The sequence below is a fragment of the Serpula lacrymans genome, assembly GCF_000218685.1.
Source record: "Serpula lacrymans var. lacrymans S7.9 unplaced genomic scaffold SERLAscaffold_4, whole genome shotgun sequence".
Classification (NCBI taxonomy): Eukaryota; Fungi; Basidiomycota; class Agaricomycetes; order Boletales; family Serpulaceae; genus Serpula; species Serpula lacrymans.
The window spans coordinates 286,725-421,381 of NW_006763293.1; the positions used below are offsets into that span (position 1 = coordinate 286,725).

The following is a 134,657-nucleotide window of genomic DNA, read 5'->3' on the forward strand; positions in this document are numbered from 1 at the left end:
TTCCTCAGATGCATCGCTCGATGTCTCGATAATCGGAGCCGACTTGGGAGGAGATTTGGCTTTCTTTTTCTGTTGCTGAAAGTAAGACGATGAAGAGTGACGGCAGTGATAAAGCTTACAATAACAGCAGCTTTTTTAGTGGGAGCTGGAATATCTGCAACCACAGGTATGTCGCTAGGGACTCCCTGTGCATCATAAGCAGCTTTTGCTGACTGATACTTCTCTTTAGCCTTGATGTTCTCAGATGTATATCTCTAACGAAACATGACAAAGTAAGACGTTGTCTATATGAAACAATGGCATACTTACTTCTTTCTCTTGTTGAGACATGGACGTCCATCGTCTCCCGATAAGACTCAATAATTCTGATTGGGGTAATTCGGGGTTCTGCTCCTTCAATTTAGCCCGAACTTCATTTTGGAATAGAATGTACGCAGAAGCGGGTCGCTTTGGAGCATTGGGGTCTTTGGGCTTGGTAACGCGTTTTCTCTTTGTGCCGTCACCATCATCGTCCCTAGCCTTTCGCTTTCCGATTTTGATTGGAGCGTCGCCCAGGAGCTCCTGTAGAGCTTCTATGGAGTCAGCGTCGAGGGGCAACTTTGCTACGGTTTGCGCAACAGATTCCACAAAGGTGGCACACTGGCGCATAGACTGGGCAGCCACCGAAAGCCTACTGGCCAACTGCAAAGGGTATTATGCATTAGGAGTCGGATACTTGGAGGCAGTAAAATTAAAGTTGGTAAAAATAACCAACCTGTTTTTTTGAGGTGTCGACATCGCTCAAGACGGGTTTCGCTTCCTTGGGAGCCATGGTGTGGTGATGGAGAATAAGGGATGAGGTCGAAGGGGAACGAAGGTCGTGAAAAAACTAAGTTCGAAAGCTTGCTTGGAAAGTGAAAATTTGTTGACGCGTGTCAGCAAGTATAAGGGTTTGTTTATATTATATAGGGAGCACTACAAACTTTATTAGGTTTGCTACTAATATGTACTAAGATAAACACATTTGAAACCCAACTGAGACTGCGACTAGGAAGCAATTAGACGGGTGCTTATTGCACTGTGATTTGTAGTGATGGAAGGGCAAGGATTACACACAGTAGGCGTAAATTAAAGCCATTGCATTGCATGTCCAGCGCTGGTTTCGTATCTGATGACAGTAGAGAACCAGTGTTACAGGCGTGAGACGACGGAGACTATAGGAAGAGATAAGCTGGGGCGTTATGGGTGGCGCCGAGGAGCCGAGTGCGGTTATCCGAGAGGAGCTGCAAGCGGACTGGGAAGCTGAGTGTGATACTTATATCTCCGACTGGCCAATGCGCTTTGACCCTGCACACATCACGGAGTCAGACTCACTGTCGGTTGAGCCAGCGACCTGTAAAAACTCATAGCAAAGGTGATAAAGGCGTGTTGACCGTCTGTGTTTCTCCTGCCTTTTTTCCGGGTCTCGTTTGCACAGAAATAAGCCATAGTGTTGCCAATAACGCTTGAGAGCGCGAGGGAGAAAAAAAGAACCGCTCGTCGCATATGGATTTGTACACGAATGCGCCTACTTGGCTGCAGCAGCATCAGAGCCAGCAGGGCCAGCACGTCCCCGATCCCCAGCATGTCCACCTAGAGCCCAGAAACGATGACTGGAAAGACCATCCATCACCCTCCACTCAGCCAACAGGCGCCGGCGCGACCCCATCCACACAACCCACCTTGGATCTGAGCGAGTTTGGTTTGGACCTACCCGGTGAGCATTCATCCTTAAGCGCCCATATTCCATGTCAATCCTCATCCCCTCCTTCTCCAGGTCCTTCGTCCTCATCGTCCTCCATGTCCTCACAGCCTCAGTCCTTTTATAGCCATGCTTTTCCCCACAGCTATTACATGCCCGCTGTCCCAGGTCCTTACAATGCCATCGCGTACGGCGCACCCTCGTGGCCAAGCCAGACCCAACCGGTTCCTTTGTCAAGCTACTCCTCTTTGAATGGGGCAACCACAAGCTCTTCTCAGCCCACCCATTCTCAGCCTACCCAGCAGTCAGCGTCCCCTTCGCAAATGATGATAGAGTATGTGTCTATTTCTTCTTCACTTTCCACGTGCTAATTGTCCGTCACAGTCCTGCCCTGACTACCATCAATGGCTCCGATGTCCAGTCACAGTATACACAGCAGTCTAATTATTCTTCATCTTCGCAGCAACATCCCCAACGTTCCCAATATCAGTATCAGTCGCATATCCAACCCTCTACTTTATCAATAAATCCTTCTTATGTTCATCCTTCTCATTTTTATCAACCCCATCCATCACAACACCAACCATCATCTCAACCCCAGGGTACTCTTTCTCCCCATGCATTACATTCTCCTTCTGCCACGATCATGGGTTCCCTTAGTCTTATGTCTTCACTTTATTCTCCTTCTACGGCATCTACTTCAACGTCTACCTCACAGACCCTTACTCCTCAGGCTCGGAAGGAACTACTCCAAGCTAACGTCAGGCCCCTGTTACTTCCCAATTCTTTTACTGGTGCAGGGGCTGTTAGTTCTCTTGTCAACTTCATTGACGATTTTGGTTCGCAAGATGTCGATCCGCAGCTGCGATTGGAGATCTTGACAAAAATTAGAGATAATGCAGGTAATCATTACTTTCGAGCATGGTCTGAAAACCCCACCGCAATGGATGTGACGCGAGAATGGCTCAAGGCAGGTTTCACCGCCAAAAGTGACAGTACTTTAGTCGAGACTGTTATGCCCCTGTTGCACGTAAGCGCACAGTTTTATCTAGTATTGCACCTTTGCTAAGGGAATCGTTCATTAGATTATAGACCGGCTGCCTCTCACGATCGAATCATTGAAATCATCTAAGTTAGGCAAGATAATTGTGAAATTGGTTAAGGAACCTCCAGCTCCGGGTGAGTATACGTTCCATGATATTCAAGTTTCGTCCTTTGCGCATATCGAGTCGGCTTCACACGATGAGAAGTCTGTTCTTGAATCATTTTCTATTATTGTCCGTAGTTTAATGAATTGCCCGCTGATTTGCGTATTAAATATTATGTATCCTATTCTATCTATCGATGTCCATGTAGCAATAAAGGACATGGCATCTAACCTGGAACGAAGATGGCGCCAGTTGCTTCAGGCGCAGGATAATGCCTCGAAACAAGGCGATCCTAAAGTGGCAGAGGGTGAGTCATGTCATTTTAAATTCGTCCAAAATCGAGAAATAATAATGTTTATTCAGAGGCCAAAAACAAGAAGAGAAAACCGATAGACCCTCCTACGAAAATCCCACCACCAACGAAAAAGGTAGCTGTTTCTTATCCTGTTTCGAAGGTGACGGTGGTCAAGAAGGAGGCGAAATCTGCGGTTAAGGACGCCAAGTCAGACTCGTCTTTCTTCTCGGCGCCAAAGCCAAAACCGAAGTTGCCCAACTTCAAGAAAGCTGCTCTGCCAACCAAGAAGGAACTAGATCTTAATGTTGCACAGCCATCGTCTATTGATCCGTTCCAGGAGGTTTTGAAGTCGATGGCAAAAGGTCGAAAGGAGTCGCCAGCTACCTCTACGCCACCGCCGACATCTCAAGTTTCAGCAGCTAATGCGACAAGTTCTCTTATTAAAGTTAAGAGGAAATCTGTCACCTGGGCTCCCGAGGGTCAACTGGAGTCAATTCGACTTATAGAGAGGGCTATCTACGACGATGACCCAGTAGATGTCAGCTACCTATTCCTGCTTGACATGATCTTGTATTGTAAATTAATGCCGTGTTTCCGACTATTGTTACACAGGGTATTCATACGTCTCATAGTCTCCGTGACTTGGATCGAGGTGAAGGAGCAGCATTGCATGTTCCCTTGTTCGAAGAACTCATCGACTGGTTTGATCCCATGTGTAAGCAAATAAAGCATATAAAATCAAATGTGTTATTGACGAAATGTCTACCAGCTATTGAAATCCCCGAGGACATCGAATTGCCTCCGAGAGGCTTGCAGAGTGCGGAGAGAGTAACTCAGGAAGAGCGAGAGCAAACTGCTTTAGGTGCATTGTATATGTCTGCAGCGCACATACCCGATAGCCCTGGTGAACCTACGATCACCATTGCAGATGAAGAAGTTGATAAAGAGGTCAAATTGATGACGGTGGGGCAGGACGGTGACAGTACATTTTGGAGTGAGGCTAGTTCCTCTTCGATGGACACTCAGCAAGTTTCGGTTGCCGATCTCGTAGGTCAGCTTACAGCTGGCGATGTTGATCAGACAATGGCGAGTGCGCCGTATGATGGGCAGAGCTTCCATACATTGGGATTTGATTCAAAACTGCTTTCTTCACTTGCTGCTATGCAAACCATTCCTCCCGAACAGATGCAGCAGTTGATGCAACAAGCTCAGACCATGTTTGGCCAGGGCCAATCCAACAGCGTACAGCCCCCTTACGGCGGCGCCGAACAAAACTGGAATGCGAATCAATATGCCGATTATGGACAGGATTACGCCGACGACGGCTCACGAGATCGACGTTGGGGAGCTGATAGCAGGGGACGAGGGCGTGGCCGTGGCCGCGGCCGCGGTCGAGGTGAAGACGTTGGTTTTAGAAATAATAAAAGAAAACCTTGCAGTTTCTTTGCAGCAGGAAGGCGAGCATTAATTACAACAATGTTGAACGTGAGACAAGAAACTGATGAATATTTCGTAATGACAGATGCAAATTTGGCGATCAGTGCGACTTCAGTCACGAACCTATATATTGATTATCTGGACCATTGTAGCATAAGCAGAGTATTCCTTGACATGAAAAACAGTTTTGAGATCGTTTTCTAGCCTTTAAGTGGGTACACTAGGACGAGGGACTACGAGGGACAAGGGTATGTTCTCCAAGACATACCCACACCATACGATCGGAGTTCAATTCCCACCGATAAGATAAAAACGTGGAATTCGGTGTCATAATAGTACAGGTAATTATAAATAACACGTTCATGGACCGCCCTCCTAGTTTTAGATCCAACGCAGAAAACAATGAGTATGGTACACTTTGTACTGCGAAACAGCTGAGATAATCGCTAACAAAAAGACAAGCAAATCCGACGATAATAAATCAAAACACAGCAAAGAGGCTTCTATCCACCGGCTGTTCGCCCGCGCTTTCGGGTCACTCTTTTATTAGGAGGTTGTTCGGCATTACTCGTGGTGGGTGAGTTGGTATCATTAGGCTTCCGTTTGAGTGTAGCGTTGCCTATCGATGGCGTAGTGTTGGCCGAGGTCTGGGAGGTGGTGGGTGCAGATGACGTCGAGCTTAGTGGCGGAGGAGCAGGATTCGACCCCTGCAATTGCGGTTGGCCTTTATTCTTCTGTGGAGTGTCGATAGACAGATGATTATTTTGTGGGGAATCAGTTGAAGGTCTTGGTTGTGGGATGGATGACGGATTTGCCGACGGCACACCAGAATAGAGTGTTACTGGGGCCGAGTGTACACCGTTGAGACCCTGAAAGCTCTGAAAATTGACTGGTCCAGCGCCATTAGACATGGCCAACGTTCCAGGCGGCCCTAAATTTTGTGCTTGATTCTCTTTTATACCCACCGCGAATTTCTTTAGCGCATCTATGATTACCGATTTTAACATCTTAACTGAAGGACTAGACGCCTCCAAAAACATACCCATTGGTCCTAATTTGGTCTCATTCGAAAACGCAATCAGATCTGTCATCTGACCAACACTTTCCGCCAGCTATCGAAGACAAACTCAGCGCTAGCGATTCAAAAAAAGTCATCAGAACTGACCTCTAAACAGCGCATCGTTGCTTGAGGAATTCCAAAAGCATTTACTGGTTCTCCAGGTATTGATGCGTGCTCGATCATGACTCGGGGTTCCTCCCACTTCTTGTCTTCTTCTGACGTCGCATTGCCATTTAAAATTGGCGTTGATTCGTTGCGAGTACGAGGTGTTTTTGGAGACCCGATGACGCGTTGCCCTAGTAATGATTCCAGCGCAATGTATTTGTCATGTAGATTGGCGTGAAATTCGAGATTGTCAAACTTCAGCACGTATGGAAGCTGCTGCGATGATTGTTGCGCTGCTCCAGCTGCGAGGTTTGTGGTGGGTACCAGCAAAACATGAGCTGTCAGCGGGCCTCGCAAAGTGACGGTGTACCCGTTGATATATCTATAGGTCCACACACACACACATTCAACAACAGCATGGTGATGATTAACCAGTCTCTCTCTCGCACCATCCAATGACAGTGTCATGGATTTGACACCCGATTGGGTGGTAACCAGAAAAAACCGAGGAAGAATTGGGACTCCAATATCTGCCGATTTGATTAGGTCTGCCGCATCAAGTAATAACTGTCCACAAACCAAATGGTCTGGCCTCCGTCTTTTGGTTATCCTTCCACAGTGTCAGCTTCATGGCTGCTTTCGGCATGAAATACTCTCTAACTAGGTTTTCCCAGTAAGATAGTTGAAGTTTCTTTGAAATTTTTGGATTAGATTGGAGAATAAAAAGGGGAAATGAATATTTACATTGGGATTTTCACCAGAAAGCACGCCGCTAAACTGGAGAAGGCGTATCAACCCTTGGCCGAGCCCAATCGGCAAAGTCAATCTACTCGAATACGAAATGAGCTTTACTTATATCAGTATATATGAAGCGCAATTTACAAGTTTTGTTGTTGTTGACGAGACGCGGTCGATGGGCCGCCGTCTGAGGATGCCATAGTTGATGGAGCACTAGAAGAAGGGGTTGCAGCGGGTACTGGGGGAGGTGCTGGTCGAGGCGCTATGGATAATTGCTGCGCTGGATGCGGAGGCTGGTGAGGAGACTGATGGGGCTGAGGGGCGGGAGGTATCCGTGCTTGGGAGAGATGCCCAGAACCGGGCGTTAATTGGGCTTGAGTGCTTCGTGGCGTATGCGACGGCCCTGCTTGTGAAGAGGGTCGTCCTGGGGCCTGAGGCTGAGACTGTGGCCGAGGAGGTTGTGGGATATGATTGACCATATGATCGGACTGGTGTGGAGAGTGCTGGTGTGGTTGTTGCTGGCGAGGTGGTGGATTGCTATGATGAGGGTTGGGGTGGGGGTTGGGATGTGAGGGAGGGCGTGGGGGGACATTCGTTGGAGGGGGCGGAGGCATATTATAATGAGAGTTAAAACTCTCCGTCTGCTGCATGTGCTCGTACTGCTGGGCCGGCGTCGGTTGGAAGTTTGAGCGGTTGGGTGGATTAGATGAATTTAATGGCGGCCCGTTTATCGATTGCGGAATATCGATCTGTTGACTAGGAGAACCCGAGGAAGGATTGAAAGCGAACTGTGGACCCCCTTGTTGCATCCGCCCATGTGTTTGAGAGTATGGTGGATTGTGAAAGTTCATGAACATGACGTTGTCCGAATTTAATGGAGCTCTCGGCCCAGATCCTTGTGAAGATCCCGATGTAGCCATCGACATTCCTGCGGGATTGAGATTTTGAGGGTGATTTCCGGGACGAGGTGACGAAGATGATAGGGAAGATGTTTGATGAGGAATAGGATGTTGGAACCCACTCTGCGGTAAGGATAAGGGCGGCTGTCCACCTCCTGATTGAGCTTGTACAAGACCGGATGGCTGAACCAAGCTCGCCATCAACTGGGCTGAAGAAGTGGAGGTTCGTGTAGGATTTTGAGGCATACCAGGATTCGGCTGTCGGCCAATAGCCATGGGGATATCTGGTGATATTGGGCCCTGCATCTGCGGCATCCGCACGCCCATCTGCTGGTGTTGTTGTTGTTGCTGCTGTGCCTGGCGCAAGTGCGCGGGTAAACTTGTCTGCGGGTTCATGCCCATGCTCAGAGTAGCTACGCCCTGTTGACCGGGATGCATACCGCCTACATGGCCAGCGGTCTGGTTGAGGGACTGAGGATGCGAGGCTACACGACGTAGTTGACCGCCATTTCCTTGCTGAATCATGGTACCCGGAAAACCCATAGCATTATGAGGAGATGCGCCCATGTGGGGGGCAGCTGATGTGTTTGGGGAACCGTTCATCTGAGCATTCTGGGACTGTTGAAAATAGAGCTGTTGCCGCCGTTGTAGACTGAGCTGATACTGAGCAGCAGAGATTTGGGAGTTGTTTGCGCTGTTTGGCTGAGGATTTCCGAGCATGGCTGCAGGATTGGAGTTTGAGTTCGGGACGAGGTTCATGCGAGCGGAAGGCTGCTGCTGCTGACCTGGCTGTTGTTGGTTTTGAAGAAAGTGGGAAGTATTTAGTGGCATTTGGCCAAGAGGAGGCATGCCCTGCTGTTGTCGAATCATGTTGTCACTCTGAGTACGGTTCATCTCTGTCGGTCGCCCTTGCCGATCAAGGTGGCGAGAAAAAGAGAAAACGAGGCCAGGAAGGGACGAAGGCCAAGACAGGGAGGATGTTTGAGGTGCAAGAAAAGAGTAAGATGGGGGTTAAGATGGGAGAAGGACGTTTGCTGTCGCGGGAGAGGAAGAGATCGAGGAATCGAAAGGTGCGGCGGAGGAGGGTGTGTGGTGTGAAGCGGTGAAAAAAGAGGGAAAGATGCGAGCAGGACGTTTGCGACGACGATGAAGGATGTTTGTTGACGGGAGGAGGACGGGGACGACGTCGGGAACAAGGTGTTAAACGGACCCAAGGTTGTTCAATCTAACAGCCTGCAGCGCGCTCACACGCAGGCTTCCAAACCCACGTGGCTAGGCGGTACCCGTTTACATAACTCAAAAATCTCTCTTCTCCTCCACAAATGGTCCGCCAGTTCAAGTTCCACGAAAAGAAACTCCTCAAGAAAGTCGACTTTCTCAACGTATGTCTTTCGTTATAAAACACAACACACACTCACCAAAAACAGTGGAAACAAGATGCCAACATACGAGAGATTAAAGTCATGCGCCGGTACCACCTCCAAGATCGAGAAGACTACCACAAGTAATATCATCCTTCCCCTCCCCCAATCTCCTCTCACCACTCCCACAGGTACAACAAACTATGTGGATCTCTGAGGGCTTTCGCTCACAGAGTCTCCATGCTCCCCCCTCAGGACCCCTTTCGCTCCCGAATGGAAGGCCATCTCCTCTCCAAGCTCTATGATATCGGCATCCTTAACTCGGCTGCAAAACTGAGCGACGTAGAAAATAAACTCACCGTCGCCGCTTTCTGTCGACGCCGTCTGGCTGTCTTCATGTGCATGTCCAAAATGGCCGAGTCAGTCAGTGCGGTGGGTACCATGGGCTGAGCAATCAGGAACTCTAACGCTAAACTTCACCACGCAGGCTGCAAAATTCATCGAACAAGGTCATGTCCGTGTTGGTCCAGATACCATCACAGATCCTGCATATCTTGTCACAAGGTTCGTAACTCGTATACTTTTCTCTTCAACAGTCAGCTCATTCAGCTTTCAGACACATGGAAGACTTTGTCACATGGGTCGACACGTCCAAACTGAAGAGAACTATCATGGCATACAATGACGAGGTACGTATTGAGTCGGCTGATACTAGATCGTCTACTCACCAAGCATTTGCAGCTCGACGATTTTGATTTGCTGTGAGCGCCTTCTGTGGTCTGCGTATAGGAGAGCGAAATGCCCCTTCATAACCTGTTCGTGAGAGCCTTGGTGGCCAACATCGATAATCTGCCCGACCAACTGGCACAAAGAACGAAGAGAGTACGCGAGGCATACTAAGAGACCTTGTGTGGTACTTTACACTTCACTTCAAAAGTATTTCAGTGGCATATAGTATTGTCAAGTTGCACGTGAGGGAAACTAATGTCTGTAGTCTTGCTTTCACGAATGCAATAAAGGTGTGGTTTTAGGGAGATTCGCATATCAGATATGATTTGCGATGAATTTTAAATTTGTCGCCTCCCCAGAGTACAGACTGGCATTACTTTTCAGACTACAGATTGAGACTTTATTTTTCCGGTGTGTATGGAAATGTGGCGTAAGCGGTGTAACTGAGGGGAGCTGTGCCACGCGAGCTGTTGTGATGAGGCTCTGACGGAAACACGCGTGAAATTACTAGGTTGACCAGGACCGCAATACACAACTACTCCATCTTTACATTTTTTTTTCTATATCTGCTTAATTCTCAATTTCTAATCCTGCTGCTGGTCCACCGCACTGTCACCATAGGACATGGCCGAGCATGGTGACGGAAACATCAAGGTCGTCGTGCGATGTAGGCCGCTCAACAGTCGCGGTTCGTGTGCTATGTTTCTCTCCAATCAATACCACAAACTCATATTCTTATTGTATATTGTGCTGATACCCCGTTTCCTTTCACAATTAATTCAAACATGAAGAACTTGCGCGGGGTGCCAAGCCCCTCATCCGCATGCAAGGAAACCAGACTTTCCTCGATCCCCCAGAGTCAGGATCGTCGCAAGACTCGAAGCGTGCCACCGAGCGGAAAACGATGCCCTTCAGCTTTGACAAGAGTTACTGGTCGGCGGGCCCGAGAGATGAGCCGGGGTATTGTTCACAACAGACACTATACGATGATTTAGGGAAAGAGTTGCTGGACCATGGGTTCGCAGGGTTTAACGCGTGTATATTAGCATGTGAGTTTTTACATGGCTGACTACCCAGATGATATGACTTACTTCTTGAAGAAAAGATGGTCAAACTGGTATCGTAACCTGTCAACTCATTCGCTAGAAATTCGTCGCTTACTCGTTTCGTTGCATACAGGATCGGGGAAGTCATATAGGTAAGCATGATGAAATCCTAGAGAGAGTGACTTCTGACCTTCTGATAAACTCGCTAGTATGATGGGGTGTACGTTTCGTTCCTATATTCCGACGTCTTTGCTGCTTATCGTGTCTTTGCAGATGGACCCGACAAAGGCATTATTCCACTAACTTGTTCGGAGTTATTTGTACGAGTAGAAGATAAAAAATTGGTCGATCCAAACGTGAGCTTTACTGTGGAGGTGTCATATATCGAGGTTCGTGAATGCCATCCTTCGCCTTGCATGGCGCCCAAATGATATATTCCCCTAGATTTACAACGAGAAAGTCCGAGACCTTCTAAATCCCAAGAACTCTGGGAATTTGCGTGTTCGCGAGCATCCTAGTCTAGGGCCATACGTCGAAGATCTGTCAAAGCTCGTTGTAAACAGTTACGACGAGATGATGACGCTCATGGACGAAGGAAACAAAGCTCGAACGGTTGCTGCGACGAATATGAATGAGACGTGCGTCCCATTTCTTCAACATATATGCGCCAAACTACTTTCTAAGGACATGATTCTAGGTCATCTCGTTCCCATGCAGTATTCACCCTTCTCCTTTCTATGAAGAAACATGACGTCGGTACCAACTTGGACACAGAGAAGGTCTCCCGAATTAGGTTCGTCCCCTGCTGTTGTGTGTCATCGCCTTTTTGTCTCAAGCGCATTTCAGTTTGGTCGATCTAGCTGGTTCGGAACGTGCAAATTCCACCGGAGCTACGGGCCAACGTCTCAAGGAGGGCGCTAACATTAACAAATCACTCACCACTCTTGGTAAAGTCATATCATCATTGGCTGTTGCCAGTCAAGATAGCGGGAAGAAGGGGAAGAAAGGAAAAGCAGAGGAATTTGTCCCGTACCGTGACTCCGTACGCGTCTATCCGATACAAAAATATCACTACCCAGTAACTTACGGAAACTTTGACTTGACTTTAACAGGTTCTAACTTGGCTATTGAAAGATAGCTTGGGGGGTAATTCAAAAACCGCCATGATTGCTGCTATATCTCCCGCCGATTATGAAGAAACTTTGAGTACACTGCGTTACGCAGATCAAGCCAAGAAGATTAAGAACAAGGCTGTAGTCAACGAAGATCCTAATGCCAAACTTGTTCGTGAGTTGAAAGAGGAGTTGGAGATGCTGCGAGGTAAAATTCTTGCGTTTATACTGGAGTGACCTGTGCTAAGGACTCCACATCTCACAGCACGTGTGGCTGGATCGAGTGGCGAGGATACCTTTGACCCTACGGTTCCTCCTGAGAAGCAGAAAGTAACTTACCAGACAAAGGATGGAAAGATCAAGACTGTTACGAAGGCAGAGCTACAAGAGCAGATGGAGGCAAGCGAGAAGCTGATGGAGAGTCTAAACGAAACCTGGGAGGAGAAGATGACTAGAACACAAGAAGTACAGAAGGAGCGCGAGAAAGCATTAGAAGAGCTTGGGATCACGGTCGAGAAGAATCTTGTTGGTGTACACACACCGAAGAAGGTAAATACTTTAGACGCCGCTGTGAAACATACACTAAAATGCTTGAATACTCAGATGCCGCATCTGGTTAATTTAGTAGGTTTCCATTCATTTCCTGGGGAACCGCACTTACGTCAGACGATCGTTACCTTACCTCTAGAATGAAGGTCAGTATAGTCTATCTTTGCAACATAGATAGTAACTCACGTGATGATGCAGATCCGCTGATGAGTGAATGTCTAATCTACCAGATCAAACCTGGTTCTACGATGGTCAGTGGACTGCTCAATGTCATAAGCTGGCCATGGTTATAATTGTCCGTAGATTGGGCGATTGGACAGTCAGAAACCTGCAGCCATACGCCTTAGTGGGGACAACATTCTCGAGGAACATTGCTACTTTGAAAACAATGATGGGAAAGTAACTTTGCACTCTATGCCAAATAGTGTGACGGTGAGTATATTTTTAAATGGCCCAGAAACTTGCTGTAGCTTAATATCGACAGTTTTTAAATGGGAAACAAGTATCACCGGGTCAAGTGCGTCGTTGCTGCGATGATATTGCTGTGGTCATTATACTTATAATTTACCTAGGCATACAAACTTCGTTCCGGTTTCCGCATAATTCTAGGTCAGTACAGTGACTCTGTAGAAATGACTCACTCAACATTGGAGTACAGGTGAACATCATGTGTTCAGGTTCAACAATCCAGAAGAGGTTCGCAAACTACGAGATCGTGCCACGGCTAGGTCCAATATGCATCTTAGTGTTACCGCGGCAGATTTGGAAGGAGGCGAACCTGCACCACCGTCTACTCGTCCAGACTCTCCAACGTCCTCGTCCGCCGATGAAGCCGATGTGGACTGGAATTTTGCCCGACGAGAAGCTGCTCTCGCTCGCCTCGGTCTTGACCCCACTCTCGACAATTTACCAGACGAAGAAATTAATAAGTTATTCGAAAGAATTACTAAAGTGAAGACAATGCGGGATCACAATTCAAAACCACGGCCCGAAAGCAGTCTTAGCCAGGCTGACGATGTATGGAGTGAGTCTGGCCGACCGTTTTCAAGTGATGCGACTACGGACGATACAAGCCTAGATGCTGGCCCAAGTCATGGTAGCCCAGAAATGGATGGACCTCTGAAGGACGTACAGCACCAATTGGAATCTCGTTTGCAAGCCATCACCGAATCGACAGAAGCAGACGATTTGAAGGTAGAAAAAGACCACATGGAACACCAATTGAAGCTCGTTCAAAGACAGATGAGACGCCTACTGGATGCCCGTGCCCGAGGAGAAACTGACGTTGATATGATTCCCTTTGAACCTATCATCTACTCTGCAAAACAGTTGAGACTAATACGTAAGGTACTGGACAAGTGGAGGGCACATCGGTCATTTTCAATGGCTGAAACGGTGCTATCTAATGCTGTGGTTGTTAAGGAGGCTAATGTGATTAGGTATGAATCAGGTGGAATGTTTGTCTTGAAAATGATACTGATTTACCACCAGCAAGGAATTGGGAAAAGAAGTCTCTTATAACTTTACAATTGCGTCTGGAGGCTCCTTGGCAGCACCAATGTCAGGAGTTGACACCATCGCTGGTTTGGACGAGTTCGGCGACGTCGCTGACCCTGTGCTCGCATCCTTAACTCAACCTTCCGTGGCCATCAAGGTCCTAGACAAACGTCATAACGCGATTTATACGTGGTCTTTGGATCGTCTTCAGCAGCAGCTTCAGCGAATGCGCAATCTCACCACATATATCGACCGTCCATCATACACTCAGCATTTTTCTTCGGACGAACCTTTCTATGATTCCCCACCACCACAGTACTCATTCATCGGCAATGCCCTAATTTCTCTCGCGCCCCTTTCCCGCCGGTCATCGTCGTCATCTATAGTGCCGATATTTTGCCGATATACATCTGAAGCTATTGGATCTTGTCGAGTCGATATCAAGATCATAAATGTTATCTTGCCCTCAAAGCATGGGAATGCATCGAATGCTTCGACGCGACCTACCTCCCCTGCCCCAACTTCTATCACACCAGGGAGCAAACTTACCTTTTTCCTGACTATCGACTCCGTGAAGGGCCTGTCCTCCCACGATTTTTCTGCTATTCACTTGCAAGTGCGACTGTCTTCCTTCGTAGGACCGTCACTCACCACAGAAGAAATTTTCTCATCCTCCACTCTTGAAATGGACACGTCTTCACTATCAGGGCTCAGGTTCCGCCGTAGCTTCTCCATCGTGGCGCCTTCAAAGGTCATCACACACCTACGTCATGGTTACGCGCCAATTGAATTCTTCGCGGCCGTAAAACCCACATACTTGGAGCGCCTAGAACGTTGGGATGAAATGCGTGAACTCAAACTCCATCCCTCTCATGCAACTTCCACCGCTCCAATCGAGTCTCCGCCTACCGTTCTCCCTGCAATGCGTCGTTCTGAAACCGATTTCGTTGTAGAACAAAGTCATGATGTGGTAGCTTGGGTACAGATACGCGAATTGGGTCCAGATGGACAATATGATCCGGTCTCCGTCATTTCCCAAGGTAGTCTCGATCCGGGTGCATTTTCACTCCATCAGGGTCTGCAGAGGCGGGTTCACTTGTTCTTATCGTCGGACTCGGGAAACCAGCTCCCATGGTCGGAATTTACGAAGGTGCGGCTGGGGAATGTGCGGTTACTTGATCCGAAAGGCCGTGTGCACGATTCTACATCCAAAGCATTGGTTACACTTCCCTTGCTAGCAGAGCAGACAGTCGATTTCAAACCAGATGGAACGGGGACATTAACGGGGGAAGCACTTTGGGATTCCAGTGTGCACGATTCATTATTGCTCAATCGTGTCACAGCCAGCAATCACCGTATCCTCCTTCAGCTCAGTTGGTATGTCGCCGTGGAGACATGCAGCGAACCTGTGCATTTTACCATGGACGTCGCCGTAACAATGCAAACGCGGGATGCTCGTCCCCCTTCTCGTCTACTGACTCTGTTAAGTTCTAACAAGATTTTACTCAAGACTAGCGCGATATTCAAAGTCCGTTTGTCTCCTCCTCTTACTCGCTCACCAAAGGATCTTTGGCGTCTGGATACATCTGAAAAATATGTTCGCGGCGAAGAGTCCTTGGGCGTTTGGAGAGCTCGTGGCATTTCCGTGGTTGAAGACTATAACCGTTTGGTCTCAACAGAGCGACGTGCTGCTGATGTGCAAGCCATACGTGTTATACTTGCTTCTTCGCCGACACGCCTCGACCACTCGGAGTCTGCCGCCGTATGGGGTTCCGACGTATTAGTGCGGAAAGCCCTGGAATTGTGGCAGAAACGTTTCGGTCACACAGGAGAGGTCAGTGTCCTGGGAATTCATCTCATCCATCACCCCTGTTCCCCTGACTTGCATCGTTTTCAGATCACCCTGAGCCAGGAGCCTTCTGATCCCGAGAATTCTGATTCGGCACGCAAAGCTTCTACTCTTGAACTTCAAGAAGGTGTGAAGCTTATCTCCAGTACTAAATTGGTATCGCAAAGGCAAGTGCCGACCATAGATTCCCATTCGGCTGAACTTATACGATCTTCTTGCACAGCGACGGACCCACTAAGAAAGGCTATCTGCTAATTCTTACCGATGCCGGCCAAAACATATGGGAAAAGCGATGGTTTGTTCTTCGAAGGTCAGTCAATTTAGTGGTTGACGTACGGGAAGCTTATTAAGAGATCAAGGCCCTACATCCATATTTACACGCACTCGAATGAATTGGAAGAGATCGGAATCGTCAGCCTTCACGGTGTTAACGTCGAAAACGATCCTAATAAGGAATTGTTGTTAGGCGTGAGTTGCTTTACGTCTGACTCTAGGCATCGACTGACTTCTGTCATAGAAACGCTTTTCCTTCACTTTGTTTACGTCCGCCAATTCGCATGCTCTGGCCGCTCCTTCCCTTAAGGAACTCCAATCATGGACTCTGAAGATCGATCCTACTAGGTCACTCCCTTAACATGCATTCCTGATTTTACGTGCACTTATGGCATGTGCATTCATTCTACCGGAAATATATTTGTTTCTATACCCACTCCTTATATTGTTTTAGATATCTTGCCAATTAGACCATGATTTGTATGTGTTCCTTATTAATAGTACTATATCAACTTACACCCATATATTAACTCTTGAGTCGGAGAAAATCTGTAAGTGACTTATCTTGACCATACATTTCAAGCTCAAAACTTGTATATATGGATCCAGACTGGAGTTTGTTCTGAAGAAATGGTATGGCCCATGGTCAATAATGTCAAATGTGACGGCGATATAAAATTTATCTGACAACAGATGTGGTCGCGATAAGCGCTTTCCTCGCTGCCAAGAGAATTTATAAGCAATATTCCTGCAGTACTCCCGAGTAAAAGCGTTCAGCTTGAAGTTATCCTAAACAAGTCTCCCATGCATGGGAGGCCAGAAGGGACTCTTAAAAATCCAAGAGTTCGCGTTATCATGACAGTATTCGTGCTGACAGAAATATCCCACTATCTAAATTCTTCGCCACGTAAATCCCTTTCGACACAGCGACTGTCTCATGGTGAGCCGTAGCTGAGACCTGTAAGTATTATTTACCCGTTTACAGACTTGCAACTGTTGCAATTTCAATTCGCACCGATCGCTGCTTGCGCTGCCTTGGTAGTGGTAACATTAGTGAGTGTAGCCGCCTAAAAAACTATACAGTCAGTTTATAATTAGTCTCTAGAGCCTGGGCCCATGTAAAGGTGAGTTATCGTGGCGTATATAATGACAGACAGCCTGAGGACTGTGGTAGTATTGCCACGACCAATGGCACAGGTCCATTTGCACATTACAGACAGGCAGGAGAACAACGTGAGGTACCGTCATTTTTTCGTCATTTTGACGAACCAGAAACTTACTACTAGTAGCATCCAGGTGCCGTTGTGTATCCCTGTTCCGCACACATAGCAACAACTCCACATAAAATGCGGCTCAAGTAAGCTTTTGCCTCCTCGTGCTAAGATTTTCTGCTCGCTTGAAATCTGATTGCATGGTATGTCTCATGATGCGGCGTTTACTCGACGACATACTTATTCAACCGTGAGCACTTCCAGGCCCCGGCCCTCTCTTCCCGTTCATTGAGAGTCCACCTTCGCTTAAGAAGCCGTCCTCTCACGCTCAATGTTTTCCAGACAGAAAGATGAATGTAAGAGCCTGAGGTCCCCGTTGTGTTTCTCATGTTCGCTCGAGTTAACGATGCCAAGGCTGCCAATGGTATTGCCTTTTTTCCGAACAATGGTTATACATAGAAGAAACTAACTGCCAATACCAATCTGATAGAAGAAATCAAGGGGCCGCGCGGAGTTATCGCGGTAGATTCTCTAAACGAGTTTCCTATTTGTGTAATTGAATGTTTTTACTTGGTTGTTTTACACAAGTTTTACACATATCTTTCTCGAGCCGCTTGTCCCGACCTGTGAAACTCGCTCGGGTACGAAGGATCTCGGTATAACGTATGAGCACTGTTCAGTATTCACCCGTTCCATTCGCTAGTTCTTGACGCAGCAGGGCATACTCGCCCACTGCCAAACCTCTGTGAACACTTATGACATACGACTTCGGTCCGTTATCAGCGAAACCTGTACATAGATGGTTGTCCGAGCGGTCCCGACGGTGGGATATTCTATCAACACCCCTTACACTATGACGCGATGGCAGGTTTCGGTGCTTCTTCTTGCCCATATCGAGTTTCAACGGAGTCGCGTCGGCCATTTTAATGGAGGTAAAAGACAGGGTGGAACCGCGACGTGTTCTACCGCAATGAAGAAAAGCTTAATACTTAGAAGTCCCGATACACACACCACTTACACGAGTGCTTCTTTGCCTATCTACGGAGCGCAACATGTACAGTGGTGAGTAACCACATCAATGCACCTTATGGCTAATGTTGATCATGGCATATGCACCTGTTTTACCCTGCACCCAGGCAAATCAACCTTGTCGGACACTGTGACACATAACCTCTCATAATGAGAACAGCCCCCGCTGGAGTGGATATTTCTATGCGCTGATTTGACCGCCTGTTGCCGATGAGTGCTAAAAGCCTTGCTTAATACAGCACAGGGACCGATGAAACCGGCCTGCAGGTTTTTGTGTAATGCTGGCATTCCAAGCAGAGTTTCCGTTGATAATAATACGAATCGGCGCTTGTTTGCATGATGGGCTGTTTATGTCTTGTCAGATTCATCGATTAGGGTCAACCTCGTTTTGCTATGTTCGTTTTTGTACAGTCCCACAGGCTTCACACAGACGGTCATCCAATACCTATTATTGTCTCGGGAATTTTACTGACACATGTAAGTGCTTTCTCAGGATAATTATAAGGCCCATCCGGACGTACCTGAGAGTCAGTGAGAGCTTTGGGGCGGCTGTCCGCAACTTTAGAGGTTGCCAAGTGGAAACGCACGTAAAAATCTACACAATAGCATGGAGTAACGAATATTTTATTGATCAAAGCACCCTGGTGCGCCGCTACAAAGTTGTTCCGCAAAAATGAAAAGGATCATATCTGCTGTATAGCTATTACTTGCCTATATACAGTGTATGGTGAGAATATATGAGTAGTACGCTACTATGGCCCAGCCTTCTATTGAGACGAATGATGATACCACCTGTCTTCTATCTCCAACATTTTTCCGTTTCTTCAGACACGTCGCCGCGTAGATATTATATCCTACAAAAAGATAATAGCCTGACTAATCAGGGGGCCCAACACGGTAATGCTTAATCGCACGCGGCAGGAGCATCGTTCTGTATAACTTATTAGCGTAGGACAAAGAACAAAAGAGTAATATACTTACTGCGCGGATGAATGTTAGCATATGACAAGTGATGTATCCTTTAGCAAAGCCTGCTCCAGCATATGCGAACAGGTATTGCCACTTCCTTTTGAAGACTTCAAACTCTGCCCTGTCACGGAGCGCAGGGTAGTCCTTCACGATGGAATCTTGGCTGATGTTGGCTTCCAAGCGACGTCCCCATTCGCGAAGCGTACGGGGATAGTCTGAAGTAGAATAAAATGAGATGGGCACCCAAACGGATAGGCTGAGAGACACGCACGAGCAGCATGGTTCTCAACTCCTTCTAGAGTGAACCTTCCTTCTGACCCAGCCTGAGCGGCGTTGATCAGTGCGGTGGCACTAGGGAGACAAGAATTCGGCCACATATAGCGACGCATGAAATCCTCCGCTCTACAATAAAGTCAGCTAAAAGGGGGCAAAGGGCTGAGATATGTGACTCAACTGATAACCGGAGTATCGGGACTCAGGGAACGTGGATGCACTGACGACCGCTGTCGCGTGATCCGACTTCAGAGCAAAATCGACAAGTTTGAAGTAGGTTTGGTAGTGCTAAAAGAGACTCATCAGTAATCTGTGTAGAAAACACTGATAGGACGGGTTATACCTTTGATCCTACATGCTATAGGACATTTCAAATTAGCAATCATTCCTAAATTGATGATCTGGTAACTTACTTCAAGCATTTCAATACTGACGAAAGCGTCGAAGGCTTTTTCAAATGATGCTGGGATTTCACGATAGTCCAGAAGATGAACTCGGATGTAGTCCTGGAGGCCTGCCTCTCTGACCCGTTCTTCGGCGAGTGCTTTTTGTTCGACCGATAAGGTCAGAGTATCAACTTCACATCCAAAAGTACGAACGGCCTGCCCAAAATGAAAACTGATGAGAAAGTGGAGAGTTGAACAATAAACAGTGAGATTTTACCTCGATTGCTAGACCTCCCCATCCGGAACCAAATTCTAAAACTCGGTCACCTCGTTTAACACGTGCCTTGGTGAGAACGTGTCGGATCTTGCGAAGCTGAGCAGCCTCCAGATCTCCAGGAGTCGGACCGTCAGTTAGATCACCCCGCACACCACCCTCGTTTTCATTCCAGAGGGCGCAAGAATACATCATTTCTTTACTCAAAAAGGCCTTTTGTCACAGAACAATAAGCCATGACAACAAGCTGAAAAACAATAAGGACGGAAATACCTTGAAGAGCTCATTTGACTGATCGTAGCTCGCAATAGCATTCAGACGCGCCTTGGATCGCGTCTGTCCAAGAAATGCGTTGGATACACCGGAAATTGCCGATGATATACGACTGACAGCGGAGGACAACCCGTCCATGCCAGTTTCATTGTCAAGCCATAGCTATGCATGAGAAGAAAGTCAATGATACTGATGCCAACAGCATAAACACTGATAACTCACGTCCATGACGGCCTTTAGGTTATCAACTTCAACATCACCTATCATGTAAGCTTCGCTGACTAGAGATGTCGACACACATTTAGACGAAACTAAAACCAGGAAATATTTCGGAAAACACTTACAACCGAGGTCCTGAGAACTGCATTACATATTAATAATTATTACTCTGACTAGTGTTAAGCGCACTCACAAGAGAATTCGGGTCCAAAAATCGCTGTTAACGACCTTTATGTAAACGTCATTGCAGCCCTTTGCACGGATCCCGAAGTGATGTGACCCTTCGGAGTCTTGGACAGTCAAGTGACCCCTGGTTATTGCTTTATCGAGGACGGCGAGGACCGAAGCGCGAGCTAGATCCGAGTAAGTGTTTGTGTCGACAGAAGAGGTAGAGAGGGGGACCCACCATAACTCGATAATAGTGACTTGGGGCTAGGCAGTACTAGCGAGAGAGAAGAGGGCGAACGATAGAAACTCGTCGATGGCGAGAAAGCGAGGGCAGAGGAGGATGTGGTGTTCAACATTGCTGTGAAAGACAATGGGATAAAATGGTAATGGTAGATGGTATTGCTACAAAGAAGATAAGAAAAGAGGGCGGAGGGTAGAACGAAAGTGAGGATGAGTTGTCGGAAGTTGGTAGAGCTTTATATACGGACGGACAGGATATTTGCACCCACGAGTTGTATAATATTTGAAACGGTAAATAGGTATACATCGTGGGCTGAGACCGGCAAAAATAGAGGTGATAAGTTGGTTGTGTTTCATGGGCGAGAGGATTCGCGGGAACCTGAATGCCACAATGGAGTCAAAATGTAAATTTGATCGGTCACCGAATTCATTGCAGGAACGATATGATTGTATAGGATCTCGATTTGGCGTGCAGAACAGGATCAGATTGATACCGAATAGGGTGACAGAATCCATATGCCCACCTGCACGCTGCAGACACACACGAGAAATTGGCTGGAAAATGGGTGATCCCCACGCCAACAAGAAAGAAGAAGCGAGAACCGATCTCAGTGAAACCAAGATACTGTATTCGATACGAATGTTGGATCTGAGAATCTGCCCTTGAGGAAGAAATGTCAGTGATATTACTGTCAGTCCGTGTCTTGAGCCACTGACCTGCGAGCGTTGCCACAGCGCGGAGTTGGGCGTCCCTGGGTGATAAGCGCTGCCAACCTGTATAGCCTTTACTCGTGAAACAGCCCTTGTGCATATATCATTCTGCGTGATCCCGCCATTGTTTGTGCTGCTGTAAAGCTGCGAAAATGAATCACCACATCCCTGGGAGGCTTTCTCGTACTCTTTTTTACCAACCTGGTAACACGTGGCTCCCACGCTTTTCGGCTACACACTCGGAATCTCTCTCCAAGGTGCCTATACGGGCACGCGAATACGGCGAGTTGCTCTTTGCTTTTTCTCAGTTCCCTCTGAACCTTTGCACTCCCAGTCCAATCACGACATTTCCGTGTCTTTTTCTGTTACCATAGCACGCTCGTCATAGTAGCCGTATGCAGTCAACGAATCTCCCCATACTGCCACCTGCGCGCAGCCTGTTCGGTAAGAAACATCCGAATGCGCGAATCCATCGCACCGTCCCTCCATTGTGTAACTAAAGTTCAGACAACTCCCGTATATTTCTCCCTCCAATAGAAATCGTGAGTCAACTCTGTACGCTTAAACTTTTTTATTTTGTTTCAAGTTCGAAGTCAATGTTTTTTGGAAATACCGGAACAAGAGCCGTATCTGGATACGTGCATGGGGCATAACCTCATTATCGTGACGGCAATGCCTTACGGCGATGAATAACGCCTGAGATTCCGTTTTCAAGTCAGCTGGGCGCGGACGCAGTGTGATGATATTCCACCAAAACACCAATTTATCACAGCACTATTGTTTTCTCGCCGCCCAACACATAAGACAAGGCCACGGAAATGGATAGCCTACTTTGTCCTTACAAAGTTCTTCAGAAGCTCTGAAACTTTGTACTGCTTCCAGTCAGTGGTGGCGGACCATGATATATTAGTTTGAACTGCAGCCTTGTACTACCATCGCGGAGCATGAAATTTATCATCTACGAGATAGATCACTAGCGACTCTTCTACCAGATTTTGTTTTGTCAATAGATTCAACCTTTTAGAGACTTTACCCCGATTCAGACAACAATGACCGGCAAAACGGTTGATTCAGCTCAATCAACTTTACCTGATCTTCAGAAGTTCGACTATGGTCTGCGATCACAAAACCATGTGCATGCAAGATGACGACTTTGGAGTGAAGAGATAGTAATTTTTTTTTCCTCCTAGCTTGGATAGTCAACTGTACTACGCTCAAAGCTCAATGCCTGTCTGTTGTTAGGCTCTTTCAGATTCTTATCTGATTACCGGGCCTTCAGGAAGCAACCTCACGAACTAGTGCTAGTGAGTACTTTATCAGTCATGGTTTGCGACTTGTCGAATGTTGATCTAACAGTCACAATTATCCTATTGAAGCGATAGGCATGGTACTACATGGAACGTATACCTTCTCAATGAAGACGCATCAAAAAGAAGGCCCCTAGTGTCAATGCCGAGCGCCTTCGGTGCCTACTGGGATCTGTCTACCACACACTAATTCTCATTTAAGGGCAGATTGTGAAAATTTAAAATGGGCAAATCGTGAAAAATCGATGATCCACCTACTTGGGCTGCTAGCTCAGACATGGTGATCGAAGGTTCTTAACGAATTCCGGGGGGCAATCGCGAAGCAGACAGCGTTCAGGGGGTGAAAGCAAGCCCAAGATGAACTCATAGTAGTATCGCATTTTCTCATCATTTACATACATTTTGATGCTCCTTTGAAAATATCATAACGAAGAAGTGTTCTTTTACATGGTAGGCAAGTTATCAATACATATACAGGTTTTTACTTCCTAGTCCAGACTTACAGATTCTTATTGTTTTGCCCAGCTTCTGCTTATCGGCCGTCGCGGTCAGGGGGGCAATACAAAAACGAAGCTACCTGATACCGGGTTTCACAGACCGACTAAGCGCTACGAGTAGCACTTGTCTTCTATCTGGATAGGATTACACAGACTACTCAGGCAAAGTGTGGAGCGCCTTGTAAGTATTAAGATGGAAATAGACGCTGAAGCTATGTCGTTGATACTTATTACCACGTGCACATTATCTTTGTCTGTGTCATCCAGTTCAAGCACTGAATCATACTTTTGAAGGTGTATGAACGTACCATGGCGAAATACAAGATACTTAGTTGCCGAGTGAAACCTTAGCAGCAGCATGGCATGCTGGTTAATAGTGAAGAACCTCAGAAAGGGAGATGCGCAGCAAGGTGTGCATGTGGGAAGTGGTACTAGTCATATCAACTTGTGATTGTCGTGGAGCTATAATAGAGCCTATTTGCGACATCTTCAACAACCCAGTCGAGGCCTGAAACCAAATTCTGGCCTGTGACCGCGCTGCAAGACATAATCTTCCAGTGATGCGATTTGATCGAAAGTAAATCCAGGGACTGGAGACAATAGTCTTTGTTAATGAACCACGGAACTGAGATAATGGGACGTACGTCACGGATCTCCACATCGTTCATAGAGCCCTGAATATCTTGTTTGTTAGCAAACACGAGGAGGGAAGCTCCTGCTAATCTCTACTTGGGTTATCAGCCACATCGAATCAGGTGATAGGAAGAAACAATAGTACTTACGTCTTCGAGGAGGAGGGCATGGAGTTCTTCTTTACAGTCTTGCATGCGCATCCTGTCACCTGAATCCACTACCCAGACGATAGCGTCTGTCTGCTCAAAGTAGTTCCGCCAGTAGGGCCTCAAGGTTCGTTGACCTCCGACATCCCCTGAAAAGCAAGTCATGTGTGCCCTTGGAACAATTGAAAGTTAGAAGCACGTACAGATGTTTAATGTGTATCTTTTGGTAAACAATAAGAAAGATCGATGGGGACATATTAGTTCAAATTACGGTGAACTCCTCAGACAAAGTTCCCCGCTTACTTTCCATGAAGAAATGTTTTGATATTGAAGCCTAATGTCGGACTCACAGTCATAATGTCTTCGCCGTTTAATTTCTTCAGTATTGTTGTTTTCCCAGCATTATCAAGACCTCTAAGGCTTCCTTCAGCATTCCGGATGACCGATAAGTTGATACGGTGAATCATACAGAAAGAGAATCCGCATTTCCCTTTCTTTCTGCCGATTCTTTCTAATAATTGTCAAAAGCCCCATGTCTTCAACGATGGCGAACGTAATTCACAAAAATGTTAGATCGACTCGAGTGACCGATGGAGGTCTTCTGCGAAGTAAATCACTGCACGACATAAAGCTGAACTGGCACAAGGACCCCGGGCACAGGGCTTGGGCACGTGTGAGATCTAAGGTCCATTGGTCCATGGACGTCCCGCGGAGACTCTTACGGGACCCTAGCCCACAATATCTCATCCAAGTAAGTATAGCCTTTGCCGTGCTCGAGCACACTCTCACTCGTTCGCATACGATCATATAGCCACAACAGTAATCAGCATCTGACATGGCACCAAAAAACAAAGGTAAAAAGGGAAAGGCGGGAAACGACGACGATTACTGGTAGGCTACATATGAGTCATCTTGCCATCCAATATCTTATATTTGGCACGGTAGGGATAAAGCAGGCGTATCGGTAGAAAATAACAATGCAAGCGCTACGGGGACAGCCAATGTCTCTGATGACGAGAATGCGCGACCCGCAAAGTCCGGAGGGGGCTTCTCGGCCTTTTCTATGCTTCAGAGTGAAGATGCTGGAGCTGCACAGGATGAGGATGAGGATTTCGGAGGGTTAATGGTATGCTCATCGGCCTATCTATCTCGCGATCTATATATCAACTTATCTCAATCCTAGTCTGCGATCAAAGCTACGAGTAAGGGCAAAAAAGACAAGAAGAAACCAAAGAAAGCACAGGCCGAGTCATTTGACGATGGTGGGGTCGACGCTGAAGCACCAGAAGTTGCCAAAAAACCATTAGAGGTTACAGCTGAAGATCTGGCTGACGAAGAATGGGGCCCCGTCAAGGAAAAAGGCAAGAAGGCCAAAAAGGGTAAAGGAAAGAAAGGTGGGTCTCAAGATGAGACCCCTGATGCGGAAAGTACTGGTGAGTTTTTGCTGTCATCTGTCAAAGAAATATGGCTGATGGATAGCGTAGCTACGCCAGAAGTTGAGAAGCCTGCAGAGACCAAAGTTGAGAGTGCTCCTCCTGCTCCAGTCGATGAGGCAGAGGACGGCCCAGCAGAAGATGGCGATGGCGATGGCGCGCCTAAAATTCTATCGAAGAAGGAAAAGGAAAAGCTGAAGAAAGAACGAGAAAAGGCGGGTGAATCATATTTATTAGCACTTTATGAGTTGGCTTACATGCATATAGGCTAAGAAGAAAGCTCAAGCCGCGGCAAAAAAGACAGGGGGTGATACCCCTCAAACTGAGGCTCCTGCTCCTCCACCAACGACTGATGCTCAGCAAGAAGATGATAACGAAGATGGGGAGGCGGTAGAAGCTGGAAAAGCCGATTCTAAGAAGAAAAAGAAGAAAAAGGGGAAGAAGGATGATGAACCTGCTCCCGCTCCTGCCCCTGCCCCTGCCGCCGGAAAGAAGAAGGGAGGTATAAGCGCTCTGAAAGCGATGATGGAGGAGAAGAAACGGTTGGAAGAAGAGGCCCGGCGCCGAGAGGAGGAGGAGCGGAAGCGGATCGAGGAAGAAGAAAGGCTAGCGGAGGAAGAGGAAAGGAAGAAAGAAGAAGAGAAGCAACGGAAGAAAGAGAAAGAAAAGGTATTGAAATGGTGTTTTATTATTATCTTCATTCTCTTATGTCTTGATGCTACACAGGCGAAACGCGAATTAGCAAAGAAAGAGGGCCGCCTACTTACCAAGAAACAGAAAGAAGAAAAGGCAGCGGCCGAAATAAGGAAGCAAGCACTCTTGGCGTCTGGGGTTCAGATCGAAGGTTTGCAACAGGCCCAAAGCGCTGCTCCTGTCCCTAAAAAGGTCGTATATGGCAATCGCAAGAAAAAAGGTCCAGTGGCGAAAGATGCTTCACCCGCCCCCGAATCAAGGCCAAGGACACCAGAACCTGCCGCTGTTGTTAGGGAACCAACCCCACCGCCTCGAAAGCCCTCGCCAGTCCAGCCAAGTAAGGCTAGTAGCGTTAAAGATGATTGGGATGCCAGTTCCGATGAAGAGAGCAAGGCTACTGCAGCGAATGAGGTGAAAGATTCCTGGGATGCTTCAAGTGACGAAGGAGATGCTGCTGAGCCTATCAAACCTCCTCCAGCTGCGTCATCGAAACCTGAAAAGAAAGCTAATGGCCAACCAGAGGCGAAGAAAACGCCCGCTCCCGAGCCTGCAAAGGCCAGCCAACCTGCTTCCAAAACTGCCCCAGCGAAGAAGACTAAGGAAGAAGACCCTGCAGCCTCTGAGTCTGAATCCGAAGAATCGTCGTCAGAAGAGGACTCTGACTCTGAGTCTGGCTCGGACTCTGACGAGAGCTCATCTTCCGAGTCTGAAGGAAAGACAGCCACACAGCGTGCGTTGGCTCAAAAGAAAGCAGATGCAGCGGAGAGAAGAGCCAAGGCCCACGAAGTCGCCCTTGCTGCCCGGAACAAGGATGATCTTCGTAGCCCTATTTGTTGTATCTTGGGTCATGTCGATACCGGAAAGACGAAGCTCCTGGATAAGGTTTGTTTCTATCTCAACATGCATAGCAGGAGCTGATACGATAGAATTGCGTCTTAGATTCGACAAACAAACGTTCAAGAAGGTGAAGCCGGTGGTATCACTCAACAAATTGGTGCCACATACTTCCCTGTGGATGCCATCAAGACAAAAACCGCTGTTTTGAACACAGTATGTCAAGAATTGCTGAAGTTTCTCAAAAAATTATTGATATATCAAAATCCATCAGGACGGACTGCAAGAGTACAAGATTCCCGGTCTGCTGGTAATCGATACTCCTGGACACGAATCTTTCACAAACTTGCGTAGTCGCGGCAGCTCTCTCTGTAACATTGCTATTCTTGTCGTGGATATCATGGTACGCGCCACATGCTTCGATCATAAGTTATTATGTCAACCTTTCCTTGCAGCATGGCTTGGAGCCCCAGACTTTGGAATCGCTTCGGCTCCTGAGAGACCGGAAAACCCCATTCATCGTAGCTTTGAACAAGGTATGTTCTTATTTGTCGTAAGTTCCGCTGTTTTCACATACAACATACAACCACTAGATCGATCGTATGTATGGATGGGAAGCAACCCCCGATGGGGCTTTCAGAGATTCCCTCGCTAAGCAGAAGCGCTCTGTTCAGCGTGAATTTGAGGACCGTGTCGAAAAGACGATTCTTGCCTTTGCCGAGCAAGGTCTGAACGCCGTCTTGTATTACGATAACAAGAGCTTCGCTCGAAATGTTTCCCTTGTGCCAACTTCCGCTGTCACAGGGGAGGGTGTCCCTGATATGATCTTGCTCCTCGTTAACCTTACTCAACAACGTATGAGTGACAGACTGATGTATCTGTCTGAACTTGAGTGCACGGTACTCGAGGTGAAGGTCGTTGAGGGTCTGGGCACTACGATCGATGTTGTTTTGTCAAATGGAATCCTGCGGGAAGGGGACAGGATTGTTATATGTGGTCTCAATGGGCCAATTGTGACTCAAGTTCGCGCTCTACTTACTCCTCAGCCCCTTCGTGAGCTTCGTATAAAGGTGATTGAAGCGCACTACTTTTAAAACTCGTTACTGAAATATTTTCTAGTCGGCTTACGTGCATCACAAAGAGGTCAAAGCTGCTTTGGGTGTCAAGCTTGTTGCTCCAGACCTTGAAAAGGCGATCGCTGGTTCACGACTAATGGTCGTTGGGCCGGATGACGATGAAGAAGAAATGTTGGATGAAATTATGTCGGACCTAACGTCTCTATTGAATTCGATCGATAAATCTGGTCGAGGTGTTTGTGTGCAAGCTAGTACTTTGGGTTCACTGGAAGCGCTTTTGGATTTCTTGAAGGTCAGCAAAATCCCTGTTTCAGGGATCAACATCGGACCTGTGCACAAGAAAGATGTCATGCGTTGTGCGACTATGCTGGAGAAAGCCAAGGAGCTCGCTGTCATCCTTTGCTTCGACGTTCCAGTAGACAGGGATGCTGACAGAATGGCCGAAGAAATGGGTATCCGAATATTCAAAGGTATAGATTTCAAGTTCCTGGCCCTCAGTGATATGAACTGATCTTGATAACCATAGCCGACATCATCTATCACTTATTCGACGCGTTTACGGCTTACAACAATGAGATAATGGAGGCAAAACGTAAAGATGCTGCCCCTCAAGCTGTTTGGCCTTGTAGGCTGAAGACTATCGCCGCGTTTTGTAAACGGGACCCTATTATTTTGGGTGTTGACATTCTGGATGGGACATTGCGTGTAGGGACCCCAATCTGTGTAGTCAAGATCGACCCTACCACACAGAAGAAGGAAATTATTGACCTGGGAAAAATGTAGGTCGTCTTCAAAGAAGCAATTGACGGGTCTGATTCTGATGATTTTTTTCCAATAGCGCTTCACTTGAGATAAATCACAAGTCACACGACGCAAGTCCTAATTCAAGCATGCAATTACTTATTTACCTAACTCATTTTTTTTGACAGATTGTGAAAAAGTCGCAAGCAGGTGGTGGTGTTGCCGTCAAGATCGAGCATGCCGTGTATCAATCTGCGAAGATGTTTGGTCGCCACTTTGACGAGAAAGATGATCTCCTGAGTCATGTTACTCGACAGAGTATCGATGTTTTGAAGGTGAATTTGATGTAATTTGCCCTTCCCTGTCGATACTAAAAACATTCTCTAGGCTTCGTTCAAAGCGGATGTGTCGAATGATGAATGGCTGCTCATCAAAGCCCTGAAGCCGGTATGTTTTCCTCCACGCTGTCATCCAGGGACACAACTGACCACAAGGTATGTAGCGTCTAAATATTCAGTGAGCTTCATGAGGTACAGGGCGGGCCGATAATGATCTTTGCATTTTGCTTCGGAGTTTGTTTTACATAATCCACGTGTATTTATACCATGAATTTGGCAATTTTTGTTATCTGCCCGCCAGAGTTTACGCAATGTCTTCGAAATCCGACACCGTCAAGGTCGACAACCTCGACACCGTAGATAACGAAAGTACCTCAATCATTGACCAGGATGCACTGCAGCTGGTAATAAAAATCAGGGCCAGCTGGGAGGCACCCACCTTGTAGGCCGTGACGCGCTTTGGCATTACTGTGAAAATCGGTAACGTCAATTTATAATGGTGAACTGGAATGGCTGCGGGTATCCATGTTCGTGGATTTAACGTCCTTGAAACGATGCAGGTTCAGTAGAACACTCGCTCATCAATCATGGCGTTAGAAAAGCAACATGGATTGAGATTATACCGCTTGAACCTGATCAGCGCTCATACCTGCGTAGGGAAGCCCCCAGTGTCGCTTTCTTTCTCTCAGCTCCTTACGGGGGAGCCATACATGTCATGCTGACTTTCCGTTCTTTTGGTTACGATCTTACAGCAACAGCTCGGTTACAAACAGGTAAGATAGCACCATCGTTGAATATGATATCGCCCTGTTTACCAATCGTGTGCTAGCAATTACATCGCAGTTGGCATTTCATTGAGAGTTTTGCCGCAAGTTTCGTCGCCTTGAATTTTATCGGCGGTGTAAGGTAAATACACCATCCCTTCGCGCATTATACCCATATGTAACCTTGTCCCCTCAGATCTGTTCTTTTCATAGGACTTCTTGCCGGTGGTCCTGCTGCCATATGGTGACTTGTGCTTTTTGTAGTGTTCCGGACGCATCTAAAAATTGCTAGGTCGTCATACCTAATTACTCTCGTATTCATGTTCATAACTGCGGCCGTTCTTGCCGAGATATGTTCTGCGTTACCTTTGAGCGGCTCTATCTATATCTGGGCCGCTGAAAGTGCTGGACCAAAATATGCCAGGTTTTTTGGATTCCTTGTGGCGTGGTGGTCGTGCACGGCGTGGATGACCTTTACTGCCAGCAACTGCCAGGTACGGAATCTTCTATTTTTCCACGTCCTATATCTTGACTTCTGCTTCCCAGACAACCGCCAATTATATTGTTTCTTTACTTGCTGTCTGGGAGGTAGATTATCCTGGAGGTGTAGGAAACGATAATATTCAATGGCGCGCTTTGATCTGGGCAATATCGGAAGGAATGCTTCTCCTATCGGTGGCCATCAATTATCTTCCCCCGAGGATGTATTCTGCCATTTTCAAATTTTCTGTTGGCTTGATGATGCTGGATTTTTTCTTGTGCCTGATCTGGCTACCTATTGGTGTATCTCAAACTTATGGATTTCGCAGTGCTAAAGAAGTATTCACCGTTACCTGTAAGTTTGTCGAAAAAATTCATGCCACCGCTTCATCTGACCGTGATACATAGACAATGGCACGGGAGCACCAGCAGGATGGAATTGGATATTATCTCTGTGCGTGAATCATGGTTAATTATCCTCTCAAGCTATTGAAAAAAAATATACAGTCTTTTCACGGCCGGCACTTTAACCGGCTTTGATGCTTCTGGACATATTGCTGAAGAGACGATGAACGCCAGGTAAGCCTTTCCTTATGGAGACATCATTTGTACAATTCTTGAATAATCTCTGCGTACAGCGTGGTTGCAGCCAAAGGTATTCTATGGAGCGCCATAGCCACCGGCGTTCTAGGTTTCATTACTACTATACTCTTCCTCTTCTGCACACCTGATTTGAATACGGTATTTGCTCTCGATGCTCCACAACCATTTGTCCAAATCTACGCACTAGCTCTCGGCAAGAAAGCTAGTATCTTTATGACACTCATCGCCTCACTAGGTCTTATCATGGTGCGTGCATAAACATTTTCAAAAAGAAATCTGTTTAACCCCAGTCCTTTGAATCCGTAGAATACGACTGTGTCTATTGTGGCCGCGTCGCGACTTATATTCGCAGTAGCCCGAGATGGCGTTTTACCATTATCCCCCTGGATTGGGAGCGTCGATTCGAAGGGACAGCCACGGAATGCTGTCACTGTCATTTACATATTTGCTGCAGCTTTACTCTGTACCATCCTTCCCAGCCAGGTTGCTTTCACCTCTCTCGTCTCTGCTGGCGGTGTTCCCACAATAGCTGCCTATGCGCTAATTGCTATGCTTCGCCTGACTCTGACACCCGACCACTTCAAGTCATCGCATTATAATTTAGGCAGATATGCGAAACCTTTCTACGCATCAGCAGCAGCTTTCAATATCCTGGTTTTCGCGGTGAGTCTCTTAAATCTCGAATGCAGTCAGCTTTAGGGGTCCTGAATGTTGTCGTTTTCAGGTTGATATATCCCCTTTCTATTTCCCTGTTACAGCTGAATCATTTAACTTCGTAAGCTTTGAATATTTACTAATACTGGTATGCAGAATTAATGCCAGCATTTTCTCTAGGCCGTTGTCATATTCGGTGCTGTATCCATCTTCGCCGTTCTGAGTTGGTATTTCATGCCAGAGCACAAGTGGCTGAGGAAAGAACAGTTGATGCGGGCGCTGAATGCAGCCGATGGTATAGAAGAGGAGCATGTTGCGGAAGACAATTGAAAACAAGAAGCAACAAAATGTTGTGCTAATTAAGAAAGTTGCTATATCTTGTATACCTTTCAAAGTCATGCAGCTCTTTAGATAGCTTCCAATCCCAGGAGTCCTTGACATGCTCCTTCAACGTCCACAATCTAAAATAAATCACTTAGACTTGCTCTAGAAATGTTTTAATGATCGTACCTCTTTTGGGGCATTTACGCTGATTACTGTTGGGTAATCTTTGCCTACTAATACCTCGTCCTATGGAATATATATGAGATTATGATATGCCCAAACGATGATACCATGTTTCTAACCTCAATCCGTATGCCAATGTTGTGGAAGTGTTTTGGAAATTGAGGCAAAGGCGGGACGTAAATACCTGATAGCAATGTAAGCTAATCAAACAGGCCTGATAAATCCTTGTTGGACATGTTCCTCACCTGGCTCCACAGTGATGATCATACCTGCTTTCAAGCTACATCCAGCGGCAAGTTACGATCACCAAATAGTTTATCGTGCGAGGAATGTTCCACTTACTATTCACCTCGATCAAAGTTACTCGATTCGTGCAAGTCTGCCAAATTCACATAGTGATTAGCTTGCCAAGTAATCTATCAATTGAATGGGTGGGGACTTGCCGATTCCGATTGGATGGCCGAGGAAATGAGGATAGAGAATTCTTTCGAGATCTCCTGTGCGAAGCTGAAAGCCAATCTGGCCAAGCCCTTGTTTGAGAAGATCGCAAGATTTGCGATGGAGTTCGTAGAGATTCAAACGGTGAGATTCGGTGCACATTTGAATCAGGGCTTTTTGGACGGAGAGAACGACGGAGTAAAGCTCCTTTTGTGGAGCTGTGAATGTTCCAGATGCAGGGTATGTACGGGCTGAAATTACGTTGAGAATAGCAAGAGATAGTATTGAGAAGTGTAGTGCTCACTGAGATCTGACGCATAACCACTGGCATAACCAGATTAGTACAGTAATGAAAGTGATAAGATCGGAATACGAACTTATATTCACAACCAGCATCAACAAGGATCATCTCATCCTCTTTGACAACGTGATTGTTAGATGTGTAGTGAATTATTAAAGCATTGGGCCTATCAGATCCGTGATTAACAGACACACTCGATCAAGTACTGCTACTTACCCGGACGCGACTACGGGCACGTATGCCAAGCGTTGTGATCCAGAGAGACAGCACAGATATTCAAAATGGGCCGCAAGCGCAGATTCTGGAATGCCAGGTCGTGTGAAGCGCATGGTCTTGTATTGTTAGTAATCGGAGATTTAGCACTGTGCCTCGTAGTTTTCTTGGAAGCCTACCTTTGCAAGCGCACTTCCACTGATATCAGCAGCTGCCCTCATTATCCTTTGTTCGTGCTCACTCTTGGTCGCTCTCATTCTTGCAAGGAGGGGGGCCAATGGCTTGCGCCGGGAGTTTGAGAGAGACTCTAGTATGGAGTCGTACTCTGAACGCGGGGCCACTGCTGGTGATAAATATTTAAGCAACGATTTGGGCGATCGCACACCTCTCCGAGGTTGTACATCAACAAATACGTTAGAGTACAAGTTGATGAGTGATCTAAGTTGGGCTGGAAAGTCATTGATTGACTGTGCATGATCAGCTTTGAACAGAGTAGCAACATCCTGGAAGTTTGTCCTAAGAATAATAACAGTGAATTTGGAGCTAGAAGAGTTAAATATAAATATATTATACCTGGCACCATCCCACTGCTCTTTCGCGGGATCTTTGCCTACAGAGAATATAGTCATTCTATATCCTCTCGACGTTGAGTTCTTTTCTGCATAATATGGAACATGAGAAGAATCCCCGAGGGTAAAAGGTAATCATGTACCGAGAATTACGGCCGAATCTGGCTCTTCGAATCCAGTAAGATACCAGAAATCAGACGCTTGTCGATACTTGTAACTTGAAAAAGAAAAACAATGAGTGAACGAACATATATTATGTACCATGGACGAACAATATGCCTATATGAGTGGTGTCAAGGTTATCCGTTCAGGTAGTGTAGGCACCGGCACTTACTACCACTCATGTATTTTATCGGTGCGGAGACAGATACTACGACGCTGTTGGGAGGCAAACTATCTATTAGGGCCTTGCGACGTCTCTCGTACTCTTCTGCTGGTATTCCAGGAGTCAATTCATCCCTTTTCACTGCAATTGGGTGTCTGCCGTTAACTACCGAAAGTGTATACCATCCGAAAGGGCTTACGAAGGTGGGGGTGGGACTGAAAGAGAGGTTGGCCATAGCTTGAAGGCTTTGATATAGAGTCTATAGATGCCTCTGTTGCATATTTACGGGCTTGAGTGCACAAACGAATGGGCGGGATAGAAGCAGAGGAATGTATTACCCTCGCAGTGGTATTTGCCAGAGCAGAGCGGAGAGACATAGCATCTCATACGCTAGGGTTAGGGTCTGATAAAATATGAAAGAGGCCGTGGGAATATAAATGGGTCGGTATCACATGGCTGGAGAAAGAACAAGTAGCAATGTGGATTTATGTCAGGACAGCTGGCTCTGACCTTATGCATGGACTCGTGCTATCCTAGTACTACATATTGGCCATCCTCAGTCTTTATACCTCATATACCATGGGCTGCGACTGGGAGACATTTGGCAGACGTGGTCTCGACGTTGCCTCAGCATTCTCTTCTATAGGATTTACTGCAGCTAAATCAAGCACAAGACTAGGCGTGAGTCCACATTGATATTTCATACACGCAACATCTCTTTATCTAGATCACTCTAGTTTTCTGTCGCCCGGACGATAGCTTCAAGCATAGTTGGTCTGACCGCTACAACCGTTGACCATACCTTATTCGGTGGTAGCATGGTCACAAGCCCCGTGTTGGAGGGAGCCATGTCTACTGCCATCAATTTCGCAGAGAATCTTACCCTTGCTCCTATATTTCTTGGCGAATACATAACATCTGCCTCCTTTTCAGCAGCACACAGCTCAATTGATATCCTGTCTATAATATTTCCCGGTAGCAGTGAGGCCTCCTTCTCACTTGCCTCGTTCATCACACTCGTTAAGAGGGAATGGGATTACCCTGCGTTTGGTACCAATCTACCGGATAAAAGGTATGGTGTGACCGAAGTTGCAAAAGCTTTGGTTGCCTGGATTTCTCTCCAAGGTGTCACTCAGGAGTGGCAGGAGAAACAATGGTTTAGCCATCTCCGGGAAATCGAAGTCAAAGGCTCATCGGCCGAATCTCGTTTGAAGCGTGTACCATCCCGCGTTCGTGTAACATCAGACGTCATATTTCCTGGTCATATAGGTCAACTTATTTCTGCTGATATCGGAGAAGCCCCAGCATCCCCATATGGCCGAGCTCGTTCCTCGAGTACGCTCTCTAGAGCTCGGTTCTCAATATCTTCAATATGTTCGTCTCAAGGAAAGGATGCATGGAAAGACACATGTTTCGACGTCCCACAGAAAACGATATCAGAAGTTAAATCAGATTTACGCCGTTTCTCCAAGATGGTCCTAGCAGGATATGGTGGTGCTAGTCTTCTATTCTTTGGCATATCATCAGATTTTACATCACCCTTCAAGGCGGCCGCGAGGCCCTCGAATCTCAGTGAGAAAGATGTCGAAGAGGCTCAACTAGAAAGTGCCATCAATGCGTCGGAGGCCGAAGCGGTTGGTGGTGGTGCAGCACCATCAACGTCGTCATATCTGGAAAACTCAAACTACTCGTGGTGGGACATCCTCATGGGGAAGCATGATAAAGAGATATTTGAAAGATCTATCCACGACAGCCAGGCAGGCGTACAGGCCAAGATTCGTGCTACAGCTGTGGTTGGCATTGAACCTCATATGCCAAGATTCTGGGTCCTCACTGATCACGGAAGGCAACAAGTCGTCCTAGTTCTTCGAGGTTCGTGCTAAAGAATATACTTGTAAGATACTTCCCTAGCTTACTTTTTGCTTTGCGTGTGGATACTCAGGAACAATGTCGCTCAACGAGCTTGCAGTGGATCTCACTTGCGAACCTACTACTTTTGAGCCTGCTACTACCTTACACCACGATCATGACGAGCGCCTTCCGGGGACACCAGCCAAGACAAGTCGCAGGCGTGCCTCTCAGCAGTCACTATCATCCAACTCACCTCCACACTACCAAGTACACAGCGGCATGCTTAGAATGGCACGAGTGATGGGCGAGGTTGGAAAACCTGTTCACCTAGCTGTTATGGATGCCCTGATCCGATATCCTGATTACGGTTAGTCATCTTTCAACATCGAATTACTACCCGCGTGACTCTTACCTGATGTTGTGCGTCTTCATTACAGAACTTATTCTGTGTGGTCATAGTTTGGGTGCTGGGGTAGCTACTCTCCTGGGTCTGGTAAGACACCACAATATGACAGAGATAATGAGTATACAGTCTCATTATGCACTTGTAGATGTGGGCAGACCCAACGACGTGTCGTACGGTGTACTCGAGTGGTCTTCCAGTTGACCGTCCCGTGGCTGTTTATGCCTTTGCACCTCCGTACGTCAAAGCTCTTTCTCTTTTTATTCTCCTGTTTAATGAAAGCTCATGCTCTGGGCAATTAGATGTTTTACTGATGCAGCATTGAGTCGGCTAGCGAAAAAGCTTGTCACTTCATTTGTGTACTCTGATGATGTTGTATCTCGACTATCTCTTGGATCAGTTCGAGACATCCGAAACGCTGCACTATCGTTATGCGATGCGAATGAGCGAACGGGTGGTACTGAGGGCTATACGGTCGTGACAAGGGCTGCACGAAGGTGGAAAGCAGGTCTTGGGTCACCAGACGATCCGAAATGGGTTGGTCTCATATATCCCTATCTCCTTCGACAAGTATCGCTGACAGTCATTAGTTTCTCGCTGTACGGAAGACACTCGAAGCCAACATGCATATGGCCGACCTGTTCCCTCCTGGCCGAGTGTTATGGGCTATAAGAGACATAGACTTACATCCTTCTCATAGACTATCACCTAAGGGATCGAAGAAAGAGCCCGATAAACCAAGACTTTTTGAAGTGCTGGATGTCGAGAAAATCTATTCTCAAATCGTTTTTTCTCGAAATATGCTTAGGTATGGCATCTCATCACAATCTTTTCCCTCTTGTTCAAATATGCTTATATCTGGTTTTAGTGCACATCTCCCGCACCTGTACGATCGAGTTTTGCATGAGTTACTGTGATTTATGTTTGCTGTGCAAGGGGGTTCTAATGGTATTTGGATACCCCATACAACGAGGAACTGGATGGAATGGATAACAATCAGCCATTGTGCTAATAGTATACCATCATGTATATCACATACAGATATATTTAATAATGCTTTATTTTCACCGTAAAGAACTGGAGAGAGATGGTAGTATAACAGGGGTAAAGAACACTGGGATGGTTTGGCTCAATCTTGGTCCGTCTGGTCTCGTGGACGGTACTTTATACCGCGACTCTCGAGCTCTGCCTCGACATCTTCTGGAATGCGTCCCTTGACGCGGGCAGCGTACATACCTCGGACATATTTTGCTGGAGAGCAAAGCGAGATGAGCAGATGAAGTTAACAGGCTCAAGCAAGCCTGCTTACATGTTCTCTGCCACCGCGCCACCCAACTCGACTCTGGATCAATGACAGCAATGATTCCGTCGAAGTATGTAGTTGTGCAGACACCTATTCGGTCGGGGGAGCCTTTCATCTATAAGGGTGCCAGATTATGGAAAGCAGGGGTTCAGACGGACATGCTGTACAAGTAACTTACCTGCATCAGTTCTTCACAATTTGGACAGCCATTTTTTCTGAAATCCATTGGATGCTGAACAATTGAACATAGCAAACAAGCACGGAGCTGCTTTGACTTTGCCTGGGATGGTATAGAGGCCATGAGTGAATAGCAGTAAAGTGTAGAGTTACGGTGTGGCTGAAAGATGCGAGGTCGACGGTGGACCTCTTGATTACATAAGGAGGGACCTCTCCATTTCTGCTCGCTCGGGTCCAACTTGAATGTTACAAGCTGCTAATTCACAGAAAATGGCCTCTCGTGCTATAATCCTCGCATCTCTCTTTTGCGCGGCCGGAGTCTCTGCATTTTCTGATACATCACCGTTCGTAGCATGGTCATCTCACAAGTACATTCCCTTTTATTGCATGCAACAGCTCCACACTGAATGAACCTTCGTTGCAGATCAGACGTGCTCGAACTTCTACCCGTAAAGTCTGCACTCAGTTCGGACGCTTTGCTTGGTAGCATTTTCTCGCACAACGACATCTGTGACTACGATGCCATTGTAGTCATTGACCAGCCTGGGGTGCGTCACGTTCCGCTGCTCGTCGACTGTGCTGTATCCTCATTTGCATCCTAGCTGCGCAGCTCTGACCTGCGAACACTCCCAGCATCCTCCATTCTGGCGAGGTCGCTGAGCTCAGCCCCTTCTTCTCGTCAATTCCAATACATGAAGCATGGGCCCAGCTCCTCTTTGGCGGATGTCGCTGAAATGATATCCAGTCGATGTGGGTCTCGGCGTATCGACATGGTCCCCGGGCAAGGAGCAGCCAATCTAGAGGAGGGTCCAAAGCACGTTGTCTGTATGAACATGCCACACTTGGAAGAGAGCGTCGAATTCAGAAAGGCGTCCATGCTTGATCACGGTAGGCTTCACTTTTCACCCCTCAAGGGGCCGGTTCTGATGTATCGCTATTCCATAGAATCCCGGATTTCTAGCGAACTCGCCAACATCGGTGCAGCTTTCCCAAAACACCTCGTTGTGCTCACTGGTTCGCCCGTTGGACTCTTCAGTAGACAGGCTTCTGGGTACGACTCTCCTGCTCCGGAGTTGAATGGTTCGGCCCTACAGAGCCACGCCGACTTCAAAGCACCCGCTGGTGGCATACTCAAACGATATCAGCTCCTCACACCTGCCTTGATCACTACGCTTTTGATCACATTCTTCGTCCTCGTGCCCATAGTGATGCTAGGCGTTTCAACATTGTCGAGTATACAATCGCCTTTGCGCTTGGAAGCACCAAAGGGCTATAATGCTCAGGAGAAGAAGGTTCAATAATAATACTACGTTATGTATTACCCGGATATCCCGTTGAAATAAGAAGGTGTACATACAACAAATAATGCGATTGATACTTATGGATACAGTATGAAAGTATGAATGGACAATGCGGTAAACTAGTCGACCATGACAACAACAAAAAATTAGCAAGAAATAAGAAAACAAGATAGCAATTTACTCCACGTCTCCTTGCGTCAGTGCACCATGCATGGTTTCCAGAGCAGCAAGATGAAACGGTAAAATAGGGTTTGCACGAAGCCTGTGAGTGGACTCTGAGAGTACAGCCAGCTCATGAAAGTTACGAGTGACGTCCTTATGTGTTTCATGGTCCGATGTACTCAGCGATGAGTTGGGTGATTTCATGGAGTGAAGCAGATGTATATGGATCATAGTAATCGCCGTGTGCCCCGAGGCCGCTGGTGCGCGTATGAGCATGGTGGTCGATAGTGGCATTACACCTAACGTGTCGCGTGGAGGCATCTCCTCGTTATCTGGGATAGTCGACACATCGGCACCATCTCGTGTAGCAGAAGAGAGGGGTGACATCAAAGGCATCGGTGACGGACTAAATAGCGCGTAGGTAGTCGCAGAGACGTCCAGATATATGTGTTTCGTACAATCCTTTCCGGGTGATCGCTTCGGCGTACTGGGGTTCACGCTACTCTTGGGCGATATGAAGGTCCATGGCATGCCTTGGTCGACGGAAAATAGGGAGACATAGAAAGGAGGTAATTCGCTACATGCTGGGACCACTGTAGCTAAATGACTTGACCAAGCTAGTATATAAATATAAGTTTCATATGTCCAACTTTCAGTAGGCAAAGAAATGACATACCATTTAACTCGTTCTCACTCATGGAGCCTAATTTAGTAAAAATCAGACGCCATTCAATATTTGCCTTCCGAGCAAATTGCACCGCGAATTTCCACACTTGCTCCACCACAAATGCTTCCCAATCGCCCTGGATTAACCAGACTCCAAGATCGTGCGCTTCACCCCTTTGATCGACACAAGCAGCAATCAGCCATTTCCCACACGCCGACGTCTGATAACCGATATGCAGAAGAGTATGACGGTCCACTACGTCGAGCGTGCGTGCCGGGCTCTGTAAAGTGAAGCTGACTCGATTACATAACGGTCGGGCGAGAGTGAAAGGCTGCTCTTGGAAATAATTTCGAATTCTCTCTCCGTTCTCAGAAAATCGTCGTGACATGTACCTATCGACGGGTTGTGGAACGCGGCGGTAGACGGAGTAGCACAGCGCTTCGATATCCATGTCTTGATTGGTAGAACTACCCACAGACCTTATGAGCCGCTCGGGTACGAATTGAAAAAGAATCTGAGCTTCCGAGTATGTTTTCTGTGCTCGCTTTACAGCGGAAAAAACTTGTCGAAGGAGTGGCGAGGCCAGCGACATGGCTGTATCTGGAGTGACGATGTAGAACACCAGACTTGACTGAGAGGTCGGTAAACTAGCGACGAAAGAGGCTATATAGAGTGAAATATGAGATAGGTTCTGCGTTTATAAAGGAACGGTACATACCAAGAGACTTGCGAAACGAGTCGAACCGTAAAGGCATAATCCCATCTTTTGGGCAGCCAGTGCAGCTTCCAGGTACGTGAGTGCCTAGTTGTTTCGCCTGCAAAAGAGACGTTACCATCACCACTTTAGTTTTTCCACATCACAAATGTTAAGACGATGTCGAACTTACCGTATACATGACAGATATGCTATTGAGCCACCCCTCTGCTTGGTTCTGTTTCTCTGGCCCTTCCTCGTCGAACAACACAAAAGCAATTATGTCCTTCTTCCCTCCAAGTGGTCCTAATCCTAATTTCTCCCAGAAACGTATTGCAGATGGAAGAACTTGGATCACTGAATCGGATTTACAAATCGAAAACATGGGCGGTTCCAATTTCTGGAGCACTGTCTCTTCCAATTGGGAAGTATGTTCTGTTTCTGTTCATTGTCTCAGTCACGAAAAAAGAGCCAGAGGATTGAGCACACATACTAAGTTGAAACAGGGTCTGTAGATCAAGAGGGCCCTCCATGTCCGGAACGTCTTTCACCAGTTGAACCAAGGTACTAACGTCTGATTTCCATATTTCTGATGTCGGTCTAACAGAGGCAGAAAGAAAGTTTGACCGCCAAGCATCGGCCCATACACTATTCTCCACCATCTCACTAGCCACCATATATCCAGCCGCCTCCAGAAATTTAGACTTTTCAGAAGCCGTCCCCAACGCTGCAGCGGGAGAGACAGGTGTGGGAACAGACGTTGGAGCTACAGTGGGGATATTGGTCGGAGCGACTGCTGCACCTGGGGGTCTGAGGGGATTGCTCAGTGGTAACAAGAGAGAGTGATGAAAATATGTATGCAATAAAGTAGGACCCATAGGTAGATAGGCTGGAGGTGGGGTGGAGGTTCTGGAAGCCACTGGCAGGTCGTCAATTTCAACATCATCGTCTTCCGATTCTGCATCAGACTTGTTCTCTTCAACGTCGTCAACAACGTTGCTACTGACCCAATCTTCGTGTTCGCGCTTCCAAGACGAAAACGACTTGTGATCTCGAGAACCCTGATCAAAACTTTTCCTCTTGACGCCGATCAACTTGCGCACAACACCAATTCGGGGGTCTGTGACTGCGTTATACCTGAGCTTCCAACCCTGAAGATGTAGCGGGGAAGATGATAGTGGTATAGGTTCCGTTCTATCTTCTTCATCAGGCGGACTAGGTAACGCAAATTTACCAAACGTATATTTCCCATCAGCTATCCTGTGACTATTCGCAAACGGAATGGGATCGAAAATATTCGAATTCGACGAAGTTGGTCTGTAGGCATCAGAACCATAGACATGCACATTTGGGGTCACAGGCGCCGAATGAGACGAGGGGGTCTTCCCAGGAGAGGGAGGCAGCAAATCTGGTGCTGGGGGTATCACATCATGCGCATGAGGATGGTCAATGAATCGAGGGGAATAGCCTTCGGCCAAAGCACCGGGATTCCATGGTGGAAAATGAAGCTGCCCAGGGGTGGGTGGTGGTCCAGGGCCTGAGCCTGAGCCTGAGAAATGTATCCCATCCCCGTAGGTTGGCGGGGAGAGACCTAATGGAGCAGGGCCCGCGGCAGGGGTCAAGCCCGTATTTATGGTCGTGTTTTCCAATGTAGAGTCAGCGACGGCAGGCAGCCGAGTACTTGCCGATGGGCGATCAAAGAAACTGAAATCGTCATCTGTAAAAGTGAATCCATCTTCAAAATCCATATCCAGACGATCAGCAGCACCTCCACCACCGGCTCCGCCGCCACCTATAGGGTCCATACTGATACCAAACGACATGTTATAATCCATGCCTATGCTCATAAAGTCATCGTTGGATTGTGCCCAAGAAGGCTCCATGTTGAAAGGATCGTACGAGGAAGAAGACGATATGTTTTCGGGCTGAGGGATTGGGTCATTAACGACTGGTTCTGGTTCACTCGCTGCGGTGGTGGGAAGTGCAGATGTCGGCTCCACGGAGGACATGAGAGAGTCTTGACCTGTAGAATGAGCACCACTTGGTAGGTTTGTTTGAGGGGGCGAAGGATAAAATTGCTGGTGAGGAATGGATACGGGCTGCGAGTCTTGATTCGAAGCAACTGTAGTGGGTGAAGTTTGGGCAGATGCAGGAGGTTGTGAATGCTGAGGCGTTGCGACTATATCAACGGATGTTGTGGCCAGCATAGATACTCCAGGTGTGATACTCGAAGGCAGAGCAGTTGGTGGAGTAACAACTGCTCTAGGTGAAGCAGAAAAGTGTGCGTTTTCTCGTTCTCGCCGTATTCGCTCCCGTTCCTTCTCTCGTTCTTTCGCCACTACCTCAACATAACCTCCTACTTCTGTCGCTATCTCATCCAAACCCTTCGACTTCGAGACCGTGAGCGAACGAAAAGCTCGGAGATATTCGCCTGTGGGAGAAGTACATATTCGGCTGATAACCGGCCGAGAAATGCGATGGCTGTTCAGTTCGATAGGTGAAGTTGGGCCACCATCCCCTCCTGCAGACACAGGCGAACTGATCGAAATAGCGGGTGGCGGTGGGGGCGGAGGGGAAGGTTGAAGTGGGGGAGGTAAGTCCGGGATGTACGCGAGCGTCTGTCGTGCATGAGCAGATTTGGATGATGGCAAATAAGAAAGGCACAATTCTGTAGGCCAGATGATATTCATGCCTTTGTCTTCGCCTTGTTTGTTCTCCACCGCTAGCCAAGCGATGATATACATCGGATACTTACGTGCAGAAGGGTCGGCACTTCGATGCTTACCATTACTTACAGAATGTGAGTAAGGGGATGTCATGGTTTTCCAATCTCCGGCACCAAGACCTGCTAAGGATTGTTCAAACTGTGCAGATAGAGCTGATGTAGGCCCAGTGTAGGTCGCGAGAAAAAAAGCTGGAGTAGAATATGGCATTAATGCGATGGGAGTTCCCGGAGCAAGTGGTAGGTGGACGGAAAGGGGTGAGAAGTGAGTGGGTCGGATAATAGGGTGGATCTCGAGGCGAGATGTTGCGAGGTGAATCTCAAGATGGCAGTGTATGAAAGGTCTAAAAAAAACATTAGCATATATGCGCATGCAAAGTAGCAAAAAACAAAATAAAACCTGGTGTTAACATGATGTTGCCAATCCACGCCCCAGTCGAAGTACGAGCGTGGTGGACTCAGCAGAAAACCATCTTGAAATCCTCTTGCACAACGGCCGTGCGGGGTTTTCCTGGACGCCTCGGAGATATCATCAATAAGACGCTTACGTACGGCATCCAGGAAGTGATAGTAGGCGCTTCTTAATGGCTTGCGGGGAAGGAGACAAGCGGGAGATGACAAAGTTGACTGCGAGAGTGAAGAGGGGTCACGTTTCAGACAGGATGGGCAAGGTGATTGGTCATCTGAGCAGGCGAGCGAACACGGATACAGGTCGTGGGGTGTAAATGAGGATTCTCCTGAAACTGGAATTACATTTTATCAGCAAGCGGGTCAGATGAGGAACTAAATAGTAAATCATAGCAGTGGAATTTGACATAGAATGGTGTGATATGTAGAGGGTTCCAGTAGTCCGGTACACGCGTTGTTCCCTGCTTGTAATCGCAGTGTAGCGAGGACTGGAATCCACGATATGTGCAGAACCTCCACGTTTGGTGATGATTCCGCGGACAATCAGGTTGTGATAGTGGGAAAAAAAACTCACCAGTCAGCCCGTCAAAGGAGATGTCCTTAATGGCAGCGAGTTTGGCGGATACGTGGTCCCGCGAGGTGATGGCGAAGACCTGGAGTGCAGATAAGTCCTGAGAGACATTTACGCACGGCAAGAGGGAATCTAAGAGCGGTAGGCCTTTATTTCGATTGACAAGCAGCCTGCGAGCGAGTTCCAAGGCTTCGTAAGGTCGAATGGTGGTGCTTTGTGTTGTGAAAGTGGTATAGGCTATGACTGGATTGTCAGGGAGGGAGACGACTGAGGAGAGAACCTGTTCTGAAAGAGATACATGGGGTGGGAGATGGGACATGGTGGTGGATGGAGAGGAAGAGTGGGAAGAGGAGGCATGGGCAGATTTAGAGGCCATACAGGCCTAAGGCTAAGGACGCAGAGTAGCCACTGGGGCGGGAAGGGCTCGTATGAGCTGGTGGATGCGGAGGTAAAACAAGACCTCGATTGCCGATCGCTGTCCGTTCACTGTCCGAGCCTTTCTCAAGTCACACTCCACTTGCAAAAACTATACAAATTACATATCAATACGCCATTGTCGTGCACGCATATACAACGGACGCTAGGACCACTGCCATCCAACACACAGGCCAGGTTGCAGTCCGATTGCACCATTGCGCTGAAAAGCAGAGAATAAAGGTGTGTGCCGAGAAGCCGCGGGTTAGCATATTACATAATAGAGAGTAGTTTTTGCGACGCCACATTTGTGTTGCAAGTCGTTGAGCGTTTTGCCCAGCGTGTTCTCCTCACCTTTGCGGTAAAATCATTTATTCACAAAAATGCAGCCAACCTCGCGTCCTGCCTCCACCTCAACGCGTCCTGTAGCCTCTCCCAGACCACCAATCCAATATGTAAATACCCAGACAAAGGTCCTCGATACCGTCCATGGTCGTATTCTTTGTATTGCCGACATCCGTGGCCGTCTCTCAGCACTCAATGAACTCGCAAGAGAGGCCAACGCAAAGGCTGTAATTCACACCGGAGACTTTGGCTTTTTTGGTATGTTCTTTTCCTCTTTTCCACTTTTCATTTCGTCATTTCTTACTCTTTTTTCTCCCCCGCTTTTGTTCAATAGAAAGTCACAGTCTAGACAGAATTAACGACCGCACCCTTCGACACCTCACAATGTACTCGCCCCTCATTCCAACCGCACAGCGTACACACTTATTGGCCGCAGATAACACACCCGCCTCTATTCGTACCACCGTCAACGTTTCTCTCCTATCAGAATTCCCCCTACTTCTCTCCGGTCAAATCAAGCTTCAGGTCCCCGTATATACTGTCTGGGGAGCTTGCGAGGATGTTTCCATTCTCGAGAAATTCCGTGCCGGTACCTACGCCGTCGACAATCTTCACGTACTGGACGAGGCTACTACTCGCTGCCTCGACGTTGGTGGCGTCAAATTACGTCTACTTGGGTTAGGGGGCGCTTTGGTGCCCCATAAGATGTTCGACAATGGTGATGGAGCTGCCACTATCGCTGGTGGACAAGGCACAATGTGGACGACGGCGCTTCAAATCGGTGAACTCGTCGACACCGCTCAGCGGGTGTATGACCCATCAGAAACTCGCTTACTCGTCACGCACGCCAGCCCTGGACGTGAGGGCATAATCGCGCAACTCGCCCTTCTGTTGAAAGCAGACCTTACCATCTCCGCCGGCCTCCACTTCCGATACGCAAGCTCATACAACGAATTCAGTGTTCAAGGTGACTTTGAGGGATTCAGGCACAAACTTACGGTCGGTAAAGATGGCTTCGACAAAGTCTGGGAGAACGTAAAAACCCAAGTTGATGCAGTCATCGATGATAATCAGCGAGTTCTTCTGGACAAAGCGCTCTCTGTCCTCGAGCGTCTACCCCCTGCCCCTGGACAGGCTGGCGCCAATGCAACAGCATCTACCGAGGAACCAGCTTGGAAGAACTGCTGGAATTGGAACCTCTGTGATGCCGCGTATGGTTCACTCGTCCTTGATATCAAGGAAGGACGAGTGAGCGCAGAATTGAAGAGCCAAGGTACCTTCTATTTCCTATCCGAGTGTTCTTACGTGAAAAATTATTGATGGTGTATTATCAAGGTTTCAACTATGCATACCGCCGTACAGCCACCCCTAGCACCACTGCTCCTACACCCAAATCCGCTACCACTTCTCTACCCTCGAATCCCGCCACAAACCCGCCGACGAAGGGATCGACGCCTGTTGCATCCGAGAAGCCCCTTCCACCTCATCTTGCAAAGGAAGTAAAATCGTCTGGCTCCACACCTCCACCCGCATCATCAGGCAAGGTCACCCCCAAGGAAACAGCCCCTTCATCCGGTCAAACCTCCGTAAAGACGAATGGTACTCCCACCGCACCCTTGTCGGAGAAGGCTGAGAAGGAAAAGCCAAAGAGAAAGGACAAGAAGGAGAAAAAGGAGAAGGAGCCTGTTGAAAAGAAGCCTAAGGAGAAGGAAAGCCAGCAGGGTGCGGAGGAAAAGAAAGAAAGTCCTGTCCGTCCGAGTGTGGAGACACAGCCGCAACAAGGTCCAAAATCAGACAAGGCAGCGACAAACAGCAAAGCTCCTGCGCCTTCATCGTCTGAGCCAGCGAAAGCTGCTACGCCTGATGCAGATGCAAACTCTGGCCTGAAATCGCCGGCCACCGAGAGCAGTGCTGGTGTGAGGACTCCGACGACCAGGCGGCCACCGAGAAATCCCTGGACCCTGTTTATACGCATGCAAGTTCTCGCCAATGAGACAGAACTACGAGAGTTCTTTGGAGAGGCAAAGTCTGGGGTAAGCTACGCAGTTATTGATCCTATCACTTTCGTTCGTGCTGATGGATGCCATCAGATTACTCGAGTAAATATCCCTCAGCCAATGTATCAAAATCGGAATCAAAGGGTGGCCTATGTTGAGTTCGGGGACGAAGAGGCTATGAAAGCAGGGCTAGAGAAGCACGCTGAAGTGAGTTTTTTCCCCAAGCCTTTGAATCGACTAACCTTGCACGTGTAAAGAAACTGAAGGATGCCGTTCCTGAGGTCAAGCAAGCCATTGACAAGGAAGATCGACAAGACCGGGGTGGATATAGAGGTGGATTCAGAGGTCGAGGTGGTCGTGGGCACGGGTTTGCTGCCAGAGGATTTGCCGCTGCAGGTTTGACGAGAGGGCGTGCAAACGGGGAAGCACCGAATTCTGCTGCCCCAGACCATGCAAAAAGCGGAGGAGATGGGGCGTAAGGTAGGGTCTACGAGTGGAAACGCATTTTACGACTTGTTTTTTACGAATCATTTTCCCCGATAATGTCTTTCCTTTTTTTTTTTTTGAAAACTTTTGGATCCTTATAATTTTGTTATATGCCACGTCTTTGAGATATGCTGATTGATTCTTGAGTGCACTTTATGTCTGAGTACCGTTGTTAATGGCTAATGTTTTGAGTTTTATGTCACTTTCGAGTAGTACAACACATATGTTCTGTCATTTGTTATATGCAACGTCCTTGAAGCTTGACTCGGATAGCTGCGATAGGCGGTACCATGAATTCTAGAGGTCTCGCATATGAATCGGCTGTGGTCAGGTTCATGTGATTGTCAAGTTCCGTGCGAGCAAGTTCCGACTTAACTTCCGAAAGAGAACAAGTAAGCTTGGTCTCTACCATTGCCATTCTCCACTTTGCCTTTCATTTCGGGCTATCGCATTGCGTATCTTATCTACCACAACTACCATTATGTTTTCCGCTACTCGATCCCTCGCCGCTAGGTCCATAAGGAGCCGTGTGTTGCCAGTAAGATCTGCAGCCAGGTATGGAAGAAAAACATAGTGTCTTGTGATTTTTACTAATGTGCTACCCAAGAGCTTTCTCCTCGTCCCATGCTTGCCGTTCAGAATCGTCGACGCTGAACTCGCTGGATACCTTCACAGACGAGGAGCAGATGCTCAGAGAGTCCGGTACGTTCAGCTTTCTCGTCTCAACACAGACGAAAGACTCAACCCCTCCTCCAGTCAAGCGCTTTGCAACCGAGGTCGTTGGCCCCAAAGTGCGTGAGATGGACGAAAAGGAGAGTATGGATCCCGCCATCATCAAGGGATTGTTCGAGCAAGGTGTCAGTACCTACGTCTACCTCGCGACCTTCTCACCCTCTAACCACGCACCACACAGCTCATGGGCATCGAGACCAGCGCAGACCACGGAGGTTCCGAGTCCTCCTTCACCTCCGCCATCATCGCCATCGAAGAACTCGCAAAGATAGACCCTTCCGTGTCCGTCATGTGTGATGTCCATAACACCCTCGTCAACACCATCTTCCGCAAGTACGCCACGAAGGAACAGCAGGACGAGTTCCTCCCGCAGCTTTCAGAGTCAAAGGTCGTTACTGTCTGTGTTCTTCGTTGTTGTGTGCACTGACATTGTGTCTTTAGCTCGGGTCCTTCTGCTTGTCTGAGCCCGCTTCAGGGTCTGATGCCTTTGCCTTGCAAACGCGTGCAAAGAAAGATGGTGACCACTGGATCATCAATGGCTCCAAGATGTGGATCACAAATTCATACGAGGCAGAGATATTCTTGATCTTTGCCAACGTGAGGCCTCCTCCCCTCGTTTTCAGCGCTACCATTCGCTGACTTGCTTTTTTCTGGAAAGGTGGATCCCAGCAAAGGTTATAAAGGTATTACCTGCTTCGTAGCCACGAAGGATATGGGTATAGAGATTGCAAAGAAGGAAGAAAAGCTGGGAATCCGCGCTTCGTCGACGTGTACCCTCAACTTTGACGATCTGAAGGTTCCCGCAGCGAACGTCATTGGTGGAGAAGGTAATGGCTACAAGGCAAGTTTATTATATATATACTCGTCGCGTGTATATTAATGGTTATTCACAGATTGCGATCGAAATTTTGAACGAAGGTATGCGTTCTAAAATGTTATGCACTGAACTGTCACTGAGCGGGCTCCTTCTACTTTACAGGCCGTATAGGCATTGCAGCACAAATGCTTGGGCTTGCTCAGGGCGCATTTGACAAAGCCGTTCCCTATACCTATACCCGTAGTCAATTCGGTCAACCTGTCGGCACGTTCCAGGGTATGGCCTTCCAGATTGCTCAAGCAGCTATAGAGATAGAGTCTGCCCGTCTATTGACGTACAACGCTGCGAGACGGAAGGAGGAAGGGAAGAGCTTCACGAAAGAAGCCGCCATGGCGAAGTACTGGGCAAGCGTGATCGCACAAAGAGTCTCGGGACAGGCTATCGAGTGGGCAGGTGGTGTGGGATTCACGAGAGAGACAGGTATTGAGAAGTTCTGGAGAGATTCTAAGATCGTAAGTACTCTAGGTATTATACGAAAGCATATGAGAACTGATAATGGTCTACATAGGGAGCGATCTACGAGGGAACCTCGAATATACAGCTACAAACTATTGCGAGATTTATCCAGAAGGAGTATTCATAGCGTGTAATTGTCATTGTTGTCACACAAGTCCATTGGGAATTTTGATTTATAGCGTTCGCATGAACGAGAGGATGCCCTCAAATACAACCCAGCCAATGACTGAACTGAAAACTTTTCTTGTCATACGTAACGAAACACCGTCTAAGAAACCAGATGCGCCTCGTTGCTGGAAAAACTATCAGCCCAAAGCTTTTTTACAATAAGAACCTGGCTCACCTTCCAGATCGTCATTATTGTCGATGTAAAACCTCGGTAGTGGTCTTCTGAACGTACTTGCATCTTTGTCTGAGAGCAATCATCAGCGAGTGAGAGGTGGTCGTTTTATAGTGCCTACCTTGACGACGTCGAAGGGATGAGTTATTATAGTCGCAATAGCACCGGCAGACGCAGCAGAAAGAGAATGTATCCCTGAATTATGAACGGTAGGAAGTAAATATGCTATTTGTGATAAAAGGCGCAAATCAGATGAATATCCCCAAAACATATGAACACGTGAACGGTATCTCACAAGATTCGCGTTTAATCCCTTCGTAGAACACCACAAAAAGTCCTGCGTATGGCGCGTCGCGTAATGACGAAGCGAGAAACCCTCGTAACAGCTCAGATGGTCCGAGACGAACAATTGACAAAAAAGAACCAGAAAGACTCTCGTACGCATACATCTGACTCTGCACGAACAAAAAAGCAGAGGTCAATATAAGCCATGGAAAATATCATTTCACTAACTTCGTATCGCGCCTTCAGCACCGAAAATGGATTTAGCAGGAAGCCTACGCCTACTCGAGCGGTAGCACCTGCCAAGAGGTTTCCCTGACTTGAGAGTTTTGGAAGGACAGAAGAGTTTCCGATGCGTTCAGGGTTTTGTGCTTGACGGACTGCAGCAAAGTATGGCGAAGTAGCCATGAGTGTACGTAGTTGGGTGAGACTCGTCATATACAGAGCGACTCCAGGAACGTTTCTGGATGAGTTCACGTGAAGGAACAGAATACCTTGAGAAGAATAATTGTGCGAATTACCTGACAAGCGTAGCACTCGTTCCTCGCCACAAACCTACGAGACCATCTCTAACAGCGATATCCTGTGCAGTGCGCAGCATAATTCCTGTCTTTCTATCGAGACGAGGAACGATGAGTCATACAAAGACAGAGAAGGAACGAAGAGGACAAACCGGGATGTCAGCGCGCCGTCACCTTGCTGCAGGCGCGTCTTGAGCAAATCAACTAGATGATATCAGGTATATTGTGAATATGTGCCACCCATGATGGGAGGCAATGCACTTGCAAGGTTGAAGAAAAATAGCTGAAGTGAAACCCGATAAAGCCCCTACCATACAGCAATACATTGAGGTAAGTACTATTACATGGGAGAACTAGGAAACATAACGAACCAGATAAGAGATGTTGCCCGACATTGCTCATTTGATGATTCGGGTTCCAGACGAAGAGTAGCTGTGATTTGACTCTTGAGCTCTATGTAAATGAACGCATGCATGTGTGCCACTTACTTGGAACGGTGGTGGAAGTGAAGGAAGCAACCTTGGAACGTTGCAGATAAATTAAAGGCACTTGTTCAGGTGAGCTTTGGGTATGGTAAGCTTACCATGATCGACTCGGCGATGCGCTATACGTCACGGAGGTCTACGACGCACGTGTGGCTTGGCTTGAATACGCGAGCCGGGTTCTGCCGCTTCACACTCCGGGTCAAGGCGGCACACGGTTTGATGCGTCGGAGATCGAAACACGGCTACGAGTGCGGCAGACATGGGTAAGAGGGAGTCTGGAGAGACGGTGCTATGATTTCGATTGATTCGTAGACATTTATAGAGACTTCTTTGTCGCAACGGGACATTGTAAGAAATTGCTGTCAGCATCTGGTATATAAAGCCAGCCGCATACGATAATGGCCCATATCGATACCCACATGCCCCCCGCTTCCCACTCATCATCCAGCAGTCCTGCCCGTCACACCCACAACCTCTCGCCAGACGAAAAACCAGAGGAATTTAGCCCACTCAAGGATCTTTTAAGGACCGAAACGATATATGTCGATCTCCTCACAGGTATCGTACGAGTACGTAACATATACCCCACTTCTAGTCTAGCCACTTCATTCCTGATATCATCACAACAGAAAGTTGCGGCAGCATGGTCACGCACAAATCTCCCTCCTCCAGAGCTGGACGCCATGTTTCGCAGCGTAGAGAGTGTCTACAAGGCAAATCGTGCATTCACCACGGTAAGATTTTCAGTGCGGGCAATATAGCCAGGCTAAATCGCTACCAGAAACTCAAAGCAATCGGTGCAAATCCTTCCTCACCCAGAGCTCTCGGAGACTTGTTGATCCGATGGGTAAGTAGTCTATAGATATAAATCCCTCTGTTTTACACTAAATTGTATTAAGATCGACGACCTTGACACCCCTTATACCTCATATTGTACCAAATTCTGTCCTGGTTTTGACGAGTGGGATCCTGTAAGCAGCAACTCGAAACTAGGCGGCATTCTTCGGGATTTCTCCCAGTCACACCCACCCCACCTGGCTAGTGGTCGCTTCCTGAATCTGAATGATCATGAGGTCTGGTCATTGGACACGCTATTCCTACTCCCCATGTCAAGATTGCATTACTACAAGGAACTATACGGACGACTGCTAGAGGGCACTACTCCTGGGAGGAGTGACCATCGCTTACTCAGCAGCGCGTTGGACAAAATGGATCGTCTACTGGCCACTCTAGACGAGAAAGCACGTCTGGGCGGCCTTTCATCATCGAAGGTCTTGGCCGTAAATGAGCGCGACAGAGCTGGCGGTGAAGGGCCGTTGGCTGAACGGACCAACGAGATAATGGATCACCAGCTCTCAGACAAGTTGGATCGTCTCAAGCTCGAGTTAGACAGACCCGCTGCCCAGGAAAATGATGCAGCGAGAGGGCGAGTATCACTAAAAGATATCATACCAGCGTCTAGCTAATTTGGCTGGCTCACAGGCAGGACCGGAAGGCAAGTCCGGCGCCTGTTATTCGAGAACAGACAAGAAAACCGCCATCGTCTGTATCTGAGTTGGAGTCACGTTTGTCCACTGAAAATATCCTCGATCTGTTTACCATGGAGCCTAGGGTTATTTCTTTCATCTCGAACTTGTTTCGGATTCTGACGAATTACATCTTTGACAGCAACTGCGTCTGCAAATGAATCCCCCATCACTCACATACACGCGTGAAGTAAAATTATCAGTTGACGTTTTTATACGCTTTACGCCTCGATCTACTGGGGTGGAGACCACTCATCCTCAGGGTCACGTCTATGTCTTGTCAGATCTGTTCCTCATTTGTGAGAAGATGACTCCTGGGGAGGTCACTCCAGGAGACAACCACGACATACGGCTATGTTATCCCCCTCTGGCAGGCAAGGTTTTGCGTGTTTCAGAGGTCAGCGGTCAAGGTAGGTGTTTTGAACGAATGTGCATGTTGTTTTTCTAAATGGTTTGGGTACCGTCAGATAACGTACTTCAAGTATTAATCATGAGGCAAGAGACGTTGATCTTGGAGGTGGCATCAAAGCAAATCCGGAACAAGATCATGAAAGAAATCAAAGCATGCACCGAGTTTGCAAAGTCAGGTAAGTCTGAGCATGGTAGAAGAAATCACATAAGTTGATGTTAATGATTTCCAGTATCTTCGACCCCTAAGGGAGCAATACCGCCTTTGCCCTCATTGCCAAGTTTGCCTCCTATAATACCCACGTCCTTTGATCTGGAGGATAGTCTAAATTTACAAGAGACTCCAAAGCAGATCGAGGAGCCCAAGGGAGTCAATGAGGTCAAAGAAGTCAAAGCAGCTTTCCAATACCCAGCGCGAGGGATATCACTCGAAAGAGTAAGTTCGCCACCAGGAAGACAGTCTTCTCACTCCCAGAACTCTGTACAACGAACTTCGACGCCTTCCATTCATCGCACCTCTTCAACACCTTCTTTTCAACGTCAATCGCAAGACGACTTTCAACAGATGCAGCATCCACCCATGCCTCAGCGGCCTCCTTTTCAAAATCAGGACACTTTTCATAATCAGGACTTTTCTTATAATCAGGATACCAGGAACTACCCCCCACAACCACACATGCATCCAGACCACCAACCCTTTATCCTACCATCTCCCTCTCAACAGGGACCTCCTTACCATCCTCAACAAGGACCACCTTATCATCCTCAGCAGGGACCACCTTACCACCCTCAACAAGGACCGCCTCAACAAGGACCCCCTTACCAAATCCACCAGGGGCAATCTTACAGCACTCCTCACATGCGCCCTCCATCAGAGCCTTCGTCGTTCCCACGAGCTGTCAGGAAATCGAGCTCTTCACGTTCTCTCGCATCACAAGAGTATATGGCTCGCGCATACGAACCGCCCCCACCCTCTACAATGCCGTCAACTCCGTCAACAATGATGCGGTCCCATCCTCAGCGCACGGCTTCTCGCGGTTACATGGGCGAGTCTCCCGGTTCTCGTCCTGTGTTGCCATCAATGCAGATGCCAGGCTCGAGAACAAATTCATATGCTTCTGGTTCATTCCGTCAGGCACCGGATTCCCCAGTGGAGGAGATGCCATCCTCAATAGGACTCGGCCCATCGAGCATTTGTGAACAGATGTCTTGCAAGGTGTTCATTCAACAGAACCATTCTCAATGGAAGCCTCTCGGGGTCGCGAACCTAAAGTTATACCGCCAAAATTCCTCCAACGTCAAGCAATTGGTTGCAGAGACTGATAACAAAGAGAGGGCTGTTATCATTTCTACAATCGTCCTGGTTGATGGCGTAGAAAGGGTGGGTAAAACCGGGGTGGCGATCGAGCTTAGCGATGCACGAGGGATGCGCACAGGCACGATATACATGATACAACTGCGCAACGAGGCTACGGCAGTGAGATTATTTGGGAGTCTCTTAGCAGGTTCCGATCGTTCACGGACGCACTGAAAAGGCGTTTCGGCCGGCCTACCAGTATTGTTCAAGGTATTACGGTCGAGAAACATTGTAATATCTCATGCTGACATCGCAATCTTACAAGATATCCCAGTTCATCGGCGATTACAGTAGAGGACAGTTTTACTGATATTCTGATTTAGAATGTTTTCAATAGTGGGATTGAGTTGCGTAGCTCTAATAAAACATAATAGCACTACCGGCAGCAAGGCCTTTTAGTATGGACACAATAGCAGCTAGGAGTAGTGCCATTGTAGCGTATACCCCCAATTGCAAATTTACAGCACCTGTATGTACACTGGCATGTACATCATGCCAGTGATGTAAACGTGTAATCTGTGCCTTTGATATGGTCCATCTGAGTCAAACCCCCACAAAACATACACCCAATGAATCTCCACCGCGGTCAAGTGCCAGTACCTCTCGTTCTCTGCTTTCGAATGTAACAATCTGGCTACTGGCACCTATAACTATTTCATTATTGATATCGGTCCATACATGGAACCACTGGCATGCCGAAGTCTCAGATTTACTACACCCTTCTCAACCTCAGTCTTTTGCATCGTCAAGGCCCTCTGGCGTCTTCCCAGTGACCTATTGCACTGAATGTTCTGATGGGACAACCAAAAACACTAAAAGAATTTCCTTGGACCTCGTCTCCGCTCAGCCAGGCCGTCACCGTGAGCCCGATGTAACAGCTGTGATACTGAACTGGTCCCGACTTCCCAACGTTATTCACATCGCTACCTTGCTCTGTGGGTCTTTACTCGAAGATGTCATTGCCGAAGTTTTCATCTGGAACAATAGTCCTCATAAGCTTTCCACTGATGTCTGCGTATACCAATTTCTCCTGACCTGATTCTCGCTGAGACTATTCGTGTAGCTCTTTGCTGAGGCTGGTTGTCCAGTTCACAAACTGAGGATTTACAATTCGCCGTCAAATCTTTACTTCCAGGCTCGGTTTCTTGCGTGCGAGCAAGCTTCGTCGCAGTTGTGTTTCATTCAAGTTATTCCTTTCCGCCTTCCTTTGTTTTGCTGTGGTTGACGACGTCGTAGGATGATGATTATCTGATCCTGCCGGAAGTTATACATGCTCTTCGCGCTCGCATAGGAGAGGCATCTGGCCCGACAAATTTGCATCTCCTTCCTCCACACGAGCTCCTATCGAGCCAGTTACGTGTTATACATACGGACGTGGGCGTCCATACGTCCTTCGCATGGCTGGGTCATGGTGTCATGATACACAAACCTCTAGCATCCAGTTTTCTGTCACTCATACATCATTTAAACGCTTCAGACGCAGAGGTGAAGATGGCGGATAACTATTTTACAATCTTGAGTAACAGGATTCCGGAGACATGGTTTGATCAGGGCATCGAACTCGGCGGTGGACAGCCGTTTACTGTTGGTGTAGAAGGGGATGAACGCAATAAGCGTCACATTGTATGTTTCACTGTCGTGATGTTCTGGACCCACATATTCACTTATCTAAAACTCTAAGGTTCAAGCAGGTCACTATTTGGACCAGTTGTTAATTTCAAATGACTCGAAAGGGTTCAGTAATGTCAACCAAGCAGACAGTTCTATACAAGAGATAACCGCTCAGGCGCCTTGTGCTGGGGCTGTTTGCCTGGTAGAAACGAATATTCACATATTACCCGACACTCTAGAACATAGTTGTGTTTCCGCGGCTGATATGCTTATGCTCGAAGAGCGCAATGCCAGGGCACTCGGAGAAGATAGAAAGGCGCATTATTTAGCTTACCCTCTTTCTAACGCCGTCGATGGTAGCACCGACACCGCTTTTCGCAGCCCAAACAGTATGCTATTCCTGCCATTTTCCAGTGGGATACTCGGCTAAGCTTGACTAGTTTCCAAGGAGGGCGACTTTATCTCGATAGACATGTTCTCTGCTCTGGGTTCTGGTTGGAAAATGCTAGAGATGGCATGGTTAATTGACGCAGATACCGAGCAAATACTGCAGGCCTCTGATTTTGAGTATGCAATGGACTCTAGTCGCTGGGTAAGTTCATGTGATGACTCCATGAGTTCCCCGTCATTAATTGTGGAATATCTAGGCCCCTATGGGTCATGAGCTTGCTTGCGTCGACACAGATGTTCCCGATACCCAGTCTGCTCTGGAAGTTCGTTACCTTCGCGAGTGCTCCATTGTGATGCCTTCGGACGCTTCTAGTGCACGTTTATTCCGAGCAAGGCTGAAAGAAAGCCTGGATATGCACTGGCGTGTATATGAAGTGTGGTTACGAGGAGTATGGAGTCTAGAATGGACAAGCACGTAAATTTGCTTTCCGTTTGCTTGAACTCTGTAGGAGGCGCTGTGTTCGACTTCACACTACGTCGCTTCCAGCTAATTGCAGCACAATAGACCATATTTCAATCTGTTATGCTTACCACCCGGCCCTTGTTTGCCATTGCAGCTGGAAAACATTTCTGATGCACACAGCCCAGGCACCACATGGTTGTTTGATACAAATGAATATTCAAACATTCATGTGACTCTCTTCTTATACTCATTCTACCACTTCGTATAACACGTCCCTTCAGGAAGTTTGGCTGGCTACGCGGCACGGGTAAGTGGCGGATAGTATTATTACAACAGGGGTCGCGATTAAATATTCCTCAAAATGAAGTGATAATGATAATACTAGTAGATACATTTCGTGATTGCCGTGAACATGCTACACCATCATAGGGCACCCTCGAAGAGAAGCTTTCTCGGTTTGGTTATTATTGGAGCAGGTGAGAACAGTGCAGGCCTGTAGAAGCAGTTAGAAAACAACACGGTGTCAAAAATATGTTCGACCGCATACATTGATGTTCCACAATTAGCAGCCGGATTACCCATAATGATACTCTCCGAAACCCCTGCAATGCTGTCGTTTTTTCCAAAGGCTGCGGCATCAAAGAGATGATCTGTAGTTTTTTCGAAGGATGCCAACATGAGGACGCTATCTTTCATTTTTGCCACACCAAAGCGAGTAATTCCTAAAACTTCGCCCTAATGGAATGTGAATATTCAGACTGCGCAAAAGCTTTCATAAAAAGTTACCTTATAACTCATGACATCTCCGAGTAACATGACATGACGTGGATCTATGCTCATACCGTGACTTTGCATCGTATATTGAATTTCATTGATGATGGTTCGGCGTGCCGCTTCAATGCCCAGCACCTGCGCAACTTCGATAACGTGATTAGAAGATGTATGTTCGCCAACAATTCCTAAAGATACGCTCAGTTTATAATTTTTTTTATGAGTGAAAGTATCCCACCTTCTGTCACCATAACTTTTTGTAGTCCATACCCTTCTACTAAAAGTTCCTTGTCACCCTTCTTTCCTTTGGCATCATCCTTCTCTTTGATGTTGATGATAGCACGTTGTATTGTTGGCACACCCTAATAGCCGGTTGAGTGTTCTCTTTTGAAGAAACCTAGGAAGATCGAATGTACCTTAACAACGACATCAGGTAATAGCCTCTTGAGTTCCCTGAGGCGATAATATTTATCTTGGCCGTCGATGTAAATACGCAAGCGGTTTTTCCGCGGAAGGACAGTTATAGACTGTTGAGGGCGTTGGCAGCGTTCATACAAATATATAGAAGACATACCTCTTGCTTTATCTTTAGTTTCTTGGCAGCAACGATACCCCATTTGATATCATCTAAAGTCAACTCGAGCTATAGACCAGAATGAGACCCGTTATAGTCTGCAAAAAAATGACCAACCTGGAGTTTCTGAATAGCATCTACGTCCACGATGACACCAATATAAGTGTACTCTGGTGCCCATGCTTCCTCAAGCACAGAAGCAACCTTGATGACAGTGAGAGATGGATACGGCGAGCATTCTAGAGACATACATCACCAAGATGGGTCTTTTCAAGGCGACCCTTGACAATACGAGCCGAAGCCTCGCTATCACTGGTCACGAGTTTACAACTGATAATCGGCGTACTAATCGCTTTGGCAGCATTGATGATTTCTTTAATACGTGGGACTCCCAAAGTCACGTTCATGGATGCGACACCAGCAAAATGGAAAGTCTTCAATGTCATCTGAGTACCAGGCTCACCGATAGATTGAGCGCCCACAGCACCAACAGTGGAACCTTATTGGACGCATGAGCTTACATACAACATTTCAGAAGTAGTGGACAGTACCTGGCTCAATTCTGGCTTTTACGTATTTGACCCAACACAACTCCAAGAAACAACGAAGCTGATCTTCTGTAACCTTGGATTTGTTGTCAACTATGGCTTTGTCGGCATCTGCACAAAGGTCTGATGATTAAGCCATACAAAATCACCAGATTTGGATCTTACCTGATGCTCCAAGAGATAAGTCTGTATCAGCATCCCATTCAGCTGCGCGTTCCAATGCGTCAAACATTCCTCGACTTTGTCGCATTGTCGCAAGCGTGTGCGCAACATTATCCGTTATGTACCCACGAATAGTAGCTAAATAAGCGGCTGTGCACTCAGTGGTAAACCTCTTAGTAGAGAGTTCCTGATCCACGATTTCGAGAACTTCGTAAGGTAGAAGGCTTCGTCCTCTTCTGTTACCGATGGACTTTATAACAAGTACTGAGGACTATTATACAGCAAAAGTATGATATAATACTCACCAAAGCGTGACTCCATGCTCTTTCGAACTCTATAGGCTGGGCGTCACCTTCGAGACAGGCGGGGTCAAGCCCATCGTCACCGTACGTGAACTGTACTACACCACCAGTGGAATTTCTTACTGAAAGGTCGTATTGAGTCGTTAAGTCTTCCAGAGCTTTCATGAGACGCCGTTGCATGTAACCCGTTTCAGCAGTCTTCACAGCGGTATCTACAAGACCTTCACGACCGGAGATAGCGTGAAACAGGAATTCTGTTGCTCTTAGACCACTGTAGAAACTATTGCGAACAAATCCTTTAGAAGGTGGCTCTTTTGATTTCTTTGGAAAATGTGGCAAGGAACGATCTTGGAAACCATCAGGAACACGATGTCCAGCGATGATTTGTTGGCCGACACAAGCCACCATCTGAGAAACGTTGATGACGGAACCTAATGCAAAATTGTTGGATTGGTCAAAAAAGCAAAATGTGTGTGCCACGTACCTTTCGAACCACATGTCGCCATGATAAGTGGTGCATTGTGTCGACTAAGTTCCTTCATACAAATTTCTCCTACAGCATCACGGACTTTAGACAGAACAGAGGATATGAGTGCTTCTAGTGTTTGCTCCTGGTTGCAACCTGGCTTGTTTTCCAACTTTCCTTTCTTGGCTTGGGCGATTAGGTCTAAACAGTCAGCATATGCCTTCTCAACAAGCTCATCTTTTTTCGCTGCAAGGATTGGTCCAGGAATGACATCATTGATACCCAGGGAGAACCCAAAGTTCGCTGAGAGAGTGATAAATAAGGTATCATATCTAGAAATTTATCAAGTTGCTTACCAAGCCAACGAGCACAGAGCTTTGCCAAACGGTTCATCGCTGCTGCTGCCTCATGAGGGCCATAGTCTCTCATAATAACACCAAAAATGGACTTCTTTTTGCCACTTCCTACTGTAGCTTTATCCATGACACCACACATGATCTCACTGTTGACAATAACCAGCCAACCATCATTGGGAGACAGGTCGGGAGCGGGCTTCATGCGAGGATAAAACTCAGCCTTTGGCTCTTGTGGTTTGTTGCACTTGGATTCAACGTTGACAAAGACCTTCGAATCCTTGTTAGGACGCATTAGGACGTTGAAGATCTGTTTTCCTGTCCATAACCTGACGGGTTTCCAGATTGCTGGAGGTGGGATATCAATTTGCATATCAGCATCCGCGAAGTAGCAGCAAATCTGCGTGAACGAGCGGCGATCAAAGAACGTGTCTTTGCGTGATATCAAGTAGGATGCGGTTATGAAGTCTTGGATGGCAGCAATAACAGGTTCACCATTTCGAGGAGTGACAAGATTGTGTTTGACACTCATCAGTTCCAATGCTTCTGTCCTTGCTTCCTCCGTCTGGGGAACGTCTGAAAAAGTAAGTTAATCAAAGGAGTAGTATAGATGGATGAACACGTTAAACCCACGCAAATTCATTTCGTCACCATCAAAATCAGCATTGTACGGACCACAGACACATTCGTTCAAACGGAATGATCGCCAAGGACGAATCCTAGCCTACAGAGGAACTGAGCCGAGACTTATAAGAAACAAGATTCAAAGACTTTACCCTATGACACATAATAGAGAGCTATAGTATGAGGTGAGCATAAATACTCAACAGGTATTGACATATATATGATACCTTGTGCAAACTGGGTTGTCGATTGAAAAGAACAATATCGCCATTGATGATATGTCGTTCAACAGTGTCACCAACTCGAAGAGTATCCGCAACAGCATTCCGGTTACCAAATTTCAAAAATTTCTTGAACCCACTGCTCCCAGCAGTAACATAATTTGCCCCTGGATGGACGTCACAACCATTCCTGACAGCCTGTTTAAGCCCCTCAATATTGTGGGGCGTCACACGTTCCGGATACGTGAGTACTTTGGCTACCCTTTCAGGAACAGCTACTTCGTCGATACGTAGGTTAGGATCGGGAGATATGACGGTACGGCCGGAGAAATCGACACGCTTTCCTGAAAGGTTACCACGAAATCGACCCTGCTTCCCTTTTAGCCGTTGAACAAAACCTCTCATAGGCTTTTGACCTGGTTGAGATGGTACACCAGGTAATTCAGAGTTGATATACATAGCGACAGAGAGTTGAAGGAATTCCCAGTGTTCCTAGGTCACGGTGTCACGGTAAATACAAAGATGCGCTCGTGCAATCAGCTGCTCACCATAAATTGCGCGGTCGGCGCACCTTTTGATAGGCCCTGTTTAATGAGAGCATTGGTGAACACTATTTCAGTGAGTTTTACAGTGAGATCATCTTCGTTGGAGGCACCATCCTGGGCTACGGACGGCCTAATACAAACAGGTGGAACTGAGATATACTGCCAAATGTACTCCTCTGGTCGGCCATGAGCAGGACGGAGACCTAACAGTTCGCAGTCCTAATAATTTACTGTGAGAATGACGGGAATTATGATAACAAATATATTCACCTCGTCGGAAATTCTTTTGAAAAGATCCAGAACTTTTAATGGATTCAAATCTTCGTGAACGGCTTTGTTGAGATACATTCCTAGTTCCTTTTGCGCTTCTACAGCAGGAGCAAATGTACGCTTCCACTTTTCCATCTCTTCTGCTGTCTTCTTCGCCCGAAACTTGTCATGAATGATCTTTAATGCTCCTGCTTTCTTGACAGCACCATTTGTGGCAGAGCAGTAAGGACAGTAGACACATTTCCTTGACATAGTATTGACAGCTTTGGAGAGAGACTGGCGCTGAATATTCTCTAAATTGGGTCTTCTAAAACGCTTGAGATATACACGTCGGTCAGGTTCTTCTAAAAGTACACGAGCACAAGTCTATGCCAAATATTCAGGGTATGAACATCAGTGTTTTTGAGAGTAAACTTGCCTTGCAGACACACTGAAGGATACCTATTGTGTGTTTGAAGTATCCGATATGAAATACAGGGACCACAAGTTTGATATATGCATAATGGCCCACACAGTCGACCGATGAGAGACCACATGTTTCGCAGAAAGTGTTTTTCTCCGTTGTCCCCTATATAACGGGTTGATTTAGCACATCCTTAAGACACAAAATGGAAACGCACCAATCGTCGATCTAGAACTCCGTCTTTGACTGGCAGCCGGTCCGTAGGGGTGTAAAGATCACGATGAGTGACTTGAAATTCTGATATTTTCACTGTATCCTGGGCATTTAGAAGACTGAACTGGAGCTTCTTTCTAGTATACTGTAAGCAGATAATGAGAACACTATAAAATGTAGCGTACATGACTTTAGGTGCTTGGAGAGATACAGTTTCCTTCATTGCTTCCCAGCTAGATCTTCCGCGCAAAGCTTTCCCCCAAATTATCTTTTGATTTCGCTGCTATGCTCGATGTTATGATTCTAGGACTTCACGGGTGCTTGCTACTATTCGAGAAAAGATCAATGAGACGTTCATGCCCAACGAAATACGGCACGATAAAATTGGCGTGACACCCGAAGATAGCACGAAGTCACAAGTGACAGAAACGTGACTCGAATATTGCTTGCGCGTCACCCAAGTACTTGCGCGTCCCGCTGGACATTGCCTTGCAGAGCAACCTTCGTAGCCCACCATGTCAAGGACCTCATATGACCGGTACGTTGCATATATACGATAAACTGCTGATTGTTTCTGACTTTTGTCTAGTTATCTCACAGTATTCTCTCCAGAAGGACGCTTGTATCAAGTCGGTTAGTAGATGATATGATTTGAAGCCAGTTGTTTACTCACCTTCCATCGGTGCGATAGAATATGCCTTTAAAGCGATCTCTGGTTCAGGACATACCGCAATTGCAGTGAGGGGGAAAGACACTTCCGTTGTAATAACACAAAAGAAAGTACCCGTACGTTGCGCATCTTGATCGCTGGACCATTGTTCTAAAAGGGAGGGCACAGGACAAGCTTCTTGACGCGTCCACAGTTACTCACCTCTTCAGCATAACGCCCACTATAGGATGCGTTATGACTGGGCTGATTGGTATCCTCCTCAAGCTATTTATCAGGGTTTATATTCACATGTTACGTAGCCGATGCCCGATATCAAGTGCAGCGCGCCCGTTCAGAAGCTGCTGACTTCAGATACAAGTATGGATACGAAATCACCCCCGACGCACTCGCCCGCAGACTAGCAAATATCAATCAAGTTTATACACAACGTGCCGCCATGCGACCTCTTGGTATCTGTAATTATCAATTCCTGTCTAACATTTGGTCGTATATCTCACTTCTTTCGCAGCGATGGTTCTTATTGGAATCGATCCTGAATTTGGTCCTCAGTGTTTTAAGCTCGATCCTGCGGGCTATTTTGTAGGCTTCCATGCAACTGCCGCTGGACAGAAGCAACAAGAAGCTATGAATCACCTTGAAAAGAAATGGAAGAAGCTAGATGGTGGTAAAGGCGCTGACGATGCTGCCAAAGCTGGTAAATCTCTCAGCCGAGCTGAGGTCATAGAGGTTGGTTACGACTAAGTCAAACTGAATCGTGGAGATACTGATGCCCCGCCCACAGCTTGCAATCGAAGCAATGTCGACAGTGCACGCAACAGATTACAAGCCAGGAGAAATAGAAGTTGGTATTGTTTCGAATGGTGATGAAGAGGATATCAAAACCAGAGGATTATGGCGTGTTATGGGCGAAGCAGAAGTAGAGGTTCACTTACTGGCATATGCGGAGAAAGATTAGCGAAATCGACAATCGTGGAGCAATGATATAATGCATGTGCAGATTGACTGTCCAGGAAAATGGTGTTGATGGTATAAATAACATGTATAAGAAAGGCACTAAAGGCTCTTCCATCAAGATTTGTGTAGGCTCATTGTAGAGATGCACCCCCACTCTGTGTACCAGATATATTGGATAAAGTTCTTCTGCAATAATTCGCGAACATACCAATACAGCATCAATCTCTGCGTCTTCAAGTTCTCTAGATCTCGGTTGCCAGAATCTAGAAGGCGCTTCCCAGAATTCTTGGTACACCTGCGCTGCTGTATTTGAACTTTCGCTTGCTACGTGATTTGTAGCGGGCGCCTGGTGGTTCTCAGACAACTCTGAGAATGACTTTGAATAGTCGGGTGGAGCCGCCGGATGAGGGTGAGAAGGCTCAACAGCTAAAATGACGTCTCAGACCAAAACAAGACTTTGTATTGGTGAAAGCCACGTACCAGAAGGCCAACTTCGTTTTCCAACGAAGCGTATCAATGGCTGGTGGGCCTTGGCAGAAAACAAACGTAAAGAGGGGTGCATATTGAACGCGTCTGATATTCGAGTAACGAAGTGATAACCCAAAGCCTTCGTTGTATTTGTAATTGTTTATTTCAAAGGCTACAGCCAAACAACATACAATCCAATTGCTAACATTAATGGTCATTCTAGTACATCGTGACATTGATTACAATTATAATTATTGATGAAGTGGTGACTTCCGTTCGTGCTCGGAAGTCTACGCACTCACTATCTGACTACCACTCTTCTGCACCTTCTTCATCGCCCGAGACGTCCAATGGAGGCCAGAAGTTCTCGACTTCAGGGAAGGTAGCTTCACTGTCCAGCGTAGAACTCGAAGACATCTGCTTGACTGCTTTCAGGGTTTCAATAGCTTTCCAAAATACGGCTTCAGCAGTGCGTGCTGCAGTATCCGACGAGTTCGCAATATGGTTGCACAAAGGGGGCGTGACCAGAACCGTCGACGGCTTACTATGGGAAGCGGCACCACGATCGTCAAACACAGAGTCGTATTGGGCGTAGTAAGCGACGAAGATAGGTTGATGGGAAGGCTCGGATGTCAGGGAAAGTATGGCCTTTACGTAAGGCTCAAGAAGACGTTCTGGTAACTCCTCTGTCTCGCTGAAAAGAGGCATTGAGATATGAACGATCCCTGGCAATTAAAGTTCGTAAGGCAATGTCCCCCCGTCATGCGAAATCTGACTCACACTTTCCAGCGGGCGCAGACATTGAACCTGGTCCTGTCACGAGCACATGTACTGACGTAAACGACGAGCCATCCTCTGTGGATCCCGGGGGGAAAATTAAAATTAAAGATCCCACTTCCTTTTTCCCATCCGAGGGTGGTACAACATCGGAATCAGGTTCATCGCCAGTAGGCGTTGGCGACTCGGGCGAAGGAGGTTTGGGTTCCATAACTATAGGTTTGTCGATGATAGCAATGCATCTAGCTATTGACTTGATGCCTTTCGAACCGGCAGTACTAGTAGGCGGAAACGTAAATTCCGCCTCGCTCCGTAGTTCACCAGGAACATGCTCTGACGAAGAAATGATACAATCACAGTGAAGAGGCTCTGGAAGATCATCGAGCTCGACGGTATAGCGGTGGCGAGGCGAGGCGCTCTGGTCAGAAGGAGATTCTTGAGGCTCGTGTGAAATACGAGTAACTGATCTTCCAAGGATGTATACGCCTCCATGCACGGCAGACATGCGACAGAAGCCTTGAGCCATCTCTCCAAGACCACCGTAGTGACCAACCAGGAAGGGAGAAGAACCATAACGGCCAGATGACTTGAGATAACTACGAATCCGGTGTAAAGCCGGAAGAGTGGGGTCTACAGCAAAATAATACGTCAGATCCGATCAGACACGAGAAGACTGAACTGTACCTTCTTCAGAGATACAAAAGGCCAAAGCGTAGCTAACTGCACGCGCCGATTCTTGACTCAAAGAGAAAGTTGTCTTCAGAAAACCAAGGAATGGTTCATTCTCGTTCCCAGCAAGTTCCTTGCTTTCTTCGAAATCTCCCATAGTAAACATCAAGAACCTCATTAATCTTCGTTTGTCGATTAGATTGATAGATTTATCCTTGAAAACATCCTCTTTGCTTCCTGGCACAGCCTTGAGCTGCTGACCGTCATATATAGCGACGCGTTCAAGAAGACTGAATCCTCCATAGCGTGCGACACCTGAAGATATGAGACTAGAGATCAGAGGGCCAACCGATGGTATCACGGTAGGCGATAGAGATACAGAATACTGATTTGGGCGGGGCGGTATCGAAGCGGTACGAGATGCAGACGCGAATCTGGAGTTCCGGGTTGTGGATGGACCTGATTCACTGGAAGCTGCTGCAGAGCTGCGATTGTCTACCCATTGTGCAAGCTCGCTGAGCGATAGACTTGCTTCATCGGCACCATAGTATGGGTTGGGGTCGACGTGTGCGACCTTAAATCCTGCTTTAGCGATAGCACTGAAGATGATTTCAGCACGCTGTTGAGGAGATCGAGTCAGCAGAGCTCACGCGGCGACGATGGACTCCGTCAGACCAGTACCAAAGACTATAACATCAAAGTCTTCTTCCATCTGGTTAAATAACGATTTGCAGAATGTAGCAACAATAAAGACCTTGCGTATGAGTAAGGTCAGGATTGTCAGTGAGCAAGCCCAAGGGAGAACGAACCTAAGGTTAGGGCTTGGCTCATTTACTTGCCCTAAAGCATGAAAGTGCCGGACCTTCCCAAAAATTTCGATTCAAGGCTCGCTGTTCTCCTTGCACCCAAGTACTTCACCATGGCAAAATCAGACAAGAAGGTAGACAAAAAATCCACAAAGGAGAAAAAGGTAGCAGCACCGGAGAAGAAGTCCCCTGCAAAGGACAAGAAATCCCCCGCAAAGCCTGTGCCCATATCTTCTAAGGAGATTTTAGCAAAGGCTGCTGTGTGTCCTATTTTCATAGCGTTATCTTGGATACATGCTCATCTTATCTCAATAGAAACTCTCGAAAGGAAAGCAACCTCTTAAAATTACCAAAAAAGATGAGTCCGATTCAGAGTCCTCCGAGGACGAGAAAAAGAAGAAATCTACCAAGGCAAACGGCAAGGTGTGTAGTTTATACTATTTATCTTCCCATGCATTGACAACGGTATTACCCCTTGTGACCAAAGGCAAAAGCCAAGGTAACCAAAAAGGACTCTAGCGATGAGTCTTCAGACTCGGATTCCGAAGACGAACAACCTACCAAGGCCAAGGTAAGGAATCATTTCATCTCTCAAGCTACTCGACTGACATTCGATTTCTTTTCTTCTAGAAAGCAGCTTCTTCTGACGAAAGTGATGATAGTTCCTCTGATGATGAGAAACCTGTCGCTCAAAAACCTTCTTCTTCCTCTTCTTCCTCTGATTCAGAAGATGAATCATCATCCGATGAAAAACCAAAGGCTGCTCAAATAAAACCTCAAGCCAAAGCCGCCGCATCCTCGTCAGACGACAGTTCCTCGGACGAAGAAGTTGCTGCAAAACCCACCCCCGCCAAGAAGGCACCATCACCAAAAAAGAAGCCAGTGCAAAAGGATGAGAGTTCATCGGATGACGATAGCTCTGATGAAGAAGTCACCAAAGCGGCAGCACCACCAAAAAAAGCTGCGAAGAAGGCTTCATCCGACTCCTCGTCTGAAGACTCTTCAGACGAAGCTGAACCAGCACCCAAAAAACCTACTGCTGAAGATTCATCTAGCGATGACTCGTCTGACGACTCAGATGGTGATGCCAAGATGGCTGATGCACCTGCTGTCAAGGCTGCCGCAGGTAAGTGATAATCATTAACTGCTGAATACCTCCATTCACACAACAATGTAGGTAACAAACGTAAGGCTGACGATGATGACGCCACGCCTCCCAAAAAGGCCAAGCTGGCAAATGGCAGTGCTGCTGCTGTCCCAGCAGAGTCGTCTGAGGAAACAAAAAGTGTTTTCGTTGGTAAACTCTCATGGAATGTTGACAACGACTGGCTGGGTCAGGAGTTTGCTTCGTGCGGTGAGGTTGTTTCTGCAACAGTTCAAATGGATCGTAATACCGGCAAGTCTCGAGGCTTCGGTTATGTTCACTTTGCCACGACGGAAGCCGTGGACGCTGCTCTTGCTATGGACGGCAAAGAAATCGACGGTCGACCTGTCAAAGTCGACAAAAGCTACCCCCCTGACAAATCGGCCAGCCGTGAAAAGCGTGCCAAAACCTTTGGCGATGCGCCCAGTGCACCATCATCCGTACTTTTCGTTGGTAACCTCAGCTTCAACGTTGGCGAGGATGCACTTTGGGAAACCTTTGGAGAGCAAGGTGATGTGAAGAGCGTACGTGTACCTACGGACCGCGAATCGGGACGGCCCAAGGGCTTCGCCTATGTTGAGTTCAGCGATATCGAGACTGCCAAGAAAGCCTTCGAGACACTACAAGGCTATGATCTGGATGGTCGTAATTTACGACTAGACTTCTCTCAGCCGAGAGACGATAGTGGTGGAGGAGGTGGTCGTGGCGGAAGAGGCGGAGGCCGTGGTGGAGTAAGTTATCTTAGGCTCGAGTATATGACATTTTACTTATCAGAACATTTCCAGTTCGGTGGAGGCCGTGGCGGAGGTCGTGGTGGTGGTGGCGGTGGGTTCGGTGATCGTGGATGGGGTGGTCGCGGTGGTGGTGGTGGTCGAGGCGGTGGACGTGGTTTTGATAGGGGCGGTCGTGGTGGTGGACGGGGTCGCGGTGGACCTCGTACAGGAGGTATAACCTCGTTCGAGGGTCAAAAGATAACGTTTTGATGGGCTGTCAGTTTGACGCTATTACTACGCATCACCGGGTACATATATGTCCGTATCTAGTGTTGTCCTTACAGTACCTCTTGCCTGAGTTCATGTTAGTGTATCGACGTGCTATCATTATCTTTGTCATATTCTTGAGCCCGAGAGTATAACCATTGTAGGTGTAAGTGACGACGACATAGAACGATTGAAGTAATGGGAGAACACTATTATGCTATTGATTGTAGAGTACGAGAGAAAATGGTATCGATATCCGAGAAATATATATAGTAAGAGAAAAACAGAAACGGTAGAATGTCCATTCACATCACACATCATTCAGCCCAACTTTCCTTCATGAATTGCCTTGCGTATCGGATTTTGACTGGCTGGCATGGCTCCTGTTTTTTCGAGTCGATCAAATAGAGTAAACAGCTTCTCGACTTCACGTTCTTTTTCTTCTTCTGTCATTTGGATCGGTGTTGACTGTCGCTCAACAGTACCCGTGATGGGATTTATGGCGGCTCCACCCGACGCCATATTCGTCGTACTCGAAGAACTACCTTGAGGCGCATTGACGATACCCTTGTGGAACAAGAATCCCGCTACATTCCCATAACCAAAGTGGGAGGAAAGCGTAGTTGCTGCAAGGCCAACAAGAAGAACATGAGATGAGTAGTCCAACTGCATGAACAAGGAATGACTTGCCATCCGAATCACACATAGCGAACAACATTTCTCCCACAGCATCCTTCAAGCGTGCGTGATAGACACTTCCTAGGAGACGGAGACATCGCCCAAGCATATCGGAGCGGCCTTCGAGTGGGCGTGTCCGGTCCAGATCCGAAGGAACCAGCCATTCTCTGAGTCTCGTCCTAACACCCTCGTCTGCCAAACAGAAGCGAGTTAGGAGAAGCACAAGAGGACTCATTAGGTCGTCCAGTGAATTCTCCCCCTCCTTCTTACACAGCTCCCGTACCGATGCGTGATCGGTATCAACGTTGCCTGGCAGGAAGTAGTTCAAGGAAACATCCAGGAGGTCATATGCATGCAAGACGGTATCCATGGCTGGCGAGGATGGCATAGGAGACGATGATCGTGACAGAGATCGGCGTCCTGCAGCCAGTACAGAGGAGAGTGCCCTATCTAAAGCACCGACTTTCGTTTCCTTGGTAGGCGACTCGCATCTATTTGAAGTGCCTGGTAACTGGAACTTGTTGGATCCGACGGGAGATGAATTACTAGAGGTAGACGGAGAAGACTTTGAATTGGTTGAAGACTGAGAATTGGACGAGTATTTTCCGAACCAGACATTGCGAAGAGACGGCGAGAGGGGTATAGTGATAAGAGAATGAATAGCGTGGGTCAACGGCGAAGTAAGAGGGTTTGGAGAAGTGAGTGGAAGAGAATTGAAAACCCGAAGAAGAGGAGGAAGGACCCTGCGTACGATACGTCGATGAAAGATCCTTTATGGCAAAAACATAATCTACGCACCCATCCAATTTTTGACTCCAGAAATCACCCATAACTTTTTGAGAATCGGTGTCACTTGTCGGATTTTGCGACTCACACTCTACAGTCTATCATATAAGAAGTCAGTATGTCATTGACGTTCGCAGATATAGCAGGGCAGACCTTGGGGTAGTGAACCAATAAGTTGAAGGTGAACTTCAACAAATCAGTCATTGCTTCGCGAGACATCTTCGCTCCAAATAAAATACTGTTCAAAAGTACATCGATTTTGGTTCCTATAATGTCGATAATTGTTCCATTTCCGGGCCGCTTGGTCTCAACTAGATCTTGAATGAACTTCGCAGACGACGAGGCTGATGCCGTGCATAGGAACAAAATGCGAGATGCGAGGAATAATTCCTCAGCTCCTGAAGACCTCTACATTCAGGGAACAGGGAAATTAGTAAGGGCAGGATATCAGATAACAGAAAGCATCTACTTCGAGCATTTCAACAGAAGCTTCTCCCCCACCAATATCCTTACTAATCCAAGTAACTCGGGAACTTTCGCTTAGAAGCAACGTATTTGCGATACATTTGAGTGCTTCATTTGACGAATTCGGGTTACTTCGGAGGGTTGTGGCAATGGCGAGGAGAGCAGAGAGGTTCTGTGGGAGTGAGATTACTCGTGATCCAGCAGGGGTTCTGCCCATCATCTTGACCGCGAGAAGGGCAGGGGCAGCATCTATAGAAAGAATACAAAAATGCCAGTCCATCGGCACATATCTCGTGAGAAGAAGGCAAAAATGAACACACCATCCTTTGATAGTCTGCCTGTAGCATTGTCGACGACACATTTCTTGATGTCGTCTAGCAATGCTTGTATTAACGTCGAACTTGACGTAGTATCGAGGGTTGGAGGGGCTGTGGTGGTATATATTTCGTGAGAATGCAAGGGTGGGGCTCTGTAGATCGTGACCTACCGTCTGCGATAGCACGTAGTGCATCGGATACAGATGACCTCGGAGAATTGGGCGTTAAGTTGGTATAGGTTTTCAAGAGCTGAGACATGTGTTCCAGCACAGATGCTACTCAGACTTTCGAGTGAAAGGGTACAAGGGAGCCGAATCCAACGTGGAGCAACAAGAGACCGTAGTTGGATTGATCGTAGCCTGTCGCAGACGAGGAGAATAGAGAAACAGGTCAGAATACACGTTTCTTGTGAATATCGATATCGGTTTTGTACAGGATTATGAATGAGCGACTGTGAAGCCGTTCAAGGATAGTAGCAAGCTTGTAACTTAACAGGAAGCCGCAAACAAAGCCCGCCTGAGCTTTCTTATAAAAATTCGCTTCATTCCGGCTGTCGGGCCCGCTTTTATATTATGAGTGGTACAGCAACCACCGGTTCTACAGCACAAATTGACGGTAGCAGAAAATCCTAGTTACGATTGAAATAAATCATCTATCATTGGGGCGGACACTTGTTCGGATCGAAAAGATGCAATTACAAGAGATATGGTAAAAACACGGAGAGGTGCAATATAAATTATGACTATTACACGCCGCAAGTCTCACGAAGGGCTCCCTGGCGCTCACATCCACAAACCAGTGTTTCCGACAATGCACTTACATATCTGATAATCTCCGTCAATATACAACGCTCCCTCACCTGCGAACCAACCGCCGCCATGTTAAGCTTCTTCGACTTGGGATCAATCACCGCCATCGACATAGGTGAACGCGAGCATATGCCAATTGCGAGCCAAATAACAGTCGTATTTCAGCTGAATCGATGTGGATACGACGTATATCTCCATTTAGGTGGCCGCAGACCTGATGCTGACTATATCAAACGTTCGCGAAAAATCCCCTTGTCAACCTGATCCAGTCAAAAAGAGGCCCAGGTTTGTCAACTGATGATCCCAACGTCAAAGCGATAAATTCAATACACGTACCAGTTTGAGCGCTGGTTATTAGGCTGATATGATTAGCTGTCGCGATGGACTGCTTCCAAAGAGGAGCCATCGAGAGATGAAGTTCCTGGTTGTGCTGCAAGGTTGGCAGATGGTAGTTGCCTTGACTGGAGGTGCTCTTGTACTTCAGGGAAGCTCTGCGCCAAAGCCTCGTCCAGAGCCTTGCGATATGACTAGGATGCCGTTATAGGATCAGTTGAATCATACGAAGAGAGATCTCACTCACGTCAATCGCAGCGATTTTACCATTCATGAATTGATTTTCCGTAGCCGCTCTTTCTAGTCTTTCCTTTGTGAGATGCATTGGATTCCGTGCATTATCTATATCAGTCAGAACTTGAAACGGGATCATCGTATTGATGTGTTGTGCCATATCATCAATGGTTGAAAGGTGGCTAATGACTTCGTTGCTAGAGTTCATTCAAAGGACAAGGTCAGAACAGCGCTGCTGAAACAGATGGATCAGAACATACACCCGAAGCCCAACTTGCTTTGCCCCTCCTATTTTATCTCTCTCTTTCGTAGAATCATTGATAACGGTCGTTCCAAGGTTATACAAAGCATTGGCCAACCCGAGTAATTCAAGCTCCAAGTCTCCCTGTACCCCAGATGGAGGAGGGGACTGAGATGACCGTGGCGAGTCAGGAGCACGCGTGGGCGTTGAGGGCGTCATCCTAGCAACGCAATACTAAAGGGTGCCCTTTGTTTCACGCTGGTGTTGCTAAAGGTTGTAATGGAGATCTTGAGCGCTCGGGGGATGTGGCCCACAAGATTCTTGATTTCTCAGGCTCCAGTGCGGGGAAACCATCTCGGACTCGGACCGGAAGTCGATCACTGGTACTGCAACGTACTGCAACATACATCCATCTACTGTACAACGTACAAGACTTTCTACTTTACTACTTCGCAACACGAATAATAAAAAATAAAAAAAGGTCCTCTAGTTTTTCACATCCACAAAGGCACGATAAAGATTGAGTGTGCCCTTACTCGCGAACGACACCTCCACACCCGCCGCCAAAAAGAAAACGTTACCCGTGGAGAGCTGCAGTGATTTCCCTCCTTCCCAACTCACTGTTCCTTCACCTTCTGTCACTATAGCAACAGATGGTCCGTCTATAGCTGCGTGAGTTTCCTCCTTCCCGTCTTGTAAATTCAACCGGAGGACAGAAAACTCGGGGATAGGTGGGTCGTACAGCAAGGTAGCACCTCCGTATTTCGCGGGTTGTACCATATGTTTCGTGGGAGGCGATGCGTTGTAGGTCAGACCTGACACAAGGTTAGGTATATCCTTTGGCTTAGGAGTAAGACCAGCTCGAATAACATTATCCGAGTTCGCCATGCATTCCATTATATCTGGGAAACTTTCCATTTTAGTATTCTCGGATCAATATAAAGCTGGGGAAAAAAGACACCTACCACCAGACACATAGGCATGAGGTTCCCCTGCGCCAAGGAACATGGCCTCGCCAGGGCTTAAAGTCACATAGTTGAGCAAGAAGGCACAGAAAATCCCGATGTCGCCTGGATACTGCTCATTCAATATCAAAACCAGCTCTTTAACGCCCTTCTCGGTTTCTTTCTCCTCGCCGGCTTGGTAACGTGTAACCAGCTTAATTATTTCTTCCTTGACCTGGTTGACATCGGCAGACATGAATGCTGAGAATAAATCCCTGAGAGGGCCTTTGCTGTCAAGCGTCGAAGAGGAGGCGAGAAACTGGTTGACGATGGCATTCGGGATGAGAGAAGCAAACTCGGGGGTCGACACCAAATACGCGGCGATCTGTTCGACGGGCAAGAAACCACACAATGCCTGGAATGGGGTAAGAGCTATGGCCATCTCGGGCTTATGGTTCGGATCTGAAGGAGTCGATTCAGAACGTATGGATGTGCAAGATCAACTGTTAGTACCTGTATAAACATTGGGCTGTTCTGCGTGTAACTGTTCTGCAGTCTTCTTGTCCGGATGGGTTTGTATGCTCAACGCTTTTCTGATAGCCAAGACTTTGAACAGGAAGGGTAAATTGCCGTCCTTAATACCGAACTGCTTCGATACTCGATCGCCGATGAGCTCTGGGTGAGCAGCCAAGTACGCCGCCAATATCTCGCCCGATTCAGCTACTCGAGACGGCGATTTGGGGTGAGTGCCCATCCATAACTATACTTGGTCACCCATCAGAAAACGATTTTTGTTGATCAAGCACATCACTTACCTCGGCATACGGTGCTGATTCCTTCAATGTAAAATCAGGTATCCCAGCCCCGGAAGCATATTGGGCAACTTTGGAGGAATTGCCTAGTTTTCCCCAGTCATAACCTTGTGTGGTGGGGGCGATGCGGAAGAGGGGTTCGACTGCTGCGGCCATCGCGAAAGAACTTGCTTTGTTGCGCAATGGATAAATAAGAGAGGGATACTGATACAGCGTACAGATCCTGGCTATGACTCTCACTCGGCGATCATGATAAGTATGACCCACAGACACGTGGGAATCCGAAAGCACTTCCGCTCCCGGATGCACAGGCAGCAGTCCCTACACACGTGCGACCATTCTGAAGGCTGGAACGTTGAAAGTTGAAAGTTGTACCGCTGGGATCTCTGCGAACCATCAGCCGACTCAACCACGAGGACTGTAGATCTCGAGCATCTCATCACAGCCATAGCACTTACTCACAACACCGTTTCAGCGAGCCAAAAACCCAATAGTATAACATACCCATTAGTATTCCGAACCATGATATATGCCCAAGAGATATAAATTATGTATCCCCAAAAAAACACCCTAAGTAAAAACCTCAGCTTGAACAGCCCATCGTGACAGGCCCATAAGGTCCGTCATGATTAGTCAAATCGCCCTCTAAGACGGTAGGAACAGCGCCGACTGAGCACAGCGTGCTGGGGTTATCTTGCCCTGTAACGCACAGTCGTGAGCACATTGGTTGAAAGAATAGAGGAGATATAGACGAACCGGGACAAGCATCCCATTGGGTAGAGTTTTCAATGTGGTCCTCACCCGATGGGTGGACGAAGCCCAAAAACATTCCAGGGAGAGTCGGGATAGGGTCTTTCTCGTTGGTTACGTGTGTGAGTTGGAGGTTCGCATCAACGTAGTTTGCGAACGCTTGATTTCCGACCTGTGGATACCGATCAGAGAAGGTTCCTTGATTTCAGATAGAAGAAAGGGGGCTGAGACATACTCGAGGTAGCCCATAACCGACGGTCTTGAATTGAGTGCCCGCAGGAAGGTGAAGTGGGAGATAAACTGAATCAAGAAGGGTAATAGCGGCACCTGGGGAGAAGGGGCCTTATTGATACAGGCGAATCTTAGAGATACAACAAAAGTACTCACCCAAGGAGTGGCCTACTAGCGTTACACTGTTGGCGCTATGGTTTGACATGGCGCTTTGAACAGCAGCTAGTACATCAGTAGCAGTGCTGTTGATGTGGATCATGTCAGAGAAGGCGTGGAAAGTGATGATCAGATGCTTACCTGGCTTGGGCATCTTTGAAGCCACTATGGACCTGGATATCTGAGCTGATACCAGGGAAAAGTGTGGAATCCAAATTCGATAGGAAGAAATCTCCATCAGTGACGAGAGGCAGGCTGTCCTGTGCATGAGAAGGGTGATACACAAATCAACTATGCTTCTACACTTACATTTCAGTGGGAACTGTACCCTGATGAGAGACGATGACAGTATTGAGAGTTGGATCATAGCCCACGAACCCTGATAATCAAGCTAAGTAAAAATTATCGAGATCAAGTCTGTGAGCTTACAAAACTGTACAGAGTCACCATTACCACCAGAAGCGACGGGCATGAAACCAGGATTTGCTTGACAGTTCGCTGTCACCACAGAATACAAGTCAGGGCTCGTGGGGGAGGAAGATATCACCTAACTCGATACTTACCTCCACAATCCCATGCCAAAGTGGTAGCTGGTGTGCAATAGCCAGCACTTGCGAAAAAGGTATATGGAGTGAACGTGCTAATTTGTGAAGCCGTCAAGGTCGTGATGCTTTGTCTTGCGAAATGAATGGGGGATGCCTGAACGGCGCTAGCGCCAAGGAGGACTGCAACAAATAGAAATATAGACGACATCCTAGTGAACTAGAGTGGAATGCACCAGGAATTCCAACAAAAGATGGTGGATTTTGACTCAGATGTCTCGCCTTTATATCTGACGAGAACTAGTAGCTACGTCACGAAAATAGGTCGCCGACCTCCAACCTATTCATCTTCGAAAGTGATCGCCTAGAGCTGTGTCACATACATCCATCAGTTCACGGGGAAGTATACACTGCTACTAGCTCACATGAACAGCCATTATGATTATGGTGGATAGGATTGAATAGATTGACACATAGTTACTGTGGGAATATAGATTTTCTTTTCAGTGATGCTCTGCAGAATCAGAAGCTGGAAGGGAAAAGCAAGGCTTGATACCGAATCAACATCAAAAGCGTTGTCACTATCTCGACTCGTTGGCAGGGTTCATGCTGTAAACTCACCATTGTCGGTGTGAAGTTCCCCTGATGGGACCCACATCCATTGGCTGTCTACTTATACTCCTTCAAGTTATTCGCCATAACTACACGCCGTTGAACCAGAGAGACGTCGGATATCTCGGCACGTAGTGATTCTTTCGGTGCAAAACCAGGTATCCCACAGTGTCCTAAAATTTGGACCAGTAACTGATTGTTCACACTTGACCGACGTAATATGGGCGTTTCCTGGAGCATATAGCTAGGCTATGACAGTAGTAGAATACATAAACTGAGGAACCAAGGGAAGTACCATCCGAATGGGGGATGATCGTAAAACCACACAAGTCCCAAGAAGGACTAACTATTTGCTATTGTTTATATCTACACGCAAATGTCACTCTCGCTACTTTTCCCGCTACCGTGTATACAGTCATTCGAGTGACATATGTAATGGTTTATTTCCTTAAGATGTTGTGTTTACTGTAAGCTTGATTGCTACTGTATACAGGGCTCCCGCATCATTTATGCGTCACCAGGATAATGAACCGTTATTTGTACAGTGTCCGATTCGTGTATAACCCCTGTTACTGGCTATTTCGCAGATTTACTCCCGTGCATGCGATTCAAGGAGAAAGAGTAAGCGTATGCGATGTTCTGAGTGCTACCACTTATCAGTGACATTGCAAGGCTACTGATATGCAGATTGAATGTGCTTCACTCGGGCTTGATCGACCTGAGATCTCAGTGACCTGTTCTAGTCTCCTCTAGGCAGTCCAAAAGATTCCGAGGAGGGCCGTCGTTTCCTTCTCTACCGAGGTCCTAGTGGAGATTATACCAGCCGACGCTCTATTGTTATATATCATGGCCAGACACAGCGCACAGGTCGTGATTATCAACTGTCTTGGTTCTTCGCTGACATTTTGCTGATTTAGGTCCTGCGAAGGTCAACGTCCAACTTCACCCTGCAGCTTCAAATGAGCGTGCTACAGCAATTATGAAATGATATCAAGTACAGTTGTTTCAATGAATATACTGCAGTACGCATGTCTGACGTTCAGACTTTTTTTAGTATCGACCACAATATGCTGAGAGAAAATCGAACGATATTGCTTCCGCTCAATCCAACAATCCACAGAACCGTTAGAAAATCACCCAGTCCAGGTCCAGTTGGCTCGGTGACATGTAATAAGAATGTGTAGTCTTATCGTTTCTTTCTATGGTATCTGGGCACATGCATGAGTCCGAACGTGCTTTTCTTGTAAACTGAAAATTAAAACACGAATGATGAGTTGTGGTCACTTGGCTAAGCTAAGAAGCACTAACCCGCTATCACTCTCCTAGCTCTTGCTTCCTCTTACGGTCATCAAATTTTAGGGGGTTTGTACTATTATTTATATATGCAAGAATATCATAATCTGATCGTTTCTCCTTTGCAAAGATTTCGATACCCGAGGGCGAACATGAATCGATATCAAGACGTCGCCATCCTTCGATGTACCATCTTACAGAAGATTCACAGAATTCATTTAAAGGCCTCAAGTGGCGACAGTATCAACAAGAAAACTCCCTTCCATAATCTCTATTAATGTCCAGCAAGGCTTCCAGCACAAATCATGCCTTTTCTGTGTTTGGATTCCTGGGATCTATATCAATGATTATCCTACTGCCAATGCATTTTCGAGGTACATTTACTCAGAATTCTCTGCAGGTTTAAGTAATCATCTGTCCATCAGCCAAGAACATCAGTTTATGTTTATACATTGTCTGGACCAGCATCTGCTGTCTCGTTTACAGCGTGAATTCTGTCGTGTGGGATGACAATGTAGAGAACTGGGCACCAGTTTGGTGTGACATTTGTCAGTGCGCAACCATTTTTCATACATTGTTCTTATTAGTTATCGCTATTATAGCGTCTCGCCTACTCACTGCTAGTACAGCTGGAAACCAAATGGGTCTACTATTCATCAGTCGTCGCTTGTATCGGATTATCAACATGACGGCTGTAAACCAAAGTAGTCACCAGGTAATCATATTAGCTCTTTGATGATAATTATAACTCATGGATATCAGATCCGACGCGACATAATCATAGAGCTGTCCTTAGGCATTGGCCTCCCTCTACTACTTTTACTCTTCCGTATGCTAAAACTATCCTTTATCGCTAACTCACTAACCAATTCTTCTCAAATAGAGTATATTGTCGAGTTTGAAAGGTTTATCATTGTCGAGAACATGGGTTGCTTCCCTGCCACACTCATCACACCACCCGCATTCCCACTTGTTATCATATGGTCAGCCGTCTTCGCATTAGTGACTGCTTTATATGCTGGTTTGTATCTCGAGGCTGCCATTTGTATTATGGGTACTGACGGTTAGCGATAGGTTTTGCCATCCATGCTACTTTAAAACGGAAAGCTTACAAAAGGGAAGTTATGCAATCTGATCAGCACCTCAAAGTCAGTCACTATTGGCGACTTTTGGCATTTAGTGGTATTGGCATCATATGTTCTGTCTCGGTTGGTTTAACCACCACCATCTATATTGCCATCCTCCAGCCGTCGGAAATAACACCTTACTCATGGAACTCTGTGCATTCTAATTTGTCTCAAATTTTACAATATCCTGTATCCGAGTGGGCATCTAGTTCCATAACAGATTTCTGGCTTGAATCCAACCGCTGGTTCCCCGTATTCTATGCCCTGACATTCTTTGCGTTTCTCGGATTTACAAAGGATGCTAGACAAAGTTATCGCCTTTCTTGCCTTTGGGTTATTCGATGCATGGGTTTCCGTCCACCTGTTCAAGAATCTTCAGACGCTAGGTTCGTAAAATATCACATCATAATTTGTCTATTTGAAGTACTCACACATCTCTACCTCCAGAAAACCGTCTCTTCCGGCACATCACGTACTACGCAGACATGCTTCGCGTCCACCCGTTGTGTCTGAGACCCCTGTTGGTTCTCTCCGCTTCATATCTTATATCACATCCAGCCAAGTCGTCGGGTCCATCACTCAATCGTCGCATGTTCGACGACTGTCCTTGCCAACTTTCTCATCCAGCCTGTCTATTGGGCAGCCTTGGCGCAGTCACGCAGGTGAACTGAGTGGTGGTTCGTTCACTCTCTCTCCAAATGGAGAGACCGTTGGATCCATAGGTCGGGAGCTAGCTCGGTCTGCTGACCACAATGAACAGGGAGGAACCTCACTGTCAGGGATAACAGAACCGGCCCCTGTCCTGGTAGCTTCGGTTGTTTTGCGCCGTGGTTCCTCCGAGTTGAATTCGACTATCCCTGTTCCCATCCAGGCACCGACGACGTCCATCGTTTAGATCCCGTTGGGTGAAACGACACAAGGTGGACATGCATTTAGGAAAAATGATCTCCCGATAACAGATGTCAAAATTACATTGACTTCAAATATAGTATATCATCTCAGCAACTGAACCATTTTCGTTATATCTTCCTCCATATGTTGTTGCGCAACTGTTTAACTGAAACGTTTCTTATAACAGATAAAATAGTTATTTACTTTTTGGATCTCGAACTAGCACTGGAGCAAAAACCGCATGTTCTTGTCTCGATGGCCTGGCAAAGGGCAACTATGTAAAACACATCCTCAACTGGTCTGAGCTTATTGAAAATGCGAGAATCCGAAGTAACCATGTTACAGCCTTCCGAGAATCTGAAATATGCTGATCACCCATGATATCCTCTACAGCACTACCTTGTGGGACGCGAGGTGCCATTTGTAGATATTTCAAATCATATTGTTATCCCCTAACAATAAATCATTGGCCTCTAGAAATAAAGCAGTAATTCCTCGAAAATTTGCATCATGACGCATAGATTCCAAATGTACTCAAAGATCAGATAGAGTGTGGTATCTCAAAGTCAAAACGAAACACAATTCAAATCCCTCAGCAGCCCATCTCGACGCCATTATAAGGTCCATCGTGATCCGTCTCATCTCCATCCCAGATATAAGGAACGTCCCCAACGATGCACTGTGTGCTTGGGTTATCTTGGCCTGTGACACACCCACCAAATCAAACATGAGCACGCCGTGTCAACCAAACGAAAAGAAAGGTATCGAACTAACCGGGACAAGCAGCCCATTCACCAGAGTCCTCAATATGGACCTCACCCGCTGGGTGAACAAAGCCCAAGAACATACCCGGGCAAATCGGGATTGGGTCTTCTTCGTTGTTAACGTGGGTGAGGTGAAGGTTTGCATCAACGTAGTTTGCGAATGCTTGGTTTCCAACCTGTAGGATATTGATCAGAAAAAACAGCTTTTTTATTGCAAGGAACTGAAACATACTCGAGGAAGTCCGTATCCAAAGGTTTGGAATGTGGTTCCAGAAGGGAGCCACAGTGGGAGATACACAGAGTCAAGGAGAGAGATGGCAGCACCTGAAGATAAGAAGTTGTATATCTCCACGAATCATGAAAAGACATAATGTGCTTACCCAAAGAGTGGCCGACAATGGTAACGGTAGTAGTGCTATACGTTGACATGGCGCTTTCGACGGCAGCTAGTACATCAGTAGCAGTACTATTGATGCGAATCGCGTCAGATGCAGAATAAAGAGTACCGTGGTAGTAGTACGGTTACCTGGCCTGTTCATTTTTAAAGCCATCGTGAACCTCGATATCTGAACTGATACCAGGGAAAAGTGTAGTATCCAAGTTCGTCAGGAAGAAATCTCCATCTGTGACGAGAGGCAGGCTGTTGCACACGTTAGCAAAACCATATGCAAGGAAAAGTTACTTCCAAACTTACATCTCGGACGTATTAGTACCTTGGTGAGAGACAATGACAGTGTCAAGGTTTGGGTCGTAACCCACAAACCCTACGAGCCAAAAGTCAACATGCAGATCCTTGGAGTATAGCCCAACCACTCACAGTACTGCACAGAATCACCATTTCCACCAGATGCAACGGGTTTGAAGTCGGGATTGGCGTCACAGTTTGCTATCGATTACAGGGTCAGTTCTCAGAGAAAACATCTTGGTTTGCAACTCGACACGTACCGCCGCAATTCCATGCGAGGGTGGTAGCCGCAGTGCAATAGCCGGTGCTTGCGTACCAGGTATACGGTGTGAACACGTCGATCTGTGAAGTGGTCAAAGCAGTGATGCTTTGCCTTGCGACATGATACGGAGTTGCTTGAACGGCAGCGATGCCAAGGAGTGCAGCAGCGAGGATCGACGACATCCTAGTGAACAGAGTGAGATGCACCACGACTTCAATTAAGACTGGTCTCAGCTCAGAGTCTCGCTTTTATAGAATCTGACAGAGAAGCATGATAGTGTCATCGAAAAATAGACCACATCTTCCACATTTACGAGTGATGCATCGAAGGATATCCATCAAATTATTGAGGGGCAATACAAGGTACCAGTTCACATGAGCGGTCATGGAATGAATGGGTGCATATGGTCACTGCGGGAATGCGATGCGTGACCGACTTCTGTAGCCTTTCAGCAGAGTTATTCGGGTTCAAAATTCGTAACGTCAAATAAAAGTTGGAGAGCCAGCGTCAAAAGGTATTCTTGTGTGGGATACCATCGTGGCCCATGTGAAACTGTTTAGGGTCCCTCTCCTGTTTCCTTCGTGAGATTCGAGTCCTACAGTATCGACAGTATCATGATGAATCTGACTCGCCCAGGTCCAGCTGAACGGTAGCAGTATAAGCTAGAGAGTTTGTTTGTTTTGGGAACATCGCTTAGCTGACCAATAAGATGCGGTTATGGTCCGTCTTTGTTTATCACTTTCGTAACCTGCGAACGTGCTAATGCATATAAGTACTGTAGCGATCTGCACCGGTTGCGAACAACGGTTTGACAATATCATCGCATAATACTTGTGGTTTCGTGGACACGAAAAGCAGCTCAGGCTAACCCCAGACGTCGGGTTGGTGTAATGCAAAGTACGTATATCCTTTGACATCGATTGTCCAACTTGTCGATAACGACGTGTATGCTCGGATTGTGGATGTATATTCTGGAAATGTTATTGACGGTAACATCAAAATAGACATGGACCGTTTGCTTTCAATCACTGTCCGCCTAGTACATCAGATATTCTGCACATTCTAGTATGAGTGGTAACATTAGCACACTTATCATTACAAAGCTACAATACATTTACGATTGCACAACTATTAATACAGCATTGCGTATGGTCAAAGTCCTTCGAATGTGATTCTAGGAACCGCCAACATGCATTCCATCTGGAGGTCAAGTTGAATAGTCGTCTATCACCGCATTAGATGATCACTTACTATTGACATGCATACAGGCTCCAGTCATGACATTGGAGTCCGCGGACGCAAGGAAGACAAAGGCCGGTCCAAGCTCAGCAGGTTGAGCTGCACGCCCATGAAGGGCAACACCGACACCAAATTCCTCCATCTCTTCGGCAGAGCGACTTGCTGGCTGCAAAGGGGTCATCACAGGCCCAGGAGCAACAGCGTTCACGCGAATGCCTTGAGGCGCGAGGTGCATAGCGAGAGATCGCGTAAAGGTGAGAATGGCACCTTTTGTGGTACTATAATCGACTAGTAATGGAGTTAGCACCACGACAAATGCCAAAAAAAAACTTACCAAGATTAGGAGCCCCCGCGTAGGCAACCACTGAAGTCGTATTGATGATAGCCGAACCCCGTTTCAGGTGTGGTAGAGCAAATTTCGTAACTGCGAACATCTGGATGATATTGGATTCGAAAGTACTCCGTACATTCTTGAGGTCGATGTCGACGAAATTCGGGCATATGCTGAAAAGATAATGTCAGCCATATTCTGCATTCCAGACCGAGGAAACAAAAATTACATTTGCTTGGAGGCGTTGTTGACCAGAATATTCAGAGTGCCGAATTTCTGCATGTGCGAATCCACCAGCTTCTTGCAATCAGCCTCATGCTGCAAGTTTAGCGAGACGACATTGATCTCAATGCCACCCCCGTCCTTTCTCATCGCATTCGCTGCGTGCTTTGCATCTTCCTCTTCTTCCGGGAGATGAGAAATAGTTATGCCCTTGGCACCCTCGCGCGCAAACATTATTGCAGTGGCACGACCAATGCCACTATCACCGCCAGTAATGATAGCGTATTTGCCTTGCAATCTGAATAGTAAATGTAAGCGCATACATGAAGCAAAAAACATGACGAACTCACTTGCCGCTACCGACATAATCTTTCAAGTGGGGCTTTCCATCATTGTCCCAAACTTCTTGCCTGATAAACTCCACTCCGGCTGGGATATAATCTCACAAAAAGCCACGTGCAAGTTTGTTGTATAAACTCACGTTTCATGTACTTATCTAGACCTGGCTGGTCTTGCGTTTGTTTTTCGGGGACTGCAACATCGTAAGCGGTGACAATATCTTTTGCGGACATGGCTGAATGATGAATATTTTGGACGATGATATATGAGAGGGAGCGTTTGAGGAATTGACGAAGAGGATCCAAAGGATTTATATATGAAACGCGTCCTCTCCTAAGGCTCGAATGATCATAGATGACGATCTGGATGATGACGTCGGGAATGGCATAACTAGAACGAGTCGATCATCAAGAGGAGCAACTCGATCATGACGATGACTAAGGCCAAGTGACCACAACTCTGAAGTACTCAGGGTTAGCGGAGCCTTCCGAACTACCACCTTGCCTTCAAGTTCCATACTGCATAAGACACTTGCCGTTATATGCTGATGCTGATGCCAACATCATAAGAGCAACACCAAAATGTATAGTTTGACCTCTAATGCCTCAGTAACTCAGTTCTCTACTGCCTGTATTTTTTGCAATGTTTTCCTTTATGTCTTTGGCGACCTCCTGGGCAGCATCTGTTTCCACTTTCCACCTCCATCTACATCATCGCTCCCAAGGGGGTGATGGTAAATTGTGGTTCTGGTCCTGAACCCTGTGTAGTTGCTGGAGGGCAGTTAAAGTCATCGTGGGATGAACTGGCCTGAACTGGTGAGTAGACCATCACTATCAACGTGTTCAACAGTTTCAGTTGAATTTGGCTGATGTTGCGAATTTGCTTTGGCCGTCTCCAAGGTGGTAGGTGAATGGGTAAGATTAAGCTGTCAGCCAAGCTACCTTTGGATAGCCTTGATTGTGTATTGGGTGATTAGGTTGATTTTCCAAGAACGTGAACAACACGGATGAGTTTTTTTGGTAAGTGAACCGAGGTCGGCGAAGAGATTTATTGACTATATTACAGTTTCTAGGTATAACTTCTACGTACCGCTCAGCCAGAAGGGAGTCGTCTCACTACTACTTACAATATTATAGGGCGGGATTAGAAGGTGTACTTCAGCGAGGAAATTGTTAACGTCCTCGCGAACACCAAATGTTGCATGCACATTCACACGAAGCACTGTCTACATTGTGAAAATACTCCTCGAATAAGATCGCTAACTCCACTTTAACTTGATGCGGTATTTCAACATGTTGCCAGTGAACCTTTTTCTGGCAAGATATTCCTAAAGGGCGTCTCTGACGTTGAAAAACCAGCTTAAAGATCAAACATCATCGTGGGCAAGTTGTCCCTAAAGGAAACGCTGAAGACTTATGGATTTCGTGCCGGCGGTCACGGTGTCTATTTGCATCCGCTGCACATGTCAATGATGCGTCAGTATCGGTAACTTCGACTGTTAGTTTGCATAAACATGATCATGCACCTTTTCCGAGTCAGCCCCACTATGGCGCTCGTACTTGTATAAAAATATACTGTAGCCGCAGATCTTGCTGATATCCCTTTCCTTCTCCACCTACTAGCATCATTCGAAGTCTGTCATCTGGGAAAGCGAATGGTTTGATTCCTCCACGTCCTTGATCAACAATGTCCCAGACAGAGTCCTCCTCTCTACCCTTAAATGTTCTCCGAGCTTGTAAGCCGTCGTATTCACCGTGTTCGGCTTTTGCTGACTCCAATTTATGATATCTTCCTCTCGTACCACTTTCGACGATGATAGTGGATATTGGAAAGCAGTCACGAGCAGGTGCACTGGGTCTTTTGATATACGAGCGCTGTATGTCTCTTTCGCATGAGTATGGCTGATCTGATAGCGCTAACGATTTTCTCCGCTAGTCATAATGATACACACTGAGGTATATAACTAATACAAACTCAACGTAGATTCTTAATATAACCTCAACTTCAGTATGGCGTTATGTGGTCCAGAAAGCGTACTTGGATTCATTACTTGTATATTTTTGTAAGTCCCTGGTAGTGGTAAAAATATATCTAACGCTAATCTATCTATCGTCTCCGCAGAACGGCTGGTTCGCGCTCATCTGGCTCACCTTTGATATAAGTATGTGTCCATCTGCCCATCTCTTAACACGACTTATGGCCTGCTTGTCGCAGTCCCATTAACCCCCAGCGGCGTCGTCTCTTCTAAAGTAAGCGCTTGTTTTACACCATTTTACAGATACTGATCCCCGCAGATGTTAGATCTGTCGTCAATTCTGATATAGTGGCAGAACTTTAATGCTTTCCGTTCGAACCTAGATGTGTGATCTATCTCATGTTTGACGACATTGTGTGAGTACGCTTGCTTCTCATCATGACCAATAACTTGAAATAAGCAGAACCCTTATTACCACCGTCACCGTCCAATGTGAGCGAATTTTTATATCAAAATTTCAGAATATATCTAAGCTTGATGTACATGTTCAGTAATCCTACAAGCACGGGTATGTTCAATTCCTCTTGGCTGCGATTTTCGTCCTGACAAAGGCTTTGAGGTATGGGCAATATACGAAAGGAGCTCCAAAATGCTGGTGCTCCTTGCCGTCATGAGCGGCGTCGAGGTCGCCATCATGGCCACTCTCGTTGGCATCACGATATCCCGCATCGAAAGTACGTCCCTATCCTTTCCTTCATCCATGCACATCGCGGTTCACAATCACTACGACTGTGGATATCGAATTAATTATTGCTGATAAACAGTGCTTCCCGTCGTGTCCACTGCAACTGGGTGTTACTACTCAGGCGTCCTCCCTCTCTCCGCCCTCTTCTGGACCCCCGTACTCGTGGTAGAGCCCCTGCTGTTAGGGTTCGTCCTCTTCAAAGCCGCGCGCACTCTGTATGCGCGGGGCACCATCTTCACTGCCCTCGCCAGAGAAAGGTGAGTGACTCGATGTGAAGCATACGATAACCCCGGACAATCTCACGATCTCACAATTTTTTTTTTGGTATCCAGCTTGCTGTACTTTTTAGCGTGAGTTCTTCTTATTCCTCGTTCCTCGTTCTTGACTCGTCATCCGACCGTTGTCAACGCCAATCCCTCCCAGCATATTCGCCCAACTTCTCATTGCCACCATCATATGGGCCCGGTTCCCCACGTATCTCAACGTCGTCATGCCGTACGTCTCGCCCACCCCTTCCTATACTCCTCATCCTAACCATCCACTTAACCACCCTCCACATCACACACCGCATCCAACGCCTCCCAGCTGGTCAGCCGCCCTCCCCTCCCTCCTCGGGAACCGCCTCCTCATCAACATGCGCCAACGCTTCCTCTCTGAGCGCTCAGACACACACACGAATGACATCGAGCTCGCCTCCATCGTCTTCTCGCGCTTCCCTTTTCTTTCCTCCCGCGCACCGGGGGCTCATACGGCTCATACGGCTCATACGGCTCAGCCTGACGCTGCTGCACCCGACGATCCTCGACGGGACTAGCCCTGCCTGAGCCTGCGCCGACCGCTGGACGGTGGGTCGTCAGTCACTTGATACCCTGGTTATCTGAGTGAATATACACATACCGGACGGATGGATGGATGGACTGATGACGATATGTATTCTTTCTTTGGGTTTCAAGGGGCCATCTCCATCTCTATTTCGTTGTATCATGATCGACGTACTTCACACGACTAATGAGCTTTACTATAGTATACCCTATCATGCATCACGTCTCCACCATAGCATACCAACTACAGCATATGTCATCCCCCACTTCAACAGTACTCTACATATGCGTATTCGCTAGTATCTGATAATTACAGTACGCTCTCTCTTAATGCTCAGCGCTCAACCTCATGCTCAAGCTCGCAAAAACGCCCCCGTTTCTCCGTCCTGCTGGGCTATACACTGTAGAATACGGAATACGGGACAGGATAGGATAAGGACATGGGATGGATGTGTTCACGTATGCGACAGCCGTCGCTCTCCGCTTTTAACACTTGCTCGGGCACCTTTGGATGCCGGTATTCAGAAACGGGGTTCCCCCCCAATGGGCCCGCACCCGCCAGGGGAGAGGGGGCTGGATGCGGAGGATCCGAGAACGAGAGCCAGAGCCAGAGCTCAACAATGATGCCATCTGTGTATAATTAGATAATTTGGGAGGTTGAGCGCGGTGGAAACAAGAGCCAGAGCCAGAGCCAGAGCCATACGATGATGCTATCGGCATGTATAATTGGACGACTTGGGGGGGTTGAGCGCGGTAAAGGAAGAAGGGCAGGGAGGGGGACGGGCCGTGCCTGGGTCCTCGCGGGACGACGATAGACGATAGACGATCATGGCATAGTAGCCAACATGTCAATGGGATGAGAATACTCGGAATAGAATAGGAGGGGTAGCGACAACGTCAGACGCTCAAAAATAACCGCGACGGAGGGACATATCCGTACCCTGGGACCGGACTTTCCGTGTTTTCTCTGCTGCGTCTGTGTTCAAGGTTTCTGAATTCCGTGGTGTCATTTTGTGTTTAGGTTAGGCGGTGAGAAGGAAGAGCTTGGGCCAGTGCTTGTTGGCGCTGTTAAGAAAAGAGGTGAGTGATGCAGAGAGTGACTTGAAGTGCACGATTCTGTCAGAAGGACCATACGGAGGAGAGGGTGCTTGGGCGGGAGCGAAGGAGGGCGCGATGATGGCAATGGATGAAGCAATTATAGAGCGCACGGATGATGCCGGTGGGTGGGCCTGTGAGTGGGATGGACAGTTTAGCCAGTCGACGAGGACACTGAAGGGAGACTAAGCCGAACCGAGTTGGCTCGGAATTGACTCCGCATTGCAATTTAGCATTGCTGCTGTTGATCTTCATCTCAGATCGCGAACCGAGTCGACCCTCCCAGTGCCGGTCCGACTGATTTGCCCATGCCAGCATCGTGTCCCCTCCTCACCTACACCCCCTCTCCGCTATCTTCCCCTCCTCCGGGAGAACCCTTCCAGCCTCTCAGAAAATAACATGCACAGCTGCCTGTGCTCTGCCATGCCATGCCATCATTGTCATGCCATCCAGCACGCCCCCCTGCGAAGAGCCGGTGACCGCGGCACGGACCGGCAAGTTTCGAGGGGGAAGAGAGAGAAGAGAGAGACGTCCTTGGGTCCTCTTTTCGTGCACGTGTTTCTCTGATGGATTTATACAGCCTCTTTCGATTCCTCTTCTTATCATATATAACACCCCCGCCCGCCTTCTTGTCTTCTTGTCTTCCCCTCACCCTCCAATATACAATCTACCTATGAGTCTCTCCGTAGATGACCTCGTCGCTTCCCTCTCCGGAAGTCATATCGGCCAAGAGGCAATAGACCTCGCTGCGTTACAGGTATGTCTCCACACTCACAATCTCTCCATCTCTTCATGTCCTCTCACCCGTACTCTTCAAAAGGCACAGCTCGCTCAGACCCTCTTCGCACACCAGCTTTCCTCCGCCTCCCCCCACATCCACACCGTAAACACCCCACGACGCGACCCCGTCTTTGCACAGCCCTGCAACACCCCCACAGGTCGCACCCCCTCCTCTTCATTCAGCTGGCCCGCCTCCGCATTCGCTGACTCAGCAGCCCGCAGACGCAGCTCTAGCATCGTCGCCGGCCGCTCTCGTTCCCGCCGCACGAGCGTCGACGAGGGCCGATGCGACCTCGACGAGATGGACGAGGAGCGTATGGTGGAAGACATACTCATGCCCCCCTCCCCCAAATCGCCCTCCCTCTCCACCTACTCCATGTCCTACCAACCCCTCCCCATATCCGTCTCCTCCCCCTACTCGTCCTCCTTTGCCGGCGACTCGTCGTTCACGAGCACAGACCCGTTTTACATCGCCCAAGTCCAGGCTGCTAACAATAGCTTTAGCCCGGCGCAGAGTGCCGGTTCGTTCTTTGCGCATGCTGGCTGTCCTGCTGCGCATTCGCCGTTTGGGGGACATCATCATGCTCAGCGATGGGATGCGCATCATCAGCAGCCTGCATCCGTTCATGTTCACGCGTCGTCCCCATTCGAACGGTGAGGACGAGTCGTTTGTGGGGAGAGGGGTTGTGGTTGTGCTCGGGCGAGCTGCAGCTGTGACCTAGAAGGAAACTTGTAATTTATGGACTCTTTTTTTTTTTTTTTTTTTTTTTTTTTTTTTTTTTTTTTTTTTTTTTTTTTTATACATACATACACGACGACGACACTTCTCATCTCGCATCTCCCTCCCATCTTAGCCATTTTTAGCCATCTTCAACGCACATCCGTTCCTTTCCTCGCCTCGTTCCACCGAGCCCATCGCATTATCCAGGTCAGCTTTTCGGCCCCCGCACAGGACTCGGACGCCACCCGCGTTTCGAGCTCTCAGTAACTGCGCCTCTCCCAAATCATATCCTACCGTCCCGTCCTCGCACAGCCAAAAAGAAAAAGACCAGAAAAAACGCCCCATCCATTACTGTACTCTATAATAACACTCTTCCATTTGCACACATCTTACATGCTTTGCAAAAACCATGACCCCGGTGCGCACCTCCCTCCTATGTTTAATATGTCAACGCGCCACCTCGACCCCTCCCCAACGAAAGTGCTGCCATCACGAGATCCGGAGGAATAGGGTCGATCGAGATCGGTTTTTCCCTAGATGGAGTGATGTGCGCAGTCCGGATGGTCGGGTGGGGAAATGGGAGATGCCGAGGAATTTATTCGGTGCTTTCCGGTTTTGTCATGTGGCGGTGTCAGATCGTGGCGCCGATATCGTCCCCCTAGGACGCCAAACAGTCAGGCATATAGTGCTTTGTTTTGCAGTTGCATTATGCGAGGTCGCGAAAGACAGACAGGGCAGAGTGGACTGATGTGGTGGACATTTCTTCATCACACTCCCTCCAGCTATCGCCATCATCCCATTAATAGTGTACTTGTTCGCGTTCTGCACATCCTCTCTTATCTCATGTTGTTCTTCCTAGCTTTACTCTACTCTTTTCGCATTTGAAGCCATTCAAGCCATTCCATATGTGCATCATATACCGTATACGCTGGCTTGGCAGGTCTGAACGAGAACGAGAACTGAGAGAATGAAGAGAAAGAGTATGAATGAAGCAGCCAACCAAGCTCGGGTCTCCGAATCATGAATGGATTCGTGATAAAGCCAAGCCAAGAAAATCGGTCCTTCATTAATGCCTCGTTCTTCATTCCACATTCCTCATTCATCCATGCTTCCTTCAGACTCGCCTCGCAACGCACGCATCCCTCTTCAAGGATCAAGGATTCAGGATCATACACCCGACGTACACCTATACCTACAAAACATCTTTTTTTCTTTTCTTTGCTTATTACACTCGCAGCTATATACCTGGGACCTGGGGGTCGGAGCGTTGAAGGGTGACAGACGGTGAGACGAGAGACGAGGGAGGGCGGTTCACAGTCACTCGGGTACGAGCTGGGAAGATGGGAAGATGGGGTTTCGAGCGGTGGCGGCGTCACTGGCGTGGCCGGGGGCGTGAAGACGTGATGCGGAGAGAGCTGGGGGGGTGAGGGGGTTAGGTGACGTTGGCGGGCGGATGATGGCAACGTGTGGAGGATGGGGCAAGCGGGTGGGTATCGGGTGAGGTAAGGACTGGAGCCGGGAACGGCGCGAGGGAAGACAAGGGAAACAGCGAAGGAGAAGAGAGAAGGAAGTAGAAGTAGAAGACGAGAATGAGAGAAGGAGGGAGAACGTATTATTATATATTCCTGAGATCTGATCAAAAAAGATCTTCTAACGTCATTTGTTTTACAATGTCCTGTGGTGGCGAAGAGTGAGTGAGAGGCGATGATCGCAGCGTGGGATGAGGTGGCATGGAATGGGGAGGGGGGGAGGGTGAAAAGGAAAGCGTACCGTGTTTGATACCATCTGTGCAAACTCTTCAAAGCTGAGCTTGCCGTCTCCGTCATGGTCGCCCTCCATTATCGTCTTGTCGACGATCTGCTGGAGTTGTTGGTCCTGGGTGGAAGAGGGAGGGTAGTGAGTGAGTGAGAGGTGGCTCGGACGAAAGGACGCCAAAAACATATGCTCACCTTGAGGTTGTTGCCCACCATCATCTTGAGCACGAGGAACAGCTCCCCGTTCGATATGTAGTTATCACGATCTACGTCGTACACTTTGAAAGCGACTGTGAACGGGGGTTGTGTTGTGAGTTGATATGTTGGACTTGGCTGATGGAAAAGGGTTGGAGACGTACACCGTAATTTCTCCTCGCGTCCTCCGCGACTGCTGAATGCGCTAAGACCGCCTACGAATTCCTGGAAGTCGACGGTGCCTCCACCGCTACAGGACAGGGCGGTCAGTAGTGAATGGGAGGTGGAGCGAGGAGAGGAAAGGGAAAGGGAACGCACTCCTCGTCGAAAATGGCGATCATGCGCGATGCTAGTGGATTTGTGGCTATCTGGGGTATCTGGAGAAACTCTTCTCTGTCTATCGAGCCTGAACCGTCGCTGTTGTCAATCGAGGTGGGATGAGTACGGGTGGGGGCTGAGAGGAGAGGGGGGGACTAGCCTGTCTAGTTTCATGAACCGCTTTTTGAGACGCTCGAGTTCACTGGCTGTGACTGTGAGATAAGGATAAGGGGGGTGAGTGCGGTGAGATGAAGCGAGGAGAGAGTGGGGGGTGAACGTACAGTTGGAGCGCTTTTGCATGTCCTCCATGAACTGGGACGCTGTGTACCATCGTCGACAAGGCGTCCTGGCATTAACGCGAGGTGAGGTGAGGTGAGGTTAGAAGGCAACGTACGTGTTTGACCCATGATGGTTTAGATTGGGGGGGGTGGAGGTGGGGAAGTAAGGATGGCAAGGGTATCTACCGTGGTCTTGCTGTGAAGGGGTCGTATGGGCGGTGTCTTGAAACTGGCGACTAACAATCGACGAGGTGCGAGGGCTGGAGAAGGCGTGAGAAATCAAAGAGCAGACGACCGGCACTCTCCATAACGGGCCACCGTCGAGTGTCGAGTCACGGGGGCAGCAACGAAACGACGACGAGGAAAGGGCATGAGTGCGACGACGACGACGACGATGGCGAGGACGGCGAGGATGGTGACGGTGATGGGAGGTTGGACGAGACACGGCTGCACATTGGAGAGACATGTGCATGTCCAAGGAAGGCGCGTTCTATCCAGAATTTCTGTCGACGCGCTATATTCCCGCTTTGATTCGCTGCACCGCCCCTCGATCGTCAGTGACCACAGCCTTCGTCACCATTGTAGGCACTACTCGACCACACATGACAACCCAGGGAGAGTCAAGGAAAAGGGAAAGGAGAAGGGGGAGGGGGAGGAGGCAGTAGGGAAAGGCAAGGAGCGAGCGAAGAGAAGGGGGAAGCAGAAAGAAAGTAACCAGGTTTGGAATAACGCTGAGATCCCACAGTCAGAGTCTCAGCGCAGGACTGTATATGCCCTCTCGACCCCTCTTGGAAAAGCAGGTGTCGCAGTGGTCAGAATATCTGGCCCAGATGCCCTACAAGCTTGGAGCGGAATGACGCGACCTGCGACGAGGAGGGCAGACCCTACCTCCGATCGTCAACGCGAACCAACGCCTTGGAGGATGGAGCGTCGTGACATCGTGCACCCCACTACTAAAGACAAGCTCGACGATGGCCTTGTCGTCTTTTTCAAAGGTGCGCAATGCCTTGTGCAACCTTCACAGTTCAGTTCTGACATTCTAGGGTACTTTATATTACGATCACAGCCCCGAGTTCATTCACCACAGAAGACGTCCTCGAGCTTCACATCCACTCCGGACGCGCCGTCATATCGTCCGTTCTCTCTGCCCTCGCCCACATCCCAGGCTGTCGCCCCGCAGAGCCAGGAGAGTTCACAAGGCGCGCATTTGAAGGTGGGCGTTTAGATCTCACCCAGGTCGAAGGACTCAAAGACCTCATCAACGCCGAGACGGAGCTCCAGCGCCGCATGGCCCTCCAAAACGCAGGCGTACGTCTCTTCACTTCCGCATCATCTTTCTCAGAACACAACTGCATCTAGGTCCTCGCGCGGTTTTGATTTGTTACTTGTTTACTTGGTTTCTTGCTTTCTCGCAGGGAGCAGCGAAACAGGAGTTCGACGAGCTGAGGAGCGACATCTTGGAGTGTCTCGTGTTGCTCGAGGCTATCGTCGATTTCTCGGAAGAGTTTCATGAGGGCGACGAGGAGAAGCTCTTTCAGGATAGTATGTCCAACTCGTCATCTATTATTCGCGTTCTTACGATGTCGATACGCGTTTCAGCACAAGAGCTGGCACGAGGGCTATGTGACAGAATCAGCGATCACCTCAACAACCCCCGCGGCGAGATCCTCCGTTCTGGCATCCGACTCGCCATATTCGGCCCTCCCAACGTAGGCAAGAGCAGTTTGCTCAACTATCTAGGTCTCCATTCTTCTATTTGCGCTAATCTAGACTGAATACTGACTATTTTTGCTTTTGCTTGACGACTACAGCGAAGAGGGAAGCGTCGATAGTGACAGACGTCCCTGGGACGACGCGCGACGTCGTCGAGCTCTCCCTTGATCTCGGTGGACTTCCCGTCATCGTCGCGGACACAGCAGGCCTGCGCAAAGCCGATGACCTGGTTGAAAATATCGGGATAGGACGCGCTCAGGACACGTTAGTACGGGGGATGATAGATGATGAATTGAATGCTGATAATTATCCTCTTGCTATGACAGCGTGAAAGGCTCCAACATCTCCCTCTGTGTGCTCTCCCTCCCAGACGCCCTCGTCCAAACTCCAGAAGGGCCACGCATCCAGATACCCCCCTCCGTCGCCCCCCTCATCACGCCCTCAACCTACTTCCTGCTCAACAAAATGGACATGGTCAAATCTCCTCCTGATATGTCTGGGGTGCAGGCTGCGGTGGAGGGGACTAGGGTGGTGGGTGGCAATAGCGGCGAGGATGGGGAGGGGAAGGGAGAGGAGGTGGGGGCGCTGGGGAATAGGGCGTGGGCGGTGAGTCTGCGGACGGGGGATGGGATGGGGACGTTTTTGGAGGGGTTTACGGAGGTTTTGCGGGAAAGGTGAGGGTTTGGCTTTCCTCCTTCCCCTTCCCCTTGACACTGTCGACGACCTCGGGAGCGTGTTTTTTGTCGTGTATCTTTTAGATTATTTGTTTTTTGACACTGACTTCGCTCGTACACGAACACAGGTACGATTTCTCACAAGACCAGGACGGCTCGACAGTCCCGCTCATCACGCACGCACGCCATCGACACCATCTCCAGACTGCCATCGACCACTTGCACGCGTTCACATCTTTCCGTGAGTTTTTTGCCCGTTGCTTCTAGCCCCTAGCATCCCCTCCTCCCTCCCTTTTTTGTTTTGTTTTGGTATTCTGCTTTGCTCACCAGTACACCCCTCTACTCCTCGAACAGCCGAGAGCAAATATGTCGATATCGCGGCTGAGGAGGTCCGTCAAGCGGCCAAGGCGATCGGGAAAGTGACGGGTGCGATTGATAATGAGGATGTTCTGGACCAGCTTTTCCGTGATTTTTGTATAGGGAAATGAAACAAGTAAAACAAGCGGACATGTTGTAGCGGACTGGTGACACAGCACTATCGGTATCTCATAGTGCATGGCGCAGATTTGGGTAGCCTGGAGTGGTAATAGTCCAGTGAAGTGACTCTGACAAGTTGGGAAAATACTGAGGTAGATCTCACAGATGGCTCCTGGGCCATGTTGATAGGTTGCCCGGATTTTTTAGACTTGATTTATCAATCACTCAAATATCATTCTTATCACACACTGACATTGCAATTTAGAGAGCTCTAATTCATATAAACCAAGTATATGCAAATGAAAATTATATTACAAGTCCTTCAAATGGTAGTCCCTCTCCTTGGCTCTCAACCTCCAGCTTGCTAATCCTCTCATACACATCCCCGATCATGCCCTGCCTTTGCTCCATCCTTGCTATCCTTTCCTCCAAGGAAAGGGGGGACTCTACTCCTGGGCTGGGGATGTCCATTGTACATGGCTGGGGGCTGCTGGCTGTAAGGACCATTTATATTTTCTTATTTTCTTATCCTTTCATTCCATGTCTTGGTTTTCAGACACTTTTCCCATCACACCTCTGGCTCTAGGGCTAGAGGTATCATTTGCTATTTTGCTTCTCATAGCCCTCACAGGCTTTCTCAATTATTGTTACCACTTTATATCGCAGATCAGAGACTGGGTAACACTCCCAGCCAGCCAACACAATGGGTAAGCACTGGTGGTAGACATCTCACCAACCAGCTCTAAGCCCCATCAGTGCCTGGAGATATTCATAAACACTTTAGTCAGGATCGTACCTCATCACGAGGATATGGTTCCTGAACACGCGTAAAAATACTTATTATTAGTACACTCTCTCACCTACTGATTAATCCTTAAAAGTCGTACAATAGTTATTCTTTCTCTTATTGGCTGATTTCTTCCTCAGACCACTTTTTGTTTATTCCTCTTTCAGTCTGAGGGATAGACAGTTAGCTATATAAGCCCTACACATTCATGTATAGTTCTTTAGCTTTTTATTACTTGAATTACCCGCTTTACTCCTCAACAGAAACCCTTGAGTTTACTCCCAAGTCCTCTACTTGCTATATTTGCTAGCATCTGTCGACCTCAAGCTCACTGTACCTCTTACTCCCTGCAAGTGCAGTTGGAGACGGGTATCGTTTTTGTTATAGTTTAACATTGCATCACACTGGCCATCACTTTGAGGAGTGACAGCAATGGGGACCTTGCCTCCAAGGGGCACATAGGATACGCTCAATGGCCCATAGGGGTAGTAAAGTTCAGTTCAGTTTGGTTCTTGGACACTTTTGTCTGAACCCCAAACCAAACCTGTGTTAAAATTGGTCAAACGGTGTCGATGATGAGAACTGCAGTTAGAAAACCACACACAAAAACAAACTAACACACAATCCTCCCAGATTCCACGGAACTTGTTTATGGGCTTTGCCTCCTAGAACAGTGGAGTGGTCTGGTTGTTCGTGGGGTGGTACGTATAAAGATCCTTCAAAGTAAAACCCAGAGGTGTATGAGTGTGGGTTTTGAGGAGTAGGGATAGTTGAATTTATAGAAGGATAGGGGCTTTGTGACGAGTATAGACGAGCACTACCTTGCTAATCGTAGCACAAGGTAGGTTTGAGAACAACAATATGACGAGGTTCCCAGTGATAGCAGGCTCCTGACACACAAACTGTAGTGCTCAGAAGGACTCTAATCGAAGGGGATGACAATCACTTTCAAAAAGTGACGAGTGACGATGACAGCAGTTAACAGTGGTAGAAGTGGGAAGTGTTGTGACCACACTGGATCACAAGTAGTAGAGTAGTGAACTTGAGAGTAGAGAAGAAGTCTGGATTGGATTTCTTGTTTTTTTTTTTTACAAGGTAAAATACAGGGGTTTATATAGTAAAAGAAAAGTAGGCTATGCACAGTATAGCTGTGCAAAAAGAATGAGAAAGAATATGAAGGAAGGAATGTACGCTGACGAATCCTGCGTAGGTAGTACAGGATAAGATTGTCAAAAAAAGAAAAGAAAGGGATAGAACAATAAATGCTGTGAGTAATGTCACAGGTTTGTACAGCCATAAAGTAAAGTCCAATAGCAAAAAGAGAGCAGGAAGATCATGATGTCATGGGAAGATGCAGTAAAAAAAGGGCAAGGCAAAACACTATCAGTATCAACACAGTTCCTTTATTGTCAGTCAGGCATTCTAAAAAAATATGTGTCCATAAAAATGATTCAAAAATCAAAAATAATTGCACTGTAAATGAATGTTCTGCTGAAAAAAAAGAAACTGGAGCCACCGGTCCACCACCTAGTCCAAATCTGACAGTTCCATGGCCTTACCAATGGACTGGTTGTGTTGGACCACCTGATCAAACGAGGGAGGGAGAGGAGTAGTTCCAATTTGGAACAAGTGAGTCCCAGGCAGCGTGTGGTAGGTGTAGCTGTAGCAAAGACAATGGACAAAAGATAAGTGTACCCAAGTGAATGGGACAGCGATGAACATGGGCGACGCAAGGGGATGAACCTTCTCCAGCTCAAAAACTACCCACCCACGCTCCAACCAGGCAAGACGAGCGACCGATGTTTTGATAGTATATGATGGCAGATCGACGTCATGAAGATGGACCTGTTGCCCTATTTGGACCGGCCGCCGGGGCTTTGCTGATATCAGCAGTGGCACGTGGTAGTCAACGGATCGGCGACGGAAGCGGATAGGAAGTGGTGACATCAGAAATGGTGGGGGTGCAAATAAGATGAGGAGGAGGAGGGTGGAGGTGACAAACAAGTGGATTAGAATGGGGATCCAGAAACGACCGTCAGGTGAGAATAAAAAGGAGAGGAAGGGGCCCATGGTGGGGCTAGGCAAAGGAAGGGGAGTAAGGGAAACGACAAAAGCGAGGGCGCAATGCAATGTGTAGCCAGTGGTGACGCGAAAATTTGCCGAAATGCCGAAATGCGGAAAGTACCGAATGGAAAAGCAAAGGTGAGCGTGACTGGATTGCCTAATAGAGGTGGTGCTGATCAGCCACAAGTTCAAAAAGGGCAATATTAATTACTATTCCACGTGGCACTGTGCCTGTGTGGCGCAAAGGCGAGTCTTTTTGAATATTCGCTTCGTTATTGACACCTGTCCATGCTACCAATCAACTTTGGTGCATGACAACGGCAAGGGTCAGACCGAGACAGGGAAGAATTAAGAAAGTGGTCTGATCAACTGACTAACCAATAGGAATAGAAGGAGAAAGTGGTCCAATCTATCGTATTTACTAATTGTATGAGAAAAAGTATTGGTAAGGGGTGTGCGATTGGCTGTATCAGTAAGCCCATGAGAAGGCGCTGACTCACAACCTTCTTCGCTTATCAATATCCCTCCGAAGTATTCCCAGACATAGCACTGGATCATTGCTATGTCATTTGGATATCTTCTCAAGGGTCTACAACAAGTCTCCTTCGTTGTAAGTACGATAGGACGTGAGTGTGAATAGAGAATAAGAAGAAAAAGGATAAAAGCAATAAGATACCGGCTGTGATCTCTAGTCCAAGGGCAAGAGGAGTGACAGGGATCGAGTCTGTTAACCACGACATGACGGGAATGCAATAAGAAAAATCAATTCCTCACACGCCTTTTATCAAGGACTTGACCAGGCATTAAGTTTTGTTATATAGCTTCATATTTGTTGCCTGACACTGGTCTCTCATCTTGCCTGGTTTGAACGTGGGTGGGTAGTTTTTGAGTTGGAAAAGGTCTATCCTCTTGCGTCATCCATGTACATTGCCATCTTATTTGCTTGGGTACTTTTATCCTTCGTCCATTGTCTTTGCTACAGCTACACTTACCACACGCTACCTGGGACACATCTGTTCCAGATTGGAACTACTCCTTTCCCTCCCTCGTTTGACCAGGTGGTCTAATACAACCAGACCATTGGTAAGGCCATGGAACCATCGGATTTGGACTAAGTGGTGAACTGGTGGCTCCAGTTCCTTTTTTCCCCAGCAGAACATTCATTTGTAGTGCAATTATTCTTGATTTTTGAATCATTTTTAACAACACATATTTTTTTAGAATGCCTGACTGACAACAAGGGAACTGTGTTAATACTAATATTATTTTTGCCTTGCCTTTTTCACTGCATCTTCCCATGACACCATAATTTTCTTACTCTCTTTCTGCTATTGGACTTTATTTTATGGCTATACATACCTGTGATATTACCTACACAGCATTTGTTGTTCTATCCTTTCTTTTCCTTATTGTGACGATCTCATCCTGTACTATCTACACAGGATTCATCAGTGTATATTCCTTCTTTCATGTTCTTTCTTATTCTTTTTGCACAGCTATACTGTGCATAGCCTTCCTTTCTTTTACTATATAAACCCCTGTATTATACCTTATAAAAAAAACAAGAAATCCAATCCAGACTTGTCCTCTAATCTCAAGTCCACTACTCACCGCTACTTGTGATCCAGTGTGGTCACAACACTTCCATCTACTACTACTGTTAATTGCTGTCATTGTCACTTGCCATTACAGAAGTCACTGTCATCCCTTTTGATTAGAGTCCTTCTGAGTACTACAGTTTGTGCATCAGGAGCCTGCTATCATGGGAATCTTGTTATCTTCATTGTTCCAGTACAAAGCCCCTATCTTCCAAATTCCATCTATCCCTCCTCCTCCAAACCCACACCCACACATTTCTGGGTTTCACTTTGTAGGATCATTATACATACCACCCCACAAACAACCAGATCACCCACCGTTCTAGGAGGCAAAGCCCATAAACAATTTATGTGGAATCTGGGAGGATTGTTTTGTTAGTTTGTTTGTGTGTGGTTTTCTAGCAAACAGTCTTCATCATCAACAGCAACAATGGATAATGGGAAGACAATGGTGGAAAGGTGAGGTTGAGAGCCACCTGATACTGATAATTCTCCTGTGCCGTAATAACTGAGATTATATTACAGAAAGTGATTGCACCAAATCTCGACACTGAGAATGTAGAACTCAGATTTAGCTGGTACAAATACAACAGCAGAAGGCTAACTAGAATATTTATGTAAAGTGATTCTGCTTTCTGGACAATCAAAAACATAAGTCAAAAAACAGTTTGATTAAATATGCATATACGCACATATGATCCCCAAAAGTTTTGTGTAAGGCAATCCGAGAATCATGAAGTACAAGGAAAGACATGGATGTTGAGGACAACTGCAAATGCAACAGCAGCTTCCATAATGATGGTAATAGAGATATTGATAATATAATAATCCACAGTGGGCTCAGAGAGTACAGAAAAGCAAAATGGACTAGCTAGAGATTGAACCCAGGACCTCTGCTATATATGGTGGTGCTCTAATCAACTAAGCTACCAGCCCTTAGATATTAACAGTCGATTGCACAATGTTCTCTAACAAGGCCTAGGCTTTGACCTTGACAATACCAATGGTATTACAACCAAAGTTTGTAGACTTTGGCACGCAATGGGGACAAGCAGAGAGGGTAGATGGAGGAGTAGATATACCCCTTAGGATAAGACTGAGTTAGTTGAGCGCAATCAACAGGAGGATTCGCTGAGGAGTCTCCTTCATCTATTAGGGTATATATAATGCTATAGTTTGTTTGTACATATGTATTTCCTCAAGTCCAAACCTCCCGAATCTTCAGTATTCTCGGGATTACGTTCCTCATGGCCTGCCAGTTGGCATAGCCCTGTGCCCCACCCCTACATGGTACTCCGGACTCTCATTCTGATACTCCTACACGGTGTCATGCACCAAAGTTGATTGGTAGCATGGACAGGTGTCAATAACGAAGTGAATATTCAAAAAGACTCGCCTTTGCGCCACACAGGCACAGTGCCACGTGGAATAGTAATTAATATTGCCCTTTTTGAACTTGTGGCTGATCAGCACCACCTCTATTAGGCAATCCAGTCACGCTCACCTTTGCTTTTCCATTCGGTACTTTCCGCATTTCGGCATTTCGGCAAATTTTCGCGTCACCACTGGCTACACATTGCATTGCGCCCTCGCTTTTGTCGTTTCCCTTACTCCCCTTCCTTTGCCTAGCCCCACCATGGGCCCCTTCCTCTCCTTTTTATTCTCACCTGACGGTCGTTTCTGGATCCCCATTCTAATCCACTTGTTTGTCACCTCCACCCTCCTCCTCCTCATCTTATTTGCACCCCCACCATTTCTGATGTCACCACTTCCTATCCGCTTCCGTCGCCGATCCGTTGACTACCACGTGCCACTGCTGATATCAGCAAAGCCCCGGCGGCCGGTCCAAATAGGGCAACAGGTCCATCTTCATGACGTCGATCTGCCATCATATACTATCAAAACATCGGTCGCTCGTCTTGCCTGGTTGGAGCGTGGGTGGGTAGTTTTTGAGCTGGAGAAGGTTCATCCCCTTGCGTCGCCCATGTTCATCGCTGTCCCATTCACTTGGGTACACTTATCTTTTGTCCATTGTCTTTGCTACAGCTACACCTACCACACGCTGCCTGGGACTCACTTGTTCCAAATTGGAACTACTTCTCTCCCTCCCTCGTTTGATCAGGTGGTCCAACACAACCAGTCCATTGGTAAGGCCATGGAACTATCAGATTTGGACTAGGTGGTGGACCGGTGGCTCCAGTTTCTTTTTCTTCAGCAGAACATTCATTTACAGTGCAATTATTTTTGATTTTTGAATCATTTTTATGGACACATATTTTTTTAGAATGCCTGACTGACAATAAAGGAACTGTGTTGATACTGATAGTGTTTTGCCTTGCCCTTTTTTTACTGCATCTTCCCATGACATCATGATTTTCCTGCTCTCTTTTTGCTATTGGACTTTACTTTATGGCTGTACAAACCTGTGACATTACTCACAGCATTTATTGTTCTATCCCTTTCTTTTCTTTTTTTGACAATCTTATCCTGTACTACCTACGCAGGATTCGTCAGCGTACATTCCTTCCTTCATATTCTTTCTCATTCTTTTTGCACAGCTATACTGTGCATAGCCTACTTTTCTTTTACTATATAAACCCCTGTATTTTACCTTGTAAAAAAAAAAAAAGAACTCCAATCCAGACTTCTTCTCTACTCTCAAGTTCACTACTCTGCTACTTGTGATCCAGTGTGGTCACAACACTTCCCACTTCTACCACTGTCAACTGCTGTCATCGTCACTTCCCACTTTTGAAGTCATTGTCATCCCTTTCGATTAGAGTCCTTCTGAGCACTACAGTTTGTGCGTCAGGAGCCTGCTATCACTGGGAACCTCGTCATATTGTTGTTCTCAAACCTACCTTGTGCTACGATTAGCAAGGTAGTGCTCGTCTATACTCGTCACAAAGCCCCTATCTTCTATCAATTCAACTATCCCTCCTCCTCAAAACCCACACTCATACACCTCTGGGTTTTACTTTGAAGGATCTTTTTATGTACCACCCCACGAACAACCAGACCACTCCACTGTTCTAGGAGGCAAAGCCCATAAACAAGTTTCGTGGAATCTGGGAGGATTGTGTGTTAGTTTGTTTTGTGTGTGGTTTTCTAACAGCAGTTCTCATCATCGACAACGGGACTTCTAGTCCACCATACACTTTCCTATGCATGTTCTTGTATTCCTCATGGACTCTGTAGTTTAGACCTTATGATACACTCCTTGCACGTACGTTTCTCTCTCGCTAGATAATTGTCCGCATGGAACTCCATACCTACATTACTCCTTACTCCTTATGAGCCCCTACTCCTCCAACAGTATATAAGTTGTAGCTCCTGTACTCCGTTCCTGCAGTTCAAATATCAACTAGATTCCCTCAACTTTTTACAAGTCCCTTTCTAAGTCCTCCAATCCTTCTTGGAAGGATCTTTACTCTGTTCCCTTTTCATCTTCTATTCTCCTCCATCCATTCCGTCGAGTTAGGGACCAAGGTCCGCGGAAGGGCCTAGTGCACGAGCTAAGCCAATTCCCCATCTCATACTCCGTTATCCCCTGCTCCATCCCCGTACTCCATAATTCCGACACTCCATAAGGTCACAGTTCTGACACCAAATGACAACGGTGACAGCAACAACAATGATTACAATGCAAGAAGACAATGATATAAGCAAGCAGTAATGAGGTAGCAACAACAAGATAAGATAATGATGCAACATGTTGATTTGTTTGTGTTGGAGATTCACACCTTCAGAGCATGGGAACAAGTGGGAGAAGGATACTTTGGCACACAAATGCCATAAAACAGGAAACACAAAGCTTCTTATATACCAAATATATGTAAATACCATGTGAAATATAGTAATAGCCACAAAAGGCTGGTTATAATCATAGGTTGCAGATGGGAGTTTCAATGATGAAATAACAGGCGGACCGGGGACAAGATGGGGAAAACGTGCCTGGACCAGAGTCCATCGACGAACATGTTATGTCTGATGTTTTCCTTGTAATGCTGTGTACTAACTAGTCACCTAACTAAAAGATATCCCATTTGTCATCCATAATTGAGTGAACCTCCAAACTGCGCTGTCAGCATCCTCTTCAATTTCGCAACATGGCCTAATATGCTCACAAAGACTGACACTCAAAGCCCATCCTCAAATTCATCCTCCATCACAATCGGCATCTTCCACCCCTTCAAATCGTCATCCGGCTCGTCGTCCGCCCACTCCACGTCCTCGTCGTCCACGTCCATCGATATCACGTTCGCATCTTCCTCCTCCATCACACCACCCATTACATCCACCTCTTCGTCTTCTTGCTTCTTCTTCCGCATCGCGAGCTCACTTTCGTCTTCCTGTATGAGAGACGGTTAGTTCTTGTGTTCGGCCGGATTCACGATAGGATCTGTGTTGATGCATCATATGCCCCATGGACAGAGGTAATCGTCATATCAGAACAAGTAAAATCACAATACCCAACGCCATACCTCGCCAGTTCCTCCAACGCATTCCAACGCAAATACCCAGGAAACAAAAGGTGTCAGTCCACTCACGATATCAAATTCGTCCTCCTTCTCCTCATACACAACATTCTCATCCACCTCTTCGAAACCCCCCGCGAAAGCGCCCCACCGCTCTGGGGTGGGACAGTGCCAGATCAGTATGTTGCCTTGGTTCGTAGTCGATGCGATGGATGATTTGCGCGGATGCCACTGTATGGTTTGAATATGCAAATTTGCGAATTAAACGATGAGGTTCTTCCAGCCGGGCCAGGGGGGAAAATATGCAAGGGGAGGGAAAAGGAGTTTGTACTCACGTGTACGTGTACAAGAGGTTCCCTCCCTCCATCCAACGCACTTGCAAATTGTCCGTCATTCGAGATATCCCATATGTAAATCTTGTGAGCCGCAGGATCCGCCGCGCCTAATTCAAAACCCAAAACACGTCAACCCGAGAAAACCCACTGAAGGAAACAATGTACGTACCACCAGAAAGCCATTCTCCATCCGGGCTGTAGGATACAGCGTGCCATGCTATTTTATTGATGGGGTCATTGAACCGATGCGTGGGATCAAGCTCTTGTTCGATAAATTCTCGTTCGGCATTGGGAGGTGGGTAGGTGGGCATTTGGAATTGACGGATAGTTCGGTCTGAAGAATTTGTTACAAAGCGGCTAAGTGGGGTGTGTTGGGTTGGTTGGCTGGCCAGTTAAACGTTACAAGGATGTGGCCACTCACCGTCCATTTTTGGTGAAATCAAGCCCTTTCATAGCACCTGCGCCCGTGATTTTATGGCGCGCTACCATCTAGGGAAGGAAACGTCAAATGGAAAAAGCGGTTTCAGGATGTAAAATGAATGATTTAGAATAGGATCTAACTGCAGAAAAATGGGAATATGTTGAAGGATAGAACTAACAGTTTTGGTCCTGGCGTTGAACACGAGTATAGAACCAGACGAGGTACCGATGAATGCGTGCTTCCCGGACGGTTCAAACTGAGCCACTGTCATCGCAGATCTATTCCACACGACACAGGACCAACATAGTGAGCATGATAAGGACATGAAAACCGATGTACCCAACGCACCGTGCTCTTCCCATCTGGGCCTCGTCATCACTATCGTCGAATACCTCCAGCAGCTCCACACGCCCTCTGTATTTTTTGCGCTGGTCGACGATGTAGGCTTCGCCCGTGGCCAGAAGGACGAGGAGTATGCGGCTGACAGTGATTAGTTAGGCCGGTTGCTGGCGTTGGGATTGGGATAAATGAATGGATATACCAGTTTCGAGGATGAAAAGACGCAGATTGAACGGGCGCGTCAAAACGGATAACGTCGCGCCGCTGGGGAGAGTCCAAGTCGGAGGCGAGGTCCCACACGCTGATGTTCCAGTCTTTAGAGGACGTCAGGACATACCGTGAGTTGCGCGACCAGCTGTCAGAACCCATAAGCTCTCGATACACCACACGCAATAAATTTAGCCCATCTATGAGGAAAAGGACTTACTCGACGCTGGTGACACTCTTGACGTGTCCCTCCAGCCAGCGCACAGCAGCACGCGTGCTCAGATCCCAGACTGCCGCTGAGCCATCGCCCTTGCCGGCTGCGACAACATATTTTCCAGAGGGATCGAACTTGGCGAAGGAGGCGCCAGCTTGCAGGGATGTCTGGACGGCAGTGGGATGGGTTATCGTGAATGGGTCTGTTGCAGCGGAGACGGGGATTCAGGATTGGGCAAGCGAGGGTCATTGGGGGCGTACGAACTGATCAGAGATCCGTTCATTTTTTATTCAGGTCTGAAATAAAGCGAATACAATGTTTTTTTATTGCAAGTTTGCTGAGTACTGCCAGTGAGTGGTGCTTAAGCTTAGGATGGGGTAACAGTAATGGTAGTATGTTTGCAAGACATGGTGGCGGAACTTTGCAACTAATCACTCTTCCATGTCTGCAATCAGCACCACCATCCTATCTCTCAGCATACCTCAAGAATATTCGCACTATGGCAGAATAACAGAAGATGATACAATCACCCGTCTGAATACCTGGAAGATAACTACCGAAAACTCTCTAACGCGTCTCAAGGACCTCGTAGCAAGAGAGGAGCACCTACAGTTGTCTTTGCAGAACAAGGCAAACCTCGTATCTACAGTTGCTGCATTTACCGGGCCCGGAAGTTGGGTGTCGGAACGTTCTCATAACCTCGCTATATGTGTGCACCTTTCTTCTCTTTTCGTGACTTATATCATGTCAATCTGATTGATTTATTTCACTACTAGCTGTCCTTGAACCGTTCTCGAGTCCCGACCTACATCTCCTCGAATACATACTCAAAGATCACATTAGACCTATCTTCCAATCTAACCCACATCCTCACCTCAATGAATCAACGGGTCGAAAGTTGCCTCGCGCGGCAGGTGGGCCAATGGCCTCTCAGGACTATTACGAGGGCCAGACATGGAAATCATACCCTGGGATATTCAACGTCGCATCGTGGTGCGTTAGGCATACGCAGGTACATTAATGTCTTCTCTGTCTATAATGTGAACTCAGCAGTCAATGATAGGGCGATGTCTACGAGCGGCTCTGGCACCTCATAATCCCGCCAGTCATGGCACTCGTGGATGACTACGAGGCGGAGTACAAGCTAAGGGGTGTTATGTTAGTACAGGATATGTTGAAGCGCGTGCCAGTAGCTTTGCTAAGACGCACCGGCGTGGATGGGCTGCTCTTGACTGTATGTTTCTTCTCTATTTACATTCCCTGATCAATTAGCCATACTATCTCCAGTCCTTGATGGGCACACTCAATCACCTCCGTCACCCCGAGACTCCAAATCTCCTCCGCACCGCGATCCCAACGATACTTTCATTAGTTAATTTAACGACCTCTCCAGACTCACAACAGCGATTCAACCAGCTCTGCGCGCTCTTGGGTGACGCGATCGTAGGCAGCGTGTGGATCTACGCGTATACGGACTTGGACGCGGTCGAGGCGTCGGTGGACGCGTTGCCGGGCGTGATAAAAGCTCTTGGGATCGGCAGTACACGGTACCTGAAAGTGGGCGATTGCTTTTTCGCGCTTTGTCGTTGTTTAGGGATGCTGTTCTAATGCGAGTATCACCGCTTCTAGGCGCTCGTCCCACAACTTGTCCACCCCCTCATTCCGACTCCCCACGCATCACCATGCATTTCTCTCCAGTTGAGTTCGCTTCGTGCACTAGGTGTCGTCATCGAGGTATGCGCAGTGCGGATGTTCATCTGGAAATACACGATCTTGGATGGTGTTGGGAAGTGCTGGGTGTCCCTTCTTGATTCGGGCGTAGACGATGATGGTGAGTAGCAACCAATAGCCATTTCACGCGAACAGCGCGATATTTGAACATTTATGTACAGCATCTCGTGAGCTCAAGAAGGCACTTTGCGATATATGCGATAAACTTGCACAAGCCTGTCCCTCAGTGGTGAAGGTGCGAATCCTGGAATTGGCATTTGCCCGTTTTCGTACACGATCTCACTGCTATCACAGGAAGAGTACACTCAAATGGTGTCTCTCCATTCTTCACTTTTCAAAGGGCTCTTTCAAATACCTAAACGCGCCGTTGTTCCTTGAAACGGCGAAACCTTGCAATCTCATTCCACGCATTATGCGAGTAAATACAACGGTCACCAGCGGCTCAGTGCTACCCTTCACATCGCATACGGGCTTGTTATACTAGTACTGATGCTAATATGATATGTTTCTAGTAAATAAAGTGGAGATACGTATAGATGAGATCATGTCCCGCTATCGTAGCATTTTGATATATATATATATATATAGTATTGTCAACGATGTTGAATTTTAGGTGTGTGCAGAAGAGTGGCCATGCTGGAGGGCGACGTGTAAGTGGCCGACCTAATCCGCTGGGTTGCGTTTCCACTGAAACGCGAGATCCTTAAAACAAAAAGATCATCAACGCAAACGACGCGTGTAAAAGTCGACATACTGAGATCAGACGCGTAAAGCGACGCCTCCCGAGAGCGCTGTACGCTCTCATCCAAAGCACGGCCTCTATAGCCGTACCACAAAAACGCCACGTATGTAGGCGTCAGCCGCCTGACCGCCATCAACGGTGGCATTCCTTGCATGCTGCAACAACTGTCCGTGAAAAAGCCACAAGATGGATTTACGGTGCAGGGTTAAATTACCATTATTTTATGCCTACGCGCACTCACATAGGGCTGGTATCGCGTTGAGTTCGAATTGTGGTGTGGTGGAAGAGGCATAGTAGGAAGGAGACAGCAGAGGAATGAAGGAAAGGTCGAGGTCAAGTCTTTTATTCAGGAGCATGACGGCAACATCCCGCACGAGCCTGCCAGAATTTCTGTATATGGGTTGATGTGTTTCTCCCGTCATCAAAAGTCAAACCTTTACATCCAAGGATACCTTTGTTGTGGTCTCGAGGTTCCCACCGCCACCATACAGTTATAACATACTCGGTTGAAGAAGCTCTCGGGAAAGGGTCCCGTCCAGGAGGTGAGGAAAAGTTCGGACGTGAGAACTCCTCATCAGAAGAGCAGAGGGAAAAATTCAATGTCTGAAATGTTCTAGTCATCCGAGCAAGGGCACGATGTGAGTTCTTTGAACTAATGGTCCAGCACGTGAAGCTCAGCGCAGATAATCACATTATGCTTATCGAAAGATGAAATATTCAAGAGATAATACAAATGTGTGATAGAAATGCGCACCTTAGGCATCGACTACGGAGGCTCCAGGTGGATTGTCGCCCGTGAGACGCATGTTATGCATACGGCACCTCGGGATATCTATAACGAAGGGGACGGTGGTCCCAAAAGTCACGTGCGGCACACGTGGGAGCACATTTTCTCGCTTAGTTTCGCTCGCGTGGCTTTCGGTTAGCAGTAGAGGGAAGGTAGTGCAGTAGTAACGAGTGCAGTGAAAATTGCAGCCACATTGAAAATTCTCACGGTTATAAGAACATTCAACAATTGTAGTGAAAATCGTAGCCACATTAAAAATTCTTGCGCTTAATCATTTTTACTACAAAACACGATATAGTGGACACCAAAACTCACGCCTGTGGCACGACGTGACACAACTCAACCAAACAAACCTCTTTTCCTACTATGTGGGGAAGTGGTCTGGCCCTACACACAAAACAAATTGTTGTCGAGAATTTGCACATTTTGCATTACAAAAATTAACAGCCATTATTGACCACACTGTGGTGTGCATAAAAATAAAATCAAAGACCCTTCCCCACACATAAAAACACAGCTTACACAATGTGAGTTTATAACAGTTTATGGTGTTGATTCAATTAAAACTGACACATTGATTACAGAAGCCCAAATTATCAACAAATCAGTGCACATAGCAAATACATAAATATGAATATGAGCAATTCAAATATGCAGTATGTGTAGCATTGTTAATGTGTCATTAACCATTAACTGATATATTGATGTGATTTGTAGACATATTCCACAGACTCCTGAACGAGAACATGGTGAACATCGCGATAGAGATCGCATACAATGTCATCAACAGATGACATCACCAAGTGTACGACGAGAGCACCTCTTGGATCAAAGAGATTTGAGAAATAGAAATATTGCGCAACCAAAATTTGGAGGACCTGTGGATGATAATAATATGCCTCAGCCATTAGCTGGACCTGCACACCCTCAATTGCAGCCCCTTTTTCAAATGCGGCAGGGTAACCAGTTGCTTGCTACTTATGGTGTTGACTACAATGAAAGGCTATTAGATGGGTTTCAAAACCGACATGCAGAACGGGTTAATCAACGGCGTAATAGACTAAGAGGGCAGGAGCAGGTCGAGGATCAGGCAATTCAGCAACAGGAGGCATTACGGCTCCAAAGGCAGGAACAGCAGTTGGCTGAGGATCATGTTCGCCAGGAAAGAGAAGTTCAACGGCAGGAGGCAGTTAGGCGGCAGGCTCAGCATGCTGACCTGCAATATGAAGAGGAACAAGCTGAGCAAGTCCGTAGGGTGCAGAGAGCTGCTCAAGAAGAGCTTGAAAGGAGGGAAGAAGAGCTAACAGATCAGGCTCACAGGGCTGCCAGTGTAACAACCAAGAGTTAGTTACTCTGGTGCACACAAGAACACACTATAAAGAAGATATTGAGGGAGTGGTTACCCCTTAAGCTGCAGAGAGTTTGTTGGTATACAACAGGAGGACTCGCTAAGGAGTCTCCTGGATTTATTGGGGTATATATACTAATACAGAGTGTTTGTACTTATGTACTGTACAGTTGATAAAGTCAGTGGCTGATGATGTCATGGAGCCTAGCCCGCATGACCAGCTCCACTGTGTGAGAGAGTTGTATCTAAAATAAGAAGAAGGCAACACGGCGCGAGAAAGAGGAGTTTGAACAAAAGGGGAAGTGCCGCGTGGCACCCTGTGTGAAAGCTAAAGTGTACAAGGTTAAAGCGGAGAATGAAAAAGAAGGAAAGGTCCGAAAATTGTGTTATTGTTACGATAACACAATTTCTGGACATCTCCTTTCCTTTTTATTCTCCGCTTTAACTTTATACTTTAAGTACCACGCGGCATTTCCCTTTCTCGCGCCGCGTTGCCTTTCTTTTACTTTTAGACTTAACTCTCTCACGCAGTGGAGCTGGCCATACGGGCTAGACCCTATGACATCATCAGCCACTGCCTTCATCAACTGTATAGTACACATGTACAAACAACCTGTAGTAGTATATATACCCCAATAGATCCAGGAGACTCCTCAGCGAGTCCTCCTGTTGTTAACCAACAAACTCTCTGCAGCCTAAGGGGTAATCACTCCCCATCCACTACCTTTATAGTGTGTTCCTGTGTGCGCCAGAGTAACTAACTCTTGGTTGTTACAGTTATCGTTACAGCCAGGGATGCTGTAGACCGAGGCGAGGACTTAAATGAACCGGTAGCTGCCAGAAATGCACCAAGGATGCCAAGGCCTCAACGACTTGCAAATGAACAAAATATTGCCAACCGCCGCCAAGCACAGGTGATACGCCAGGAGGCCCAACAACCATATGTAGAGCCTCTATACCGTCATACTTTACGCAACATGGAAGTAGAGTGCCGTAATTGTGGAACATTATACTGGGATATCGAGAGACTCACAAGTTCCTCCAGGATCCATCCAAAATTTGGTGTGTGCTGCCTTCAAGGTCAAGTTAGGCTGGATCCCTTCCAGGAAGCACCTGCTGCACTACACCGTCTGTTCTGTGGGGTTGACATTACTGCACGTGAATTCCACAACAAAGTTTGCTCATACAATAATGCCTTTGCATTTACATCTTTGGGTGTCAAGATAGACCATGCTGTCACAAGTGCTGCAGGACCTTATAGTTTCCGTATCCATAGAGGCCTTCATCATAGCATCAGCGCATTCCATCCACCTGAAGGTGAAACTCCCTCTTTTGGCCAGCTTTACATTCACGACCCACAGACCGCCCTTTTTTTACATAATGAGAATAATCGGGGGCATGGCACTACACCAGCAACCATGCTGGAGGTCCAGGATACCCTGGAGCAATTCAATCCATTCATCCCTTTGTACAAGCAAGCTTATCAGATCATCATGGAAAAGCCTGAAGCAGAACGTGCCAACATAAGAGCCCATATAGCTCTTGATCAAACTCTGGACCAACATCATTATAATTCTTCCTACTGCAGATGAAGTTGCTGCTGTTATCCCTGGAGATGGAGAACAAGATGTTGATGAGCACCGTGATATTGTTTTGCGGCTGAAGCAATTTGATTATGGTGGTGGTCTCAAGCATATTAGCCATTTGCACCCCCTTTATTCACCTCTGCATTATGTCCTCCTATTTCCCTTTGGAGAACAAGGGTGGCATAGGACAATAGGGTCCATTCAAAATGCTGATGGAAATATACACAGTGAATATGTCTCCCAGCGGTGTTATTATGCATACCGTCTCCATCCCCGAAGAACCGATCAATCTAATCTCTTCTATGGTGGAAAACTACTTCAGGAGTATTGCGTTGATGCATGGGCTTCCACAGAAGAAAGTGAATTGAAGTGGGTCCGTCATCATCAAAAAGACATAAGGGCAGATCTTTACCAAAGCGTCAAAGATGCTATGGATCAGAATGATGGGGAAATAGATTTGGGTCAACAGGGCCAGAACATTGTCCTACCATCTTCTCATTCTGGCAGTACACGGCACATGTACCAGCTTTTCCAGGACTCCATGGCTATATGTTGCCATTGCCGTAAACCCGATATTTTCCTTACAATGACAGCAAACACCAACTGGCCTGAAATTCAAGAGGCTTTGCTGGAATACCACAATGCCGGTGAAGTAGATGATGACCCCGATATGCCTGCAAGAAAACAGACTGCTGCAGACCGTCCTGACATTGTTGCACGTGTCTTCTATCAGAAAAAGAAGGCACTGTTGAAAGAAGTCAAAGATGGGATCTTTGGAAAGACTTCGGGATCTGTTTACACTGTGGAATACCAAAAGCGGGGTTTGCCACACATGCATCTTCTCATATTCTTGGAAGATCAATATAAAATCTGTGATGCCACCCAGGTTGACTCTGTTGTCTCTGCTCAAATTCCTGATCCTGTCACACAACCAAAGTTATATTCAACAGTCACAAAGTGTATGATGCATGGTCTGTGTGGACCTGAGCACCCTGGAGCCCGGTGCATGAAGAATATGCAAGGCCTGACAATGGGAGGACTTATACAGCTCCAAGTGGTCATGTTTTTGATAACCGTGATGTCGTCCCTTACAATGCATATCTCTCTGCCAAATATGACTGTCACATCAATGTTGAAATCTGTGCATTTGTTAAAGCCGTCAAATATATTCATAAATATATTTACAAGGGCCATGATCGAGCTTCAGTTGTGGTGGGAGGACAAGGTGCAGATGTACATGGAGATGCAAGGCAGCTGAGGGATGAGATTCAGGAATATATTGATGGTCACTATATTGGTCCTATGGAAGCATGCTGGCATCTCTTGGAGTTCCCTATGCATGGAAAAAAACCAACAGTATTGCGCCTTCCCGTTCACTTAGAGGATCAGCAAACTGTATTCTTCAATGCCCATGATAATACAGAGAATATAATCAATAACGACCGTACATCAAAGACTCAACTCACAGAATGGTTCACTGCCAATAAAAATCACCCTGAAGGCCGTCACATACCTTATCAGGATTATCCTCAATACTTTGTCTGGAACAAAGGTGCCAAAAAATGGACTCCAAGAAAACAACAATTTGCTATAGGGAGAATGATGTTTGTCCATCCAAGCCAAGGGGAGCGCTTCTACCTCCGTACACTGCTCAAAGTGGTCCCTGGAGCAGAGAGTTGGGAAGATTTGCGCACATTTGATGGGGTTTTACATCCAACTTACAAAGCTGCATGTGCTGCATGTGGCCTGTTAGAAGACAATGGTGAATGGGATCAGTGTTTGGCAGAAGCAGGAGATATGCAGACAGGCCCTGAACTCCGTGCTCTCTTTGCAGTTATCTTACTGCAATGTCTCCCAAATGAGCCAGCAAACCTTTGGAACCGGCACAAACACAAGATTTGTGATGATTTACACCATCACCTTCTTCAAAGAGGGATTGCCCAACCTTCAGAAGACCAGATTTATGATTATGGACTATTCTTGCTGGAATCCATACTTACTCAAGCCAACAAGCGTCTTTCAAACTTCCCACCAATGCCTTTGCCTCAGCAACAATGGGAGCCTATCATTGCAAACAATCTTCTCCACGAGCAGCAAAATTATGACAGATTTGATCTTACTTTGGAGGTTGAAGATAATGTAGAGAGGCTCAATCAAGAGCAGCGGAATGCTTTTGATACCATCATGCAGTCAATCCACCATAATCAGGGAACAACTTTCTTTATTCACAGTGCTGGAGGTGGGGGCAAAACATATCTCTGCAATACAATTGCAGCCGCCGTTTGAGCAAGGGATAATCATAATGTTGCTCTATGTGTAGCATCCTCTGGGATTGCATCCCTGCTCTTGGAGGGTGGCCGCACAGCTCATTCATGCTTTGGAATCCCTATTCCTGTATATGAAACATCAGGATTCCAAAAAACTCTGACCTCCATGAGGTATTGAGACATACCAGAGTTATAGTCTGGGATGAAGCGCCAATGCAACACTGTCATGGGATTGAAGCATTAGAGCGTACATTGCGGGAAATTTTGGATAATCAACTTCCATTTGGAGGCATTACAATGGTCTTTGGAGGGGACTTCCGCCAAACAACACCTGTTGTTCCAAGAGGGTCAAGGCAACACATCATTTCTGCCTCTCTTAGAAGGTCATGACTGTGGACAAATATCTATGTCTGCTATCTCACACAGAACATGCGCCTGGACCATACTCCAGAAAGTGAAGCCTTTGCTAGCTGGCTCCTGAATGTTGGCGGTGGTCGTGGAATTGCAGGAGATGGAACTATTGAGCTTCCCGCCAACATGCTTATGCCAGAAAACACCATAGACTCATTAGTCGACACTACCTATCCTGGAATTGCAAATAGAGACAAAGATGACCATTATTTCCTCCACCGCACCATCCTCTCCGCAAAAAATGATGCCGTTAGCGACCTTAATTCAGCAATCCTCACAAAATTCCCTGGAGAAGAGTTAGTAGCTCTGTCAATTGATAAAGTGGTTGGAGAGGGGCATGAACATTATCCTGTGGAATTCTTGAACTCCTTGCAAGTATCTGGCCTTCCTGAAGCGCACCTCAAACTTAAAGCTGGATGTCCACTTATGCTCCTCCACAATATTGATCCCCTAAATGGACTCTGTAATGGAACACGCATGATTTTGATAGAGATGAAGAGAAAAGTATTGAAGTGCCATGTCTTGGGAGGAAAAAATGCAGGAAAGATAGCTTTTATTCCACGCCTCACATTGGAACCTTCATCAGAAGAATTGCCCATCAAGCTATCATGTTGTCAATTCCCTGTTCGTGCTGCCTTTGCCATGACCATCAACAAGTCTTAAGGTCAATCAGTGACACAGGTTGGGCTGGATTTATATGTTCCAGGGTTTTCCCATGGGCATTGTTATGTTGCATTGTCTCGCTGCACTTCAGGAGAGAAAATGAAAGTGCTATTTCCACATGGTTCAAATGACAGATGTACCATCAATGTGGTGTATCCCGGAATTCTGACTGGCTTTATTTATCACTGGCAAGTAGATTTTTCCCCAATTCTCACCCTTTTTACCAAAGTGCTTTGTTATTAGATTATATTTTCGTCCTTTACCATCTTAGTAGTCTCTTTTGTTATTTCTCATCAGTTTATCAATGTAATACCATAGACTTTTTACGTTACAATATATGTTAATATTTGTAAAGGTTCAATGAACTATCTGCTTGAATTCAGTATACTGTGCACAAGTTTAGGGCAGGCTTATAAGGACATTCAACAACAGAACTGCAAGTCAAACATGCATCATAGGGTTCAAAGACTTAACATACATTACAGACAGCATAAGTTTACTTACCATTTTGATCACTTAACAGTGGTATTATTATTATTATTATTATTTATTATATCACAAAAACATCGCACCAGTGGCAGAGCCACGGGCTGGACCTCGTTATGTCTATGGAAACAAGGTAAAAGTCGGAATGTTAAGCCTGAATGCTCGATACACGAGCAAATGATGTGGAGGACATTTAAGACCAGTGTCCTTGAATCATGTCAAGTTTTTGTTGTGGACGGGCCAGGACAGTGGTGCTGGTAACATCAATGCAGCGTGTTGATCCCCTATCGGAGTATGTCGAACTGACCTGGAATATCGCCAAGTCAAGGTGGAAGGAAGAAATTAAATGCAAGAGCCAGGCAGCAACAACAATCAGATGTAGGCAGGAAGGCCACAATGTTCCCCACAGCGTCCTGAGCTATACGATTGTAATAGTAGGTCCTCTTGAACCCAGAGTCAGATGGCCTCAGTTTTTGTCAGCATACGGACTGAAAATGAAAATGCTACATCTATTTACACTAAAAATTTTGCAAGTTCTTGCAAGTTTGCTTTTTCTGTATTAGCCTGAAACCCGACCCTACCTACCATTTTAAGTAGCATTAAATTACCATATATAGCATGGCCCTTACTATCGCAATTTTGCACTTTGGTAAGATGAGATTCACATTAGCAAGATACTATCGCAAGAGATATGAACATTTCTGAGGTAATCAAAGTAATCATATACCAGATATGATAAAATATACGAAAGACTGAAGTAGTACTAGTAGTGTTAGACACAATACCATAAATTCTATTGCCCAGATCAATAATAAACTGTTCCAGCGCAATGTGCTCGGCCAACAAATCCGGATTGCCACAAATGGTCTCCAGCTGCTTTATAGCATAATTGTAAATATCCTGAAACTTTACTGCTGTGAATGGAGTCTTCACAAACACACCACTCTCATTTTCCATGATTGTACAGCAAAGCCCTGCAGACACAATGGCCAGGACAATATCGAGCCGACCCGGTTGCAGGAGGTGAGCAAACCCGCCGAGCCAAACAAAGTCAATGACACAATTAACAAATACATCTCCTTGGAAAAAATGGATGGTCTGTTGCCCATCTGGATGCTGCAGTTAAGTGTAAGATAAGCCTAATGAAGATGAGACGTGGATTAACATACCATAACAATCTTGTGTATAAATGGTCTCATGGGCACTTGGAGTAGTTGCTTGACTTTATCAATTGTGTATTCTACTGCATCTAAGGAGCCGGAGAGCCAGGGGGGTAATAGAATTGGAAACCTGAGTGGCTGTGATACCGACAAACGGTTTTGACTTCATTGCGCAGGAGTGACATGTGATTGCCTATAGCTTTGATATTGGAGGGGGCCCATGTAAAAGGCCCCTCTCCGTAGCCGTTTTCCGACGCAGTTTGATTGAGAGCCTTGGACACCAAAAGCTTCTTCTTGTCAGAGCCTGGCATGGCAATTTCATTCAAAGTAAAGTAGTCGATCTTGGTCTTCGCAATGTCCAACAGCTGCTTGCCCAGCTTGTGGCGGCCCTTGGTGTTGCGTGGCAGTTGCTTGACTGCTGGACGTGGGGCAGGGGCCGAGTGTAAGCCGGTGGAGGGGTCTGTGCAAGCAGGGACCGACCTCACAGGCCTAGCAAGAGGTGCAGGAGTGGGGGGGAGTCTTGTGGAAGAGTATTGTTGTTTTGAGCGGAAAGTTTCGATGATGCTCCAGGTATTCGAGCCCATCTATAAAATAGGTAGGAAATTAGTAAATATATTGAAATAAAAAAGCTATAACATACCCTGATAACCCCTTCACTCCATTCTCCAGGAGACATTTCTCTGCTGCGCATGGGAGAATATGCATAGACAAATCGCAGCCCGCCAGGCATCCGGCCTTCTCCAAGTCGACCAGCGAGATGTGCCTGTGACCCTCTGATGGGGCCCGCACTGGACTCCACAGACGTCAACCCTTGAACAGATGGGGGCACCGGCGGCTGCACCGTCTGGGCACCACTACTAGATGCGGCATTGGGCTGGAGCACGTAGGGTGCATATGAAGGTTGAGTAGCGTAGGATTGGGCGAGAAGAAGACTGGAACTCGCTTGTCGGCTCGAGTTTGGTGGAAATTGTGGCGAGATATAGTTGGTGTTGGTGGAAGGTTGCTGTGGAAGATAGTTGGAGGTAGAAGGTGGGAAGTACATAGGCTGTTGGCTATAAAGTTGTGGGTAACTAATGGCCGCATCATAGGACAAGGGTAAAAACTCTTGAGATGATGAATGATTTGCAGGCTGCTGGTTCATAAACTGCTGTTGGTGATAAGGGTGGGTATAAGATGATGATGAAAGATTTGCGGGCTGTTGGTTTGCGAAGTGCTCCTGATAAGGGTGAGTATAGGATGATGATGATGGAGGGTCCATGAATTGCTGGTGATGATGCTGCAAGTGAGGAGGATGCTTGTCTAAAGGAGTCTCTGGTCGATCAATTTGAAGGGCCAGTTGAGAGTTGACGGGATTGCCTGACGGATTGAGACCAGAACCTTTGCAAGGCTTAGATTTCATCTGCAATGACCAGTTAATGGATACACAAATGTGAATTTGAGACTCACATTTGCCTTTTTCTTTCCCTTGGGCTTAGGTTTGGACGCCATAATCAGATGAGTGAGTGAAAAAAGGGAGGAGAAGGTGGATGGGGGAATTGTGTAGGCTTTGGGGTGTAAAACACGAAATGGGTGAGTTCTACTTCCTCCGAGGCTGTCCTCAAGGCATGGGATGACTCACCAACATGAACACAAACTCGAGGCCTTGGGCTGCCCTTGAGCCGCCATCAACACGAGCTTGAACATGAGCTTGATATTCAGTAATCTTAGCCTGATATGATGGGTCAATTGACCACTAACCACTAGCAGTACAGCTTTACTTAGCATGCTTGCACATGTGACTAGACTCATCTTCTTGTATGTAGATATCCCTATCGCAGTAAAATCAGCTAAATCACAATGAATCTATTCAATTTCTCAAAACATACATCTGCATCGATAACAATGTCCAGAGATAAAAAAAACTATACCACTCAGTATTTCAACATACAAATAGGAAAAGTGGGCATGGGCAAAGAAAATGAAAGGAATGTGAATGAATGATAGAATGAAAAAAGCGAGAAAATATTCACATTGCCATTGCGATTGGTGAGATGAAGCGTTCACAAGCTTTGTTCCTATCCAGCACCGTCAGAATTCTCCGATGTGTTGTCCGAATCATATCCTAGCGGCACATGGTACCTGTCACCTTCAGGATTGAATTGTGATAGGACTTGTTCCAAAGGCAATAAGGCAATCCGCGGCCAAATGCTTGACATTCCAAGTGATAAACTTCATTGTTGACAGCATCGAAGTCGCCAGCCATGGTGGGATTAGAAGCCTCAGAATACTTCATGTCCTCCTCATCAATATCATCTTTAATACCTCGCATTCCCAACAGCTCTTTCATATCTTCCAACTCTCCCTCAACAACATCCAATTCCTCTTCAGCCTCAGACTGTATCTGCTGGAGAAAATTGATCGCTCTCTCCCTGGCCTCGAAACGCCATGCATATGATAGCATTTCATGACAGATGATTTCACGGGAAGCATGTTTATAAGAGACAGCTTTCTTGACGGCTAGATCAGAAAAGCAACTGAGTCCTTTCTGGAGACTCTTTGCAACCTCACGTCTGTTGTCTGCTCTCTGTAGTTGAACATTAGGATCTCTAAGTAGGTCACTTCCATCTTGTTATACCCACCTGCTTTATTTTGCCAATGCCACTGTTAACATAGCTAACGGAAAGCTGGGTTTCCCATCTCTTTCTGATTGGAGTGAATTGAAGACGGCTATGAATGCGGGCATTGCTGACGGGGGAAGATCTATGAGAAGGTGACGATAAGCTGGTGGCAGTGGGTGTGGGCGTGTCATCCGATGCAAAGGTATGACTAGAACTAGAGTCCATGTTATCAGGTGAACTAGTAGCACAATGCAAGCAAATCCAAAGTTGTACAGTGAAACAGATATGGCAGAGCAGACAACTCGAAAGATCACTAAATATTGCAGGCTCACACAAAATCTACTTCACTCGGAGTTTAAAAGACTTCAAAAGATTTTTGACTCTGACAGTACATCTGCAACCTGAGTGAGGCATACCAATTTTGATGGAGTGCCCAAATTGCAAACTGCTATTTCAATTGGCGGATGAGATTGTGCAGCACCTCAACAGCCAGAATACCTGTTGGACTCCCTCTGCCATACTGAGTGGTGGTCGTACTCGCCCCCTCCCTAGACCTGCTGACTACTATCCATTTTCTGACATCCCTTCTGAAGGTACACTTCCCCACATAGCACAGGGAGCTCTCCCTCCCAAGCTGTGCTTTCGCTATCACCCCACATCAGGATATATCTATGATGAAGGCAAGAACATAATGCAGGAGATGGAGTCCGACCAATTTTTGTATTGACGGAAGGACCAGTTTTATTATCCATTTCAGGATTGCGGGGAATGGGAGCTTGCAAAATTCATGTGCAAATGCTTGATGCAGTCTCAAATGGTCTGTTTCTTGAAACTTGAGTGGGTGAGTTCACGTATCTCTTGTTATTGTATTGATCAAATTAACTCGATTTTAGTTCAAGACCCGAGATAAACCATCTTTCAAGAACAAAAAATGAGCTGATTACATGGCTCAAATGGTTGCCCAGTGGACCCAGTTGGAAGCACGAGTTCCACTTACTCGGTTACAAATCTACCCCAATACACTTGATCTACAGAGACGCTCTTGAAGTCGCGCAGCATATCTTTGCGAACCCGGTTTTTGCACAGCATATGATGTTTGATCCTAGAAAAACATACCAAGGCGTTCAAAGAGAATTTAGCAAATTCATGACCGCCAATCATGCATTTGAACTGCAGGAATGTTTTTTTTTGGTGTATACTCCACTTGCACCTAATATTTTGGTTTTTAGAATCAATTCCCTGAAGGCGCAACAATGATGCCAATAATTATGGCTTCGGACAAGACTAACATCACAAGAGGCACAGGAAATCTTGAAATGCATCCCACTTTCCTGATGATTGCTAATATTGCATCTGATGTACGCATGAAAGCCACCGCACAAGCTTGGAGATGTGTAGCTTTCATCCCGACCCCAAAGTTTGATGTCCACAATGACTTCCAAGGCATACTGCAAGCCCGGGTGTGGCATAAGTGTATGGACAAAGTCTGTGTGAACCTCAAGATTGCAGCAAAAGTAGGCACTTTCACCCCGGATCCATTTGGCCTCGTTCGCTATGTATTCATGCCCTTGGTGGCATATCAAGCTGATCTTCCGGAGCAACAGCTTATAGCCTGTGTAGCCAAGGATTCATATCCAGTGTCACTAGCCACATTAGCCAACTTTGGTGACAGTCAACCTTATTCCCCACGTACCGGAAACCACATGTTACGCCAAATTTATGGTCTTTCAAAGACTGTCGATGGATAGCAGATCACCGAGTTCCAGGCCAAAGCCAAAGCCATTGGCCTCAGCGGGGTCCAGCAACCATTTTGGCACAACTGGCACCTCGCTGAGCCTGCCATCTTTCTCACCCCAGAAATACTCCACACTTGCCATAAATTCTTTTTTGACCACGTTCTTCTATGGTGCAAGACAATGCTCGGAAACGAAGAACTGGATGATTGATATAAAAGTCACCACAAATGTGTTGGATTTCGTCATTTCTCCAAAGGCATATCACACGTCAAGCAATTGACTGGCAGGGATCATCGCGACATTCAGCGCACAATTGTGCCGTCAATTGCAGGTGCAGCCCCACCAAAAGCTGTCCGAGCTATCCGTGCTATTGTGGATTTCATATACATTGCACAGAATCCCATCTATACCCCTACATCAATCACGCAAATGGAGGCCGCACTCGCCGAATTTCACCGTCACAAGCAGGCGATTCTGGACGCCGAGGCACGCCAAGGCAAAAAAGGTGCTATGGACCACTTTTGGATTCCGAAGCTTGAGCTCTTGCAGAGCTTTGCACGGGCGGTCAAGAATTCAGGGAACATCTTGCAGTATACAGCGGATGTGAGTGAACGGCTACTGATAACAAACTGCAAGCATACCTTCCAGAGGACCAGCCATCAGAGTGATTTCATATTCCAGATTGTTCGTTTGCTTGACATCGCAGAGAAGGTCCGGCAGTTCGAACTGTACACCCTCTTACGACTATTTCATCAGGACCTTGTGAACGTTGCTATCAGGACAGAGCAAGACGAGATTGCTGACTTGGATCCTGAACTGGCATGGGTATTGCAGTTCGCAACTGCGGCCGAAGAAATACAATATCAAAGCCCCCGCCCTGTTCAAAACCATTTCTTGAAGGGCCTCACATCTGACGACTCAAACATCGCTTTCCATCTCACTGTAGTCCCCGACATACATTCTACATCTATGCATGATGCTGCTATCTCATTAAATCTGCCAGACCTCAGCGCTGCGTTGTACAACTTTGTAAAAGGACTTTCCATCAAACAATGTTGTAGCCAGGGGTCTTTTAATGGGCAGGGAGGAATTGATTTAGGATTCGATAAAGTACAACTGTGGTTCAAATTTCGACTACAACAGCATTCAGTATTTAAAACCCAGGTCATCATGCCGAGTCAGATGGTTCAGGCGTTTTCTCCAAGTAATGATGCACCTTTCGGAAACTGCGACACCGTTTTGATACAGCTCAAAAGTTTGTTCTAGTTGCGTGCCCTATTTTTTACTATTAATCCTGACTCTTCGTTCCAGCCACAGAAATGCCTGAGGTCGCACAAGTACGGACTGTTATCGTGCCCATCGCCCGTAAAGGCAGTGTGCTTCATCCTGCGTTAAATCAACCAATCGCATATATTCAATTGTTCAAGGTTGTTTCAAGCCCTGCTCAGCAGCCTGATGTGGACATGTTTGTTGTCAAGAGGGCTTTCCACTCTGAGCCGTCACTGAATGGAGACACTCAGCGACTAGGGGGTTTCATTCCATTGACGTTGATTACTCAGGCCATTGAGCTCATTCCTGTTTATGGAGAGAGAATGGATCGCACCATAAATGCAATGAACTCGCTGGAGGTACCTCTTTACTTCTATGTTAATAATTCCTCGGACAAAGAAGTATACCGGTCCATGATGAGATTTGATTCATAGTTTTCTCGTTTGTCATTGCATTTAGATAGCTCTGATATGCTGTTGTTGCATTTTTGTTTGTTACATACAAATGCTGAATATCCGTGATTTGTTTTGATGATATCTAATCAACCGTTATTGTCCTTCTGATAATTGTGGTAAGATAACAGCTTATGAAAATGTCATGAGGTTGCGAAATACAGTTTTGACTAAAATATGCACCAATCGCATGAGTTGGCGCTTCTGAAATTCTAGCGCCAACTCATGGCATTGGTGGAAAGTTGTGCCGGTTTCCTTATTTGGATGAGAGAGATCCTGATACCATATCTACTGTAATCGTAGACTGATAATGTTTATCTTATAATGATAATCCATATCTCAGCGATTAGATTCCATTATGCTGTAAGAAACAAAAACCATTGAATCATTGATCAAAGATAAGCAAAGATATGACAAAACCGGATAAACCCGGTCTCTGCTGAAGCAGCCATTGTTCTCTATGGAGCATAGCCACCACTCCATGGAGTCATTATACTGTAGCGAGTAGCACCTCCAACTATAAGTAGTAGGGGGCTTAGTATAGAAATACCTCAGTCGTTTCTATAGCCTCTTTCACCTCTATAAAATCTTCTCGGATAACATTTCCAAGGTAATATACGTCGGTATAGAATGGATTTTGAGGTTCATTTGATTTGCGAAATTCTGGCACTGTTTTATCGCCTCCTCATATGGGGTCTTCCGTGGGCTCTTCATCGGCAGGGTCATAGCGACAAGATATACCAAAATCAATAAAGAAATACTTGGGTGGACGTTGAGTGCGACTAAAATGTCTCGCTAAGCCCTTGAAATCACGCCTCATCGTGGGCTGAAAAGGATGGAATGCATCGATGTAAAGACGTTTCGGATCCATCATGATATTCAGGGTCATACAGTCCCTGTCTAAAATTTATAGAAAGGCTCTCGTTTTTAATAACAAAGAACTCCACTGACCTATGAGCTACATGATGATTATGCATAAATCGCAGACCCTAATTCAAAGTAAGATTAAGTGGATAGCAAATCATTGGACGTCGATACCTCAAATAGCTGTCTGAAGCATTCCACAGCTTCGCCAAAAGTATCAAATGACGGATCGCCATGCATTCCTAGTAGGGGCATGATCATAATGACCTTGTCCTGATCGTCTGGTACTTGGGTCACTTCATATATGGGGATGCAGTGATTGGCTGGGTCATTTGCAATGGATTCGGAGGAGAAATAGCTTGCTATCTCAACCTCGAAAGGATGACGCGACTTGCTTACTACTTTCAAGGCCACGAAAGCGCCATCATCTATCCTAGTTGCGTCCAAAATGTGTCCGTACTACGCGATTGATTCAGATAAAAATGAACGTTGGTAAACAGAGGCACTTACCCAAGGAATCTGAGCATCTTCACAACGATACCATATTTTCTTGGAACTTCGCCAAGATGGCACCCATCCAGGGGCATACCGAGGACGAAGCAGATATCCAATATCCTTCAGCCATTGGAAATGGTTACACCACCAAAGCTCGTAATCGGCCAGTACCTCAGCACCAGCTCCTAGTGGCTGACTCGGATTTGGGGTAGGGTCATCTCCTTTCATAGCCTCTGTAGCATCTCGGTATTATTTGCATCTTTCGAGCGAGTCAGGCGTTTCGAAACAAACAATTGCATAAAACAATATCAAACAGACGAATGAACAACGTTGCATTTTGCAGAGACTGCCAACAAAAGGTGTGGAAGTCACGGTCACGTGCAGCCCTCCTCCCATGACTCAGATTCTCAGTTGAAGTCCTTAAAATAATTAGTAGCTTGAGACACCACATACCATTGGAGACTGGGAAACATACTTATGCTCCCCTCTTTCCCCAGCACGGACTAGTCTGTGAGGTTTTAATATATCGAAAGATGATATAGTTGACAGGACGAATAGTTTGTGATCGTCCACCTGTCTGCCTCGTGTTCATAGAATATGGATATCTCTATCAAGGAGAATATAGTACTTAGCCTGTAACTTGACAAAGGGGAAGCTACCTGTGATGAAGAGTTCTTGGTCGACTTTGAGTTGGTTCATGAGTTCAGAACCAGCGAGGAATGCAAGTATTAGGTATGATCGATGGTCAGGCTTCAATATCGACAACACACAACCCACGCATGGGATAGGGGGAAGCAAAAATCATATTCGAAGAATTGTCTCAAGCAGCCATGTGATCACGCATTGAACTTTTAAGTAGCTGGCATTTTTTTGTCCCCAAGTATCCACTACCGTCGCACTCGTTTGCCCAACTTCCAATATTAAGTTGATAGATGAACGACACCAGCCACACAAAAGGGAAAGAACATACCTGCTCGTCGTCCACGTTCATTCGGACGTCCCATTCCCGTTTACGGGATGAGGGACTACGGGCGCCGAGGCCCATCTCTACCTCCATATCGACGTCGCCTTCTTGTTTGATTTCGCTTGCCAGACCAAAGTCTTCCAGAAATGGACACGACCATAGATTTATTTTTGAATCTTCTCCTCCTGTCACGATGACACTGTTCTGTAAACGCCCCAAAGTCAATTCAGCAAGATCGGGCGAGATTATTGAGGCTTTGGCTCACTTGCTCGTCCCATAAGAGCGATCTGACTACGCCGACGTGACCACCCGTCCATAACCCGTGGAGAGACCATGGTGACGAAGAGTTCGACAAATCATTACTCGAAATCAGAGCAACATCACCCCTGTTGAGGAATAGTATCAATATGGCGACTTAACAGAGGACGAAACCTTCGTACTCGTTCGATCCGACGAAGACACCAAGCTGCCCATTTGAACGGTGACTGCTCAGGCAGGTGATGAGATAATCAGTTACCCATGTACGTTCTATATTGTGTATCGATGGGCCACGAATATCCTGATCCTGAAGCAGATCGAGCTTTTTAAAGTGTTAGTAAGGTCACGGAGGATTTAAAAATTGAGCAATACCTCATTTGACCAGCAACTAAATGTTTCCATGTCACTAGCAGCCCAAGCCCGGATATCTGAAGGAGACTGGATCCACCCTGCTTGAGATATGCTGCAGCCCCAGTTACCGATGCTTAACACAGCCTCGTCCTCGTCCTCCTCGTCTGCATCTGATGTGCTTATGAGGCCATCTGATGAGGCGGATAACAAAACGTTGCGAAAAGGGGAGATGTCATGTTTCGCGAAGTGAACTGCTGTGATATCGTCGGAATGGGTCGAACCGTGAGTACGAAGCGGTGCTACCGGATTACGCGGATCCCTGTATGATCGAGAGTCCAGTGAAATTTCAAGTGAATGCATGAAATGATTCTCACCAGTACAGTATGAGCGCGTCTTCTGCTTGCAAGTCTGTTCCTGCAGCGACAGTAAGGCCATCGGACGAAACATCGCACGAGAGAAGGGCGCGCGATCTCCCTGATGTGGACACTAAAACGAAACGAAACGTTCTTTTTTTAAGTTGTCAAAACGCACGTAGTGTAGGTGGATAAGTGTTACCACTTACTTTTGATGCTAGCTGAACCAGAGCGATGGTCCCATGCTTTGACACAACCGTCTTTGCCTGACGAGAGCAGGGTTTCATGATACGAACCGGCTAGTGCTTTTGCCGTTCTGAGGTAAGTAGTAGCTGTGCTATGGCCTGGGAGTGTGTGGATTTCTTGCAGGCTGGACTTGTCAAACAGGTGGATGGTATTTGATGGCGCTGATGCGGAGGCTGCGTATTGATTTCCTACCGATGTCAGGGACAATACATAGCTTTGTGCTGAGAGAGAACTGGTCTTTGCAGAGGCATATATTGGCTGAAGGGAAGGTGACTCCAGCAAAGACATGGCCAGTGATCAGTGATATGTTTTCTGGAGAGTTCACAATGTCAGAGATATCTAACGCTGGTCCATGCCAGGTCCATGGTACCCACCATGGTCCCTTGCCTAGTCCGTGGTCTGGTCCCGCTCCGTTTGGCGGGCAGCTTACATCAGCCAATAAAGCGGTTGTGATGGCCTTTCATCTTTCTCATTAAGCAGTCGTTAAGCAATCGTTAGAGTAAGTTTGCACTCTTTATTCCTTTCCATCGTCTTCGTCGTTCGTGCTTCATTGCCCGACGTTTTTCTCGTATATTCGTTTCCGGAAAACCCACACTCCTTTGGTCTACATTCGTTTCACCCGACCGGTCTGAATCACTTCACACCCGTCCCATTCGCCTTCTTTTCCGAGGTTCACAGTCCTGAGAAGCTAATCGTCGCCCAAATTACTCACCTATCGCATTCGTCTGCACCTCTGCACCTATCGTCAACAATGGCTCGTCGTGGTGAGCTTTCTCTATTTCATTCTGCCAAACTTATCTCACATGTTTACTCCGATCTAGTACCCCGTATTCACCGTCTGCCTCAACGCCTCGATTACACTCTCATCCCAGCACCCCTGGGTAAGTGCACAGCCATTCAACCTTCTTTCTGCTCTCTCACATTACTCGCTTATACCAGACCTCTCTCTTCCGCTGGCTACGGAAAAGTCGGCTCTACCAGCGATCATCGTAACACCATCTTCGCCAACTACAGAATCCGAGTACTACATTGCGTTTCTCACCCCCCCGCCAAAGCCTACTTTTCGAGAACGCATTTCTCCATATCTTGCACAATTTCAGCCTCAGTTTCCATTCAAAGCTCGGACGGCTATCATCGTTTCTCTTCTCCTCTTCCTCATGGTTTGCCATCTTTTGGCACATCTCGCAGTCAGTCGGCCTCACCTTGACTTCTATAACTCGTCCGATGGCATCTCGTCCTTCGGAGGTGACAAACACTCGTCGGCCTCTCCTGTTTTGGGGTTCTTGGATCTTAAATCCTTTTGGGGCACGTCAGCGAGTGGCGCAAGACGCAATTTCATTATTCAGGAAGACTCATCCTAGCAGATAGTTCAATGGGAGGGTTTTCTGGGTTGCTCGTACATGTTCTGAAATGTTCACAGGAGCTTTTTGTCGAGCCCAACGGGTATTTTTCCAATTCGCTACATGTTTGTCGCCAAAACTTTATTCGCAACCTTTCTTCTCACTGCAGGGTTTTTCCAGGGTTTTTGTCCGTTGATTTACGTTTGCTCAGTATACTCGAAATTTATTTATCGCACTTGACCTGACCTGTCTTTAAGTTTCTGATTCTCGAGGTTTGGCTTCTGTGAAGTTTTCTCGCGCCTGCACTGCATGGACTAGCCAGCAGACGAGCCTGTGACTTGATCTCATCGCACCACCAGTCTTCTTCCGAGGACTGAAGAGACGACAGACATGAAGCTTTTGATTATTGCGTTTTAATTTGTGGACGATCGGCAAGCCTTGTTCCGGTTGTGGGCATGTAAAGACCGAACCGTATGGCGCATATGATGGTTCTTGGCAAAGGCAAGTCAAAAATAACTTTCCCCACACCAGCGCACATTTAAGGGCACGGTATGTTTTCCCACTCAAACTCCTACGCGGGCAAGGTATTATCATGATAAGTGGCCGGTGCGGATGGTCCCGACATGACGCCGAGTGTCATTCTTCTTCTTTCGTTGTCGTGGGTAAAGCGTTCACCCAATTGTAAGTTTTGCGCTCTCTTCCTGCGTACTCCGAATGTGCACGAGACCCTCATTGACCCGTGCCCTATTATCTGTTCAATTGCTTGCGCTGCCCGAGAACCGTATGAATGATTGCAAGTACTGATACCTTGGCTTCCAGGTTACGCATGGTACAGAAGGCGATCGACAACGATATTCACGCGCGTTCTCAGTTGTTTATGAGTCTGCTTTCTGGCCACAGCCGCTTCCTTTGATTCCCTCGCTTGATCCACGGGTACAGTGTGGGAGGCACTACTGCCTTAAATAAACAACAGCCTATATAGTTGTGGATAACTCACTACGTGTCTTGGATGGGTCTGTCGCTCCTATGACGTTTGAGCACTTGTCCTCTGCTCTTGGCGTCTCGAGTCTTCCCAGCCATCCCATCGTTACCACTCCTTTTGCAGAAGAGTCACTGGTGATATTTCATCGCCCTCGATTACATCAGCACCTACGACCTACCTTCACATGCAGGCGAATGTATCGTCGCCGTCCTCGTCGCTGTCCACAGTGACAGCAACACTGGAGCAGCCGACGAACAACACCAGTGCAACCTTGTCGCCTTCCACAGCTAGCTCCTCCAATAGTACTCAACCGATAACGACGGCGATGACTGATGGTCGTCTGGTAACTGACCACCCTCAGTCTTCTCCTTTTTCTTCACCTACCCCTTCTTCTTTCTCCTCTCAGAGTAGCGTATCCCAATCAGTTTCTACTTCATACGGACTTGGATCAATCGACTCTCCTTTGCAGACGAAGCATCCTTCTTTACCTTCCCCCATCGTATCTTCCGCCACGACCAGTGAGAATGCGACCAGCACAAGCGATCCCCTTTTACGCACGGATCACCCTTCAACATCTGTCGCAGAATCACCAACAGTTACCCAGGGGACAGCTACATATGCCGAAAGTTGGACATCATCTTCTCCGGGTACACCGGCAACAACTGGAGTGTCTACAAGCAGTAGTGAAACCAGCCCCTTCGCACACCACGGCGCACCTCCCAATCCATGCGCGGAACCTTCGCCACCTCCGTTTACAAACACACCGGCTACTAATTCAGAGACCATCAGTGCGAATGCGAGTGTTGGTGAGAGTAGTCCCACGCAGTCTTCGAGTCCCGGACCATCTGGAACAGCTACCACAGGGTAAAGCATTCGCCTCATTTTTTCTTGCTCCTTTTCCTGAACCTGTCCCTTCATCAGCTCTCTAAGCCAAACGGGTCATGGTTCCCAACCTCCTTCATCCCCTCAGCGAATCGTAGCTGTATCTTCTACCCTTATGACTATGACTACCAAAACAACCGTTTCTGGGCACACATACGAAACAACCATGACGGTGGAAAGTATTGGCGCCGGACACCCAACGCCATCGTCTAGCGCCAGCAACCAGCCAGGGATAGGGACCGAGACTTCAGCCACCAGGTGAGCCCACTCCACCTACAATGAACCATACTTTTCATATTCAGATTATCGTACACTGCAGCTCAAACCATCTCCCCATCATCTTGGGCACGGTGCTGAGTGCGGTAGGCGTGCTCATTTTCTGTGTAGTCCTCTGTCGAATCCGCATTCGCCGGCGTGGTGGTCATTTCCGACCGCGGTCGCTCTCATTCTTACAGGCGCCACCAGCCACAATCCCGCAGGTTCAGAGCTCCCTTGCGTCGACGGAGAGTAGCAGCGATTACTCAGAGCCAATGACTCAGATATCGGGGCACGAACCAATAATTGACCCATTTGCAGACCCACCCGACCCCCGATACCCCTCTACAGCCGACGCGCCTAGTTTATATTCCACGGACACACTTGTTTCGCAGATTCCTTTCGTGACTGATGTGCAGCTCAGCGAGCTGGAGAGTTCTTCTTCAGGTGGTAGTTCGAGTCTGATTTTTGCCCGCCCAGTATCATCCAGAGCTTCGTCGGCACAGTCCCATTACTTTTCATCTACAGGACACTACGATATCGGCCCGTCTCCAGAGAAGTCGTTTGAAAAACCCAAAGTCAAAGATAACAAAAATACTAGTGATCGGACGCAGTTTGCGGAGTCAGGTTCGGGCACTTCGCCAATCTCTACTCTGTATGGTACACGATTGAGAGCGTTGTTAGATGAGGCGAGGAGCCGTTGATGTATGACCACTGCGAGAAATGGATGTACAATAATCTTCATTAGGGTGTTGAGAGCTGTGACACATATCATCCTACGGTTCCAAAACCAGTATTATTACAATCAAACAGGTGTTTGATGTTGGTATAGATAGAGCAAGGGGAAGCTTGAGGATTGTTCTAACCCGCCACCTAACAGCAATATGTAACAGTCATTCAGCGTATCGTAACGAGCCATTTGACTAGGCAACCACCCTCAAGGGGGAAAAAAACAAAGTCATAAAAAACAACAAATATAAATGTAAATGATCATGTCAAGAGGCTCACTATGAGTAACGCCATTGAGAGGGAGGTGAAATCTCAAAATTGATTCCTGAACGCTGGTCATTGATATCATCGAGTGACCATGCCACAGAATGTGAGGGCGCAATAGTGAGCCCCGAAGGGATATCTCCAACATGAGGTTGTTTGGTCATTCTATCTGAGCTGCCGGTACCTGGTAACGGTGCTATTGGAGTCTCTGACTGCACTGCCAAAGGCTCAGAGAAAACGGAGGCATGCGAAAAGGGGAACAGTGGCAAGCCTACTTCGAGCGGCTGCCGCTGGCTAGTCAATCGGACGATCTCTTTCATGAGACCCTGTAGAAGTTTTTCTTGGCGAGCTGTTAACATAGTAAGCTAATGAAGAGCTGATGAAAAGAAAAAAAATCATGACCCACTTCCAATGGGCGAGCGTGACCCATAGTTGAGCATTGCCTGTCTGTAAAACCTATGAGATGATAACCTTCCTAAACCGGTTAAACACTCTACCTTAGCACATTGATTTCGCCCCATACTTCTGCTTCTCTGTCTCTATCGTTAATCTCTATAAGATGTTTACAGAACTGTACTTGTATCACTGCAGCAAGGTACCAACAAACCTAGAACATGTTCAGAGTGGCAGCAAGACTGATGCAACAAGCACACACACCACAATAGTAGGATGTAAACGCGTGATGTCCAAAGAGGTCGCGGAAAGCATATAGTAGGCCGTGAGGATGGACTGTGTCGCACTGACACAGCGATCGGTTGATGTGCGTTGCATGTCATTAAAGTCTAGGTAGGGACTGTGAAGAGTGATGGAGGCACTGAAAGAGGAATAAATGAGATTACTCGATAGATGAGTTGAACGCCATCAAGGACGACCTACGCATGTGGTATGATGTGAACCATGTACAGGTCGGTGTCGAGAGCACTCCCACTTGGTGCATCAGTAACACCGTAGTTATTCCTGTACATCTGTGGTAGATTGCCTAGAAAGTTACTGTATACAAGGTCGTCAAGTTCGCCGAAACCTTGCAGCATATAAGGATTCTGATTCTTGCTAGGAGCCGTTGGAGCTCCCATATTACTGCGTACATTGAAATCCGTAACGCGCCCAAAGAGCATGATGGCTTTGATGAGAAGTAGGAAAGGGTCTGTGTACCTTGGGAAATGTGAGGTGAAAATATCCTCCCTGGACATGTCCTGGGGGTTACTTGGAATTGGTTGCTGTACAGATCATGAGCTCGAAGAATGACTACGAACCGTTATATATCTATACTCACCTCTGCCTCGAAGTCTTGACCACGTACGGGAAGTTCAGTCCCTAAGTCTCTCTCGTCAATGGCATGTAACCAGCCGCCAAAAGAGACTATACGATCAAATATGATGGTCATCCACCATGTCCGCCTCCTTGATTCCAAATCTCTGAAATCTTTTGGAGGAGGTAGATACCCTCCTGAAAAGCTGTATCCTTGCGTGGAAAATGTCCCCGGATAGTTGAGGCGCAGAGGAACAGCAACGCGTGTTTGAAAACCAGCAAAAATCCATACCTCAACCCATCGACCCTCTTGATAAAAATACCATGCAAGAAGCACACAAGCCTGCACTACTGGAAATATATCTTCTCCAGTGGCCATTGTCTTGTCGATGTACTGTCGCGTTTTACTGGCATGGAACTCTGCGAATTGGTCTTGCCGCGAACCGTCGGGCATCAGGGTCACATTCCGAGAAGACCAACGCGACGCTGAGGCACACTAGATAAGATAAATATGTTTTATGCGCATATAGAAATGAAATTAATGAATAATTACTATGGCATGTAGTATGGCGGAATGAGGGAACGCTGGGTCCCTTGGGGGTAAGCGCATTGCTGACAAAAAGGATGAACGATGTAATATCCGCGACCCACACGGATCACTCTTGAAGAACACATCTATACTTTAGAACTCGTCAATAGGAAAGAGAAGCGAATAGAGTTTAAAACACAAACTAGTGGTCAAGAACATGAGGTTCTGGCAGATCTGGATTCCAACCTGAAAATAACAAGTCCATGAACGAGTCTGCATTGCTTTTACTGCCGATACCGAGAACTTCTGGGCTGTTTTTCTCATTCCGGTATCCTACTTCTGGACACTCTGCAGACGAAACACGGCCTACGTAGATGTCTGGTGAAGCTGAACTGTGAACGGGATCTGACAATTGACTGCCAGCAGGAGATAAAGAGTAGTTGCTGCTATGTAGGCTTTGATTATATGTACGATGTTGCGTGGATAGATGCTGAGGAGAAGTAGAACGTGATGCAATTGTCCGTTCTTGCAATTTTGATTTGAGTTGAACTAATGAAAAACAAACTCAGATCCAGTGTATGTTGCATATATGCGGGTGAGAATGCCACATACAAACTTCTTCCTCCAGTAGTCTAATTTTCTCCATGGGATCCGTGTCAGGTGTTAATGTTAAGCCTTCTACTGGATCGTAGATGCATTGTGGTTCTGCGGGGTGCCTAGGTTTAATTAAGTTTGGCACGGTCGCTGTGATGCAGGCTAGAGAAGTGGCCTACGCGTATCCGACAGGGGCTGGTACACTTGTTAAAGACTGCCACTGCCTTGTTTCTTTATTGGATTCAGAATCTCGACAATAATCAATCACCTTACTTTACACAGGTTCCGCAATGTGGACGAGCAGCATCGCATTTCTAGGACATAGATAAAGCCTCAGTTTGTGTACAACCGAGATACGAACCCGCTACGACTTACCAGCTTCCTCTTTCGACACGCACGACAGGCCTGAACAAGAAAAAGTTAAGAGAGATCTAAGACCTATGTAAAACCGCATACTTGATTTCTACGGAGAGCTGGACGACTTGATGGAGCTGTGGGGACCTTTGGCATTGTGGGGGTGGTGCGTGAGCAAGATTAAGAAAAGGTCAGCTTAGAGATTGTGCCGCTGTTGCAAGGCCAGATGGATAAAGAAAAATAAAAGGGCGGTAGGGGGATTGGAAGTGATTCCCAGGTGGTACAAGCCGTTAACGATCAGAGTGCAACTGTCACGTATACGTAGGAAGATGCCGAGGCGTGGTGGTGAACATGGTCATGGTTGCCACACTTGTATAAGTATTGTAGCACTGGTACTACCGTGGTAATTCTCGCTGATCTACCCCGGCGAATAGCCTCCTCGGACCCCTCTGCTCCTTTGACCCATCTCTTCTTTGCACTGCAGTGCAAAATACTGCGTACATACCGTCCTGCTGTGCTATTGACTGTAAGCAGTATTACCGTCGGCACGAATGGCAGTGTATATCCTAGTTCAGTTCATGTGGTCAAATCTCGGTGGCTGCTAATACCGTGATCAATTCGAAACTGGCCGACACATGTCAGTATCGCGGCAATATTCAAGCGGTTGTTT

General features: G+C 47.0%; 41 protein-coding genes across 41 annotated transcripts in view; 21 read left to right on the plus strand and 20 right to left on the minus strand.

Annotated features, from left to right (window-relative positions):
• Positions 1 to 79, plus strand: part of SERLADRAFT_381365 (uncharacterized protein) — a gene marked incomplete at both ends in the record, with an annotated part of 273 nt that extends 194 nt beyond the window's left edge. Inside the window, one exon of the mRNA XM_007315158.1 lies at positions 1 to 79. This exon is cut by the window's left edge and continues 194 nt beyond it. Coding sequence (XP_007315220.1) covers positions 1 to 79 — 79 coding nt within the window.
• A 40-nt stretch (positions 80 to 119) lies between these two features.
• Positions 120 to 447, minus strand: SERLADRAFT_381367 (uncharacterized protein; the record flags this gene model as incomplete). The annotated part of the gene is made up of 2 exons (XM_007315159.1): positions 120 to 254; positions 310 to 447. Coding segments are annotated over 2 exons (273 nt in total), but the record flags the coding sequence as incomplete, so codon positions are not given.
• An 881-nt stretch (positions 448 to 1,328) lies between these two features.
• SERLADRAFT_446355 (uncharacterized protein) lies at positions 1,329 to 5,567 on the plus strand (the record flags this gene model as incomplete). The annotated part of the gene is made up of 9 exons (XM_007315160.1): positions 1,329 to 1,735; positions 1,796 to 2,054; positions 2,105 to 2,750; positions 2,806 to 2,899; positions 3,077 to 3,175; positions 3,232 to 3,701; positions 3,776 to 3,878; positions 3,933 to 4,620; positions 4,686 to 5,567. 9 exons carry the CDS (start codon positions 1,525 to 1,527, stop codon positions 4,732 to 4,734), a joined length of 2,619 nt encoding a protein of 872 aa, XP_007315222.1.
• Positions 5,568 to 8,716: 3,149 nt separating this feature from the next.
• SERLADRAFT_460012 (uncharacterized protein) lies at positions 8,717 to 9,820 on the plus strand (the record flags this gene model as incomplete). The annotated part of the gene is made up of 6 exons (XM_007315161.1): positions 8,717 to 8,784; positions 8,830 to 8,906; positions 8,955 to 9,195; positions 9,251 to 9,327; positions 9,380 to 9,452; positions 9,505 to 9,820. 6 exons carry the CDS (start codon positions 8,725 to 8,727, stop codon positions 9,526 to 9,528), a joined length of 552 nt encoding a protein of 183 aa, XP_007315223.1.
• Positions 9,821 to 10,116: 296 nt separating this feature from the next.
• On the plus strand, positions 10,117 to 16,334 carry SERLADRAFT_354579 (uncharacterized protein; the record flags this gene model as incomplete). Its single annotated transcript, XM_007315162.1, has 20 exons — positions 10,117 to 10,180; positions 10,284 to 10,541; positions 10,598 to 10,621; positions 10,812 to 10,927; positions 10,983 to 11,176; positions 11,236 to 11,331; positions 11,385 to 11,580; positions 11,651 to 11,858; positions 11,916 to 12,199; positions 12,254 to 12,278; positions 12,398 to 12,450; positions 12,503 to 12,631; positions 12,684 to 12,716; positions 12,772 to 12,808; positions 12,858 to 13,638; positions 13,691 to 15,690; positions 15,713 to 15,716; positions 15,769 to 15,855; positions 15,905 to 16,013; positions 16,063 to 16,334. 20 exons carry the CDS (start codon positions 10,117 to 10,119, stop codon positions 16,177 to 16,179), a joined length of 4,815 nt encoding a protein of 1,604 aa, XP_007315224.1.
• A 1,647-nt stretch (positions 16,335 to 17,981) lies between these two features.
• SERLADRAFT_460017 (uncharacterized protein) lies at positions 17,982 to 18,513 on the plus strand (the record flags this gene model as incomplete). The annotated part of the gene is made up of 2 exons (XM_007315163.1): positions 17,982 to 18,091; positions 18,166 to 18,513. A coding segment is annotated over one exon (177 nt), but the record flags the coding sequence as incomplete, so codon positions are not given.
• Positions 18,514 to 18,795: 282 nt separating this feature from the next.
• cfs1 (uncharacterized protein) lies at positions 18,796 to 21,026 on the minus strand (the record flags this gene model as incomplete). Its single annotated transcript, XM_007316167.1, has 12 exons — positions 18,796 to 18,989; positions 19,040 to 19,242; positions 19,299 to 19,429; positions 19,482 to 19,588; positions 19,644 to 19,658; positions 19,714 to 19,902; positions 19,964 to 20,173; positions 20,234 to 20,395; positions 20,456 to 20,514; positions 20,578 to 20,594; positions 20,646 to 20,805; positions 20,859 to 21,026. 12 exons carry the CDS (start codon positions 20,974 to 20,976, stop codon positions 18,963 to 18,965), a joined length of 1,398 nt encoding a protein of 465 aa, XP_007316229.1.
• Positions 21,027 to 23,294: 2,268 nt separating this feature from the next.
• Positions 23,295 to 24,769, minus strand: SERLADRAFT_460023 (uncharacterized protein; the record flags this gene model as incomplete). The annotated part of the gene is made up of 7 exons (XM_007315164.1): positions 23,295 to 23,629; positions 23,684 to 23,965; positions 24,020 to 24,100; positions 24,158 to 24,303; positions 24,358 to 24,374; positions 24,458 to 24,568; positions 24,624 to 24,769. The coding sequence occupies 6 exons, from the start codon at positions 24,686 to 24,688 to the stop codon at positions 23,816 to 23,818; spliced, it is 570 nt and encodes a 189-aa protein (XP_007315226.1).
• Positions 24,770 to 32,676: 7,907 nt separating this feature from the next.
• On the minus strand, positions 32,677 to 34,358 carry SERLADRAFT_434905 (uncharacterized protein; the record flags this gene model as incomplete). The annotated part of the gene is made up of 9 exons (XM_007315165.1): positions 32,677 to 32,966; positions 33,020 to 33,039; positions 33,093 to 33,182; positions 33,233 to 33,348; positions 33,409 to 33,745; positions 33,803 to 33,887; positions 33,942 to 34,015; positions 34,071 to 34,077; positions 34,133 to 34,358. The coding sequence occupies 9 exons, from the start codon at positions 34,356 to 34,358 to the stop codon at positions 32,677 to 32,679; spliced, it is 1,245 nt and encodes a 414-aa protein (XP_007315227.1).
• A 257-nt stretch (positions 34,359 to 34,615) lies between these two features.
• On the plus strand, positions 34,616 to 37,450 carry SERLADRAFT_413658 (uncharacterized protein; the record flags this gene model as incomplete). Its single annotated transcript, XM_007315166.1, has 8 exons — positions 34,616 to 34,804; positions 34,861 to 35,995; positions 36,066 to 36,341; positions 36,412 to 36,467; positions 36,526 to 36,614; positions 36,680 to 36,914; positions 36,968 to 37,185; positions 37,246 to 37,450. 8 exons carry the CDS (start codon positions 34,703 to 34,705, stop codon positions 37,292 to 37,294), a joined length of 2,160 nt encoding a protein of 719 aa, XP_007315228.1.
• Positions 37,451 to 37,506: 56 nt separating this feature from the next.
• Positions 37,507 to 37,981, minus strand: SERLADRAFT_366664 (uncharacterized protein; the record flags this gene model as incomplete). Its single annotated transcript, XM_007315167.1, has 3 exons — positions 37,507 to 37,628; positions 37,687 to 37,795; positions 37,859 to 37,981. The coding sequence occupies 3 exons, from the start codon at positions 37,979 to 37,981 to the stop codon at positions 37,507 to 37,509; spliced, it is 354 nt and encodes a 117-aa protein (XP_007315229.1).
• A 146-nt stretch (positions 37,982 to 38,127) lies between these two features.
• Positions 38,128 to 39,158, plus strand: SERLADRAFT_366665 (uncharacterized protein; the record flags this gene model as incomplete). The annotated part of the gene is made up of 4 exons (XM_007315168.1): positions 38,128 to 38,225; positions 38,282 to 38,405; positions 38,460 to 38,745; positions 38,803 to 39,158. 4 exons carry the CDS (start codon positions 38,128 to 38,130, stop codon positions 39,156 to 39,158), a joined length of 864 nt encoding a protein of 287 aa, XP_007315230.1.
• Positions 39,159 to 39,335: 177 nt separating this feature from the next.
• On the minus strand, positions 39,336 to 44,701 carry SERLADRAFT_434909 (uncharacterized protein; the record flags this gene model as incomplete). Its single annotated transcript, XM_007315169.1, has 7 exons — positions 39,336 to 39,937; positions 39,997 to 40,650; positions 40,706 to 40,802; positions 40,875 to 41,122; positions 41,175 to 43,747; positions 43,804 to 44,146; positions 44,386 to 44,701. 7 exons carry the CDS (start codon positions 44,699 to 44,701, stop codon positions 39,336 to 39,338), a joined length of 4,833 nt encoding a protein of 1,610 aa, XP_007315231.1.
• Positions 44,702 to 45,179: 478 nt separating this feature from the next.
• SERLADRAFT_446367 (uncharacterized protein) lies at positions 45,180 to 47,792 on the plus strand (the record flags this gene model as incomplete). The annotated part of the gene is made up of 5 exons (XM_007315170.1): positions 45,180 to 45,399; positions 45,476 to 46,414; positions 46,477 to 47,174; positions 47,232 to 47,345; positions 47,396 to 47,792. The coding sequence occupies 5 exons, from the start codon at positions 45,180 to 45,182 to the stop codon at positions 47,615 to 47,617; spliced, it is 2,193 nt and encodes a 730-aa protein (XP_007315232.1).
• Positions 47,793 to 48,004: 212 nt separating this feature from the next.
• SERLADRAFT_460044 (uncharacterized protein) lies at positions 48,005 to 50,560 on the plus strand (the record flags this gene model as incomplete). The annotated part of the gene is made up of 11 exons (XM_007315171.1): positions 48,005 to 48,179; positions 48,232 to 48,326; positions 48,381 to 48,481; positions 48,538 to 48,744; positions 48,798 to 48,953; positions 49,015 to 49,197; positions 49,250 to 49,274; positions 49,336 to 49,685; positions 49,742 to 49,873; positions 50,444 to 50,484; positions 50,543 to 50,560. The coding sequence occupies 9 exons, from the start codon at positions 48,106 to 48,108 to the stop codon at positions 49,814 to 49,816; spliced, it is 1,266 nt and encodes a 421-aa protein (XP_007315233.1).
• A 173-nt stretch (positions 50,561 to 50,733) lies between these two features.
• On the minus strand, positions 50,734 to 51,448 carry SERLADRAFT_381420 (uncharacterized protein; the record flags this gene model as incomplete). The annotated part of the gene is made up of 5 exons (XM_007315172.1): positions 50,734 to 50,925; positions 50,985 to 51,036; positions 51,098 to 51,139; positions 51,204 to 51,264; positions 51,321 to 51,448. The coding sequence occupies 4 exons, from the start codon at positions 51,232 to 51,234 to the stop codon at positions 50,829 to 50,831; spliced, it is 222 nt and encodes a 73-aa protein (XP_007315234.1).
• Positions 51,449 to 51,715: 267 nt separating this feature from the next.
• Positions 51,716 to 54,782, plus strand: SERLADRAFT_434913 (uncharacterized protein; the record flags this gene model as incomplete). Its single annotated transcript, XM_007315173.1, has 8 exons — positions 51,716 to 51,886; positions 51,947 to 52,051; positions 52,099 to 52,164; positions 52,217 to 52,747; positions 52,804 to 52,929; positions 52,986 to 53,253; positions 53,311 to 53,430; positions 53,485 to 54,782. The coding sequence occupies 8 exons, from the start codon at positions 51,716 to 51,718 to the stop codon at positions 54,780 to 54,782; spliced, it is 2,685 nt and encodes an 894-aa protein (XP_007315235.1).
• A 346-nt stretch (positions 54,783 to 55,128) lies between these two features.
• SERLADRAFT_381423 (uncharacterized protein) lies at positions 55,129 to 55,869 on the plus strand (the record flags this gene model as incomplete). The annotated part of the gene is made up of 1 exon (XM_007315174.1): positions 55,129 to 55,869. A coding segment is annotated over one exon (458 nt), but the record flags the coding sequence as incomplete, so codon positions are not given.
• Positions 55,870 to 56,543: 674 nt separating this feature from the next.
• Positions 56,544 to 57,091, plus strand: SERLADRAFT_381426 (uncharacterized protein; the record flags this gene model as incomplete). The annotated part of the gene is made up of 3 exons (XM_007315175.1): positions 56,544 to 56,608; positions 56,660 to 56,811; positions 56,867 to 57,091. Coding segments are annotated over 2 exons (296 nt in total), but the record flags the coding sequence as incomplete, so codon positions are not given.
• A 333-nt stretch (positions 57,092 to 57,424) lies between these two features.
• On the minus strand, positions 57,425 to 62,747 carry SERLADRAFT_446372 (uncharacterized protein; the record flags this gene model as incomplete). The annotated part of the gene is made up of 21 exons (XM_007315176.1): positions 57,425 to 57,565; positions 57,620 to 57,807; positions 57,859 to 58,031; positions 58,082 to 58,205; positions 58,260 to 58,370; positions 58,418 to 58,486; positions 58,535 to 58,621; positions 58,669 to 58,916; positions 58,969 to 59,076; positions 59,131 to 59,377; positions 59,433 to 59,860; positions 59,914 to 60,198; positions 60,252 to 60,824; positions 60,882 to 60,967; positions 61,020 to 61,045; positions 61,100 to 61,585; positions 61,642 to 61,857; positions 61,909 to 62,274; positions 62,327 to 62,476; positions 62,529 to 62,661; positions 62,710 to 62,747. 21 exons carry the CDS (start codon positions 62,745 to 62,747, stop codon positions 57,496 to 57,498), a joined length of 4,212 nt encoding a protein of 1,403 aa, XP_007315238.1.
• Positions 62,748 to 62,992: 245 nt separating this feature from the next.
• Positions 62,993 to 64,355, plus strand: SERLADRAFT_460060 (uncharacterized protein; the record flags this gene model as incomplete). Its single annotated transcript, XM_007315177.1, has 7 exons — positions 62,993 to 63,062; positions 63,114 to 63,157; positions 63,216 to 63,310; positions 63,363 to 63,444; positions 63,494 to 63,649; positions 63,703 to 63,920; positions 63,976 to 64,355. 7 exons carry the CDS (start codon positions 63,040 to 63,042, stop codon positions 64,147 to 64,149), a joined length of 792 nt encoding a protein of 263 aa, XP_007315239.1.
• Positions 64,356 to 64,803: 448 nt separating this feature from the next.
• SERLADRAFT_460063 (uncharacterized protein) lies at positions 64,804 to 66,449 on the minus strand (the record flags this gene model as incomplete). The annotated part of the gene is made up of 3 exons (XM_007315178.1): positions 64,804 to 65,341; positions 65,397 to 66,023; positions 66,078 to 66,449. The coding sequence occupies 3 exons, from the start codon at positions 66,238 to 66,240 to the stop codon at positions 64,926 to 64,928; spliced, it is 1,206 nt and encodes a 401-aa protein (XP_007315240.1).
• A 2,648-nt stretch (positions 66,450 to 69,097) lies between these two features.
• On the minus strand, positions 69,098 to 71,739 carry SERLADRAFT_446375 (uncharacterized protein; the record flags this gene model as incomplete). Its single annotated transcript, XM_007315179.1, has 6 exons — positions 69,098 to 69,618; positions 69,683 to 70,413; positions 70,469 to 70,554; positions 70,610 to 70,864; positions 70,926 to 71,170; positions 71,409 to 71,739. 6 exons carry the CDS (start codon positions 71,494 to 71,496, stop codon positions 69,314 to 69,316), a joined length of 1,710 nt encoding a protein of 569 aa, XP_007315241.1.
• Positions 71,740 to 71,885: 146 nt separating this feature from the next.
• Positions 71,886 to 73,136, minus strand: SERLADRAFT_460069 (uncharacterized protein; the record flags this gene model as incomplete). Its single annotated transcript, XM_007315180.1, has 4 exons — positions 71,886 to 72,307; positions 72,384 to 72,574; positions 72,628 to 72,811; positions 72,875 to 73,136. The coding sequence occupies 3 exons, from the start codon at positions 73,072 to 73,074 to the stop codon at positions 72,416 to 72,418; spliced, it is 543 nt and encodes a 180-aa protein (XP_007315242.1).
• A 75-nt stretch (positions 73,137 to 73,211) lies between these two features.
• Positions 73,212 to 74,884, minus strand: SERLADRAFT_460072 (uncharacterized protein; the record flags this gene model as incomplete). Its single annotated transcript, XM_007315181.1, has 4 exons — positions 73,212 to 73,757; positions 73,821 to 74,261; positions 74,313 to 74,559; positions 74,615 to 74,884. The coding sequence occupies 4 exons, from the start codon at positions 74,765 to 74,767 to the stop codon at positions 73,342 to 73,344; spliced, it is 1,257 nt and encodes a 418-aa protein (XP_007315243.1).
• A 200-nt stretch (positions 74,885 to 75,084) lies between these two features.
• On the minus strand, positions 75,085 to 77,200 carry SERLADRAFT_360026 (uncharacterized protein; the record flags this gene model as incomplete). The annotated part of the gene is made up of 10 exons (XM_007315182.1): positions 75,085 to 75,310; positions 75,368 to 75,533; positions 75,597 to 75,688; positions 75,749 to 75,834; positions 75,890 to 76,003; positions 76,058 to 76,127; positions 76,178 to 76,246; positions 76,312 to 76,660; positions 76,716 to 76,838; positions 76,912 to 77,200. 8 exons carry the CDS (start codon positions 76,499 to 76,501, stop codon positions 75,195 to 75,197), a joined length of 903 nt encoding a protein of 300 aa, XP_007315244.1.
• A 1,680-nt stretch (positions 77,201 to 78,880) lies between these two features.
• On the plus strand, positions 78,881 to 80,217 carry SERLADRAFT_434923 (uncharacterized protein; the record flags this gene model as incomplete). The annotated part of the gene is made up of 5 exons (XM_007315183.1): positions 78,881 to 78,910; positions 78,958 to 79,024; positions 79,079 to 79,216; positions 79,270 to 79,708; positions 79,770 to 80,217. The coding sequence occupies 5 exons, from the start codon at positions 78,881 to 78,883 to the stop codon at positions 80,215 to 80,217; spliced, it is 1,122 nt and encodes a 373-aa protein (XP_007315245.1).
• Positions 80,218 to 80,602: 385 nt separating this feature from the next.
• Positions 80,603 to 82,263, minus strand: SERLADRAFT_460074 (uncharacterized protein; the record flags this gene model as incomplete). The annotated part of the gene is made up of 8 exons (XM_007315184.1): positions 80,603 to 80,915; positions 80,988 to 81,153; positions 81,210 to 81,301; positions 81,358 to 81,443; positions 81,504 to 81,617; positions 81,672 to 81,741; positions 81,795 to 81,863; positions 81,923 to 82,263. 8 exons carry the CDS (start codon positions 82,104 to 82,106, stop codon positions 80,806 to 80,808), a joined length of 891 nt encoding a protein of 296 aa, XP_007315246.1.
• A 748-nt stretch (positions 82,264 to 83,011) lies between these two features.
• On the minus strand, positions 83,012 to 84,432 carry SERLADRAFT_460075 (uncharacterized protein; the record flags this gene model as incomplete). Its single annotated transcript, XM_007315185.1, has 6 exons — positions 83,012 to 83,123; positions 83,176 to 83,451; positions 83,498 to 83,667; positions 83,724 to 84,014; positions 84,067 to 84,145; positions 84,198 to 84,432. 6 exons carry the CDS (start codon positions 84,286 to 84,288, stop codon positions 83,077 to 83,079), a joined length of 954 nt encoding a protein of 317 aa, XP_007315247.1.
• A 2,086-nt stretch (positions 84,433 to 86,518) lies between these two features.
• On the plus strand, positions 86,519 to 87,589 carry SERLADRAFT_360031 (uncharacterized protein; the record flags this gene model as incomplete). Its single annotated transcript, XM_007315186.1, has 5 exons — positions 86,519 to 86,764; positions 86,855 to 87,032; positions 87,108 to 87,125; positions 87,199 to 87,282; positions 87,361 to 87,589. The coding sequence occupies 5 exons, from the start codon at positions 86,680 to 86,682 to the stop codon at positions 87,587 to 87,589; spliced, it is 594 nt and encodes a 197-aa protein (XP_007315248.1).
• A 2,666-nt stretch (positions 87,590 to 90,255) lies between these two features.
• SERLADRAFT_460080 (uncharacterized protein) lies at positions 90,256 to 91,640 on the minus strand (the record flags this gene model as incomplete). Its single annotated transcript, XM_007315187.1, has 1 exon — positions 90,256 to 91,640. One exon carries the CDS (start codon positions 91,293 to 91,295, stop codon positions 91,059 to 91,061), a length of 237 nt encoding a protein of 78 aa, XP_007315249.1.
• Positions 91,641 to 91,828: 188 nt separating this feature from the next.
• On the minus strand, positions 91,829 to 92,951 carry SERLADRAFT_446384 (uncharacterized protein; the record flags this gene model as incomplete). Its single annotated transcript, XM_007315188.1, has 8 exons — positions 91,829 to 91,867; positions 91,963 to 92,067; positions 92,142 to 92,236; positions 92,306 to 92,391; positions 92,460 to 92,558; positions 92,620 to 92,671; positions 92,741 to 92,779; positions 92,854 to 92,951. 8 exons carry the CDS (start codon positions 92,864 to 92,866, stop codon positions 91,829 to 91,831), a joined length of 528 nt encoding a protein of 175 aa, XP_007315250.1.
• A 250-nt stretch (positions 92,952 to 93,201) lies between these two features.
• SERLADRAFT_413673 (uncharacterized protein) lies at positions 93,202 to 95,612 on the plus strand (the record flags this gene model as incomplete). Its single annotated transcript, XM_007315189.1, has 9 exons — positions 93,202 to 93,290; positions 93,323 to 93,732; positions 93,804 to 94,045; positions 94,153 to 94,279; positions 94,337 to 94,477; positions 94,549 to 94,714; positions 94,777 to 95,124; positions 95,253 to 95,365; positions 95,455 to 95,612. 9 exons carry the CDS (start codon positions 93,202 to 93,204, stop codon positions 95,610 to 95,612), a joined length of 1,794 nt encoding a protein of 597 aa, XP_007315251.1.
• Positions 95,613 to 98,357: 2,745 nt separating this feature from the next.
• SERLADRAFT_381461 (uncharacterized protein) lies at positions 98,358 to 98,768 on the plus strand (the record flags this gene model as incomplete). Its single annotated transcript, XM_007315190.1, has 1 exon — positions 98,358 to 98,768. One exon carries the CDS (start codon positions 98,361 to 98,363, stop codon positions 98,523 to 98,525), a length of 165 nt encoding a protein of 54 aa, XP_007315252.1.
• Positions 98,769 to 104,189: 5,421 nt separating this feature from the next.
• On the minus strand, positions 104,190 to 106,327 carry SERLADRAFT_434931 (uncharacterized protein; the record flags this gene model as incomplete). The annotated part of the gene is made up of 10 exons (XM_007315191.1): positions 104,190 to 104,402; positions 104,535 to 104,759; positions 104,864 to 104,970; positions 105,033 to 105,220; positions 105,285 to 105,352; positions 105,463 to 105,562; positions 105,633 to 105,764; positions 105,826 to 105,978; positions 106,051 to 106,246; positions 106,309 to 106,327. The coding sequence occupies 10 exons, from the start codon at positions 106,325 to 106,327 to the stop codon at positions 104,190 to 104,192; spliced, it is 1,401 nt and encodes a 466-aa protein (XP_007315253.1).
• Positions 106,328 to 106,485: 158 nt separating this feature from the next.
• SERLADRAFT_413675 (uncharacterized protein) lies at positions 106,486 to 108,204 on the plus strand (the record flags this gene model as incomplete). Its single annotated transcript, XM_007315192.1, has 7 exons — positions 106,486 to 106,753; positions 106,821 to 107,056; positions 107,108 to 107,278; positions 107,332 to 107,601; positions 107,674 to 107,875; positions 107,937 to 108,010; positions 108,070 to 108,204. The coding sequence occupies 7 exons, from the start codon at positions 106,486 to 106,488 to the stop codon at positions 108,151 to 108,153; spliced, it is 1,305 nt and encodes a 434-aa protein (XP_007315254.1).
• A 12,086-nt stretch (positions 108,205 to 120,290) lies between these two features.
• Positions 120,291 to 120,916, plus strand: SERLADRAFT_460088 (uncharacterized protein; the record flags this gene model as incomplete). The annotated part of the gene is made up of 2 exons (XM_007315193.1): positions 120,291 to 120,663; positions 120,759 to 120,916. Coding segments are annotated over 2 exons (210 nt in total), but the record flags the coding sequence as incomplete, so codon positions are not given.
• Positions 120,917 to 121,075: 159 nt separating this feature from the next.
• Positions 121,076 to 123,261, plus strand: SERLADRAFT_406355 (uncharacterized protein; the record flags this gene model as incomplete). Its single annotated transcript, XM_007315194.1, has 4 exons — positions 121,076 to 121,511; positions 121,815 to 122,161; positions 122,207 to 122,813; positions 122,870 to 123,261. 4 exons carry the CDS (start codon positions 121,076 to 121,078, stop codon positions 123,259 to 123,261), a joined length of 1,782 nt encoding a protein of 593 aa, XP_007315256.1.
• A 2,179-nt stretch (positions 123,262 to 125,440) lies between these two features.
• Positions 125,441 to 127,117, minus strand: SERLADRAFT_460090 (uncharacterized protein; the record flags this gene model as incomplete). Its single annotated transcript, XM_007315195.1, has 7 exons — positions 125,441 to 125,549; positions 125,609 to 125,806; positions 125,868 to 125,988; positions 126,043 to 126,182; positions 126,233 to 126,530; positions 126,586 to 126,697; positions 126,774 to 127,117. 7 exons carry the CDS (start codon positions 127,096 to 127,098, stop codon positions 125,526 to 125,528), a joined length of 1,218 nt encoding a protein of 405 aa, XP_007315257.1.
• A 155-nt stretch (positions 127,118 to 127,272) lies between these two features.
• On the plus strand, positions 127,273 to 128,424 carry SERLADRAFT_460093 (uncharacterized protein; the record flags this gene model as incomplete). Its single annotated transcript, XM_007315196.1, has 4 exons — positions 127,273 to 127,574; positions 127,632 to 127,691; positions 127,750 to 128,275; positions 128,331 to 128,424. The coding sequence occupies 3 exons, from the start codon at positions 127,562 to 127,564 to the stop codon at positions 128,169 to 128,171; spliced, it is 495 nt and encodes a 164-aa protein (XP_007315258.1).
• A 2,852-nt stretch (positions 128,425 to 131,276) lies between these two features.
• On the minus strand, positions 131,277 to 134,143 carry SERLADRAFT_366694 (uncharacterized protein; the record flags this gene model as incomplete). Its single annotated transcript, XM_007315197.1, has 14 exons — positions 131,277 to 131,436; positions 131,476 to 131,611; positions 131,669 to 131,709; positions 131,760 to 131,869; positions 131,920 to 132,076; positions 132,139 to 132,479; positions 132,536 to 133,006; positions 133,064 to 133,190; positions 133,243 to 133,588; positions 133,652 to 133,755; positions 133,813 to 133,857; positions 133,907 to 133,947; positions 134,009 to 134,038; positions 134,090 to 134,143. 14 exons carry the CDS (start codon positions 134,141 to 134,143, stop codon positions 131,277 to 131,279), a joined length of 2,163 nt encoding a protein of 720 aa, XP_007315259.1.
• Positions 134,144 to 134,657: the final 514 nt, after the last annotated feature.